We start from the raw sequence: 111,363 nt of genomic DNA, 5'->3' as shown, positions 1-111,363 counted from the left end.
GTTACAATAAGCAGGTCATGCTCTATTATTTAAAGGTGACACATCCTAATAGACGGAAAACAAAGGAAATAATAATACATTATCGTGGTTAAATAATATCGTCACTTTACAAGCCAAGTAGCGTAACCATCAACTATCAAAATTTTCAGAGAGTGAAAAAAACTGTGGGCATTCGATTTACTTATTATTTTATATAATATGTATTCATTATTTTATTACAAATTTAGTGGTTTACTCTGTACGTAAGTACCATGTAGTTTACGTGTAGAGAGGGTTACAGTATTTGGCTGGAATATTTTTTGTGAAGTTACAAATGGCTTAAAAAATAGTTTTGAATTATTTTGATATTATGAAATATTGGTTCCATGACAGAACATAACAGTGACAAAACAGAACAACGATAAATAAAACTATGACCTTTCAGGAAAAATATAAATTTAATGTTGAAATTGTCCTATCTCCATTATGTTGATAGATTTTTAATAGCACAGATTTTCAATACGCCATAATAAATCAAATTATATAAGTACCTAATTTCTGCATTCCTAATCACTAGATAGCCTCAAATAAACGGGACTTAACTCGGTGTTGCCGGCAAGCTTAGGATATCTCATCTTAATCAATATAATATGTTCAAAATGATTAGGTGATTAGGTACAACGAAATAATGACCTAACCTAACCTAAATAGATTCCACAAAAATTAATGTTTCATTTTCCCCCTGGCTGTTCTGTTTTGTCCGGTTACCGAAATATTTTTTTGGGATTTATGATACTTGGCCAGTTGAGTATGCAATAAGTCCATTACCATCAAAATGTCACTTTGGTGAAAAGTGAGGGTTACAGAAATTGGCCTGTATAGTGACAATTAAAAATATACAAGTCATAACTGGAAAAAAAGTAAAATGAAATTAATATGTAAACTAAAATAAAAAGATCATATTATGTTGAATAAACAACACAAAAAAATCATGTACTGCAGTCCTCGAGCACCTGGACGAAGGTATTGAACATGTCAATAAATATTTAGAATGTAGTGTTGATCGTACTTATCTATAGGGTTATTAAGATGAAAAAATATAGTTAATTACATACATTATCATTGCAAATGAAAGTAAACAAATATTTTCCAGATATGGATAGTACCTATGTAAAAATTGAGGTGAGTGCTGTGTTAGTAAAGGCGATTTGGCTGGTTGCCAAAAACAATGAAGCGTTGAGCAAAGTTGAATGACATGATGTTTAATTTCAATTTGATATAGGTAAGTGGTAGTACCGCATTTTGCATGTTTGCAATGTATTAATTTGTGCAGCTAATTTAATATATCTATTATTATAATTGTTTATGGATTTTTTAATTTAAAGATAAACTGGCAATTGTGAAAAATGTAATAAAATGTGAATTCGTTGCATGGTCAAATCTTATAATTACATTATATTTTATGGCCATATTTATTTTTAAAATTTAGTTTATTAGTTTATTAGACTAATTCATCGTTTTAATATTTTTTATATATATTTTAAAAAACATCGATTTTTATAAAAATATAAATGTGTATAACTGGAAATCCTTTTTATTTATATATATCGAGAGTTACTTCTCCCGAAAATAATATGCCTCAGTACAATCAAGCTTACCGCCTAAAATAAAAATTCCACCAATAAGTTGAGACAGAGGCTTTAACTCTTTCTCCTAAAAAGTTTCTTTCAAAAATCTACAAAGATTTTTTTAATATAGGTATTATGTAAAATATATTTTGTAATGTACCTATTTATAGTATGCTAGGTATGTATTATCTCAAAAAAATGTTTTGTACCTACCTAATATTGGGTTACGACCATGGCCCCCATAAGGGGGGGGCTGACAGGGCTCTAGCTTGGGGGCCCGGGCTCAGGAAGGGCCCGGCGTGGCGAATCGACCATATAAGTGATTTAAACACACATTACAAATTCTCTCGAATAGTAAAAATGTCGCCTGCGGCGCTATTTCTCTTCAATATTGTCATTATTTAAAATTATGTGGTTGTACGATACAATTTTTAATTCTGTATCGATACACGACAACTCCATAATTCAAATAGATGAATTCAAATATACAAAAAACACTAAATATACATTTTACCGCGTACACCATTTGGAAAACGCTACTGTAGAGCGTCACACTGCCTTTATCTTTAGCGATAGGTAGGAGGCCCGCTTCAGGATATGGGGGCCATGTTTACGACCCATAAGTAAAGAAGCCTTGGTTTAAATGGATATGGTGCCCCTTACTGAATGAACCAACTATGTATGTTGTCGATTTCATAACTTTACACAATACAAGTTGTATGAGTAAATAGCAGTGGCGAGGGGTGGAGGTAGGTTGTTAAGATTCGTCATAAATAGCGCACATGTCAGTAATACTTATGTGTTTTCATTGGACTAAGAATACAATTTGCAAACAGTGCTGGTTAACTTTTTTTTAAATTAAATTAAACCTTGCCTAACCGACCCATATTTGTTTAGGTATGCTATAGGTAATCCGACAAAAATTGTGTATACTTTTTCAGTCATACTTATTTGTTGGTTTGTCTTTTAAAATTCATGAAGCCCTGCACACCAAACATAATCGATAAAAAATATTTTTCTATCTATAAAATATCTAAAATGTTGTATGGTTTAATGGCATAATTTTATATATTTTATAGATACACGAATATTTTTAAACAATTATCTACTATGGTTTGGATTAGGCAACGTTTAATTAAGTTTTAAAAACTAATAATCACTATTTACACATTGTAGCCTTAGTTCAATGAAAACAAATATGTTTGACTGACAAAGTTTAGTGTGCACTATGTATGTCGAATCTTAACAGCCTACCTCCACCCTTCGCCACTGGTAAATAGAAGGACAATTTAGTATTATTCATGTACTAAATATACAATAATTACTGAATGTTCAAATGTAGGTATCACTTTTCCCTAAATAAATTTACAGTTTTGTATGATTTTTATAGATGCGAAATCTTGAAATAAAAATAGAGATTAGTTATGTACTTGTGTTATTAGTGGATAGGTATCTAGCTAATAACCAATTTACATAAATAAAAGTATATGAAAAATTTGTTTAAAATGTCATTTATTACAAAAATAAATTTGAGACATATAGACAAAAACAACTTGAATAACAACAATAAATCAAATAAGGGAGACCGTAGTCGGTTGAGACATTTTATATTTTTGGTGTTTTAAATAAATTAATAATAATAAGTCGTATTTATATTATAAGTTCTATAATGTGCCAACAAGCTTGGTTTCCCTTTTTGTTCTTGTGTATTGAGTGGATGGTTTTAAATATCAACGAATTGGTAATGATGTTCAGTTCTTGGTTTCCAACGTTTATGGACCGGTGAGGGCTGGGGCGACATAGTTGGGATCCTTTGTCTTGCATTCCTCTGACCACTTATTTGGGACTACATCTTCCATCAAAGTTATCAGCTGAAAACATAAATATAATTTATTATTAATTTGTAGATACTTATTTAACTAACGCAACGTCTTACGTGGGCGAAGTCGGCGTGGATCGCAGCGGCGCGCGCAACTCAAACGTATAACCGTATAAACGTATAACGAAAAAAAGACTGTCTACGAACATTTTCACACACGGTTATACGTTTGAGTTGCGCGCGCCGCTGCGATCCGACTTCGCCCACGTAAAACACCCCGTTAGAAAATGATCCTTGTCAATAATGTAAATTTAATACTATTTTCAACAATTTCAAATGTAAAATTGTAGTAGGTGTGTGTACGTTAGTAAATAGTTACAGCCTTTGCTCCGCCTATCAGAGATACCTAGTGGGGAAAATACAAAGCTTGCAATTCGGAATTAATTAATGCATATTATGAAAAAAATTATAAACTAAATTTTAATGACGAATATAAATATGTAATAATAAGATGCAATCCCTTAAATAATTCACATTTTATATTTTTAAGAAAATGTAAGATTATCTGTAAATTGTAAAACATTACTTTTCTTTCATTCAAAATAAATTGTCTCAAATTTCGACCCTAATGGTGATTTAATGAATTATTATTTTGAGTGATAAAATAAATGACATCGAAAATATTTTTAATGATATTTTTTTTTATATAATCAAATAAAAAAAGGTTATAATATGAATTATTTTCTAGTCTTACCTTTGAAAGTGGGCAAGTCTCTTTACATCCAGGAATGGTAAGCTTGGTTGGTCCAACGCTGGTCGAGTTGCGAATGTAAATCTATAAATAAATAAAATAAATATTTACTGTAAAAATAAATCAATAAATAAACACAAAATATATAGAGATATTTTTTATTTTGCGACACCTATGGGTTGATGACTATCTAAATTTTAGAATTTTTCAACAGTTTGAAGTAAAGTTTTATTTTGGATTTTCTCATAAGACGTAAGTTAATAATAAATAGTTCATGTGTAGGTAAGTACATGTAATAATATTCTTAAAATATCCACAAGTTTTATTTATATTTCGATAAATTCATGCACAAATAATTTTCTCGGAAAATTCATCACTGCCATCTCTACGGTGTACTTAAAAGATGTTAGAAGTTTTAATAAATTTAATAAAAATTACCGTTGTTAATTATTATTGTGTGGTAATAGATGATATTAAATTTATTTATATAAAAAAACATTTAATAAAAAATGTATCTATACCTCAACTCCGTATTCCTTGGTTTCTGAATTCTCATACAATTCAAACATAGCAGTGATTCCATAGCTCGGCACCTGGCTGTCCCACACACCAAAAGCAGAGAGCATGTTGGAGATGGTGGAATCATGGCCAGCATATACGAAGATCTTGCGATCCTTGGGAGAAATAGTGCTGTCAGCCTTTGCGGACCAGTCCTTGATCAATTTTCTTACCATAAGACCTATAATAATAACGAAAAGACTTATTTATTTTATAGTTTCGTAGCTTTTTAGAGTAACCGATAAAATGTATAATATACTTGATATATATGAAATATACTTTGTACTCATATACTTAGATATTTTAACATAGACCGGCCACTGTTCGAATTTGCAACCAAGTTGCAATCACAGTAAATCTACAGAATAATAACTAATGATATGACAAATTTAAAGTAAGGATGTAGCACTCTTATTCACCGGAAAATTATTATTATTCTGTGGTTCCAGGGTAAAAAGTGCTAAAGTCAGTTTGGTTTCATTTGAGATAATCGATTTTGAAATAAATCACAGTTGTAAAAATACTCTTGCTTATAAATTAATTGGTGTATCATTTTTAATTTCTTTTACTTTATTTATACATAATTAAGGTTTTAATATTGTGCTATATTCAAAGTTTTGAATAAGTAATTTTACTTAGTGTTAAAAGGATTTTCTCAACTTAAGCCATTTCTACAAATTAAAATATCTATTTATTTTGCTTTCTTGTAACAAAATCCACAATACACAGAAAAGAGCACACTTCTTTTCACATAATGGCATTAAAATTTTAATTTCATAAAAACGCTACTTAAGAGCATTTGCCCCGCAAAAACAGTATTTATAATAGTAGATTTTTATAAATAATAATCAATTCTCTGTTTATTTTATTTTCTCTTTAGTGGTGTTCCGTTTTGATATGGTTGTCATCTAAATTGTACGTATTACATTTCGCCGTAGCACAGTTAACCGTGAGCTGTCTTACCGAAAAGAGATTGCCGTTTAATATGTCATTGGCCGTATAGCACACCAAAAAATGGCTCGTTGTTCGTGGAGCATTGCAGACAGTAATAAAGTTATGTATACAAATAAGAACATGTACGACTTGATACGAGCACCAATAAAATTTTGATATGCGATATGATTGTATTTCTAATTTACTTAATAACATATTTTCTTTTGTCTTTCCTTTGTATTTCGGTGGTTTTTATTACGTATTTTGAAGTGTTTTATTTATAAATGAATTTGATCTCAATGACGTACACATTTCCGATCACGATTTGATTTATGTGAATTAAAAGGAAACAATGCAATAATGAAAAGTCATCAAAGGGATTTTTTAAAACTATTAATTATTATATTAATTACTAATTTAAGATAAAAATTATAATAATATTAATATGTATTTTTATCAGCGTTACAAATAAATTTATTTGACTTTTTATTAATTCGTGAAAAATAACACAAACATTTGGCACTTTGACAGTTTACGATAATGTACTCGATAGACGTATAATAAATATCTTATATAGTCATAAATAAGTATATTTAATTAATATTATTATATTTGACATTGCACTCATAGGACATCCTTACCTCCCTTCAGTCTTTTCAGTTCCGGGGAATATGCGTAGAGAACATAGCTCAACTTAGTAAGGGGCGTGAGCTTTTCGGGGTAGTAATTGCTGGTCCAATCGGGCAGTGCGAGACCGAACTCTTCCTAAAAAATAATCGGAGAACTTCTATATTATACTACACGATGCAAAGATAAATTCTTTTTGACATTAAATGTAATAAAACCACAATGGTTAGAAAAGGGTTATTCTAATAAAATCCAATTAATAATGTGTTCAATTAGTATTTCGCTGTTTAAAGTACACATAAGTAATAAAATATTTACCTCAGCCTTCAGGGTGCTATAAAGTGATGAACATCTTCTGGTGTGCTGACTTCAAAGCCAGTATGTTCAGTCAGTTCCTTAAAGAGTTCAGCATTTTCTGCCATTATCTTTTTGACTTCTTCAGTTTCGAAAACGGTCTTCATTGCCTCAGAATATCTCGGGCAGTTCTTTCTGCCAAGAAGAAGCTAAAAATAAAAATAAACTTAGGTAATTTATTTATTAAACAACAAGAAATATATATTTACGGCTAAATGATAGTTATGTTCGGTAAATAATATACCTGTGTGCATACGATTGATTATAAAATAATATTCAAAATTACACAGTAATAAAAAATAGCAGTGTTAGAAAGAATATAATATACCTATAACATATTATAAATTATAATGCATGAAACTAAAATAGATAATAATTACAAGATAAAAAGAACTTTTTATATACAATGTTTTTAAATTTTCTGTTGAATCATATAAAATTGACTTGACTAGATTAAACGATCAAAAAAAATTGTACTTGTAGAATTAGTACTGAAATGTCATTTTGACATTTCATATTGATTTCCATAGTAACGCACATATATATTAATAATTTAGTTGCTAGTACCCCAGACCCCTAGCAACCAATAATAATGGATTGGATTACGGATGTCTTCCGAAATAACTTTTCATATAAAACAGAATTAACTGAAAATGAATGCAATTCTACTTAAAGACGGCTAAAAGTATTAAAAAAATGCATTGGCATCGTGTTCTGATATATTATAAAAGTTTCAAACGTCTAGCTAGTCGGGAAGTTAGTTAAAAATCGATTGCAAGATAAACAACCACCGGACAAATAAATAAGAATTCGACCTAATAAAGACGTTGTAAAAATTATATTGCATTAACGAATATGAGTGCATTTTTAAAAGTTGTAAAGTGTTTTCAAATGGCATCTTATGGGCTTGACGCGAATAAACGGTTAGGTTATGTTAGGTTAGTGTTGTTATGACACTGGGCTAGTTGATATATTATTATATTAAAAGTTTTTTTGGAGTACAATTGAAAAACAAGTTTAAAATAACATGTTATTTAAAGAAAAATCTCCGAAATTCACTTCACAATAGAAAACTGTAGAACAATAATTTAGTTGTCAAATTGTATATATTAATAAGTCTGAAATCGGTGGATGGCTTTCCCTCCATATATTTTTTAAACGATTCACAGTTTAAATGTTTAAAACTTTTTTATTCATTCTTCGGTTATTATATTTCAAAGAAGATTTTCCCGCTATTTACGACTAGCCTTCATTTTATGCACGAGGTTTAGAGGTATGTTTGAAGCGATGCAGATTTTTTTCCAAAACTAATCGCCAATTTACTCTCACTCTATTTTGATGAATACTATGAAAGAAATCAAATACATAAACTATTTTTTAGATAACAATGCATACATGTTACAAATTTTAATCAACCAAATAGTTATATTATAAATACAAATTATTTGATTTAAATGAAATGAAAATTGTCATTAAAGGTTTTGTTTTTTTTGGTGAATATAATTTCAATTTATTTATTTTTTTAACATATTGTGGACATTACAAATTATAAGTTTGAGACGTTCACAACATGACATTTAGAAACAAAGATATATAAATATAACAGTATTACATAAAAAAAGAGATAGATCAGTAGATAAATTAGATAGGTACAAGGAAGTACACCGGATGAGTTAAGCAGACCCTATTTTAAGAATTTATTAAACAACGTCCACCTAAACTTATTCTCACCTAGGTGGAATATATCAACACCCGAAGCAATTTCGTTGAACATAGTTATCGCCCTCCCAATTGGCATTACCAGTGGCAGGTTGGTTCTGCACCTTGGGAGAATAAACAACTGATGGTATCTATTTCTAAGATAGTTATCAAGGACACACAGGTCAACACTGCCCAGAATGGCAGAGTTCTCATTTATACCTCGTATAAGTCGAAAAAAATACGTAGCTAAATAAAGATTTCTTCTAAATTGTAGACTGCGGTATGTAAGCATGCCTAAGAGAAAGTCAGTTGGATAAAGCCATAGATAGTATCCATACAACCTCAAGTAAAGGAGTCTCAAGAATTTCTTCAGTACCCTCTCCACCATAAGGCCATACTTCAACTGATGCGGTGCCCAAACAATAGACCCACTCTCAAGTCTGCTTCGAACTAAAGAATTAAATAAAAGTTTTAAGTTGTTAAAAATAATTAAAAGTTCATAAGTTGCAATGCTCACAGTGTCTTCGTCCAAAGGCTCGCTCCTGATCGGGATTGGAGTCCATGGGAGTTCAGCGTTCCAGTCCAGTGGAGAGTCCTTAACTGGCCATAGTCCAGCAAGAGTGAGGGCGCAGCTCATATGTGCTCGGTCAGGGTGTGTGCTCTGGGCATAAACTATGGAAGGCGTATACAATGCTCCAAGGAAGTCATCGTAACGTTTCCTCAAAAATTTTCCAAGTTTGTATTGGTTTACTCTTCCAGTCTATGAATAATAACACACGAAATAATTATTAACATTATGATTCGCAGCAAATATATTATCTTAACTCTAGAATATATTTTTTGTTAGAAATGTCGACCCCTGTATCAAAATAATAAACTCTGCATTGCAACATTATTATTTTGTTCATTGATAAAAAAATGTGTTGATAGTTAAATAGGTTTGCTAACACGTAAGCAAGCAATGCGTTATTAGTTAGAAGGAGGAGAGGCATGCCAGCAGAGGCACCTAGCGGAAAAACACGAAGCTTGCAATTTTAGACATTTTTTTGATAATAATTTACAATTTCAAGGGTATTAATTAATAAATTTAAAAAATATTAAAACGATGAATTAGTCAAAAATCTACACTAAAAAAAATAGAAAACTTAAACTAAATTTGAATAATAAATATGACCATAAAATATAATGTAATAAAAGATGTGGTCCTGTGACAAATTCACATTTTATAAAAAAAAAATTACAATTGTAAGTTTATCTTTAACTTTAAAAAAAAATCTTTTTAATATTTTCAGATACATATTTATTAATTAATACAGTTGAAATTAATTATTATTATTGATATTATATTGAATGAATTATTATTTTACGTTATGTTATAAATGTGATAATCATTAAAATTAAATATTATTATGTGAACTGATAAGGCAATTAAAATTAAAAGATATGATAGTAAAGTTATGTAATAAAGTTGACATTTTCTTACGTTTGTCAGTTGACCCCATCCGTACGGATAAAAGGTGTGATTAACGTATACGTCGTTCGGGTAAGTATCGGCAGGCGTTCTTTGGCCATGTCTGAAAACCTAAAAAACAAATAAATGTATTATCACCAAATGCAATTTTTTTTTTTTGAATTATTAATAACCATGTCCTTGCTTTTTCGTACAAGGTTGTTAGTAATTTTGAACAATCACAAATGCCCAGGCTTTGAGAAAAACACATAAATATTGTGTGTCCTGACCGGGAATCGAACCCAGAAACTCTCGGGTGGAAGGCCAGCGCCTTATCCACTGCACCACGAGAGCCGCCAACACCAAATGCAATTAATGACACTTCTTCGTCTTCTTTTGATGCAGTCGAAGGTTGGTGGCCAAGTTGCAGTAGGTACATACACCTCCCTATCCTGGGCCAATTACCAATAATTATAATTAACGTCACAAAGAGATTTTTCGATATCATTGGTTTTTTAATAATTTACTCTGGGTAGGTAGATCATGGCCCCCACAAGAGGGGGCTGACAGGGGGCCCGGCGTGGCGGGTCGACCAGTTGAATGAGAAAAACACACACCGCAAATACACTTTAGTGGTAAAAAAAGTCGCCCGCGACGCTTTTTTCGTTATTGATTATTACCATTTAAAAATATATGACTGCGATATAATTTGATGTGATATGATGGTTGATATAATTAAAAGATGATTCGCGTGTAGAATTTTATTTTATAATTATTTTAAGCGTGTTTCCTGACTTATAAAATGGCTTTTTATCCAATATGCCGAAGGGTTGCATGTTACTTATTTAGATACCATAAAATGAGGTCGCGATCAGTGATTTATAATACTGCGCTGAGTGCCGATCAACTGGATTTATTTAAAAAAAAAAAAATACACGGAAAACCCTTAACCTTGGGGTTCCGTGGTATTTTCAGTATATTAGGAATTCGATAAAAAATAGTATGAAAGCCTTTGATAATTTTGAAGAGTTATATTTATATTATATATCTTGATTTTAAGTCAAATGATTACAAGATAAAAAGATTTTTTTATATAAGTACTACGTTTTTAAATTTTCTGTTGTATCATATAAACTTGACTTGACTAGCTTAAACGATCAAAAAAAATGTACTTGATAGAAATAATACTGAAATATCATATTGATTTCCATAGTAACGCACGTATATATTAATAATTTAGTTGCTATTACCCCAGACCCCTAGCAACCAATAATGGTGTCGAAATAACTTTTCATACAAAACAGAATTAACTGAAAATGAATTCAATTCTACTTAAAGATGGCTAAAAGTATTAAAAATGCATTGGCATCGTATTCTGATATATTCTAAAAGCTTCAAATGTCTAGCTAGTCGGGAAGTTAAGAATCGATTGCAAGATTTGTACCGGACAAAGAACCACCGGACAAATAAGAATACGAGCTAAGAAAAACGTTGTAATAAATACCGTGGAATTAGTACAAAAAAAAGTTTTCTTCGGCACATTCAATATACCTATTATATAAATAAATCAAAACTGAAAATCTTAATTCAAATTTAATAAAAATATGTTTATAACTTACCACGTGAACTAGTTTCAGTATATTTGTGCTGCCAGGAGTAATGCGGTTACTCGAATGGTTTTCGGGAGCTTCTTGTGGCTTTCCAAGTGTGAACACTGGAATTACCACCAAAAACGCCAAGAGGAATTGCGCCCTCATTTTGTCCGTTTCTATGAACTTTGCCAAATTACCTTAGTCGATTTGTGCGATGGGATCCAGAGGAAGAGTGATGTGTATTTTAGAGCATCTTCAGCATTTATGTATTCGCTTATGAGATAACTGCAGGGTGACCATCGTTTTCCTGTACCACAAAATATAATATTATATAAAACATATTATTATTGTAATTAATTACCTATTTTAAAATATATAAGTAGAAAGCGCTTCAGTGAGTATTAAAAGCCACTAGTTAAAATTTGTCGTAATTAAGTATGACTCGTTTAGCATTGTGGTCAATGTGCGTGGGCGCGATACCCGAGAGATGCAGGTTCAATCCTGCGTGGGTGTCTTACTTTTTTCAAAAAGATTTTTTCTATTGGTTGTAATATATTTTCTCAGAAGTGTTTTCAAAATGATGTATGTTCAATAATTGGAATGCTACAAAATAACAATACAATGCAGTTCCACCATGAATTGACAGTTAACAAAAAAAAAATGTTTATTTTAATTTTAATTGAACTTGTATTTGTATTTGTTATCTTTTCATTTACTTTCACATTATTATTTATATTACAATATAATTTAATCCATAAACCTATGTATGTATTTTGAAGATTAAACGTACACATTATTAATAATAAATATTGTCTTAAATAGTATAAATTATTCTAGATTTATTTTTGACCGATTTTGTCAATGTTATTTGTATATATAAAAATTTTATATTAACTATCGAAAAAATGCCAATCCCGAGATCGTCAAATTATAATCTCGAAATCCTGGGATCACAATTTTGGCTCGGGATTGGATTCCCTATTCCTGAGTAACCGTGCGTCATGGTATACTGCTGAAAGAGCTAATAAACATGGTGTTGTGGTGAATGATTGTGAAAAAATGTGTGATGTGATTTGATTTTCAAAATATCTAGTATCCTTGGACAGGAATTATTTTTAAAAGCTTTGTTTTGCCTGTGGATTGTGAATTACTAACACATAGAATAATGATGAATCTGTTTTATTTGTTTTTACATGAGATCATGTTGACAAAAAGTCATAGTATAAATGTCAAATATTCATCAGCAATAACTTTAATCTACTTTGAGAATGTTTATATTCTTGGTGTCCATTTTGTGGTTTGTTTTTCAGAAATAAATATTTACTAATTTCTATTCCATCACTGATTATTATAAATCAAAAAAATAAATATTGCTAATTATTACTATAGCATGGTCAACGGATGCTGTAATGTACCTAAATTAACATGTATATTATATTTTTATACGCGTGTATGATAATTTTATTAACTGGCTATTCTTCTGATAAACAAAAAAAATACGAAGGTGACATATCGAACTATAAGAAAAAATAAAAATATGAATCCTCTCAAATCGAAAAAAGGCGATAAGATAACGACTTGTTAAACTTGATTTTATAATTAATAATCGTTAAATATAATATTATACTAATAGATAAAATTTAATGTATGCCGTATTTATGCAAATTTCCGTAATGATTAAGAGCGTGAATATTTTTTCCATTGTACCATGTTAATTTTGGCCGAACAAACTAGAAAAACTCACAAAAACTATTTCAGTAGGTTAATTATTTGAGATGAATAGTTTTGATATGCGGACATTTTGTTAAAAAGTCTTCCCATGTATTAAATTTCTTCAGGAAATACACATTTCTCCTCCTTTCGCTTCGCCCAGGATAGTTTAGTAAGCTCTTAGATACATAATAATATGATACCAACATTACCAACCTATGTTGTAAATATTTGTTAGAATTAGAAATGATTTAATTGTTTTAATATTATGAATTTATTGATGGTGTAAAAGATCATATTAAAAAAATATTACTTTAATTTAATAGATATATTATAAAATGTATAAAATGTTGTGATAACATTATAATTAGGTGACATTGATTTATTTTAAACCTTGAAATTATTAATTTTGTCGAAAAGGTCAAATATTATGCAAAAAATGTAGAAAAATTCTTATCGAACTAACAGTGTTATTTATATAATAGTCGTAATGACACGCATCTATTAATTGATTCTGGTACCACGAGATTCGGTTCAATGCCTTGTGAAATGATACACTCGCAACCTGTTTATTTAAAGATTTAAAAAAACATATTTTTAAACGTACCTAAATACTTACATTATTATTAATGAAACGGTCTACGCATGCGTAGCTAAGTAGTAAGTTATCCGTTTTATGCGAATTTGACGTACAGTGAATGGAAAACCCTAAACATCGTATATAATAATGAGCTGCAGATATCGTAAGGTTTGAAGATTTATTAATATTAAAGAATGAATTAATATGTACCGTATAAGCGACGTAGTAGTGTTAAGTAATCCAAACCTTCTAATAAAGCTACCAATGCCGTGTACTTGGGACAAGAATAAGAAAAAGAAGTAATCACTATGGATGACTGGTGGAAAGAATTGTTGGAGGAAACCAGGACACACTCAGGGTCGGTGGTGATTATAATAATGGTACCTTAGTAAAGGAAGACAAAATTCTTTTGACATTGTGGCTACGACGAAATCACTTTGGAAGGTTGTTAGTGTCATTTGAAAGTAACGATACCAATACCTAAACGAGTCGCCTACACTGCCAGAAGAAGCCGACACCATTTTACCAATATGTGTATATTATTATAACATTAAAAAAAATAAGGAAAATCGGTACATATTAAGTCATTACGATATCTTTTCTTTTCTTGTTTATTAATTTACATTTAATGATCACATAAAACATAATATTAATTCTATAAAAGAGTATTATCGTTGTATTAATTGGTTATCACACTTTTCAAATTATGATGTTGTCAACACACGCATGATATTGTCAATTAATTTAATACCAAGATTTACTGTTGACAATAAGTATTATCGCGGCCATAACAAGCAAATGTATGGGTAAACATGTATTATCCTGTAGTTGCAAGCTTCTATGGATGAATCAAAAAAGTTTGGAAGCTTCAGAATTTTCATGCGACAGTTAGGATTTGTTCAATCTGCGCCTACGCAGTAGAACGATAGTGGCAATCCTGCCAGCAAACTACGAACTATACTCATTTTGACGTTAACTGATTTTCACTACCTGTCAAATAGTATGTACCATAAAATGACAACATCGCACCTCGCTTACTCTTGAAGAATGAGATTGGAGAGACAGTCAGCACTTTTACGTGTAAACAGTTATTGTCACGATAGTCTAAAATAAGCACTATTGCTACCAGAAATCCATGCACTTGTATATAAGCGCTACATTATAACATCAATTTGTTTTCAATAATTAGTAATATAATATTATGTAAGTATGAGAATAACGTTTTCGCAAAAACTGACATTCAATACATTTTACTAATAACTTTCATTTTTGAAGTTATACTTCTTTAGGCGCGTTTGGAAAATCAAATCAGTGTATTTTTGGCGTGTGACATGTAACACATAATTTATTTTTTCACACAAAAAAACACACTCGATTGGATTTGTACCAACGATTGTTCGGTTATCAGCCTAACGCACAACCATTACGCCATAGAATGATACTGCAATCGTGACGATTATACAGTGTAATATTATATTAGTTTAGAATTGTTCCGTTGCTAGGAAGCGGATTTATTATTGTCGCCATTTGCAATTCCTTATGTAAACAAACTATTAAACGTCATAGTGGCAGTTGTTACGTCAAAAATAAAAACAACGATAAATAATTATATAATTTAGTAATATAAGTTAAAGTGTATAGAAATAAATCAACGGCGTTCCAATAAGCGGTCCTTTTTCTTGAGTGTGTAATTTAACAAGATAATTAGGAGCTAGTCGAAGAATCTAGGTTATTACAAGTTTTGTTTTTGTTTTGTTACGCCAAAAAAGTATAACTACTAACGCGCGTACATAGTACACACACCGTTTTTTTTAAATTAATCATTATGCATCTAAAATCATTAAAAATATTTTTTTAGTAACAAATATTTATTAGAAATATCGATATTTTTTTAATTTAAAAAATACATTAAATCTATGATTTTTATGAAATATGGCGTAAGTTGGTATTAATAAAAATCCGACATGTAACAAAAGCACACTTTATACTTAGTTTTATTAGATACCTACGTATGGATTTACTTACTTACTTAATCTGGTGCTTAATCTCTATCTCGAGCTCTCTCTCTCCAGTTCAGTCACACTCAGCCTCTCTACGTCCCTCTTGACGTTATCTGCCAATCTCCTCCGGGGAAGGCCCAGGGGCCGAGTACCTACAGAGGGGTATAGATTAAATTCTACTTTACAAATTCACTCACCATTAATCGTAATAATTTTATTTATAGTGTGAATTACCTACAAACCCAAGTATCAATCAACTCTGCTATGGCATGTACAGTACAGTAATGCATCGATTATTCTGGTTATACTTAATCTGCACCTAGTGAAAAAAACATAAGTAAACAACTAATAGTGAAATTTCCAAAAAAATATATATAAAAAAGAATATCCAACTATGGTAGTCTACAATCAATCTGGGTAAACGATATTCTACTTACTACAGTTTTTTTTTTCAACCATGTCCGATCCTAATATGATCATATGGGCCTCCACAGAGTAGAGGTTTGTATCAACAGATTTTGTTTTTTACGAGAAATGGATGTCAGCCACTTGCTCAACCTATTAGGTCCATTCCCTGACTCGCACCCTTACTACAATTACTACATAATATTTACGGCATGCCGCATTTATTACCGCCCACGGTCGCCGCGCGGCTTTAACGTTGGACCATAACGCCGTGGGTCCCAGGTTCGAATCTTGTGTCTGGCAAGTACACATATTGTTTTTCAATTTGTGTGTGAGTCAGGGTATGGACCTAATAGGTTGAGCAAGTGGCTGACATCCATTTCTAGTAAAAAAACAAAATCTGTTAATACATACCTCTACTCTGTGGAGGCCCATTCGTCTCTGTTCTGGCGGAACACACTAACTGGAGAATACTAGTTGTGAGTAATTTGACTTTGAAGTTGTTAAAATGTTTGAAATGGTCTATCATGTGAGTTTATTAAGTAATCGTAAAAAGGATAACTTTAAAATAAAGACTGTTTATTTATTAACAAGGTTTCCAGACGGTAAAGTTTGAAATAAGGAACATTTTGGTATAACTAACTCAATATGTCATTTTTTCGAATTAGTGTCTTCTGCCAGAACGGTGAAGATATGATCCTATTAGGATCTGACATAGTCGAAAAGAAATTTACTGCATGTTATTAGTTCTTTCCATTAAACTACAAGACGTAGCAAACAAGGATTATTAACTCGACAGATCACACAACATCACCCGTGTTGCGGGGTGAGTCCTTGTCCTCAATATATTCTGTCCTCCACAATCCTCCTCCGATATGGGACTCCGATCCTTCGCGCATCCTGATCTTCGCAATCTAACCAACGTGATTTTGGTTTCCCAACATTCCTCCGCTAAAATGGCTTCACATCAATAACTGTTCGTGGAACAAGATCAGCCAATTTTAGTCTGGAAATTTTGATGGTTTGAATCATGTCCGCAAACTCATACGTATGCAGTTCGCCTTATCACACTTCACCATGAAACGTTGTATCGGAAATATTGCCATATATTAACAGTCAGAGCTCAAAATACGCCTGGCGTGTGGCCATTAGATACATTATTATACATTCACTGCTGATCAGTTGATTACCGCATTTAATTAGCATGCTAATTCCTAGACGCCAGGCATGTCTTGAGCACTGAGCGCGTTGTGGTAATTAACTGGCCAGCAGTGACTGTGTTAAAGACCGTCCAACCTCTTTGGATCGTATAGTACTGACATTAAGTTCATGTGTAAATAAAACACGATTCTTGTCGGTTTACACTTTACAGGAAGTCAACAGCAAATAACTTTTAAAAATAGCCGATATACTGGATTATTTGTTAGGTTAGGTTTTCATTCTTGAACTCATGAATTTTGCCGAAATCAGTTATGAAAATTGAATTAATGTTCATATTGAATCTAATAAAACTGAAGACCGTATATTATACGGTCATCTCTTTCCGATAAGAAAGCTCGTGGCAAACTGTGCCACGGTGACATGTTTAACGTACAATTTACATGACGTAACCACTTTCAATAGATCGTATACTCAATCAATTATCATCAGAAATCCTGGAAGATGTCTCTTTTCTACAATTTAACTTCCACCGTAAATTGATTTGATCATTAAATAAGTCTCAACTGGACCATAATAGTGCCAGACATTTTTTTTAATAATTATAAACATTAACATGACCTTGTGCGTTCTAGGTGAAATCAACATCATCGAGTAATTATAAAACTTACAAATATTATGTTCAATAATATTATTCACAGTATAGGTAATCGTTTGTATGATTACGATGATATGATACGAGTATTACTTACATTATTTTTTTTTGATAAAATTAAAGTCGGGAAAAATCCATCTGTCACATAGTATAGATCGGGGGTCAGCAAATCACGGCTCGCGAGCCACATGCGGCTCTTTGGCCCCTTGAGTGCAGCTCAGCCACAAATGCCCTCTGCCCTATTTGACATGGCTACAAAAAAAGAAGCAAATAAAAACGGAAGACGAAAACCGTGAATTTAAAGTTGAATGGACCGAGACATTCGCATGTATTCAAAACTTAAATGACCTGCCTACCGACCTGTGTTATTTGTCGGGAAAAATTGGCGCATAACAAGAAATCAAATTTGGAGAGACACTTTACAATTAAAGACGCCCTGTCACGTCATTAAGCACTAAATATCCTGTCGGTGATGCAAGGAAAAAAGCAGTTGAGGAACTTTAGAAGAGTCAAGAAAAATCAAGTTCTGTATTCAATTACTGAATACAATCTTCCAACAATGTTAAAACACAATCACTAATAATCACAAATAACACGTTAATTATATCTAATGGCAAGGTGTTAGCACTAAATGAGTTAATAGTATTGCAAGTTTTGTGGTTAGTAAAGAGATTTCAAGAGAGGAAACCAAGAGTTAATTAATACTTTGGACGCTGAAGACGCACATGCGCGTAATGACCAGGCGGCCGATCGATGTAATTAACGTGAATTTTAAAGGTGCTAATTAAAATCTTATTATATTGTCAGCAGCGAATGAGTTAAGAAGTCGTCTTATTGATGAGAACCTGGAATCGTGCTTAAAATTAAAAACAACAACATGCAAACTTGACTTCTCAAACTTTCCAGGGAGATGGAAGGCCATTGTCAGTCATTGTCATGATTTAATGTTATGGATACCATACTTACAATTTAATTTTTATCAATAAATAAGATCATCATTGCGTATGATATCAAGTTTTATTAAGTTAATAAACAGTGTACCTACATATTATTATATAATTTATGTTTAAGAAATTTGGCTCTTAAAAGAAATCTCAATCGTTGTACTGGTGATATTTGGCTCTGTTGACTAATGAGTTTGCCGACCACTGATAGATAAAACCAAATATAATTTATAAAATTGCTATTAAACTGAAATTCATCTCTCTCACGTACAGCTCAAGATCGACCGCCCAAAAATTCCTAAACTAAAAAAAGATCGTCTTTATATATAATTTTTCTAACAGTATTATGGCTATATGCTTGGTCATATATATATATATATAAATATAGGGTGGGCAAAGGCTGACTATGGCCTCAATGATGTATACTGATGCCAATAGGTATACTTCTAAAAAATGTTGAGACGCCACTGTCCAAGAAAGTCAGCAAATCCTATCTCTAGCCTCCGCGTGGCGTCCCCCGGGCAATGCAGATAATGTGCTGTATAACGCAACATAATATCTGTAGCTAATAGAGAAGGGTGCAAGGCGAAACTCTGGCGCCTTAAAACGAGAGACTTTTGGCTACGGGAAGGATCACCCAGACAGAAAAACCACACACCAACCCGTCTGGACAGCGTGGTGTGTTATGTCCAAAACCTTCATATGAAAACAAAAACTTCTAGAACCCGGCCCTCATTCTCCGGAGGCCAACCTGATACTGATCACGGCAGCGATCAGCGAAGGAAGGCAGAGGGTGCTAACAATCCCCGGAGACCCGGAAAAGGCTGCCAACAGATGACCATTGCTACATATAACGCAAGAACATTGTCCAGCGATGCCAAACTTGTAGAGTTTCAAGAAGAGCTCCGGAATATCCACTGGGATGTTGTCGGACTCAGCAAAGTAAGGCGTAAAGGTGAGAGTATTGTTACTTTACAAAGCGGACATGTGCTGTACTCCAAAGGAACCGATGAAGGACGCACGAGCGGTGTTGGATTTGTTGTCAACAAAGCCTGGAGGGACCGCATAGTCGAGTTCAACTGCATTTCTGACAGGGTCGCAAGCGTGATACTTAAAATCAATGCTAGGTACCGGATTCAGATTTTGCAAGTATATGCTCCGACACAGAGCTATCCTGATGAAAAAGTGGAAGAGTTTTACGAGGAAATAACATCCTTGAAAAATAAAAGTAAATGCCACTTCAACATCATAATGGGAGATTTCAATGCACGTATTGGATCATACCAAAGAGATGACGTAGCGGTCGGACATTTCGGACATGGCTCAAGGGATGGTAGAGGGGACATGCTTGTGGAGTTTGCTGAAACCAACAATCTTCACATCATGAATTCCTTTTTTCAACATAAATCTACACGTAAATGGACGTGGAGAAGCCCGACAGGAAGGACCAGCGAAATCGATTACATCCTCACTGACAGAAAATATACATTTTAAAACTGTAAGGTGATCAATCAGTTTAACACCGGCAGTGATCACCGGATGGTGAGATGTAAGATAAGATTGAACGTCAAATCAGAAAGATCCAAACTGCAGAAGAAGTCAAATGCTCGCGTATACCTGCAGAACAATACTGAATTCCAAAATGAACTCAAAAATGCACTATCGGCTTTCTTAGATGAGAACGAAACCGTTTCCCTATCCAACGCGGAGGATATAACGAATATTATTCTACAATGTGCAGAAAAAACAGGCGTAAAAAGCTCAGAAGTTACACCTTCCACCAAACTTTCGAAGGCAACATTGAATCTTATGGAGCAGAGAAGGAAAACCAAGAGCGATAGACAGGCACAAAACGATATGGAGTTTTCATCGCTTTGCAAAACCCTCCGAAGGAAGATTAGAGAAGACCTTCGTAAATTCAATGTAAACCTCATACAAGCAATTGTGAAAGCAGGCAGAAGTTTAAACAAAAACAAGCAATGCTTGTCGATAGGAAAACGTCAAATCACAGCACTAAAAGCAAAAGATGGTTCTATCGTCAGAAATTGGGAACACTTGTTAAGCCGAGTTGAAGAGTTCTACAGCGATCTCTACAGTGATGACACTGACAATACGACTATAGACTTAGATCTTCAGAGAAATGGAAATTCGGAAAACCATACTCCCGAAATTACATCCTGGGAAGTAACCCATGCTTTAAATTACATGAAAAGTGGGAAAGCCCCCGGGGAAGACGGTTTAACGATAGATATCCTCAAAAAAGCAGGAAAGGATGCAAATGAAGTACTTGCACAATTGTTCACAGCCTGCATATGCAAAGAGGATGTCTTAGAGGTATGGAAAAATGCCAGCATTGTTATTCTTCACAAAAAAGGTGACAGAGAAGACCTAGCAAATTATCGTCCAATAAGTCTACTCCCTATTCTCTACAAGACGTTCACAAAAATTCTCTCAAACCGTCTGCAAAATGTACTAGACGAGAACCAACCGAGAGAACAAGCCGGATTTAGAGGAGGATACAGCACTATGGACCATATCCAAGTCGTCAGAGAAATCATAGAGCGGTACCAGGAATACAAACTGCCACTATGCATGGGTTTTATAGACTATGAGAAGGCGTTTGATTCGATAAAGAAATGTTCAATACTCGACGCACTCAGAAAACAAGGAATCCCTGGACGCTATATAAATATTTTCAATAATATATACAGTAGCGCAACAGCATCTGTAAATCTCCATAAACCATCGCGCAGATTTCCTATCAGCAAAGGAGTCCGACAAGGTGATACAATCTCACCTAAACTATTTACAGCTACCCTTGAAGACTTATTCAGGCAACTTGACTGGAATGACAAAGGGATCCCCATAAATGGAGAATACCTGAGTCATCTGCGCTTTGCCGATGACATAGTAATTTTCTCGCAAGACTCAGAAGACCTCCAAAGCAGAATGCAGGAACTCGCTGAAGTAAGCAACAAAGTAGGTTTGAAAATAAATGTAACAAAGACGAAAGTCATGTTCAACTGCTTTGCAGGACAAAAAGAGATCCTCATCAATGGCACTCAGCTCGAACAGGTGAAAAGCTACATCTATCTGGGACAACAAGTATCTATAGATGGATGTATATTTGATGAAATTGTTCGCAGAGTAAAGCTAGGCTGGAGTGCTTTTGGCCGCCTGAATAATGTCTTCAAAAGTGACCTTCCACTGTGCTTAAAGCGCAAAGTGTTCAACCAGTGTGTGCTTCCCGTGATGACATATGCGTGTGAAACATGGACCCTAAGTAAAAGAGAGATCCAGAAACTTAGAGTAGCACAACGTGGTATGGAGAGGTGCATGCTGGGCATAACGCAAAAGGACAAAAAGAGGAATGAGTGGATAAGGAAGCAGACAAGGGTTTGCGATGTAATAGAGTTTGTTAAAAGCCTTAAATGGAGATGGGCTGGACACATAGCTCGAAGAAGAGACAATCGTTGGGCAAATCTAGTCATCCAGTGGTATCCAAGAAGTACAAAACGTCCACAAGGTAGACCTAGAGGCCGCTGGATCGATGAAATGATAAAGTTCTGCGGAAGTACGTGGCAACGCAATGCACAGGACCGAGAGAAGTGGAAGCAACTTGAAGAGGCCTTCATCTAGCAGTGGATAGATTCAGGCTGATGATGATGATGATATAAATAATTGGGTATATTATATGCGTTATGTATCCGATTTTCGGGTTGATAACGCACAACGTATATTATCACAAAACAGGTGTCAAATCAATACGTATTTTAATCATAAGTCAAGTACCTAAATATAAAATTGAATGTTGTTTACTCTAAGGCAGTGCTGCGGCCCAAAATAACAAGTACTTCATCACCAATATAATATAACTATTAAATTTAAAATAATTAAATTTATGTCTCGTCTAGTGTAATATAATATCATGATTTTTCAATACTTTTACCCACTACAAAAATCGATAAATTGGCCCTTATTCCAAATATGCTGTGGACCACTGCATACGCATATAATATATATTGAAAACACCAATAAAAAGGGACAATTTGATCAATAAGTATTGATGTATGCACGAAATATAATATAACTAATACATATTTCATTATATCATACAATCTACAGAGTGTATACGGCGGAGCTACGGGATGCTGATTTGACCTGGAACGAAGCAAGAAGACTGGCGAGCGACAGGGATTCTTGGAGGCACCGCGTGGTGTCCATATGCTCCAGTTAAGGGGCGGATATGGCAAAAAAAGAAGAAGAAAGAATACATATTATGAAGTGCGGGCTACAATTTCAATAATTAATGGAAATAATGGCAGAGATACCGTATCCACGGTGCGTGCATTTATTCAAATAAAACACTGATAATATTATGATGGAAACTCATTCATCAAATCCAACTTATATTGTGAAGTTTTCATAATTTTCCATTATAGAAAATTCATAATTTTGCAAAACCTCAAAAGCATACATATTAGAAAAATTCTAGAAATTTAACTTTAAGTTATCAATTTGAGTACCAAAAAGTACTAAAAAGACAGCACTCCAAAAGCAATGCTGGCATGTTATGTATTGTTTTGCCAAACTCTCAACTATGTGTGCATGATTAGTTAGTTTTACATAGCGTCGATTTTGCTTCGTTTCGTCATGAAATGCTTAGGAATCTATATATTGGCATTGTAGCCGGTTTTAGCGTCTAATTTTATTGCTTATGAAAATTAAAACGCGTTGATGGTTAGAAACTCAAGTGAAATTTCCGCAACATACAAGTTTCTTGGTGTGTTATAAAAACATTCATGTTTCGTTTAAAAACAAGTCTTAACATCCTCATTAGAGAATCCAATCCCGAGCCAAATTTTTGATCCCAGCATTTCGGGATTACAATTTGACGATCCCGGGATTGGTATTTTTTCGATATTAAATTTATATATATACAAAAAACATTGATAAAATCGGTCAAAAACAAATCTAGTACAATTAAATTTATACAATTTAAGACATTCATTGTTAATATTGTGTACGTTCAATCTTGGAAAAACATAGGTTTAATGGAGTAAATAATATTGTTATATAAATAATAATTAGAAAGAAGTAAAACAGTTTTATTTATTTATGAAAAGATAACAAATACAAGTTCAATTAAAATAAAAAATGACATATTGTGTTGACAATATATACAATATAAAAAAAATTAAAAATATAAGTAAATAAAACATTATTCTGAATAATATGCCCGAAGTAATACCAAAGCATGAAGTGTTAGTTTTTTCTGATGTTGTTACGATTGCGTAAGGCAGCTGTGGCTAATTAGTCAGCCAAATATGAAATTATCGTAAAACGTATGAGATCATGGTGGAATCACTTTGTTAAGTGCGAAGCATTGTTTTTTCCAATCTTTCTCATTTTTATTAATTTATGTGAAAAAATAAAAAGAATTGGCAACACATGGGTAATAAATCAAACTCCATTCAAACTCAGTTTATTTCTAATGTAGTTATATGTTAGATGCCATGTCTCACAGCCATACAGGAGCACAGGTAACACGCATAGCTTCAAGAGTCTCGGCTTTTGAGCGTTGAGAATCGATGTCTCCGCCAAATCTTAGGGGTACATTGGTACGACCGCGTTACAAACACCCGAGTTCGTGAGCAGACACAACAGCCTTCTGTGATTGAAGTTATCACGAAGAGACGATTTACGTGGCTGGGACACGTATTCCGGATGTCGCCAAAGAGTGCGGCACTTCGTACCCTTGTGGCACAGCCTCAAGGGTTCCGTCGCCGTGCTCCGTTGCTCACCCTGCAGCGGTGCTACAAAAGCGACTTACGTGCTGCAGGTCTGACATGGCGGGAGGCGCAGGAGTTGGCGATGGACCGAGGGAAGTGGCGCCAAGTGTGCTTGCCCTATGCCCCAATGTTGGGACGTGATAGGGTGGAAGAAGAAGTTATACGTTATTAAAAGTATGTTTTCTGTTATAGTTTCGTTTTTATTTTATTTTCATAAAAATTGATAAAAGTAATCAATCCCGAAAGTTTCGGGAATATGTTTACCAAACCCGGGATTCGTAGGTATCGAAAATAGTTCGGGATCCCGGGATTGGAATCCCTAATCCTCATATCTCCCAGAAAGTAAATTTGGTATTGTTTATTTTTTTCGGCTAAATAAATTTAAGACGACATAAAATTAAGAAATTGCATAAGGTGGTAATATTATAATATTTATAATCATCTTTACGTAATATTTTATTTCCGTATACATAAACTATAGATATCTCATTTATTCATATTCTTACACTTTTATGATATGTAGTTGAAGATAAAATAATACAAAACGATAGCTTTAAATAGTTTATTTAGTTTTTCATTTTATAAAATATCAGTTAAAATACCTTTCGTAGTTTCACACGCCCATTTATAATAAAGTCAACGTAATACTATGACCGTATTATTTATTTATAAATAAAAATTACAGTTGCGAAGCGTGGAGGTAGGCTATTAAGATCCGCCTTAAATAGTGCACACTAAATTTTGACAGTCATACGTATTTGTTTTCATTGAAGTAATACCACAATTATTTACAAATGGTGTTGATTAATTTTTTAAATTCAATTAAACCTTGCGAAAACCAAGTCATAATTTAGTCAAAAAATACTGGTATATCTATAAAAAAAATAAAGTATGCAATTAAATCATACATTAATTTGGATATTTTATAGATAGAATAATATATTTTATCGATTATAGTTTGGTTTAGGTATGGCTTAATGAATTAAAAAAAATAATCAACAGTACCCATATTGTGTAATATGTATTCTCAATCCAACGAAAACAAATAAGTATGAATGAAAAAGTCCGCACAATTTTGTCGTATCGCCCAAAATATACCAAAACTAATTATGGTTAGGCTTAGGCAGGGCAATTGATTTTTAAAAACTACAGCACTGCCAACACTATCTATAAATAATTGTGGTCTTAGTTCAATAAAAACAAATATGTATCAGTAAAAGTTTAATGTGCCCTATTTACGGCGGATCTTAACAGCCTACTTCCACCTTTCGCTACTGATAAATTATGAATAAATAAACATAAGTATCCTGTTAAGAATGTCAGATTCATTAGATATTCACAACTTTCGTTATAATTTTAATATACTTATTTCTATATTTGGCACTATACTATCAATATTATACCCCGTTTACACGTGCATGGATTTACTGCTGATAGTACGTCTTTCGCGGCCATAACAAGATTTTGCAATTGCAAGATTGCATGCATGAATCAAAAAAGTTCGGAAGCATCTGAATTTTCATGCGATAGTTGAGAATTTTTCGATCTGCGCCTGCGCAGTAGAACGATAGTTGCAAACCTACTGGCAAAAAAATGAACTACCAACGAATTTTGAGGTTAACCGATTTTCACTACCTGTTAAACAGTACCATAAAATGACAACATCGCGTCTCGCTCACTCTTGAACAATGAGATTGGAGAGACAGTCAGGACTTATTCGTGTAAATAGTTATTGTCACGATAGTTTAAAATACACACTATTGCTGTCAATAAATCCATGCACGTGTACAGGAGCTATTATACTATATAGATATATTTATAATATAAATATTTTGTTTGTCTCAAAAAAACTTAAATATTAGACACAAACTCACTTTTATTTTAAATTAAGAATAATTAAATCCCTTTGGTAAGTTGTGCGGCTTAATGACTAATAGATATTATGGTTTTTTTACATACATGATAATATTATATTATATATTTACATACATATATATTATATTATATATCAGTGGCGTGCGGTAAATTTTGCTTGTAGGGATTCTGTTAAAATATGCATTTGCCTATTTCCTACATATTATCTACATAGGGTTTAGTAAAGTATTGCATTTTGATGGGCAGCCGATGGAGGAGTATGGTGTGTGGCGTTGCAGCTCCGTTAGTTTCAAATATTTTGTTAATTTGAATGGGTTTAGAATCTTTTAAAATTGTCTTACATTGTACTATATCAGTTATTTTTGTGGATGCTGAGCATCTACAAGTAGTAGATAATAAATAATATCAGTAGCGTGCGGTCCATAGGTGCTGTAGATTTGGCTCATCCACAACGAATCTTCTCAATAGGTAGGTACATCTTGTTTGATAAAAAAATACACTCATTTTGAAGAGCCTCCCTCAACGCAGAAGTCATAACACGCCACTGTTTTTTTATCATCCAAAAAATGCACAACATTTTCGGACATAGAACAGTTTAAGGTAATTTTATGTTTTTTTTTTCATCAAAATAAGAAGAAATTTGAGGACTTTATATTGACTCTAAAAATGCTCTTGTTTTCAAGAATTCAAATAGGAAAAACCATTTTTTTTCACATTAAGCTATGCTAGGACCAGTAGAATCATCACAATAATAAAATTAAAAAATCTCCGTACGATGGAAGTGATTTTAAAGTTTAAATTTTATTCGTATTGCTACTTATCAATACAGGAAGTATTATTAATTGATTAAACCCTAAAATACAAGTTATCAGGGTCCACTTGGTGCAGGTGGACGATAGTCAGGATTCTTTGCTTTACATTCCTCTTCCCAATTTTCGGGAACTACGTTTGAGGTAAACGAGATCAACTGAAATGAAATAATTGAATTAGTTATTTATTCATAACCGTGGATTATAATATTGATAAAACATTATTAAGTTAAAATAATAATAAATAAGTTAGACATATTTATTGAGGTATATTTCTTAAATTATTACAGAAAATACTGTGGATGTTTCTAATTTAATATAATATTAATCAAAATAATAAAATATTACTATCAATAACCCTATTGATTAAGTAGCTAGTATTTAAATTTATGTGTTTACCTCCGATAGTGGGCATCTTTCGTCACATCCTGGAATTGTGAGTCTTGTGGGCAGATCAGATGTTGAATTATTACGTAAAAATATCTGAAAAATACAATGAATATAATATGTGATCATTCGACGAAAACTTTAATAAGTTTTCTGATAATAAATAACCACTAGAGTTATATTTCGCTGAACTGTTTTCAAATTATGTATGTTCAATAAAGAATGTTACATTATTAAATATTGTGAATTATAACTTGAATAAAAAAATAGTTCATTAAGATATTAGCAAGTACGTTGTAAGTAAAATTTTGAGAGATTCTAACACTGATTAGTAATTAAAGTAATTAATACTTTTATTTAAAAATACAAAATCCGACTGCCAAAAATAAACGCAAATTGGAAAGCGGTTCAGAGAGATTTGTAAAAATTACTTGTTAATTTCGACACAAATAGATAGGGCGCACATAGTTTAGTTAGTCTAGCACAGGGGTCGGCAAACCGCGGCTCGCGAGCCACATGTGGCTCTTTGGCTATTGGCGTGCGGCTCTTTGCCAAATACCGAATTCCGTTGTGCCACTCATATTTGGCTCTTTTGGTCCAAGAGTTTGCCGACCCCTGGTCTAGCACATGTGCGCGGTTCGAATCTCGTTGGTCGTCGTATTTTTTTTTCAAAAATATTTTTTATAGTGGGTACATATTTCTCTGGTGTGTTTTCATATTATATAATTATGTACAATATAAAGTATATTAAGTAGGCTCACAGATTGGCTTATCAATCAATAACTAATTTAGTTGTCACATCATTATCAAGATCACCTTTTACTTCGTAAATAAATCTCATTTCTTTACAAACTGACAGTAGCTACCCGATATGTTATAATTTGCTTTTTATGTTTACAGATTTTTTTGTAAAATAGTTGAATACTATTTATATATTCCGGTTATTCTTAAATTAATGTACTATTTTACATGATATAGCAATTAGTTACCATTTTTGTTACAATGATATTTCGGCATCCACAAAGTGGGCGTTATTATTCGTCTCTGTTCTGGCAGAACACACTAACTGGAGAATACTAGTTTTGAGTAATTTGACTTTGAAGTCGTTAAAATGTTTGCAATAATGGTCTATCATGTGAGTTTATTAAGTAATCGTAAAAAGGATGACTTTAAAATACAGACGATGTTTATTTATTAAGAAGGTTTCCAGACGGTATAGTTTGAAATAAGGAACATTTTGGTACTAACTCAATATGTCATTTTTTCGAATTAGTGTCTTCTGCCAGAACAGTGACGTATTATTAGCATGGTCTTTCTTTTACTATTCATAGTTATATAAGCCATTCATTCAACGTAATATGAACAATCAAAGTCTTACTTCAACGCCATACTCTTTCGTCAGAGTATCTTCATAGAGTTCGAATATGGCTGTTATTCCGTATCCTGGCATTTGTTTTTCCCACACGCCCAATGCCAGCAACAGATTCGTTATTGTAGAATCGTGACCAGCGTAGATGAAGAGTTTTCTTTCTTTTGGCGATATGGTTCCGTCGGCTTTTGCAGACCAATCACTGATCAGTTTCTTCAGAAGCGGCCCTATAAAATAAAATTTATAGATATTTTTGGGTGATACCTCAAGATTTCATTCAGATTTCAGGGTAGGTATCCTCAGAGTTGGATTATGGAAAATGCCTTCCATATTAAAAGGATAGTGTTATATGTGAATTATTATTATTTTTAAATATTCTGCGAATTAATAGTTATGACTCTGATGAATCACGAAATGTTTATAAGAAATAATAAAATGATTTCAAGTGACACCGTAAGCAGATAGTCACATTATATTTATATTGATATACCTACTAACCTCCCTTCAGTCGTTTCAGCTCATCATTTTTGGCATTTAAGATGTAGCTTAATTCTGTAAGTGGCAGGAGTTTTTCAGGGTAATATTCTTTTGTCCAAGATGGCAACACCAACCCGAAGTCTTCCTTAAAAAGATGCGACAAAAATACATTTTTAACGTTCTGTTTGTGATTATTATGTTATATGTGAAATTGCGTATTACGTATTATTATTATTATTATTAAATCGGCAAAATTATGCCTATTCCATGAAAAACGCAAGCCCATTGCCTTATTCATGAATTAAGCAAAATATCTGCCGAGTGCGTGAATTCGGCTGTAATTTTCTGCCTAGTTCATGCATTGGGCAACATAGATAGTGGCGCTCCGGTGGTGTTTTTTGCAACTAATCAAACTAACTAATGTGTCAAATGTCATTGATTAAGTATATAAAATATACCAATCAATAACTACAATGACGTTCATTTCCATTTACTATCCCAAAAAAAATCTAGAACTATATTATGATAACGGAAAAATTTTATTCAAAGGTATTTTCGCGATTTGATTCGTGCTTGGGTATCAGGCAATTGTCGATTGTTTGTTTGTGATAGTATGATTTTGATGGTTTGTTGACAGTTTTTAGCTAACCTCAAAATGGACATTCAGTTGAATTCAGAATAACAAAACCTAACCTAACCTAACCAAACCAAATTATATTATATTATGTTATAATTATATTATGTCCAATTATAACTAATAAAACCATCCGTATTAAATTTACATTTTCCACTGTCATGTTGACAGTTTAAGAATTCCATACCCAGATAATTTTCCCAAATCATGAATAAGCCAACGGGCTTGCATTTTTCATGAATTAGGCAAAATTTTGCCGATTTCATGTAATACGCAATTTCACACATTCGGTGTAACATATATAGGTATTACATGGGTATTGTTTATTATTATTAGTTTTATCATGCATACTAGTTTTTTCAATTATATACCTACTAATCGATTCTTGGAATTAATACATGTTTAGAGATTTAGTATGCTACGTCAAGTATAGACATTATAATTATTATCAATGATAATTGGGTAAGCAGGCTAGGCTTATTTTCTGAGAATGTCAGATGGAAATTACGTAGATGTTTTTCTTTTTGTTTCTTATTCTTACTTCCGATTTATGATACTATCTATTATTCATTGGAATTTTTTTCTCTAGATAAACTATGTAGGTACCCTAATAATATATTCAAAATTGTGACCCGTTTAACGTCACAAATCATAAATAAAACTTTTCCAATAATACGTTATATGGCATTCTATTTTATTCAAGAAAACATTCTCTTTCACATATTTCATCATGAGTTCATGAACTTTTAACATTGAAAAAATACTTTCCCTAATTATAATTATATTAATTATACTTGTCTTGATTTATATATTATATATCTGTCTGTAATCATGAAAAAATCTAAATTTGTATGAAGGAGTGAGATAGGCAGAACACGTATTAAAAATTAGCAAAGTGAAAAAAAAGCTTACACGTACACGCGAATTCTAAATTTAGAAAATATACTGACACGCAAATAAACCAATCATTTATTTTAATCGGGGTGTGAAAGAAACAATTTGATAGAGTACTCTTAAAATAGTTTGACAGTTTCTTACAGGGCAGTAGGTACTAGCATATTAGGTAGATATATAGAAAGGATTTTAAACAATATTACAAATTTATTGGTGATATTTTGACGTAACGGTATAAAGATGAATGGTATTGGATATTAAACACGATTTTGACAAAAATAAATCTCTGAAAATGTATATTTCTATAAGATTTTGCTCGATTTAAGTTGAATAGATTTTGAGAATAGATAAATCGAAGTAAAAGTGTTAAAAATTCAACAAAGTAGCGTTTCGATAAGAAATTACTGTGTTTTCCAATACATAATCAATCAAAAAATAGAAACATTATGGATGAGTAAAAACGAGTTCGAAGCACAATCAATAATGTTGACAGGCAGTGGCGAAGGGTGGAGGTAGGCTGCTGAGATTCGACATAAATAGTGCACACCAAACTTCAGTCAGTCGTACTTATTTGTTTTCATTGAACTAAGAATACAATTTGCAGATTGTGCTGTTTAGTTTTTAAAATTCAATTAAACCCTGCCTAATCCAAATCACAATAGTTTAGGTATATACTAAGGCCGATCTGACAAAAATAGTGCACACTTTTTCAGTAATACTTATTTGTTTTCTTTGAATTTAGAATACATAATATTACAGATGGTGTTGGTTATTTTTTACCACGCCTATTCCAAACAATAATCGATAAAAACATTCTTCTATCTATAAAATATCTAAATGTATGGTTTAATGGCATAATTAGATAAACAAATATTTTTTATCTAGTATGGTTTGGATAAGGCAACGCTTAATTCAATTAAAAAAACTAACAAACACTATTTACACGTCATTGTAGTCAATGAAAGCAAATAAATACGCTTGAATGAAAAGTTTAGTGTGCAATATTTAAGTTAAATCTTAACAGCCCACCTTCGCCCTTTGCCACTGTTGACAGGTGGTATTGCCAGATAGTATTTTTTACTACCTATATGAATATCAAATTAAGGTCTTCCACTGTTATGGTAGTTCTAATAATTATAAAATCATGTCATTTGTGCCTTTTTTTATTTGATTACCAAATGACGGGAAGCAATTCTTTATCTTTCCCTTTAAATGCTCTGGGATTTTCTGGATGATAAATTAACATTTGCATCAATTTGAAATCACTAGCTAAGTTTCCACCAAGAAGCAATGTCAATCGGTTTTTAGAAGGTTGATGCCCAGGGTCAACTGATTCTTCCTTAAATAAGAATGTACGACTAGGCATTTTTTTCCAAAATAAATCTGTCTCATCCACATTAAATATTTGGCTAGACGAATATTCTCCATCTTCAATAATTTTAGATAATGAGGAAATAAATTCTTTTGCAGCATCTTTATCCGCATCAGCCGATTCTCCAGTGAATTAAATATTATGAAAAGAAAACCTCATTTTAAAATTGTTATACCAACCGTTACTTGCTTGAAAAATCGTGTTAGAATCGGTCGATGTCGGTGAGTGCATCGTTTACGAACAAATAAAAAATATTGCCTACCTCAGCTTTCAAAGTACTATACAACGACTGTACGTCATCTGGAGTTTTGATCTGCAAGCCTGTAATTTGTGATAGTTCAGAAAATAACTTCGAATTTTCCTCCAATATTTTTTTCACTTCACTGCTTGCAAAAACGTTCTCAAGTTCCTCAAAGTACCGAGTGCAGTTCTTTCTAGCAAGAAGTAACTGAAAATATAAAAAAACCAAATTGAAAATACATATATGGAAATCAGTGTCGTCCGGTTCATAGATGCTGTAGATGCGGTGCATGACTAAATAATTCCAAGATATTTATATAAAATATGCATACAATAAAAACCAAAAACGTGAGAATAATCAAATATCATCATAATACTTCATACATACTATCATGTACAGTGGTGCACCCAGGGGTGGGCAAGGGGCCCTGGCACCCCCCAAACATGAAAATTATCAGGATGATTTTAAACATTGCAATTGAAAGGTAATAAACAATACCTTGGGCTTAGACAAATATAAACACGGCAAAAAATGATTTGTAATTATTCTCCAGCACCCTTTTTAGATAAATTTCTTAGATTTTTATTTCTAACACAAAAATTTCCAAACACTAATGTCGGGTTTTTTTAGAAACCTAATCCCTAATGGAACTGTCAAAAAATTCTTGGTGTCCACCCGAATTCCGAAGGGGTGTAGGTCATGGCTCGGGAGGGCTGACAGGGCTCTAGCCTGGGTCCCGGCGTGTCGGGTTGACCAGATAAGTGAGATAAACACACATCATAAAATAGCTTTAATAGTAAAAAAGAAGTCGACCTTTTTTACTATTGGAGCAACTTTAAGATGTGTGTTTATCTCATTTATCTGTAGCCCCCCTCCCCTGGTGGATAAAACCACTTGTGATGAAGAGTGTGCCCGATTTCAATAGTCACCGTACGCTGCTGATCAGAATATAGGTATACCTACATTATTATTAACAAACATTTCACAATTATACTACCGAAATATTTATAAAATAAGCAGCTAAGTATTTGTATGTTTATGACTTTTAGGAAGAAAAAACCTAAGCTTTTTTAATACGAGAGTTGACATATTTTTACTGTCTTTTACTTTGCCATTTTGTAACTCACCTGTTTATTTTTCAACACCGAGAAACTGCGTTAGAACTTGAAGAAGAAAATCGCAAATTCTCAACGACAAAATACATTCTCACTCCGCTAAAATATTTAAAAACTTCCGTTATATTGAATCAAAATAATTGGGAAACACTGACATATTTCTCCACGTTAGCACAATATGGTTTCAATACTTTAAAGATGAATAATCCTCCGTACCTACTGAAATACAGATAACGTTATTTTTTCAACCACATTCATCTGTATTTATTCGTATACAAAAGTATAAAATTTGCATAAGCATGCTCAGATGTATACGAGTAGTATTTTTTTATTCGTCATATACTTATTATTATTAAAAAAAAACCAATGATTATCACGCTTATTCAAAAATCTATCAACTAAAATAGAGTCCGTTGTTTACAACGTTTCTACTAGAAAGCCTAATATGAAACTAATAAAAGTACACATGTGCGTCTATTCTATATGTAGGTACACAAGACGCCTATTGCCGGTTATCGACGGTAGTTTATCGTATCGTTTATAATTAACTTATTGTAACAGTTAACCTCCTCAATACATAAATATGTTAAACTACCGTCGATAGTTGCCGATAGCCGCCTTGTGTATATAATCTTCTTCTTCCACGGCGCTACATCCCGGGGTGGGATTCGGCTTCCTCCATAACCGCTCTCCACTCACTCCGGTCTCTCGCCACACTTCTTCAGTTACCGGGTCTTCCTATATGAAGCCAGTTCACTTCTACGGCGTCAGCCCATCTCCTTCTTGGACGGCCTCTGGGTCTCTTCCGTTGGGGTAGCCACTTCGTTATGATCCTTGGCGCTCTAACTTCAGGCATTCTCTCCACATGTCCCGCCCATCGTAGTCTTTGGGACTTACAGTATCTTATGATTGTTTGCTGTTCAATCAGCTCTTCCAACTCGTTGTTCATTTTTATTCTGTAGTTCCCATTTTCCAACGTGGGTCCAAAGATTTTGCGCTCGAAGACAGCTAATTTGTTTTCTTCGTTTTGAGTTAAGCATCAAGTCTCACAGACATAAGTGACCACTGGCCTTATAATTGTTTGTGTATATAATAGACCCAATGAATTATTAAATTTAGAGAATTTAAAATGACGTAGATTTGTATAATAAACATTGGTAATGTATACTGGATATATTTCTAAATATTGAAATGTAAACAGTACACTGGTTTTGTAATATAAATTAATTCTGAGAATAACACAGTTATCGTTAATTTGTTCAATAATAATAATAATAAATATAGTTAATTTGTTGTTGGATGTTCATTAATTTAAGCATAGTGTCCTTTAATTTTTTTTCGGCCTGAAAACTCCAGTTTTGTTTTTTTTATTTTGAGTAGGTATTGTACTTTATTTTTACCTAGTCCGAGAAAATATCCGGTATGTAAGAGAATTGCATCATTAGCATAAAATAATTTTACGTAGGTAAGTGAAGAAGACTAAAACGGCTTTCTCTGGAGAGAAATAATAAATTGTTCTTTGGTAACAAAAATGGAAGGATAGCTAAATATATTAAATTATAGATAGCTCTGAATTATCTTTAAATTTTAATTTTGGGGAGAACCTGATTATCCTCGGAAAACTGAACAACAAGTATAAATTGGCAACGTGAGCTTATTAATCGTAAAGAAACTTAATCAGGAATGCTTTGGAAAACCCAACATATTCTATAATAACCACAAAGAAAATAATATGTTTATCACGGGTATAACTTGAACGTACTATACTATTTGCGTAATATAAATTTAGTTATGTAGTTACTAGAAAAAAATGTTCATAAAAAGTTATTCTAAGAAATAAACAGAATACCTGAGAATTTTCGCATACATTTGCTTTGCAAAACAAGGTTGTTTATCCGGTAAATTGTGGTTTAATTATTAAAAATATATAATCAATGTAATAATCTGTATGGCACTAATAAAATTACTAATTCATGCTTAATTTAATGGATGTACGTATGTTTTAAATACAAAACTATTTTTATTGTATAATAATAAATTAAAACTTGTATTGCTAATTGTAGTGACTTTATATTAAAATATTACTGACGTAATAAAACTACATTAGCAATTTAATGTACACCAGGCATGAGAAAACTTTTTTATAATAGTTTCTGTTTCTGGTTTCGATATGAAAAATGAATAAAATATACTATTCCAACTGAGAAGCTCAATAATAATATATCAATTGTCTACATAATATTGTATGAATGTCAGTATGCTTACAGTATCTTCATTCAGAGGCTGGCTCCTTATCGGAATCGGTGACCACGAGAGCTTCGGATTCCAATCCAAGGGAGTACCCTTAGTAGGCCACAGGCCAGCCAGTGTAAGGGCACAGCTCATGAAGGCTCTGTCAGGGTATGTACTCTGAGCGAATACTGTTGATGACGAGTAAAGATCACCGAGGAAGTCATTATATCGATGGCGTAGAAACTCGCCAAGTTTGTATTGATTTTGCCTACCGACCTGTGAAAAGGCATAAGGATTAACATCATTGATATTTTATCATGTATATGTAATATTAAGTGATATGGGCAGGGCTCGAAATTACCGGAGCGCCGTTCCTTATCGTGAAATCGGTAATATTATCTCTCCGTCTCGTGGAAAAAATATTTTGACCGTCTGAGCTAGATAGGCAATATAATAGAAAATCTCACTCACTTATTTTTTTATGAAATACACATAAAATTTGACAACCAATTTGAAAACTGTTGAGCGCACCGGTTCGTAAACTTTTCCATTTAGAGCACTGGACATGGGCGTAAGTGACAAAGATAAAACAATATATCGTGACTGCATAGCTAAAAGGCCGTAATTTTCTCAACTTTGTGAGAGTAATTTGAAATTAGTTTTATGGCTTTCGTCATATTATACATTTTTCTTAACTGCCCTCCTAAAACACAGTTGTATCTTGCTGGTATACTTTTGAGATGCTGAATATTATAATTTCTTAAATAATTACCTAACCCCATAACTAACGCAATGTCTCTGAATGCCATTTTAGTCGAGCAAATCGATACCATATTTCGGGTTTGGGTCGAAATCCCGAATGGCTGAAATCCCGAAAGCCTAAATCCCGAACGCTGAAATCCCGAATGGCCGGAATCCCGAAAAATAAAAAAAATACAAACATCAATAATTGCGCAATTTTTGCAAGAGAGACAAAAACCCGTTTTTTTCTGGAAATATAAAAAAAACGAAAAATAATAAAATACAAACAACAATAATTGCGCAATCTGCAAAACCCATTTTCCGCAAAAAATGGGCGTTTGTCTCTCATATAAAAATTGCGCAATTTTTTATTTTTCGGGATTTCGGCCTTCGGGATTCCAGCCATTTGGGATTTCGGCCATTCGGGATTTCAGCGTTCGGGATTTCGGTATTCGGGATTTCGGCTTTCGGGATTTCGGCTTTCGGGATTTAGGCTTTCGGGATTTCGGCCTTTCGGGATTTCGGCCATTCGGGATTTCAGCATTCGGGATTTCGGCCTTCGGGATTCCGGCCTTCGGGATTTCGTCCGGCACGTATTTCCATATTTCAATAGGGAAACAACTCAAAAGACCTTGTTGTATGATAATGACCTTGATAAAGCCTTGATTTTGACGAAAATGTATGTTTTTTATATTTAGTTTAGTGGAATAATTCATCAATGCACAATTTAATAAGGAATTTACCCAAAAATTACAATATATAACTGAATTAATGATTAATCTCAGGGTTTTTCGATTTTATGATACATTGACAAATTTTTGACTCTTGTTTTTGCTGAATTGTAAAGAGAAGACATCGAATGGTATTATTAACTCAAAACCTTGACATTTTGAGTTGTTTCCTTATTGAAATGGGGCATCGATATGTATGAAAGTACATAATAGGACAGTAGGATATAATATTACGCCTTAATAAATATTGAATCGAAGCATCGCACATAATAATAATATGTGATTTATTATTTATTTTGTATTTTTTAAATACAAGGTTTTTTTTAATTTCCTTTACAATACGGTTCTGTTTATCGTCAGCCCTGATAATCTAATTTATGTAGTAATTTTAATCATTTATTATTCAAATCAATTCTCTTCTTATGCGGCCTTAGAATGTATTTTTTATATGTCAAAGTCGTGTGTGTCGTCTATCTTAGCAATTAATCTACATTAGGTGCAATAATAATATTATGATAATTAGCTGTGTACTAACAGATAAACGTATTGTTTAATAAATAGAATAATACACTTTGTCTAGGGGTAGTCAACCTGGTCTCTACCGCCCAGTAGTGGGCGTTCCAGCTTTCACGGTGGGCGGTAGGGGTTTTGAAAACCTTTTCATTATATTTAATGAAAACCCTTGGAAAAATAACAAATGCCTGTCTTATATCCAAATATGTGTGAAATGATATTCAGTTTATTGATATCTTTTCCTACCTCATATCTTGTTGAAGCAAGCTTTAGTGCTGTTAATCATATTATGATCAAAGAAAGAAACCGCCTGAATTTTTCCGAAAGAGGAGACTTTCGTTTGTTCTTCACAAAAACTGAGCCAGATATCCAGTATTTAGTTTCGCAGCATCAGCCTAAGGGATCTCATTAATAATGTAATTAATTAAATATAATTTCATCAGACGTCATGCTTATATGTATGCAAAATATAAATAAAAATATAGATTTAACAACAGTAAGTTGTTTTATAAAGATTTATTCTGCCAAACTTAGCGAAATTCTGACATAAAGTTTTAAGTTAGTAATTATTATTATACTTTATTAGTATATTATGTTTTACAACCAAGGTGGCAGCGCGGCTTAAGCGTTGGACTATCACGCCGTGGGTCTCAGGTTCGAATCCTGGGTCTGGCAAGTACAGATATTGTTTTTCGATTTGTGTATGAGTCAGGGTATGGACCTAATAGGTTGAGCAAGTGGCTGACATCCATTTCTCGTAAAAACAAAATCTGTTATACAAACATCTACTCTGTGGAGGCCCATATGATCCTATTAGGATCGGACATGGTCGAAAAAAAAATATTATTATATGCTTTAACTTGCTGTGCCTAACCCTGCTTTATAAATTTTATAAAGTAAAATTACGTCTTTACTTTATAAATCACCATTACTGTGGAACCGGTGGGCGGTTATAAAATTTTACTACTAATAGAGATACAAAAGTGGGCGGTAGATATAAAAAGGTTAACTACCCCTGACTTAGTCAATAACCTTGCAAATTCTGTATTCCTATTGCAAGCCATTTACAGATTATATTTTTAACAGAAAAATACAACATTATTACGGTTATTATCGTGAGTAGTGCATTCCGTTACAGTGTTTTAAGACAACTATATTGTCAAACGATGACACGTTTTTAACATAAATGTTTTTAAATGACTTCATTTGTGTGAATATGATTTTTTTCATATCATACGTACATGGCAAATTACTATGTCTACTCTAAGGTTGCGCAAGAGCATATTATTGTTATCTTAACACTAGAAAAAAATCGAGTGACGATGCCACCTTACTATTATTTTGTTGACATAATATCAGAAGAAAAATAATGTAGGATAACAATACTCGTAGCTAAATAACACGTCGATTTGAATACCGATTTTTAATACCGATTTGGCTGGTCAACGGCTGGTCGGCCCCAAGTGGACACATTGACGCCAGTAGATGTGTTCATAGCAAAAGTTGGGAAATGCCAAACTGCCAGCAAGTCCCATCTGCTGGCCTCCCCGTGGTGACCTCCGGGCAATGCAGCGTACGCTGTAGCTAACAGCAGGGGGCGAACAGCGAGTGACCGGCGCCATAAAACTGGCCTTCTGGCTAAGGGAAGGAAATCCCCGACAGAAAAACCTGGTCGAGCCGACCTTCAGGGCCCTCGTGGCTCAGGCCTCGGGAGCGCTGGGCTAATCACCTTGCCTCCTTAAACGAAACAGATTAACAAAACACCTACACAGCAGCCTCGGACGACAACCGGCTCTGTAAAACGACGACCTTGCATGGAAATGGACAATGAAACAGGTAGAGTAATCCTCTCTAACAACTCGAGTATGCGCATTGGGACATATAATGTTCGCACCCTGCGTACCCCCGGAAAGGACCTGCACGCCACACGCATCATGCACACCTATGGTGTGGACATCCTAGGGCTGAGCGAAGTGCGCTGGAAAGGAGCCGGGAGAAAGTTGATTGAGGGTTACTCTATTGTCTACTCAGGTCAGGAGCAATACCATCGCCAGGGAGTGGCAGTGTTGATGTCAAAGAGAGCGGCCCGTTGCCTCGTGAAATGGGAACCAATCTCGGAGAGACTGATACGTGCCTCCTTCAAGACGCCTGGTAGCTCCTTGACCGTCTTTCAGTGCTACGCCCCCACTGAGGATGCCGACGCGCAGACAAAGGATGCTTTTTACGATTCTCTCCACGCGGCAGTCTCCGCCATCCCCCGAAGAGACCGCGTGATTGTAATGGGGGATTATAATGCGAGAGTAGGAGCAGACCCGGTGCTTGGCCCCACGGTGATGGGACGACACGGCCTCGGTGACCCCAACGATAATGGTGAGCGGCTCGTAGAATTCGCCACTCTGAACGAGCTTGCAATCGGAGGCACTGTTTTTCCCCACAAAGACATTCACAAATATACGTGGACGTCTCCTGATGGACGCACGAGGACGCAGATTGACCACTTCTTATACAGCTTGAAGCACCGAAAGGAACTTCTCGACGTGCGTACTTACAGAGGCGCCGATATCCATAGCGATCATGAGTTACTTATTGGAAACATCCGAGTAAAACTCAGTCGCCAGGCGAGGCCTCCAAAGTGCGAACGAATTGACGTTGAGAAGCTCCGACGCCGAAGAATTCGGACCGACTTCGAAACTGCTGTACGAGATAGTGTAGATCGTATCTACGAGCGGCACAAATCTGAATCCGACCTCATTGAGGCGGACTGGAGCCTCATAAAGAGTGCGATTGTGTCGTCGGCTCGTACCGTCCTTGGTACCAGAAGGAGTGAGCAGCCAAAGTGGATGTCTGACGAAACGTGGGTTGAAATTGGTGAACGAGCCAGGCTGAAAGCCCTGAGAGACGAGGAGAGAGACCCCGACCGAACCGAGGACCGCCGGACTGACTACCAGACCCAAGACAGGGTAGTCAAACGATCCGTGCGGTTGGACAAGCGCAATTTTATGAACCGGCAAATTGAAGCGGCAGAGGAGGCAGCAAGCAGAAATGACACCAGGAAACTCTTCCGAATCACCCGTGAAGTCTGCGGCAGGCGACCACCGACTCCCGGAGCCATTCGTGGTCCCAGTGGAGCAATAGAGTCTGACGCAGAATGCGTCAAGAAGATTTGGAAGAATCATTTCTGCGGAGTGCTGAACCGCCCACCCCCCTTGGATCCCTTTGACATATCTGCGGAAGCTTTACTTTTGGACATTCCCCGAGCGACCGACATTTCCGATTGCCCGCCCACGCACACCGAGATAAAATCGGCTGTGAAAAGGCTCAAGAACGGAAAGGCACCGGGGGGAGACGGAATTCATCCTGAATTCCTCAAGTACAGCTTGAGCGCAATCCTGCACCCTATGTTTCATCTGATGACAAAGGTGTGGGAAGAAGAGCGCTGCCCAAGGGACTGGGTGAACGGTGAAATCATCACACTTCTTAAAAAAGGTGACCCTCTAAGCTGCGACAATTACCGAGGCATTACGCTACTCAGTGTTCCGGGAAAGATTTTGGCAAACATCATTTTGATGAGAATAAGGGACCCAATAATGCACGTCCTCAGGAAAAACCAAGCCGGGTTTCTACCTGGTCGAGCGTGTGCAGACCAAATCCACAATCTTCGATGTCTTCTCCAGCAGAGCCATGAGTTGAACAGTCCGATGGCCTGCTGTTTTGTGGATTATGAGAAGGCTTTCGACAGTCCGCACCGCCCCTCCCTCTGGATGATACTGGGAGCATACGGGATCCCTCCCAAGATCATTGCCATAATCAAAAGCCTGCACGAGAATAGCGAATGCTGTGTCAGAATTGGAGACACTGTCACGGAATGGTTCGGGGTCACGACCGGAGTCAGACAGGGTTGTGTCCTTGCACCGTTTCTCTTTATCATTCTCTTTGACTTCATACTACGGAAGTCAATACCACCCGACCGAGGCATACCTGTTACCCCCACAGTGAAGCTATGCGACCTGGAATACGCCGATGATGCTGTCCTATTCGACAACTCAATCGAGGGCATTCAAGAGACAATCGACAGGTTGCATAACAACTCCTCTCGCGTTGGTTTGAAAATCAACGCGAAGAAAACCAACGTCTTGTGCAATAGCACCTGTCCTGATCCAGATTTCCCTCTGATTAGCGATGGACAGAGCATCGAGAGCGTCGACAGCTTCAAGTACCTGGGGGTACACATCACGGGAGATGGCATTTTGCAGAAAGAGCTCGCTATCCGAATGGGAATGGCTGGAGCAACATTCAACTCGATGCGAAATGTCTGGGACTCACGATTGTACTCGGTCAAAACCAAATGCCGCCTATTCGACGCTTGCATTCTGACGGTGCTGCTTTACGGTAGCGAATCATGGCACCTTACGAAGGCTCAGAGCAACCGTATACTGAGCTTCGAAAACAGATGTTTGCGACGAATACTGGGTGTGCGGTGGTATGACTTTAGGAGCAACGAGGAGATAAGAGAACGTACCAAGCAGCCTCTCATCACGCTGAAAGTGAAGAGGCGACGTTGGACCTGGTTCGGCCACGTGCTGCGGATGCCAGAAGAGAACTTTAACCTGGCTTGCCTGTTCTTCAAGCCGACCGGATTCCGGCGTCCTGGAAGGCCGCTAAATACAATCTACAGAGTGTATACGGCGGAGCTACGGGATGCTGGTTTGACCTGGAACGAAGCAAGAAGACTGGCGAGCGACAGGGATTCTTGGAGGCGCCGCGTGGTGTCCATATGCTCCAGTTAAGGGGCGGATATGGGCAAAGAAGAAGAAGATAGATTGGTAGGTATTTATTTCGATAAAACCGGTGTATTTTACACGAGTTTCATCCATAATGACAGTCGGAATAATTACTACTATGCAGTGCAATGCGTAGGCTCTGGTGCTTAGAGTCTGTGTGTATGCTGCACTGGGTTACAGACAGATTGGCTGTCAGATACACCAAAATAAATAATTATATTATAATGATATACTTTTTGCAGGCATTTTCTAAATATATTTGGCTCATTCCAGCGATTCAAATACACGTTCAAAATTTAATGCTAATTTAAGTGCTAAGTCGCTGCATCCAGAGGTACTTTATAATTATTATATAATAATTACAATATAAAAAGAACTTTTTATATACCATGTTTTTAAATTTTCTGCTGAATCATATAAACTTGACAATTCTATGGATTAATAATTTAGGACAAATAAGGCAATTGTCAACAAATCATTTTTTTGTTATTTTGCAACAAACAAACAAAAATATAGAATAAGTACTGAAATGTCATTTTGATTTCTATAGTAACGCACGTATAGGTATATTAATAATTTAGTTTCTAGGGCCACCTCCTTAGCAACCAATAATAGTGGATTGGATTAAGGATTTCTTCCGAAACTACTTTTCATACAAAACAGAATTAACTGAAAATGAATTCAATTCTACCTAAAGATGGCTAAAAGTATTAAAAGAATGCATTGGCATCGTGTTCTGATATATTCTAAAAGTTTCAAATGTCTAGCTAGTCGGGAAGTTAGTTAAAAATCGATTGCAAGATTTGTGCTGCATAAACAACCACCGGACAAACAAAAATACGAGCTAAGAAAAACGTGGTAAAATAGGTTAGATACTTTACAAGGTTAGATACAAATTATATTATTAAATATTCAATAAGTAATGTGTGTAAGTGGAAGAAAAATCAAGGGCATTAACATAATTAAAATGATCAAATTACACAATGTCTTGATAGCCCAGTATTACTACCTATAACCAGTTACAAATAATTAACAATTTACGAATGGTTAATCAAATAATAATACCTAATATTTATCTTACCATTATCAAGGAAATAAATATGTTTCGCTACTACAATACTATTTATTTTACAACACTGCCCATTATACCATAATATACTTTAGTTTTTTTTAACTGTTTAATAAACTATTATCTCCACTGACGTTTCATATATTACGGTACTATTCGGTTATTATCAGGAATACAGCGGAAAACACATTTTGAAAATACCCGATATACTGGATTATTTGTTAGTTTGGGTTAGTTTAGGTTAGGTTGGGTTAGGTTAACCTAACAAATAATCCAGTTTATCGGCTATTTTCAAAATGTGTTTTCCGCTGTATTCCTGATAACCGAACAGTACCAAATATTTGAATCTTAAAATTAGAAGATACCATAAAACAGATTAATAAATAGAATTCCGATAAGTTATACGCCAGTACACTTGACGCAGGGGTTTGAATGTGTGAGTGTTCTACGAAAATGAACCGCAGACGTGCAATAGTGTGTGTTGCAACCTTCAAATACACCAATATTGAATGAACGTCAGTGCATAAACCGAGAGCAGTTAACAGAACGAAGGACAAGTGTATTAAGTACGTAAGTTTAATCCATATTTATATTTTACGCACTCGAGATCGGTTGCCTGTTACTCCACATCCGTTAGGTATTTCAGTTCCCATTAATTCTGAGTTCCCTGGAATATACCTATAACTAGACTCAATATGAGACACAGTGACGAATTGTCCCGATTTGAGATTACGTTCCGAAATCCCAGTCAGTTCATCATTTTGTTCCGGTTAGGTAAATACTTACCTCATTCAAATCTTTTAATGATTTGAAGGATCAAAATATTTTAATTGCAAACTACATTATTCAGTGAACCAGATATTCTTATCGAAAATGTTTTCAGATACATTATTACATATTGATACATATTAATTAATGCAGTTGAAATTGTAAATTATCAAAAAAATGTCTCAAATTGCAATCTTTGTATTTTTCCGTTAGGTGCCTCTGGAACGTAAAGACATCACCTTAAGGCGATACTTCAGTGAAACGGCAAATAATTTTCAACTATATGCGCGACGAAACTTTGGACTCGCTGGCACTTGGAGACCGAACGTCTAGGTGTGAATACGTCAATTTGTTTCGTGATGGCGATGGGGGTATTAATTCTTAAATCGTGTAAAGATGACTAAAAACGTTACCCATTTACTTTAAAAAGAAAACATGTCAATGAATATATTATTATTGTTACTGATAGAACATACGTTAAAGTGCCCACCACCACCCGTCATATATGCACAACCGTGGATATGCACGGCCGCTTTCTATGACGCTTTAAACGTGTCTGAAAGAAGTGATTTTAAGTGCTCATTCCGTCCCGAGACGGAGCCGCACGGGACTGATGCTGCAACCATGCACCGTAGTGCTTAAAGAAGAAAGTTAAGAAAGAAATTTTTTGTTTTTTGGACTGGCTCTGCTGTCCGCTGACGTTAAGCGCTTTGTGTACCCGCATACTGAGTGTCACGAATTGAAATGGATGAGTCTACAGAAGAGTCGGGACTATCCCGCTCCCCATACGACGCTGCAAATTTCTCAAATGCCGCAAAATTGGCCTCGGTTGCTACCAGATCTCCATGACCAATTGGGCCCGTGTGAGGACGGACCCTGGCAAACAGCCCCGCTCGTTCGAATTCCATAAGCGGGCAATCCCAGAGGATGTGTTCAACATCTTGGTGGTCATGCCCGCAGGTACAACCCGGCCCATCTACTATCATGTTACTGATAGAACAATAAACAAAACATTAAGTGGACGCATGTTGGATTTATATGACAAATTATATTTCGTTCGGCATGCGTCATTTGCACCCGCGACCCGTAATCCGCGCATCGCCTAGCCATGATCTTTTTAGACCATGCCTCAACTGAGGTATAGCCTTCACCAAAAAATAGCTTAGCACGTAACTGTAAAAGGTATGTATTGAGTAAAAATTTATTTTAAAACTAAGCGAACTGAGCTAATAGGATGTGCAAATAAAGTGAGCGAGAAAACGATAAAAAAGAGTCTTACTTACATTTGTCAATTGCCCCCACCCAAAAGGGTAAAATGTGTGGTTGATATACTTATCGTTCGGATAAGTATCTGCTGGCGTCCTCTGACCATGGCGGAAAACCTTTAGAAAATGATTCAATAATTATTGTGATGTATTATAATGAGCTGTAAAATAAACTGGTACACTTCACTGAACAAGAAAATTACGGTTATATAAATAAATATAAAAAAATAATTACATATATAATGTGTTGAACTATACTGAACAATTTTAATTAAAAATAATTTTAATATGGAATATACATCATTTTGAAAAACCTCCGAAACTATGACATCTTTGTGCCTCGGATAGCGTAGTTATTAGCAATTATTCGCTATAAGGATAGTTGAATCGATAGCTAATCGAATAAGATACATCACCAGGGAAGTGAAAGACTAGGTCTAATTTTTTCTTTTGTTATTTCAAATTAGATAGCTATTTGCAATATAAAAAATGGAACATTCAGTCCAGCGCTCGAAATGGAATATTTTTCGAACCGGAGCGCTCGATAATTTTACGAAAATATTAACATAGTTAAGTATTTAATTGCATGTGTATTTTATAAAAATAAGTTTGTTATATTTTTACATTATATTGCAAATCTAGCTCAGACGGTCAAATTAATATGTCCACAAGACGGAGCGATAGTTTTGGGGATTTTGCGAACCGGAACGGTGCTCCGGTCCATTTCGAGCCCTGATTCAGTCTTGAATATAACATATCCAAAATATTAATACCAATAGACTATACATCAATTTTATTATTCTCTCATTTCCATCAGTCGTTTACTATCGACTTAGCGATTGCAAATATGAATGTACGAGTACATCTCGAATAGGAATATTTTGCTGAATATTATAATTAACTTGGATGGCGAAAACAGTAATTCGAAAAAGGGCGTAACCCACACAAATCAAATTTTACAGGAGAATCAAAAAACGTTTTTTGAATGATTTTGGTTCAATATTAATAAAAAAAAATAGGCACAGACATTGTGTGCATGATGATTGATGATTTGGTGTAATATCTTTTCGATATACTAATAATTGAAGAAGTTATTACAGAAAAATCATTAAAATTGAGGGTAAATGCTTTTTTCCTTAAATTAAAACTTAATTAAAGCTCAATTAAAACCTGAATTTATGGCTTACTTCCTTTTTACAGAACGTGTATTTAGTTGTATACATTGATAATATCTAATAAAAGCACTTTTATAGAAATCGAGGGTTACGCCCTTTTTCCTAAATATAGTCGATATTATATCTAATGGTGAGAAAGGATGTGACATCACAGTACCAAGAGTATTTTTCATATTATGAAGTGTTCGAATTATCCAGGATTATTTAGGCGCCAAAGTTACTACGGGTTCTTAATTTTCCGCAAATAGCAGAACGATACTGCAACTATATAACGTCATTAATGTTGTTTTTTATCTACAATATATATATAATAATATGCATTACACAATTAAACGGTTAATATAAGGCTCTGAAAAAGTAGATATATTTAAACCTAATCCTCGTTCATTATATGCATTCTTATGTGCCTACAACAGTCACCTGATGATAAAAGCATGAATAATAATTATTAGGTACTTGCCTTTCTAATTTACCTGCTAACTGAGTATTGCTAAAATGAAGTGCTAGGAGAACTAATTCAATCAATTTTCACACACCGCACTAATAATTATTTTAAATTTCAATTTACTAACAATGTTAAATTATAAGTTATCTAGCTGTATTTAGGGGTTCAAATCCCGGACAGAATTATCAATTCCAGGAATTTTTTTTTCAATCTCGAAATTAGACAAAAACGAAAGAATTTTTCTATGATCTATATCTGAGTACAAAGTTTTATTATAATTAGTATTCATTGGTGAAAAATACAACTGCTTTCTTTAAATTACAGCCATTTTCTAGAAAAAAGCATGTTTGTTTTTTCAAAAATCATTATAATTATTAAAGACAATCTAAGAACCTGGAACTGTCATATTTTTAATACCCGAATTTTGGTATTCTAAGATTACAAACGATAACAATTATTATACCTATTAAACATTATAAATATACCGTTTTTAACCAATATTTACCACATGGACAAGTCGTAGCTGTGTAGTATCTTCATGTTTAATTTCTTCAGTATTTGGTCCATGGATTGTCACTCTCCCACTCGCCAAAATCGGTATCACAAAAAACACTGCTACAAACTGAGGCCTCATTGCATACAAGTACCCATGTACGTGTTATTTAGTCAAATGTTTTTGCCTATTCTTCCATGTGCTATTACTCAAACAACAATGCTCAAATATATTTTAACTGGTTTTGTATTGAACGTACGTGATCATTTGACAGACAACTGGCAAATGATATGATTACTGGATCAGGCATGGCACTTTATATTATACGTACTTTACCCAGGTACCTCAACGTAGTAAATCGTGATATCTAATCAAATAACACACAGTTCTTGAAAACGGACAGTGCCATTATATGGGTACAATTTAATAGACTATAATTAGCACGCTTCCATTACAATATGCAATAATTATGCATTCTGTAATTATTATTTTTATGAGCGGTTGTCAAATTGGGCTGCGCGGCTTCCTATGGGGCCCTTTCCGCCCACAAGCAGTCAAACACTAAAGTATTTGAAAAAAAATAATCGACTAATAAGTTCTAATTCTGAACAAAGTCTCAGACATTTACTATATTATTATGATTAAAAAATCGTTCCCGGTGTCACTAAAAACTAAAACAAATCGGGGAGCCGTGTTTTTGAAAAAAAATCGTCTACGAATTCAATAATAACAGATTTGATTCCACTAAATCACATTTAGATGTAGAAAATCATTGGTGAAGTCACTATTATCTAAGTATATAATATAATTCTAGATGTCTCTTATTTATTTATTTATTATTTGTAGAAAAAACTATTACAAAGTTTCAGTAAGGCTTAAGCTAGTTATAATTTATTCATACAGGTATCTAAAAAAATATATTAAATTATCCAAGTTCATATCCAAAATAATATTATTGTCATTTATGTAGGTACTAAATTTAATAAATAATTGTTGACATTGTTATCCTTGTCTACAGTGCTAATTTATTGTTATGCTAGATAGGTATATACGAGGGTGGGTCAATAAGTCCTTAGAAAAGCCGACAGGTGGCGCGACTAGTACTGTAAGCGGTTTGTTTTCATGCAGCGGCACTACCGATTCAGTATGCTGCGAAGTTTCAATCAGATTGGTCGGCTTGTTGTGTGTTTCTCGTACATTTAAAAAAAAATTTGCTTGTGGAAAATGGAAAAATGGAAAATGGAGAAAATTGAGTTTAGAGCTGTTATTAAACATTTTAATATAAAAGGGTTAACAGCAAAGGAAATAAAAAATGAGTTGGATTTAGTTCACGGCATATCTGCTCCTTCACTTGCAACTATTTATAACTGGTTAAATGAATTTAAACGTGGTCGTACATCAACAAAGGATGAACCACGCTCAGGACGTCCTGTAGAGGTGACTACACCAGAAATGATCAATAAAATCCACGATATGGTGTTAAGTGACCGAAGATTAAAGTTGAGTGAGATAATTGAGGTTACAGGGATCTCAAAAGGTAGCGTCATTTCTATTTTACATGACAAATTGGGCATGAAAAATATTTCTGTAATATGGATTCTTTCCTTTTGATAATGATAATAAAAAGAATTCTTCGACTCATTTCCTTCTGGGTATGCTATCAATACAATCCTCGTCTACCCAATGAGTGATTGCTATTTTCATTTTAGTTCTTAGTGGGTTCATTATTTACAATCAGATCAATTACTGGCAAATATTAATTTTCATGTTCCCATGTCCAATGTCACTCGTAACTCTGCGGTCTTCGTGATACTCCGTCGCAGGACGGATGTGATGTTTCATGATGCTGTGTATCGTGCGATTAACCTGCTTGATGGCACCATAAAAGTTGATTTTTTTAAACTAAGTATATAACATAATATATTAAATTTATAATTGTTTTTATCATTTTACTTTAATATTTACAACATACTTTCTCTTCTACTTTATTGTTATATTGGTTGTTATTTTGTAATTAAATAATTTTTATATTTTGTATTTATTATGTATTATGGCGCATTGGCCAATCTTTGTAATTCCATAATAGTCTATTTTTCTAAATAAACAAATACATAAATAAATATTCACAAATAAAACAAATTACAAAATCTTAATTCGACAGAATTTAGATTGATTGTTTTATAATTTGATTTATTGTTGTTGCAGCAATACGTACAATTGGTTTTTTTTATTGTAAATCCTTGGCGGAAGGCCATCGTAATTAAATAAACAACACAGTACTTTTTATTCGATACTAGTTTCACATTTATTTAAAAATATATGTCGTTGGTCAGTACATTTTCAGGTTATGAAACAAAAACGTTATTGATGTTTCTATAATAAAACGCCAAAGATATAATTAATTATTACGTATTCCTTACACATTTCCTTCGTGATATTGTAACCTGCAATAGCTTCTAAACGTCAATCTAATGCAATAACAGTTCATTATATTGTAAGTACTACGTAAGTATATTAATATAAAAGTTAACTATGTTGAAATTACCGATAAGACGGAAATAAAAACGGATTGCTTACCGCATGAACGAGTCTCAGCTGTTTTATATTTTGAGATTCAGGATGTTTAACTGTTGCTTTGACCCCGTTGCTCAATACGACTGCAGTATAAGCCACAACACTCAAAAACAAAAAAGCCAACACAAATTGCACTTTTCGTTGTCTGACAACTGGACTAACTTTGGCAGAACAACAGTCACATTTCATTTTAGAGACAAATTCACAAACTTTGTGTGTTGGAAAATAATATTTCTACAAAATGTTTTTGAATGAAAATTGGCTTAGGTATTTACCGCGCGGTTGGATACCGGTGTGTCGATACTGGCAATCGCAAAGATTGTGTGCAATTACCGGAATATTGTCAGTACATACCTACATACCTACCAAGTCGGCGGCGTTGGAGTAACCACAATTTCGATTAATACCACTGCAATCACAGGACTTCAAAATGCTATATTAATCTAGACGTTCGAAATTCAAAAAAATATGTTCATGATAAATCCACAATGTTTTTAAAATTATCAATTACGAATTTTAAATTAAGAACATTTCGACAGCCCCAGGTATAAAGTAATATAAAGCGAAAGTCATCAAACTAACTGTACATACACACCTAATTAAACTTAATATAAGTTTAATCAAGTATGTAGGTACCTACTGTCTTAAATTTAACATTTTAAATAAGATAAACTAAACGAATTCAATGATTTATATATAATGTGTAATGAATTAGGTGCTTTTACAATACAATTAATTATCTTATAAAAACAATTATCTCTTATTATCCTGGCATTATTGTAGATTAAACACAATTATGATAATGCTAGGTAATAATAATTAGAATAAAGACTTAATTGCATCAAATCGAATTGATATGATTCGTATGAATAATTATTATTAATTATTGTTCTTTGTTTGGTTATATCAATTTCATAATAAATTTCTTTATTTATATGTATACACCTATACCTATTGCTTTTAACATTGATTTTTCTATACTACGTACCTAGGTACCAACTATTGGCAATAATATTTTATACCTATAAAGTAGTATTAACTTACGAAAGATTATTTAAGCATATCTAAAATCACTGCTATATTATATATTATCATCATAATCTCCGCCATGTTTGATCCACTTCTGGATGAAGGTCTCTCCTTGCTGTCTCCATTCGTCTCGGTCATATATACTTTCATTGCCACTATTTTTGTTAAACTTATTGATCGCTCCATCAGGCGTTCGGTCGCCATTTAGATATTTTAAAGAGCGTTGGAGCGGAGCTTAGAGCAGTGGAGCAACACGGTTTTACCCGGAGCAGGAGCGGAGCTGGAGCCCGCTCCAACCCTATGATTTTAACTTCTCTTGAAATTGTACGTATGTTCATTACAGTTCACCACTGTATCGGAAACAGATGGCCGTATAGAATTGAGATCAAATTCATGTAGGTATACATAAAACACTATATAATACGTACTAAAACCCACCGGAACACAAGGGACAGACAGAATAAAATATGTTGGTAAGTAAATTAGAAATACTATCTTGTATAACTGTGTAGAATTCCAAATGATTGACATCAGCGCCTTATGCTACAACAGAAGAGTATTCTAGTCTTCAGTTGGTATTATAGACCAAAATAGGTGGTACATATCTGTTAGTTCTCAGTTAGACTCCATTGTCCATATTATATTCATCAAAACAATTGACCGAAGATATTGAAGAAATATATAAAGACGCCTCAGTTGAGGCATGGTCTCAAAAGATCGTGGCTAGGCGATGCACGGATTGCGGGACGCGGGTGCAAATGACGCATGCCGAACGAAATATAATTTGTCATATAAATCCAACATGCGTCCTTTTAATATTCTGTTTATTGCTCTATAAGTAACAATAATAATATATTCATTGACATGTTTTCTTTTTCAAGTAAATGGGTAACGTTTTCAGTCATCTTTTCACGATTTAAGAATTAATACCCTCGTCGCCATCACGAAACAAATTGACATATTCACACCTCGACGTTTGCTCTCCTAATGCCAGCGAGTCAAAATTTCGTCGCGTCTATAGTTGAAAATTATTTGCCGTTTCACTGAAGTATCGTCTTAAGAGACCCTTAGAGCCTCTAATTTTTATAAAGAAAAACTCTAAAACGAGAGATTACGCCTTTTTACGATCTTTTTGCATACACAAATAGCACCTCAGAAGGTTTCATCTGTAAAAAGATTCAACGATTTTTAAAACGGAATTAAAATTATTAATGTATCTGCCTACTAACTTACGTAAGTACACAATAATATCAGTAAATATTCATGAAACAATTGGCAATTAAATTTGTGTTATCATAAATGTACATAATATGCTATTATACAAACCGATTTATGTGTTGCCGAAAATAAGATTATCTATGCACTTTTATTTGTTCGTAATCTGAAATCTAATTTGCTTTTGCGTTGGAGATTTTCTTATCACAATGTCAATATTGATAGATACTGGATACAGAATGTTATAAGTACCAAACGATTGTATGTTTTCTTTAAGTATATGCGATCAGTAAATAAGACATATTATACAGACGCAAGAGTTAAACGGCCTTAAACGGATTACATGTTTTTTTTAATCTCGCCAAGAACTAAAATAATTGTCTCATTCAAAAACATTATGCATTCGCCAGTAGTTATTTTTTTTCAGTCATACCTTAGCAATAGTCATTTCCAAATAGACAAACAGCAGCGAAAGAAAACGTTTAACTTTTTATTTTCTATTATTTTTTTTTTTATACTTATATTAAAGATTTTGATTATAATTTGTATAATTTATAAAAAATAAGAAAGAACCGTTTGAACACATGGATTTAGGATATAGGGAAAATTAAAAGTTGCTTGTTCATTTTTTATCGTAGGGGCCTAAAAATTAGTCATTGCATCGGGCATCTACGTCACTAAGCGCGCCACTGAGTACCTACCTACCGATAAATTAATAGATAATAAATTATTGATTAGATTAAGTATACATTATTATTGAAACAGCTATTTTTTAAATTGTATTTTATTTTTCGACCGTCACCGTCACTGTGTACTTATACTTTTTTCTCCGTATTTCTTCAATGATTTAGAATCGTTGCAGAAGCCATTCTCAATAAATAATATAAGACGCGCGCACAGAAAAATGATATGGGGGTCCATTTCAAAAAAATGTCTACAATAATTTAATAAATAATTTATTATTATTTTTTTAATGCGTAACAGATCCCACTGGCTTCCATAGTAACCCCGCCTACTACTTATAGCTTCACGTCGCTAAAACCGCGGACCCCCGCACCTCTCCGGATACATTCCCCATACCCAGATCGCACTTTGAGTACAGCAATAAATACCTGGCCTGCTGCTATAGCTACGGTGTTCATCTACGAGTCATTGCGATATGTTGCATCCATAAGTGGTTGTCGAGTACGTATGCTGTAACGGTTATAATTATTAGGATCGTTAGTCTGACTTGTCTTTCAAACATGCCTCGACAGAATACTAAAGGAAACATTGGATGACTCCGATACTTGGACCGATTCATAACTGCCATGCGTTTTCCACGAGAGGAGAGGAGCCAACCCGTTGAGAAAGCTGTTCGACAGCCAAATCACCCGGGTCACGATCCTCAGTCATGTGGGTGCTGACGAAGAAGAAGAAATAATATTTCATTCACTAAATGACTTATATTTTTTCGTTTCTGGGTAGGTGGTCCGAATCCACCCCCCCCCCCCCCCCCTTTGCGCGCGTCTTTATAATAATATGATAGTGTACATAATAATGTACTATAAGGTGTAGAGTTGGTAGGTATAACATGGTAAGTATAAATTAATCTAAATTCACTAAACATTTAGTTAGATTTCATTTAATTATTTCACAAATAATTTAATCAACCATTACCTAGTTAATTTGTTAAGTAGGCACCTAGGCTTGCAATTAAATTAAACTTTTTTTTAAAATACCACACGATGAAACGGACGTATTTCACGAAGCAAAAATAATGACGTGTACTTATCACCAACTCGAAATGATGACTGATCGATATTAATAAATGACTGACACAAGAAGGTACCTATGTGACATTTTATAAGATAATTAAATTCGAATCTCAAAAATAAACCAAAATCAAAAATAATATTGCATACCTACCTAAACTAATAATAATCAAGTAGGTATTTAATTCATATATTTCTTTATGCTCTGGGAACAAAAAAAATATGTGTGCAGTTTTTTTCGAAATTTATTTATGATGACCTTGCACTCGCAAATATATCGTAATTAACTGCTTGCAAGCACGTGATAAATAAATTCGGATTACTCCGGACGCCATCTATAATCATGCAATTGTAAGTAATATCATCTGTTGGGCTAGAATGTCGCTCTGCGAGTGGACAATCGCTGGACAAATGCTGGACAAATACAGTGGTACCCAATGGGGCACTAAACACCATGGCCCCCACAAGGGGGGGCTAACAGGGCTCTAGCCTGGGGGCCCGGGTTAAGGAGGGGCCCGGAGAGGCCAGTCGACCAGATAAGTGATATAAACAAAAAGGCTATTTACCTTCAATAATGTTATTAGGTACTTAAAATTATATGGTTGTACGATAAAAATTTTAATTGTGCATCAACACTCGTCAACTTCTAAATTTACGCGTACACCATTTGGAAAACACTACTGTAGAGCAGCACACTGCCTTTATCCTTAGAGATAGGTAGGGGGGCCCGCCAAAAATCCCAGCATGGGGGCCCGGTTCAGGATGTGGGGGCCATGCTAAACGCTCATAAGGACGCCATAAAACCCGTTGGATAGACGTTTTCATAAAGTTCGATGGATGTACTTGGTGGCAAAAAACTAGGTACCGAAAAGATTGGAGGGAGCTAGGAAAGCAACACTCACCCAGACAATAAAAAGAGTTCGAATCCAATTATTTGTACTGTGATTATTTAGATAATTATATTACTATAATAATTATAATATAATATTACTATAATTATAATATTAATTTAGGTAATTTTTAATGTGATTAATTATTAATGTCCATAAATATAATTTAATCTTTATTAAATTAAAAGATTGTAACCAAAAATGTATTCAAAAAGGAGAAAAGTTTAAGTAATATTGTGTCCGATGATGAATTAATTGTGGGACTAAATATTTGCGAAATTCTGACGAATGCTGCGCAAATTTAATATATATTTCAATCCGGAAGTTAAACAATATATTCCTGGAAAATTGCAGGAAATCTTATATTCGTAAGTATAACAAATATTTGCATGCCTACGTATTACAAACTAGACGTCAATAATAGAAATTTATATTTTTATACGTTCCGTACTAATACAGTTATGGGGGGGCAGCACTCGAAATGGAAAATTTTACGAACCGGAGCGCTCGCTAATTTTTCCGAAAATACTAACATAGTTATCTAAGTTTATGTGTGTTTTATAAAAATAATTGTGTTTGATTTTTTGTTATAATATGGCCATTCTAGCTCAAGCGGTAAAATTATTTTTTTCCACGAGACGGAACGACAACCTTGTCCATTTCGATTTCTGGGAGGGTAATGCAGTGTTTTTTTTAATGTAATTAAATTATCAATAACATTGTGTAGGTTTGAAATAATAATCTCCACCAATAATTTAAAAAAAATCTTACGTCACGTTTTCCCGAAAGTGTTCTGTTTGAACACAATTGAAATAATAAAACATAAAAAGATTTAATAAATAAATTAAATTAAAAATTCAACAAACTAACAGTATGTAAGTATAATTTATTATAAATTAAAATAGAAAAATATATGGTAGTAAAAAATAATAACAGTGTAAAATGGAAAATCTAATATTTAGTTACTTATACATACCTAGTATTGTCCATAAAAACTAAAAACACATTTGAATTGTGATTATTGTTGAATTATTATGTACCTACCTATATGCTACATCTATCGTGAAGACACGAAAAGTTGACTGTATATTCTTCTATTTTTCTTTAATAATATATAAACAAAGATATCACTAAAAAAAATTGAATTATTACATTTTAAATTGACTACTTAATAATAACTATTACAATGGTAAAATGGTTTCCAAACATAACAATATATTTAAATTATATTATCTAATGCGTTATTTTAATTTATAATAGAAAACGATGTCATGGTCCTCTCGGTGCTGGCGCAACAAACTTTGGATTCTTCGATTTACATTCATGTTCCCAGTTATCAGGAACTACGTCCTCAGTCAACGAAATCAACTGAAAAAATAAAAATGAGACGAACTACTTTATTACATAATATTATGTAAATAGATCGAGATTGTAAAATCTTGACTATTTATTTTATATTTTTAGACTTTGCAAAGGAAATAATTATTATATTACAATTACGTTATTCTAACATTTTTTAACAAATTAACCTTCAATGCATCTTAACTAGATGTCACTGTAATTATAATAATTATTATAAACCGATGTTATTGTATATAAATAGAAACAAGATTATTACTAATCTTAGATACAAAAATATCAAATTACTTCCATACCTACCTAATATTATTACCTAATAGTATCCACCTACCTAATATTATTTCTGTTTTAATTTTAATTTTATTTTAAATTGGCCAGTTTCTATTATCTACTCAACTACAGCATTTTATGTTTGACCATTCTATTAACTCAAAAATCGTTGTGGCAAAAACGTTAATTCACCTTTTTGTAAATAAACTCAAAAAACTAATTATTATTACTATAAACTTGAACTATAAACGAGACTTGACAATACTCAAATCGAATTCATAAACGATTACCGAATATCATAGAGTAGCAAGTTTAGGTAAAAATGTTTAAACTATATAAATAGAGAGGTTTCAATTTCTTGAATTTAGAAAAAGACGATTATCTCAAAACAAGGTTTTTTGACTTAACGCCTTTTGCCACTATACCGACGATATATTTTTTATAACACATTGCATTATATTTCAATCGGACTTTCTTCATATTTTGCCATATTACTATAAAAATATATGTGGACCATATACCTGAAAAGTAATTATGTGAATGTAACTGAATAATAATTCAGATTCTGGATTTACAGTAATTGTAATGAGTAATGATATTTTATCGAGATTCAAGTAACACAGTAATAAATAATTGTCTATGGCCTTTGTCACAAGTTATAATAATAATATGACACATAACGTGAAAATGTGACGGAGGCTGTATATCGAAGATAATCTTTATCGGTACTGTTCGGTTATCACTATTCGGTTACTACTAAAGCCAATTATCTTGTATTTTAAAAAATTGCGGCGTCTTACTGCGGGCGTGAAGATCTCTTCACATAATTTTTGCTGTCCGTATGATTAGCTTCATTATTTTGTTTTATATACACTAGAATCATTTTTATTTTCATAATTTCCCTGTGCTCTTCTCTCCCCGGCACTTTGCATTAGAAAGTAACTTTAAACTCAGTCAGAGCTCACTTTGAGCGTAGCAACCTTAGTCTTGGGGTATCTCATCCTAGGGCATTCCCGGCCTAAAACTTAACTAGATGCTTCACATCGCCAATGTAGGGCCACGTGATACGCTCGATTAAGACCGGGTGTGGTGCGTGGCGGGTTTTGGTTTGGAGGGATTAACTTCAATGTTCGGTTATCAGGAATACAGCGGAAAACACATTTTGAAAACACCCGATACACTGGATTATTTGTTAGTTTGGATTAGTTTAGGTTAGGTTAGGTTGGGCTAGGTTAGGTTTGGTTAGGTTAACCTAACAAATGATCCAGATTATCGGCTATTTTCAAAATGTGTTTTCCGCTGTATTCCTGATAACCAAACAGTACCTCTTTATCTACTAACGCCACTGCTACCCTGGAATTAAATCTTATTTCTCATTACGGAATATATGGCCGAAGCATGTAATTTCCTCCATTGTGTTTGACGGTAGTAAATTAGTTTATCTTAAAACTTCATCATCGGTAATGTGAACAATCCCATAAATACAGTCCAACAAGAAGTTTTGGGCACAAGCCAAAGGCGCTGTCGTCGACTAAATGGAAGGAGCTTGTTAGTTCACAGTTTTAACACGTAGCCAATAAGTTCTTGTTGGACAGTAGGTACACATAGTCGCCGATACAAGCACACCTCGAATTGTTCATAATATTGTTATTATAATTATTTACTTTGGTTAATGGACACGTAGAGCTACAGCCTGGTATGGTGAGCTGAGTGGGTTCAAAGGTTGTGGAATTTCGAAGGTAAATCTGAAAAAAATGATGAAGGTTTATATTATTATTTAGAAGTAGTTACCTGCATATTATAACTTTGTCGTTTTAACCAATTTAAAAGATACCTCCCTTATTATACAAGAACTACAGTCCGTGTAGTATTCGAAGATACCTACATTTTTCACTTTCCGAGTGAATGCACTTATAAAAAAATAAAATTTACTTATATCAAAATAATTACAAGATAAAAGAACTTTTTATGTACCACGTTTTTAAATTTTCTGTTGAATCATATAAACTTGACAATTCTATGTATTAATAAAAACTTTTTATTGTAGGTACTTGATAGAAATATTGAATAAATATTATGGAATACAGAAATGTCGTTTTGACATTTCATATTGATTTCCATAGTAACGCACGTATATATTAATAATTTAGTTGTTAGGACCCACTTAGCAACCAATAATAGTGAATAGTAAATATTACTTTTAACGAATTTTTTTCCGAAACATACAAAACAGATGGCCAAAAGTATTAAAAGAATGCAAATGAATGAATGTCGTCGTGTTTTTATATTTTCTAAAAGTTTCGAATGTCTAGCTAGTCGGGAAGTTAGGTAAAAAATTTGTACTTCACAAGAAAAAATCTGTACCGGACAAACAAGAATACTAGCTAATAAAAACGTGGTAAAATAGACGTGTTTATTTATTTATTTGAAAAAGACACGTTGAGTACATAACAAATTATTAATTCAGGACGTTCACAACATGACATTTCGAATAAAAATTACAAGTAATCAGTTAGGAAAATCAGAAAAAACAAAGTGGAGGAAAAAAAGAAACAATGTCACATAACTTTATGTAAGAGGTTTAATAGTCAGTTAAAAGCCAAGAATTAAGTATAGGTGCCGGCTAGCAGGTATTAGAAGGACTCAAACCCCCAGGCCGTGGGTGCTTTGAATGTCATACGGCCGTCTTAAAGCCTCATGTAGGTAAATTATATAGTGTGACTTAAGTACCTACTCAATTACAGTCCAACAAATTTATCTGAAGAACGGTCAAAAATGAAACTACGAACTATCACATGGACGCCATTTTGAAAACGTCATTCGAATGTCAGATTCTGTCCACTTGCGAGTCTTGATTGGGTAGTTTTCGACTGTGTCTCCCTCATCAATTCTTCAGATAAGTTTGTAGGTCTGCATTGAGCTTTTTTATTCATTTTCAAAATGTTACAAGCATTGAATAATAAGTACTTATTAGAATAGTTTATACGACAGTGTTTACCTTGACTGCATATTCATTCGTTAGATTATTCTCATATAATTCAAATAGAGCTGTTATTCCGTAAGTCGGAATTTGTCGGTCCCAAACATTTAAAGCGATAAGTAAATTTGAAATGGTAGAATCATGACCGGCATACACGAACATCTTTCTATCCTTTGGCGAAATTGTACCCTTGGCTTTCGCTGACCAATCATTTAATAACTTCTTCACCAATGGCCCTAAAAAATAACAAATTCATTTATCTATTAATCTGTCAATGAAGTGCATTATTTTATGCCTTGTTTTTAGAATTTTAAAATAAATGCATTATTAATAATTTATTAAATCATTTACATCTAGCGTTCATTTTATAAAGCTATACTTACAATATCTTAGTGTATAATATCTTTATAGTATCGGCGCTAGATATCAGTGGTTAATAAATAATATATTATTTTTAACACGGAACATAAAATTAATGGGACTTACCCTACTGACTACTGAGTGTGGTATAACAGGCTACGGATGTCAAGTGTGGAAAAATATATGATACACACGTGTTAAAATACATGTTATTTTCAATATTTAAGCATGTATGATAATAATATGCATTAAAGTTTGTAATGTGCATTGAACAGCGCTCGAAATGGAAAATTTTACGACCCAGAGCGCTTGATAATTTTACGAAAATATCAACATAGTTAAGTATCTAATTTTATATGTAGTTTATAAAAATAAGTAGATAAGTTAGATTTTTTTGTTATATGGCCTATCTAGTGAGGCAGTCAAATTATTTTTTCCACGAGACGGAGCGATAATTTTGGGGAACGGCGCTCCGGTGCGCTCGGCACACTTTGTTATATTTTGGTTCTATGGCCTGCCGTCATCAAGTACCCTGCTTCAAAACCTTGGTCTATGGCGATGGCTTTTACGTTTATATTTTATTAATCTCTTCTGTGATCATAATGTTATTATGATACATCATAGGTCTGGTACCTACATATGTGTTTTTATTGTTAAAATTTCTTATTATTACTTACCTCCTTTTAATCTTTTTAGTTCCTGGCTTTTTACATTCAAAATGAAGCTCATTTCTGTCAATGGTATCAACTTATGGGGATAATAATTTTCAGTCCATTTAGGCAACTTCAGACCGAGGTCATCCTGAAATAAATTCAGACACTCAATTTATATTTTAATGGCAGTTCTTGATTAGGAATCATAATATTCAAAGCCCCATCATTCAACCATACCCGGATAATTATTATGCTTGAAACACATTTGGTAAATGGCGAGGTGACCATCGTGTGGTTCTGTGGGTCTATTACTCTAATCTATACACAAGGCGGCTATCGGCAGCTATCGACAGCAGTTTATCATATTTATATATTGAGGTATTATACTTGTTACAATAAGTTATCCATCTAAACTGTCAAAACTGTCTATCTCGCTTTAAAAGTTAACACATCCAAGATAGGGGGTGTTAAAAATAGCACTTTTTCATCTATGGATCTAATGGGTTTTGTGGGTATATTCTATACACAATGCAGCTATCAACGGTAGTTTGTCATATTCATGTATTGCGGCGGTTAATTGTTATAATAAGTTAACCGTCAAAACGTACTATGTTTGAACAGTCTCTCTCTTGGTTGTGTTAACTTTTAAAGCGAAATAGACAGTTTAGACGGTTAACTAATTGTAACAGTGAAGCACCTCAATACATAAATATGATAAACTACCGTCAATAGTCGCCTTGTGTATAGAATAGACCCACTGATACACTTTGGTAGATTTTATTAACACTTCGTTTTCGGGTCAAAATGAGCTACGGGATGGGAGAATTTATCTGATAATATTTTAAATGCCAATTTAAACAACAATGCACACTTTTTGCCCGTGGCGCGAGTTTATCGTGAGCTCACGTGAACTTACGTGACGTGATCGTAATGTGTTTCTAGCATTATTCGCTGCACGACAAAATGTACGAGCAGATAGAATCTGATGCTAGAGGTTATTAAAAAAAACTACTGCATTGTGGAAGATAATTGATACATAATAGTTCTCAATGATAATACAAACAACTGTTTCCCTACAGTCCACAATAATAACGTTTACGGGTGATGTATGGATTGAAATGCACCCTTATGAATTTGTGAATCATTTTTTATTATTTACATTTACATTAACTTGAATGTGATACACTAATGAATGTTTCTTTTTATTTATTTTTTATAATGCTGAATGAGGCACCCATAAATTAAACAAAGTAATGGGTATGTACCTACCTAACAATAATATTGTAATTAAAATACCTACTTTGTCTTTTTTTCTGTTTTCATCTGTGGAGGTAAAATCTTCATAAACCATAATATTATCACAATATAAAACTTCGTGTGCTTATATTCTTCTGTCTTCAATATTTATTTTGGTAGGTAGGTATATCGCAAGAGTATGTGAAACTTAATTCATTCCATATTAATATATCAGTCCTAATAGCTCTCAGCACATCTATTCTACACACACGGCTGCTATCGGCGGCTATCGAGGGTAATTTATCATATTTTTGTATTTAGTCAGTTAATTGTTACAATAAGTTAACCATATATGAACTGTCAAAAAGTGCTATGTTTTAATAGCACCTCTCTTGGATGTGTTAACTTTAAGAGCGAGATAGACAGTGTTAACAGTTAAAACGGCTAACTTATTATAACAACACCTCGATACATACATATGATAAACTACCCTCGATAGCTGCTGATAGCAGCCTTGTGTATGGAATAGATGCGCCGGACTACCAAGTGGATTAGCGATGGATCCATAACAACGTCACGGCTCTTATACAATCTATTTATGAAGACAAAATACTTGCCTACCTATTTGATTTATTTTACTTTGATTTCTTAGAATATTTTTTATTGCTTATCAAGTTAATCCATGCAAATAATAAGTCACTCATTCCAGTTGATAATCAGTCAAAGTCATTGTTTACCTCAGCCTTTAGAGTGCTGTAGAGAGATTGAACATCATCTGGAGTAGTTATCGCCATTCCAGTAATTTCAGATAACTCTTCGAAGAGAAGAGAATTTCCTTGTAAAATCTCCGATACATCATCACCTTCAAACACGTTGTCAAGCTCCTCATAATATCTGGGACAACTCTTTCTGGCAAGCAGTAGCTGAAAAAATAACACATGAAGATTATCATATATTTGGTTTTTGGGTGAACATCGTGTGTGTTTTCCTCCGTATTTTCTCAATATCATCACACGTGTGACATTTATAGAAAATATTCTCTACAACAAGACCGAAACTTCGAAGGAAAAAGGAGAATGAACACACGGTGAAAAAACTGAATACGACTTCAAACCATTGTACCAAACCATGTATTTATTTAATGGGTTTGAAAAAGAGTTGTTAGTCATATAGCCACTTAATGTTTGTACAATACTTTTATAATATTCTATTCCTATTGGCCGATTTATAAATTGAAACCAAAAATATAGCCAGAGAAAGAACGGATTGATTAATTTCTTCAAACGGTTCTCAATTATTATTATTGTATAATAATAATATTATTAGAACAAAAATATACTTAGTTTTATTTGTTAATAATTATAATCGTGTACATGCCTACATTATGCTTGGGGAATCCAATCCCGAGCCAAAATTCTGATCCCAGGATTACAATTTGACAATCCCGCGATCCCGGGATTGGTATGTTTTTCCATTGTTAATATAAAAAAATTATATTTACAAATAACATTGAAAAAATCGGTCAAAAATAAATCTAGTGTAATTTATACTATTTAAGACATTTATTGTTAATAATTGTATAGGTACGTTCAATCTTGGAAATACATAAGTTTAATGGAGTAAATAATATTGTAATATAAATAATAATGTGAATGTAATATGAGATTGACGCCCACGGTGGCCGCGCGGCATAAGCGTTGGACTATCATGCCGTGGGTCCCAGGTTCGAATCCTGGGTCTGGCAAGTACACATATTGTTTTTCAATATGTGTGTGAGTCAGGGTATGGACCTAATAGGTTGAGCAAGTGGCTGACATCCATTTCTCGTAAAAAAAAATCTGTTATTACAAACCTCTACTCTGTGGAGGCCCATATGATCCTATTAGGATCGGACATGGTTAAAAAAAAAAAAAAAAAAAAAAAAAAATGAGATTGCTGTTTCTGATAGTAAAGACTTAATGAATGGGTTAGCGAGATTTAAAATAGTAAAGCAAATCATGGTGTACTTATGGCCTTTCCGCTTCATAAATCTAATTTAGTCAGCCCAATTTGAAACTGCCGTTAAACGTATGAGATCATGGTGGACTTACTTTGTAGTGCAAAGCATTGTTTTTTCCAATCTTTCTCATTTTTATTAATTTATGTAATCATACTTCATTCAAACTCAGTTTATTTCTAATGTAGTTATTTGTTATTAAAAGTTTTTTTCTGTTATATTTTCGTTTTTATTTTATTTTCCATAAAAATTGATAAAAAAATCAATCCCGAAAGTTTCGGGATTATGTTTATCAATCCCGGGATTCATAGGTATCGAAAATAGCTCGGGATCCCGGGATTGGAATCCATAATTATGTTTATTTCAAGTTTTTATGTCAAAAGCAGACCCTACAGCCTACCTACGCTATCAGTATTACGGACAGTAATAACGCAACAGTAATACTGACGGTATTGACGATACTGGAATCCATGTTTTATCGACCTTGCCATTATTTACTGATAATATTTCAAAAACATGACTTTTAACGAATTTTTAATAAATTTAAATTGTGAGATTTTAACTATACCGATAGGTAATATTATTTTACAGCGCAGTCAAGTTTGATTTATACCCATGTATAAGTTGCCGATTCATTTTATTTTTTCATATAAATTAATAAAAATGAGAAAGATTGGAAAAAAACAATGCTTCGCACTATTAACAAAGTAATTCCACCATGATCTCATACGTTTTACGGCAGTTTCATATTTGGCTGACTAATTAGATTTATGAAGCGGAAAGGCCATACACCATGATTTGCTTTACTATTTTAAATCTCGCTAACCCATTCATTAAGTCTTTACTATCAGAAACAGCAATCTCATATTAAATTCACATTATTATTTATATTACAATATTATTTACTCCATTAAACTTATGTATTTCCAAGATTGTACGTACACAATATTAACAATAAATGTTTTAAATAGTATAAATTATAGGTACTAGACTTATTTTTGACCGATTTTATCAATGTTATTTGTAAATATAATTTTTGATATTAACTATGGAAAAAATGACAATTCCGGGACCAATCCCGGGATCCCGGGATTGTCAAATTGTAATCCCAAAATCTCGGGATCAGAATTTTGGCTTGGAATTGGATTCCCTACACAAGACTGCTATCGGCAGCTATCGAGGGTAGTTTTTCATATGTTACAATAAGTTAGCCGTCTAAACTCTCTACATCGCTCTAAAATTTAGCACACCCAAGAGAGGTGCTGTTAAAACATAGCACTTATTGTAATTGTTACAATAAGTGCTAATACTACGATCAAAAATGTGAAAAACTACCCTCAATAGCTGCTGATGAAATGAAATTTAATCGACGAGTTAATGATAATAATATGTTCTCGTAAAATATATAACTTACCGTGTCTTCATCTAACGGTTCGCTACTTATAGGAATCGGAGACCAATAAACATCTGGACTCCAATCTGAGGATGTCCCTTTGGTTGGCCATAGTCCCGCTAGTGTAAAGGCACAGCTCATGTTAGCGCGGTCAGGACGCGTACTTTGGGCATAGACGGTGGAAGCTGAATAAGTAACGCCCAAGAATTCATCGTAGCGACTCCTCAAAAACTCTCCAAGCTTATACTGGTTCTTTTTTCCAACCTGATAATAGTTAATTTCTTATCATTCGTATCGGGGATATTATATCGGGAAAATGACATGCACTACATTTTAACGAATACATACTTGTATATTGCATAAATTACTTACATACCACTGGTTTCGAACCGCTGTGAAAAGTTTTAATTTTAAAAATATCTACCATTGTCAATAACCTCTCTTTGTGAATAATGATTTTGTGAATACAGAAATTCACTGAAACCGTACCTACCTATCGAAATTATTCTGACATCAAAATGCTCCAATTGTTATTATAGCATCTATAGAAGATAACCCTTATTTTAGCTATCATTCTGAAATGTTATAGCTATATTGACATCTTGTCAGGGACACTTTTGTTTCCCGGTGGTTGATACCGAGTGTCCACTCAAGAATGGCAGCAAAATACATGCGATCACTTTCATTCGAATAAAATATTGTTTTGAGCTTATTTTCAATGTATTTCTGTATGTATAGGTAAATCATTGTAGGTAAAGTGGTACTAGTGAAACAACATAATCTTGAAATTGCGCAGGTAGCGATATCTTCTCAGCGCACGAATTACATAGGATAAATTAACACCCTTTACTGCATAGTGTCGCAAATTTGCGTCATTTCAAACTATTTCAATATAGCCAATGCCATCTGTGTAAATTATCAAATAATATCCTTTTTCGATGCCTAGAAAACTGTTTTACCATTGACATCCTACTTTACCGATTTTTTTTGGACATTTCAAGAAATAAAGCATGTCTGCATTATAGTCTCTGCATTTCTGCTTTGACAGTTGATGAATTGGTATGTACGCGAAAATCCGCATTTGTGAATAATTTTTTTAAAAATGTACAGAAGATTGAAATTGGTTGAATAAAAATATCTACACATCAAATAAGGTGTGTACATTGGTTTTTTTTATAATTGTTATCATTTGGTTTTGTATACTGAAATGTAAGATTTCCTAATGTCGTAAATCTGCTACACCACGCAGTAACATACAAAATTAAATGAAATTTTCGAAAAAAAAAATATTATTTTTCTTTCATTCACAAGGCATTTAGACACCAAGAAGAAATAAAAATTTACAAAAAAAAAAATGCAGTAAAGGGTTAAATTATTTTACCTACCGCTATTATTTCCGACTGCTTCTACATGAAGCTTTTTGCATCGTTTTCTCTCGATCGACGTCGCTCTAACTACGTCATATTTTCTGTCAAAACTATCGAACTTCATGCTTATGTGGTATGGGATTAATACCATGGGTAACTACAACAAAAGCGATTCGCAATTGCATTAGTAGTGTTTGCTAGCATCAAAACAGGTATTGCAGCAAATAATACAAATACACATGTGAATCACCCATTGTGCCACTGTCGATTGATTTGCCTATAGTCGTAATTAGAAGCTTAAAAAGAAGAACGGTCCGGTTTTCTTCAGATGCATTAATTTTTTATGATGTCAAAAACACTTTTTGTTTTAATTCGAATCGTTGCTTTTCATATTCCTTTATCAAGGTTTCTCCAGAATGTTTTAGATTTAGCAAACATTGTGATGTTAGTTTATAGGCTAAAGTGCCAGTATAAATGTTAGATAGGCCACTATACTAGTAATGTGTACTTAGTGTGGTTATCGTTATTTCATTTATTCACCTCCTATATATGCAACCTACACTGTTTCTGGATTAGCCATAATACTAAAACTAATGTCATATGCATAGATGTAGTAAAGAAGTAAAGAAACCAATCTGGATGATTCTTTACAAAAATGATACTAAATAAAAGAATTGAAGCCAAGGAGGATCCTAGGAATCGATAATTTTGAACACATTGCACTACCCGCTATTTTTATTTTTTCAAATGGGATGAACCGTTCTATGACCATGCCGATGGCATGGTACAATTGTTGCATTTTCAATCGATGCGTGATTCGGTCTTGGTTTTATTGAAGAACTCAGAACAATTTTTGGTGGGTTTAAAAAAAATTAAAACCTCAATAAAAAAAACCACTAATTTCGCCTGGCAACATCGACATCATATCTTTGTGACCCCTAGGACCTATTTCAATTATTGTCAGAATACGTTCCGCATATTATGTACGTACCTATACGAAACGTCTATGGGAGCCAGGACCTACTAGTCATTTCTCCAAAACCTGCAGTGTTTTCAATAATTATATTCTTTAGTTCCATAATGAGATGTTGATTACGTTTATTTACTATCTACATCTTTTACTTCATACAATTGATTTTAATTTGATTAGCTTGAGTTTTATTTTTTAATTTAAATTATTTAATATGCTCTTTGAGTTTTACGAATTCCATAAAATTTAAGAAAAACCTACTAGGTAGTAGGTACAACTATCAATTTGAGAAATTAATATCGTGTAAGTAAACACGTCATATTATATTTTGGAGTAATTACCCAAAAAAATCACCGACCCCGGTCCCCATGCTGAAACTCTGACAATTTGTAAGTACCGCGTGATATTTATTTATATTAAATTTCAGGGATCAAAATTTTTTGGAAGCACTGAATTCGATTTGAATGTTTGAGTATGTTATTTTATTACTTATTAATTTGACCTTGGGGAGGCCTTGAATGAAAAAAAACTACCGGCAAATTTGGACGATATTTAGGCCAATGGTAGAGATAGTAGTGCTTATGCAATAAACTATCCATAACTACTAATACATTATGTTATATTTAAAATATTTATAAAGATTAAGAGTAGTTACTAACAATATAATTTCTGACAATTAATTTATTAGGTACCGGTACCTATCCCAGTATATTTCGATATCAAAATACCGATTTTAGAAATCGGACTATACTTATCGATATATTCGGTATTGAAAGTGGAAACAAAATGTATTAACTAACATTTTTTTATATTTCAAATTATTTATTTTTAACATATTGTGGACATTACAAATTATAAGTTTAAGACGTTCACAACATGACATTTAGAAACAAAGAAATATAAAACAGTATTACATAAAAAAAGAGATAGATCAGTAATAAGTTATTAAACAGTAGAAATGTGTAAATACAAAAAATATAAATTCGATAGGTACAAGGAAGTACACCGGATGAGTTAAGCATACCCTATTTTAAGAATTTATAAAACAACGTCCACCTATACTCATACTCACGTAGGTGGAATATATCAACACCCGAAGCAATTTTGTTGAACATAGTTATATCGCCCTCCCAATTGGCATTACCAGTGGCAGGTAGATTCTGCACCTTGAATAAACAACTGATGCTCACTATTTCTAAGATAGTTATCAGGGACACACAGGTCAACACTGCCCAGAATGGCAGAGTTCTCATTTATACCTCGCATAAGTCGTAAAAAATACGTAGCTAAATAATGATAATAATGATTTGTTTTTGTTGGATTAAGAATAAGTACATATCACACGTCATATTTTTGGATCATTTGTTTAATTCATTAAGCCCTGTCCACTCCAAACTATATTAGATAAAAAAATATTATTCTATCTATAAAATATCCAAAGTTATGTATGATTTAATTAAGTATTTTAGATATTTTATAGTACTGACGAGTATTTTTTGACTATTATCTATTAGTCCGGCGCTCCATTTGCACGCAAGTCAGATGATTTACTGTCTTCGGACTTTTTTTCGCGTGGAGCACCCCAGATCTGTGGACTTTTTAATCCGCAGACCAGGCTCGTTGGATTTCAAACATGTTTGATATTTAACTCTCCGAGTTGCCAGATTTCGTCCATCGATCACTATGCAAATTCCATTTGACATTATTACACGATCATTCGGACCGAAAAAATCTGTAATTGTTTTAAACATTTTCATTGATTAATTTGTTAATTTACATATTAGAAAATGAGAGATTTTTTTTTTTTTTTATTATTGTATTTATGAAATTTGTAAAATAAAACGTAAAACTTGTGTTGTTTTCACTGCTATATTATTTTATACAAGTTTACATAAATAACACAAAATTATAGGATTATCGGAAGACATTACGATAATTGCAACTTTTGACAGCTCGACTTTTTCGTTCGTTGATCAGTATCAGAGCATAGACAAATCGGACGATTTATTGTCCTCGGACTTTTGGCTCGCCAATGGAGCGCTGGCTTTATGGCTTGGTTTTCGCATGGTTTAATTGAATTTTAAAAACTAACCAACAACATTTTTAATAATAATAATTGTAGTCTTATTTCAATGAAAGCAAATATGTATGACTGAAAATGTTTAGTGTGCACTATTTATGGCGGATCTTAACACCCTACCTCCACCTTTCGCCACTTACTTATAGGTAGGTATTATAAAAAGTCGAACAAAAAATTAAATAATATGCCGTCGATATAACCTACTGTTTAATAATTTGTAACTGTCTTTTTGTAATGTAGGTACATTATTTAAACAATGTTACATATTTTACCGCAATCAAGGTCATTCCAGAAATAAAATTATTTTATTAGGTACATAGTTACGATAAGACTATTTATAATAAGTCCCACTCGATTTAGTGGGTAGGTACTTGGTTATCTAACATGGTCAACTGTGCAACACTGATTTTATTGTTTAATCATCACTCATATTTGCAATTAGCTTTAATAGAATTTAGTTATAATTAATTGAATTTAACTAGTTATATGGAAACGTCATATCAAAATTGACCAAAATTTGCTTGGTCAAGATTCTGGTCTATTCCAGTATTTTTGGGTTGAAACTTGTATGTAGAAAAAGAAAGACAATATTGATACAAAGATATAAACCTTTTTACATTCTGATCTCTTATTATGTGGGTACTCAGATTTAAAGTGGTAGATATAATATCTGTAACGTATTTGAATGAGAAACATCAATAGAATGGGCTGTAAAAAAATCTTTATTTTTATTGTCGAACCAAAACTTCTTGTCCAAGTGTTAAAACTATGAACTAACAATCCCCTCCAGTGCAGCTAATAGTACTTCCGTTTTCAAATGAGGAACGCCAGTAGGAAAAGGATTTGTTACTATTTTTACAGAAAAAAATAAGCAAATTTCAAAAAGCGCTTTGTGCGCAGACATTTCCAAAAGAAATTTGCAAAGTCAGCTCTTAATCATCGCCAATTTTTTTTTAGTTAGCAGTACGCAGATCTTCTGCTGCATAACAGGGTACGTTGGTTATCAAGAGGAAACGTTTCGCTTCCTTATTAACAGAAATCAAAGCATTTCTCCCTGAGAATGGTGTTCACTATCCAGAAATAGGTAACGGACAATCAGTTGATCCAAAAAAAATATTTCATGGGAGACGTTACGTCTCATCTAAATCAGCTTAATCATAAACTGCAGGGGAAGGAAACACATTTTTTTCGATGTTAGAAGAAGTTATTTCATACGAAAACAAATTTTCCCTTTTTGCTTCAGATTTCGAAAGAGAATCTTCGATTCACTTTCAAAGCCTGCTGAAACATCGCTACGAAAATAATTCTGATATTGACATTCGCTATTTCAAAACAACAATTTTAAATATGAGAAAAGCTCTTATCAACAGGTTTCAGGAATTCAGAAACAGCAAAGCGACGTTAGTCTTTGTTAAAAAAAATCTCCTAATGCTTCGGTAAGAGAATTATTTTTTTCTCCCTTTAATTTTGACATTGGCAACTCAACATTTTTAAATGCAATTGCTGGATTTAATAAATAAAGAATTATGAATTATGAATGTCTCTGTGCTGATATGGACATATTGGAAAAAAGCAAATATGAATATGGTTCATAGCACAATTAGTCTACTTTGAAAGACCTGGAGAAGGAAGACATGATGATTTTTAACACCTGGAATAGTATTCCTGACTCATAATATGATCAATTGAAAAAACTAGCGTTGCTGTTCTTTCCCTTTCCGGTTCTACATATTCATGCGAACAATCTTTTGCAAGCATGAACCTTATCAAGTAAGAGTAAATTGAGAAGTCGTCTTATTGATGAAAACCTGGCATTGTGCCTAAAATTAAAAACAACAGCATACAATCCTGACTTACCCAAACCTTTCAAGGAGATGGAAGGCAATTATTAATTTAAAGATAATAATTGATGTAATTTATATCTCTATAGACTTTTATATACTTTATTGATTTAATTTTATGGATACCTTACTTACAATTTAATTTTTATCAATAAATAATAACATTATTAAGTAAGACATCAAGTTTTTTTCAGTATACCTAACCTACCTATAGTTTAATTAAGACTTAAAACTTTAATTAAAGTTTATTAAGTTAATAATCAGTGTACCTACATATATAGTTCTAGTTTAAGAAATTTGGCTCTTCAAAGAAATCGCAATCGTTGTACTCTTGATATTTGGCTCTCTTGACTAATGAGTTTGCCGACCACTGGTCTAAGCTAAGGTCTCAGGTGTATTTTTTAATGTGTCTGAAACCGTGGACTCACAATATCGTCTATTAAAATAGAGATGGCATGAGATATTGGAGTTATGAAATGATGATAAAAAAATGCTTAAAAAAATGGGGCGGCATTTTGGCGCTGGTGCCTAGGGGCGGAATTTTATCTAGGGACGTCACTGCCAAAGACGAATGTAAAGTAGGTGGGTACCAGGGAACTCTGAAATAATGTAGGTACCTACCCACTTATTGTCGCATGCGAAAATATCAATACATACTAGTTATTCAATATTAATTAACTTACTTACCTCTTCAACATTAGGTAATATATATTTCTGTAAGTGACGGGACTAGCTGCATTTATTTCTTAATTACCGAAGTGAGTGTACAGATTAGCAAATATACGTCGTATGGCAATATGCATATACGAATTTTTATTAAGTATGGTTCTGGCAAGCACACATATTGTTTTTCAATTTGTGTATGAGTCAGAGCATGGAACTAATAGGTTGAGCAAGTGACTGACATCCATTTCTCGTAAAAACATAATCTATTAATACAAAACCTCCACACTGTGGAGGCCCATATGGCCATATTAGGATCGGACATGGTCGAAAAAAAAATTAATAAATATTATAGTTATTAGTATTACACATTATATGAATATATTTTAATGGCTTACGTGTGTAAGTTGACCCCAGCCGAATGGAGAAAAACTGTGGTTCGCGTACACATCTTTTGGATAGGTATCGGCTGGTGTTCTTTGACCATGGCGGAAAACCTACAAACATAAACATATAAATACGAACTTGTTTTTTTTCTAATAGACAAAAACTCAATTTGCTTATATTGATTCGAAACAGGATGGCCTCAGGCGTCCACTATGACCAGACGAACTTAAATTGCGATTTAAGACCAGCCCCAAGGTCAAGGTGATATAATAATTTTATTCATCAGGAAATACTGACAGACACAAACATTATTAATTAATCCACACTAAGAATTTTAGAGGTAGATACATCTACATAATATTATGTTAACAATAATTATTATGTGACAGTATTGAATACGATGGCCCAGTATTGAACGGTAACAAGTCAAAAATTCGACATTTCGCGATATTGGTATCAAAATATTCGTAAAAATAAGCTCTTGCCAGTTGTGTACAGAAACAATTCGAAAAAAATAATTTAGATACATTGAGAGCCAAAAAGCCCATATGTAATTTTACAAACTTTCAAACAAAACCAGATTTGTACAGATCCATTTCGAATAGTTTCCATTTAACACTGGCGATTGCCCATACATTTCAATTTCGAACAGATACATTCTGACATGTTTCCTTTTAAGACTTGTCAAATCTTGTGTATTGTAAAATATTCAAATATTAAAACATGCTATCTCAGAACTACGTTTTTTGAGTTGTTACTGTTAAATACTGGGCCATCGATAATATCAATAATTTTTTCAAAAATATTAGGATAATATTCCTATATAGATAGGTACATAATAACATTATCTATTTACATCTTAGAGGTGACCCCATAAAAGGATATTATTTGTCATGATTTTGAACCTACTGTAGACACCAGTGGCGAAGGGTGGAGGTAGGCTGTTAAGATCCGACATAAATAGTGTACACTAAACTTTATCAGTCATGCGTATTTGTTTTCATTGAACATAAGACTACATACAATGTGTACTGTGTACATATTGTGTGTTAGTTTTTAAAAATCAATTAAACCCTGCCTAATCCAACCCATAGTATAATAAGGCTTAATGTGTTTCAAAAACTAATCAACATTATCTGAAATAATATGTAGTCTTAATTAAACGAAAATGTAAAAGTATGACTGAAAAGGTGTGTACTATTTTTGTCGGATCGCCCATAGCACACTTTTATATTATTTCACATAACTATTTGGTTTGGTTTAGGCGGGGTTTAATTGAATTTAAAAAAAACTAACCAGCACCATCTGCAAACTGTATTATTAGCTCAATGAAAACAAATAAGTACGACTGACAAAGTTTAGTGTGCACTATTTATGTCGAATCTTAACAGCCCACCTCCACCCCTCGCCACTGATGGGCACAATAATATGTTATTGAATTTTCACGTGACAGACTTGAATCTAGTAATTAGTATAATAGTTTAATTCGATACTCTTATTTGAAGGTTATTTTATTCAATTAAAAATACATGTCATATTGAAGTAAGACTCTTTTCTAGAATTCTTAGCTTCACCGACCTAATTCACAATTATTTAGATAATAATGTAATTTGTCTGTGTTCCATAATTGCTATGAATTTAAAGTAGGTACTTAAATATTATTATGTGTTTACTTTTTATTTCAAACGACTGGCTAACAATAATTATTGTTCACACATATATTATGTTTAGTATTTTTTTTTCTTTTAATATTTACCACATGGACTAATTTCAATGATTGGTTGTTATCTCTTTGTTGGAGATGCTTCTCTCCTTTAAAAGCCACTCCTCCATCCGTTCCCGCCAAAAATTGCAGGAAAATTACTGTCACATAAAGACAATTCACGAAACACACTTTTCCCGCGATTTTATTTTTAAACGTGGAACATTTTCCAATGCCTTCCATTTTTCATCAGGTATCTACCACGTCACATTCTTTTTCTATTTTCATCTGTCATTTCGATTATGATTTATAAAATATCTAACTTGATTGTCATTCATTGACCACCGAAATTTAAACGTGATCCATTCCTACACGCGCGTGCATATTGGTATGAATCTACATACTTACTAACCTGTCTAAATCTAAAAAATACAAAATCAACGCTGCCTAAACTCAATGTTATTAGATAGGTAGTGTGGGTATATACGTACCTATACATTTTAAAAAGCGGAACACTTTTAAAGTTCAATTATAAATCATTTATAAGTAGGTACATATTTATTTTATAAAATAGTATGAACACATAGTTAGGTACATAGAAAATAATAATATTACATACCTCATACAATTAATAATTAAAACACAATATTATCACGTCACGTGAACTCATGTGCTAGAACCATTAGAGCAAGGGTTCTAATAGGTCGATCTCGAAGCAAAATTTGGTCGATCCCAATTACCAATGTGAATTTTGAAAATAATAATGATTTCCATATTTTTCTACAGTTATACAGAATGAAAATAATATCCAAAATCTAGCTCAAAGCCATATACTAATATAGGTACTATATAAGTACCTACTACTCAAAGCATTGCAATGATTTTTCCAATGTATGTGGGGAATTTCGAATTACAGTCGATTGAATTGTAAAATGACGTTTCGACCATATATTAGGCAGATTGAGCATCGCTTGGGGGCGCAGTTACTCGAAGGGCGGCAAATCGAGAAGAATCATTAGGTATACTTATATTGAAATATGTACCTACCTAAACTTAGTAAAAACGAAAATATCTTTCCATTAAAAAAATCATCTCACTGGTTGGAAACAAAATGTATTAATTAACATTGACATTGACCAGCAATGACACATACAGAATTGTGAATTATAGGTAGATACATAGGTATTGACCAAATTACTTTATCCGAATATTTTTCCCAGTCACTCGCGAGTTTTGAAAGTTGTCAGGTGTATTTTTTAATGTATCTGAAACCGTGGACTCACGAATGATTTTTTTGAAATTTGCAAAAATGAAATTTGAAAAAATGAAATTTTGCTAGTGATGTATCCACACGTTGCTTATCGTAATAGATTTTTGGGGTTTCACCGCATGTTCGCAATCCTTCTTTCCTCGACGTTTCTGGCTCGTTGCAAAAGCCGTTCTCATAATAGTAATGGCCTCTGAAATGAGCAACTTCATCATCACATTATCTCTTTAGAATGACCTGTATAACGAGCCCGAAACGTCGAGTACAGAAGGATTAAGAACACGTGGTGATAAGCCCTAAAATGAGAAATGTATTAAATCCAAATAATAGGTATCGAACACGCTTGACGGATGACACCTTGATGACTAGTAGCATTTTGCAATAAGTAATTATAAGCCAAATTATTTGAAGATTACCAATGATACACGGTATCAAATATTTCACTAATTATAACTACTTACATATTATTAAGAAAATATATTTTAATTAATTAAAAACAGTATGAAGATTTTTTTTCTTCGCCCTTGCTTCCCCATATCTATTTTAAAAAATACGAAAATATTAAAATTAATTTCATTTTGCAGTTATTTAATGACGTTTTGCTTTTAAAGTGATTATTTTTAACTTGATGAACTAAAAAAAGCAACAACAAAATTTCTTATAAGGTTCTTATTAGTGGGGTCATTATTAGAAGAGCCAACCTCAAAAGGCTCATTCAAAGTATAATTGAATCACGATTAAAGCGTCAATTGCCTGTCATTAATTGTAGCTCCTTCCAAATCACTATATTATTATCCGAACACATTAACATCACGTCACGTGCTGTCACGTGTTGTCACAATGAGATAAAGATAGTGAATCACTATCTATATTTCAACCTTTTTATCTTTACCCCAGTATTACATCACGTGTCAGCACGTGACGTGATGATAATCTGTACGGGTCATTATGGTCATATGGGCTCACGTGACCCGAACGGAACGATATAATATTATACATGATGCGAGTAGGTGAGACAAAACTGATGAAAACATACATGAAAAGATATTTTTCACTGCCAACTCATCTGCCGAGGATTAATATAATATATAAATTATTTACAATAAAATACACAAGTTTATTGAACATCCAATATTCAGAATAATAAATAAATTCCCCCGTAAAAAACAATAATAAAACTAGTCTACTCATTTATTATAATATAATATAGTATTTAATATAAAGTTGTTCTCTCCTACCCACATAAGAAGTGGCGTTATAACGATAAAAATGTAAGTAGGTTTATACCACAGAACAGATAAAAAATAGAATACCGATAGGCTATATTCAAATATACGCCGCATATTGATGCAGGGTTTTGAATGTGTGGGTCCCCATTATTTCTAGTTCCTGCAACTTCCCGCGATTCTTTAGAATTTTAGATAAATGCATGTAAGTTCATGAAAGAAAACAAAACATTTGTCTATTACCTACATTTTTACATTTTAAATGTAAAAAATAATCACTATGCATTATTATTTGTTTGTATTTCGACAATAATATCAATACAAATCTTATTATTATACCTACCTAGGAATAGGTAAATAAATTATTTTCTTGTAGGAAACTGCAACGGCATGACGTACACGAACCATACCATAGATAATAATTATAGCCGATTAGTGGTATATTGAAAAAGTATGGTAAGATACTGCGTATGCAGCATGCCATCCCTTTCTAAAAAATGACGTCACCTGGTACACTGCCGTATTTTTTTATGTTACAGTTATCAAGCGTGAAACGCAGAAAACTGATTATTAATAGAATTGTTTCAACGGAGAAAAGAAATTACAACATATTAAATAAAGACTCTATTATATTATAAAAAAAAACATAATATGGCGATAGTAAAAATTAAAATATCGCCAAAATGACCAGACGTATTTTGCGATGCTGATGACTTGCTTTGCGCACAGCGCAGTGCGCAAAGTGCCGTTTATGCCCCTGCGCCGTGCGCCGTGCGGACATCGCACGACTTCTTGCAGTGTGCTCTGCCACTGACACCACGCTGACTGGGAATTTATTGTTGCAATGCGAAACGGCTTCGATCATACGAATAAATATTATCAAAAAGTTATATTAATTTACATAAACTAGAGAATATCATAATTAATTCGTCAATACTCGACGAGAGTGAAATTGAGAGCTGCGCGCACACACCGTTACGACAGTATGAAAGTAGCTGCGAATCTGTGAGCTGTATACAAACGCAAGTTTGATAGTAGAATTTTATTATTCTGTTGCCTAGGAAACGAATTTATTATTGTTGGTCAAAATAAAATAAAAACAACGAGAAATAATTACATATACCTATTACAATTATTTATTTAGTGATATAAGTTAAAGTGTATAGAAATAAACCCGCGCCGCTCCAATAAGCGGCCCTCCTTTATTCTAGTTTTTGCGATGCCGAAGACTAACGCGGAAAATTGTCGGCACCAGCGATTGCGAAAAAAATCTGAAATTGCAGCTTAACCTCGACCAGGAGTTTCTGTACGAATTCAAAAAGCCATGACAGCAGCTGAACGCATGCGACTTTGTAGACTACAAAAGAAAACATTAAAACGGCTTTAAATGAAAATGAGTCACGGATCTTCTACGTTTGATAATAATTGTCACACAACATTGCAAACTGCTCCACTAACATCAACGAACAATCATCAACTGTTTCGAGCTCAGAGAAAAAACCAACAACCAATAATTGACACGTCACATATACATCAAGTTGCCATGGACCAAAACTCATCTTTGCCATATAGCGGTTATAATCGATTCAGAAGTACCCATGATGAATTTAAAAAAAAAATCGGTGTTAGAAGTTATACTTCTTTAGCGTAACAAAACAAAAAAAAACTCATCTTTGCCATACAGCGGTTATCGATTCAAAGGTGCTCACGATGAATTAATAAAAAAATCAAATTTTATTGGCGAGTTATTATGATTATATTCATTTCGGTCTCTAGGGTATTTTATCGATATAGGTACCGTCAGCAATAATATTATGTATGCGAATAAATAATATTACTGCAGAATGTACCTACTTTGGAAGAAAAAAATCTCAAAACCTCTGAAAAATTTAGAAAACCACTATTTCGATCTTTAAAACATATGACTGTCAGTGACGTCCCTAGACAAAATGCCACCCCTGGGCAGGGCCATAGTGTCGCCCCATTTTTTTTATACAACATTTTTTATTATCCGTGCTCGTGTCGTTTCTGGTCACTAAGGACATCGAAGGGCAACGGAAGTAAACTAGTCATCGCGAACCCGACAAAAAAAATGCAGTCCTGTTAAACCTTTTACGTTAATTAATACATTTTGTTTTCAACCAGTGATATGAAATTTTGTAAAAGAAAGATATCTTCATTATTAAGTAGGTAGGTATTCAGTTTAGTTAGCTATTTCTATATATTATACCAAATTATTCTCCTCGATTTGCCGCCCTTCGAGTAACTGCCGCCCCCAAGCGAGGCTCAATCTGCCTACCCCCACGGGACGTCACTGATGACTGTACATGAATAATAGTATATTACAAATCAAAAGTAAAACATAGCCTATTTAATGGTTTAACTGAAACGTGATATTGGCTTTTGTGATGAAACATAATAAAAATTATTATTGTCTTTAATTATTATAAACCGCTAATAAATAAATTGACATGGGATATGCGAAAAATATTATCCTAAGCTGTAAAATATGTATTTTTGTGTATGAAGTGTCTAAATATTATAAATTTACAACATACCATTGATTGAATTATTTGCCAACTCAACATTCACAAAATTTATTTATTTATTGATGTATAATTTTACTCATAAATAATACTATTACACACAAATATAGCCTCAAATCTTAATGAAAAATCATAATAAAATTTTCAACGTTATTTGGAACACTCGAACGTCGCCGTGCCAAATAAATTATGTTGCATCGCCGGGCAAAACTTCCGTCCCACTAATGGGTTACATTTCTGCGCGTCACACGCCAAAAATATACTCTGATCTGTTTTGCCAAACGCGCCTAAAGAAGTATAAATTCAAAAAATCTCCAATAATTCATTTGGACATGCGTATTCCGTATGTGATAGATTGTGGTTCAAAGACGATTTAAAACTTCCATCTTCTGGGCATGAAGAAATTTTAACCAATATTATAATATTATCTAATATAATATGAATCAAATATTAAACTATGCACCACATGCGTTCAAGCTTTAAATAAAATTAATTAACCATTTATATCAATGTACAATGGTTTCAAATATTCAGAAATACCTCATGATCTACCAGCGTTGGATTTAATTTCGGAAAGACTTATAAATCACCACGTATTCCTTTCATGCAGATCAGAAGACTGAGGCATGAAGTGAATGGTCATTACGGTATTTATTTTATCGTACTATTTTCTACTTATTTGTACTGTTTTTCTTTTGTTACCTACGCCAACGCGCGTACATAAGTGCAAGCACTGATTTTTTTTAAACATTAGAATATCAAAATTTCAATTGTTTGAAGTTAATGAAAAATTATTACTAGGTAGGTATTACTTAAATAAAACTAATTTTGTTAGAATTTATTCAATTAACGTCTTGAGAAATCTCCGCGTGACATGCGCAGTAGATGTCATAAATTAAACACGGAATATCTATTTTCATTCTATGTGTTGAATCCATAGATAATATACGTAAGTTGAACCACTTGCATCTTTAACATTACAATAACAGATGTCAGTAAATATAATTCGTCGGAAAATAGACATATTTTTATTGATCGGTTGAGTTTATCAGTAATAATCAATATTGTTTTCGTATTATATTTACGTGTTGTCGTCACGTATTGTCGGTAAATAATAATGTTATTCAGCTCAATAATAATAAGAAATTTAGTCTACCCGTAACGTAGTACTAGCCATTTTATTTGTTTATGTAGAAGTGACAGTAAATTATTAGTGGTTGGTTGATAATAATAAAATATCAACTTCATTTTGGTAGGTGTACAAGAAGAGGCGACCCCCTAACTAAACATTTGTGAAATAATATGGAATTCGTGTCTTACTAATTCAGTGAAAATATTGTTTTATAGGGGCTCAGTCAAAAAGATTGAAGACAGTCCAATCTCTTTGGGGTAAGTAGATAATAACTAAATACATAGCGACTGTGTTTAAGAAAAAAGGAAGTAAGCCGCAAACGCGAAATTATTATCTAAATTCAGGTTTTAATTGAGATTAATTATGTTTTAATTTAAAGACAAAAGCATTTACCCTTAATTTTAATGATTTTTCTGTAATAACTTTTTAAATTATTATTAGATCGAAAATATATTACACCAAATCATCAATCATCATGCACCCAATGTCTGTGCCTAATTTTTAAAAAATATTAAACTAAAATCATTCAAAAAACGTTTTTTGCCCCTCCTGTAAAATTTGTCCTGTGTGGGTTACGCCCTTTTCTTTACTGAATTATAAATAAGATAGTTTTTTACGTTGAATAGCATTATTAAATCAAAACCTGGTTTAAGTACTTGTTTTCATATTTTTAAGATTGAATTTTTTTACAATCATGAAATAGTTCTTGTCAGCTGTGTTTGATTGCCAGAAATATTGTTTTTTTTGTAGCATCTATAAACACAGGTACCTACGCATTAGCGTTAAGGTTCGATAAATTTTGAGAAGAAACAAGACATACAGAAAGCGGCGCCGAGCGAGAGGAAGCGATGCAATAGGTTTGATGTACATGTTTGTAAAAGCATCCTAGCGTTTTTGACATAAGTACCTAGGTAGGTAGTAAACAGTTTTGAGTTTTTTCAGAAAAAAATATTAAAAAATGAATCGCACATCTCGAATAATTGTAAAGTATTGATCGGTACCTATTGTTTTCTGGATGTAATTCATAAAATTAGTTGACGAACTCTTTTGTACCTCTGTAAAAAAGCCGTCGACTATTTTACAACGGCAACGGAATTCATTACATTCGCAGTTGAAAAATTGTAAAAAAAACATCCTGGGCGATATTTTGGCGGGAAGACTTAAATAAATAATGGGAAGAAACAAGAACAGCAAAGTTGATCTCGTTATCTGTCCAATCTCTTTGATCTCGCATTTATTTCTCCTGACTAGTATTTTTTTACTCCATCTGGCTTTTCTATCCGACAGGTGGCAACACTGCGACCGACCTGTTCAAACGTAGGCTACAAAATTAGCCTCGTTACATACTACGAGCAAATGTTACATACTAAAGCGCCCATTTAAAAAAAATACTAAGAATGTTATTTATTTTTCTGACGTTAAGAATTAATCATTAAAAATATAAATGTGATTTTTTATCATTGAAGAATAATTGTCTTTTGTTATTTGATTTAATTATTAAAAATAATGTATAATAAAACCGTTATGAAAAAATCCACCACATAGCTGTCTATTAATCTATTATGTTGTCAGTCTATGGTACATCGTAATTTGTCATCCATTTCTGATTACCTAAATAGCGCTTTGTGTTTAGATTTTATTAGGTGAAATACTAACGCGACCATTTTTCACAATAAATTCGCGAGTTTAATTTATTTATTCGGCCATTGATACAGTTTTTATTCGGGAGCGATCCGAGTGCTAGTGTCTTATTTGCATCTTGCGGGAGTTGGGCATAGATGCGCTGACCTTCGTTTTGATGCACAACAAAGCATCAAATTGACATCTGCCATAATATTCATAACATTCGTGTTATTCAGTCTCAATTATATGACTTGAGAGTAAAAAAGCTCAGCGCACATCGGCCGGAAACTGCTTAAACAGGGTCTTATTTACATTATCGAAAGTGCGGGTACCGACCTCGTAATAAAAGTGCGTCAGTGTAAACGGTTCCAGTTTACAGAACATGTAGCTATCTTTCACCACAAAGTTAACCCGAGAAGACAGATGCCTCTAAAATGACGCGCGACGAGCGTTCAGACGTCTCCAGGCTTACCTGTTTGGTCGGAAGATAATAAAAGTCTGTCAGCATTACATTGACAATGAACGACCGGGACATCCCGAGCGTCCCCATCACGACCCTGGCCGGAGTGGCGAGCCTCACCGACCGTAAGTTATCCCTCCGTGGTCGACCTCCGGCGTCAGCGCAACTCTTGCCTCGCTCGTTAACCTTTCTTTCGGGTTGACCTAATTTCTCTTCGCGCACCAAATTACAGCTCTTTCCGTCTATTTTCTCTCTTCTCGTCCGATTTCAAAAGATGAACCGACCCGTTTGACTTTCAGTGCTGCCGGTGCTGCCGCTGCCCACCCCGCTGCCGCAGACGCTGAGCAACAAGTCTCAGCTCTTCCACCCGAGAGTGGCCGAGGAGGCGGCCATCCTGCTGGCCACCCGCGATGAGACCCTGGTGTCCCTGCTGGTCCAGTCCCTCATGCAGACCTCGGCTGATCACATGTAACCTGTCTTTTCGATTCCGTCGAATCCGATCACTCCGCATCTCCTCGGCTGGTTACTCAAAATTTTCCATTTTCAGAGAGATGAAGGACAACTACACGGGGACCGACATGAACACCGTGCAGAGACAGAACATGCCGGAGTTGCTGATGGCCATCTTGGACATGAACCCCGACGTGTTCAATGCGCCGCAAGCCAACCGCTGGAACAGCCACGGCCATGCGCCCAAATTCAACGGCCTCTCCCCAGCGGGCGGCTACGCCCAGTACTCTCCGCAGAATTCGGCGCAGGGCGACCCGTCATCGCCTGCCGCCCGTCTCGCCGCCGCCCTCCCGCCTCACCCCTCCCCTCATGATCACGCCCGTGCGACTGTCGCCTCCCCGCCTTCCCAGAGTCGACTCCCACCCCCTGCAACCTCCGCCTCCCGGAGCCGTCCGCCTGCCCCTTGGGATCCCACCGATGCCCTTCTCGACTCCTTTCGGCCTGTCGGCAGGGCGTCGGTGATCACGGAGCAGAAGACCTCGCACCCCAACAACCAGAACGGGGGATACTTTGGGGAAGCCCTCGGGACGGGCGAACCGTTTGACTCCGCACCGCGCCCGGGGGAAGCGGACGGCGGGCGGGATCCGCTCTCCCTCTCGCCGCAACGCCTCCCGGAGCCCCACACCTCCGCCATTCTTCAGGATGAAGTGTATCGGAGAAGCGGTACGTTTATAATAATCATTTACCTGCTTGAGAACTGTTTTTTAGAAGATAGAATGCGGTGGAGTATTAAGTAACCTTCAATCATTTTAGTAATATTAAAAAATTAATTGGCCTTCAGTACTCCTAATTGCCTATAATGAATGGGGTAAGAATAATCTATCCATTCGAGATTCTGATATTTCATAATATGATAAATTACTATTTGCAGTCTTTAGCAGTACGTTTTGCATCCAAATAAAGGTAATAAGTCACTACAAAGTACACATTGAGTGGAATTCGCATTCACTGCGACGCGAGTATGGAATAGCTGTGGTGTTGAGCCCCACCCCACCCATAGGCAAAATTGCTGAAGGTGCAATATTTGTTGAATCTACATTAAGGCTATACTTCAGCTGAGGCATGGTCTAAAACGATCGTGACTACGCGACGCGCAGATTGTGCAAAAGACGCGTGACGAACAAAATATAATTTGTCATAAAAATTCAACATGCGTCCATTTAATGTTATGTTTATTGTTATTTAAGTAATAATAATAATATATTCATTGACATGTTTGTTTTTCGAGTAAATACGTAACGTTTTTTAGTCATCTTTACACGATTTAAGAATTAATTCCTCCGACGCTATCACAAAACAAATTGACGTGCTCACAGGTCGGCCATCGGTCTCCGACTGGCAACGCAAGCAAAATTACGTCCCACCTATTGTTGAAAATTATTTACAGTTTCACTGAAGCTTAATGATCTAAAATGTATTTTAATGGATGTCTCTGGTAAATGAGAGTGATGACCAATGTACATTGACAATACTTTACCTCCCGAAGACAATTTTGCTGTTGGTTTTGTGATTGACAGGCCTGGCCAGCGGACAAAATCTGACACTCAACTATTATATTATTATCATGGAGTAATTTACTCATTTACTCGCCAAGGGACTTTCGTTACTTGCCAGTAGCAAGCTTGCTAGTGGAAGTTATATTACCAGGTGTTTATTTATAAGAAGAATGGTGGTCGAGTGGCAAAAGCCGTGGGTTATGGGTTTGAATCTGGTATCTGGCAAATTTAGATGTTTTAACAATGAGTGTCAGCCTATTAATTATTTCTCTTAAAAAATCTTATAAAAAATTTCTCTGGGAGTGAGCTAAGATCCAAACCAGATTGTAGAACCGATGATTCATGGTAAGATATTTACCCGATCCAATGGCCTTTCATGCTGTATGCACTGAAAAACATTGCGTTTTTGCCAAACTTTGGATTCGTGGACGGTGCTACGGTGATGTAAATAAATTATAGTTTTGTCATCCATAAATGACTTCACACGATTCTCGGTATTTTCGTTCCCCCTTCGCCGATTTTCACAATATCTTTTCCATCCCTGTATAATTTACATCACATTTTTGAACCATTTCACCATCCTTTAAAAATGATCGATTTCACTTAGAACATTTTATTCTCAAAAAAAATGGGTTTATTTTGTTGGTGTGGTGTTATCATATTTTCAACAACCCCACCACCCTTAACCCTTAGTCACAAATAATCATTTGCCACAATTTATCAGACCTCTTCTGCCGCCTAAGGCTTAACGTCATATATGGACGACTCTGTGTAAAATGACTACATCCGTCAATACAAAATACACTGCTGCATCCCGAAGCATGTATTTGACAGAGGAACCATGATTAAAAACAGATAATTTTGGATTCCACTTTGGTGGATACCTGAGGTAAATACAAAAAGTTGCAGGGTTCCGAGACACTATTTTTAGCAAACATCTTAGGTATTTTATTTTTTCATTCATGTCAAAATTAGATTGTTGTAGTACCCGCAACATAGCTTGTCACTTCACGAACATGAATATCATTGTCGTTTTCCCTCCACGGGCTGTTTGACATGAGATTTCATGGACTTAAAAAATTGGATAATATACTATTTGAAAGCACATATACTATTTTATTATTTATATATCTCACGTCCCGAACGAGAGATGGAACATTCGTTTCGGCAAGTGACATGCTATACAAATTTGACTATAATTCATAAATTATTGCAATATTCAGGGACTATTTGCTATTGGAAATAGAATTGGCTTAGAATCGTGCAACCTCTCTTGTTTATGGTAGTGACGCCGGATGCGAATGAGCATCAATTTTTTTTTACTCTGATTGTTATAGTAAAATTGTACAAATATGACAAAACTCTATGCTTGCACTCGAAAGAAAATAATAAAAAAACCATGAAACCTTATATTTGATACAAAAAAATTAAGATTTAAAAAACCATGTTATATTGTCCATTTGACAGCGTTCATTTTGTATAGCCTTAATAATGTTTCACATTGCTGCAACAGAAATACCAGCATTAATTAGGAACTATGAAAGCGGATCAATACGACTGGATTCTAAATTGTATTGCCAAAAGTTCTACATAACCATTTTCCTTATGAATTCGATGTTTTCTGCATTGCGGTTAAGAAGGAATAGTTTCTAACGAAGGCTCCCGTTTTCTATAATGAATCTATTTGAATGAAATTTTTCTCTAGGACTCTACTTATAAATGATATGTGGTCGCGTTTGACGAGCCTTGACCAGAACTTCAGGTTACTATAAAGCCAAATATTACATTTCTGCGTTCATTCACACAATCAATCACATTCAAAATTTCATTTCACAATCATCAAATCACACTAATAATAATTATTATCCATTTTATAATGACTATAAGTAAATAAATATAATTTCTGTGTATACTTATTTTTTATTATATTTTCGCCCGAGGTGTGCTGCAGGATTTCGGAAAGAGCTTTTGGTGTGCCATGAGTGAAATAAGGTTGCAGAGCACTGGTCGGATCCAATAATGAGTTGTTTGTTTAACCAATATGTAATGCAACAATTTGTTGAATGAATGATTTTTGGGCCATTAGAACTCTTATATTATATTACAGGAAATTGAATAACCATCAATCCTTACTACAGAACTTATTTCTGTGTATGTATATGGTGGTACTATTAGCTTTAGTAACTGCTCATACCAATGTACTGATTGTTTTTTTGTTTAATCCAGGTGAGGTGGCAATTGCGGGTCAGTCTCCGGCGCAGGCGAGCGTGGCGCCGTCGCCGCTACGAATGGAGCCGCAGGTGTCTGGAGTGCAGCGCGACCTCTATGCAGCCCCACCCGCTTCCGCCTCCACACCCACACCTATACCCACACCCATCGCCACACCGATCCCCACACCCATCCCCACCCCTACCCCCTCCTCCGTTCCTCCTAAGCCGGAGACCTCGGACTCCAAGCGGCAGCAGGCCCCTCCCGAACCCGCCAAACAGCCCGCCACCCCTGACAACCGTCTTCCATATGTTATATTAGATAGACTCAATTTGGAAGTGAGTGCCCTTGCCTCGATAATTTATATCTTTTTAGTTTTACGTAAAAGTAGTGTACACATATCAATCGACTGTGTTTAGGAAAAAGGGCGTAACCCTCGATTTTTCTAATAGTGCTTTTATTAGATATTAACAATGTATGCAACTAAATACACATTCTGTAAAAAGGAAGTAAGCCACAAATGCAGATTTATTATCTAAATTCAGGTTTTAATTGAGCTTTGATTAAGTTTTAATTTAAGGAAAAAAGCATTTACCCTCAATTTTAATGATTTTTCTGTAACTTCTTTAATTATTAGTAGTATTAGTAGACCGAAAAGATATTACACCAAATCATCAATCATCATGCACCTAATGTCTGTGAGTATTTTTTTATTGACATTGAACCAAAATCATTCAAAAAACGTTTTTTGCTTTCATGTAAAATTTGATCTGTGTGGGTTACGCCCTTTTTCCTAAACACGGTCGATATGTATGTATTATGTACATTAGAACTAAAAGTTTGGAAGTCACATTTGCATAATTATATTATAAAAGAGATAGTTTTAACAATCGTTTACCTGTATACAGTATATGATATGAATTCCAGTTATTTCAGAATTATGTATCTTTTAAACCAAGCGGCATAAAAACCAATTGTCAGTTTAGAAAAAGATTGTTCTTTTTGTTTTATCTTACCATATTATGGCAGTATATGCCTCTCGTGGGTTATTATGATAACTGGAATAAAAAAAATTCTGAGTAAGTCTTTTAAACTGTCAAAATTCGTGAATTCAAGAGGTCAGTGCATAGTTCAATGGTACTGGACTATTTCCAAGATAAACGTTAGTGTACTTACTTAATTAAAATACTAATTCTGTATTCTTGTGACGATGAATCTTTCAGGAAGCCTTATCAAAAAAAAATATCCCCGTGATTGACACCAGGCAAAAGACCATGCCTCAAACGGAGACGGACCCTGATGATATCCCTTTAAAGCCCAAAGTGGAAGACAAGATCAAAACAGAGATAGACGCGGCCCGAGAGAGGAGTTGGCAAGCCGTCAAACGGAAACACGAAGAAGCAAACAAAATAGAACTGAAATCTGAACCGATCGGTGAGACCACTTTGTTGTGTATCATTTCTATTTTCCCAAGTCACACAGAACAAACAAATAGGGTCAGTTTATCCATTTTCTAATTGTTCATACAGGGTATGGATAATTGTATATTCTCTCCTGAGTTTAGACATGTCATTTTTAGTTAAATAGGTATTTCGATTTTAATTGCAAATCGATTATCTCTGGTTACAGATGGATCGGCCTCATTGAGGTATGCAAGTGATTGGTAAAGTAAATGTCTCAAAGAGACATTTGTTTGGATTAAAATCACAAAACCTTCTTTCAAAAGATATTTGAATTTTAATGATGTAAGCAGTAAGCTGCGTTTGCGTCATTTTCGAAGCGGATTCGAAGCGAAAAAAACTGTTTTAACCCACATGTCACATTTTGACAACACATTTTTTATTGTTATATGTGCCACGCCACGCACTAAGCTGTAATGAGAGCAATATAATACTACACTGCAGTGTGTATCAATTATAACTGTAATAGATGAATGGATTTTATGATGCCATAATGAATACACAGATGGCCGCTGGTTATGTACCACATTTTTATAGCATCGCAGGGTCAGTCTGGACAGACGAATTACCTCATCAGCCTTTGCTATGAGAAGAATGGCAACCTTTGACAGTGCGTGCTTGATTGTACTCCATGGGTACAGAGTAAATACAGTAAAACCTCGTTAGTAAGAACACTGATAATTCGAAATTTTCCCGAAAAAAAAGTCCCTTGAACATTATTTTCATAAAAAACCATACCTTTAATTCGAATTTCGTAATTCGAAATAATTTCATAGTCCTGGCATATAAAAATATTCAATAAATCGTAATAAAGTACACTATTTCATGAGCCAGTCATTGAAAATTATGACAGATTTTTCTTAAAACATCAAAAATTACTTATTTTTTGATGGTAATAAAAATAATCCTGACATTTTATGACCCAATTCGGTAGGCACATCTATGATCAGAAACGAAATTAATGAAAATAAAAAAAAGAATTTTTTTTCAAAATTTTTATATTTTTCCCCCATACAATTCGTAATTCGAATTTTTTTTCGATTTTCGGTCCCATGGAATTCGTATTAACGAGGTTTTACTGTATATAGAACTCTTTTAAATAGGTAGCTATCTCTAAATGGATGTAAATGATGCCTATTACAACTACATACCATGTTTGATCCTGGGCGGATTTTATTTTTACAAGAAATTAACTAAATAGTATATATAATATATTGCATGGCGCAATCTAGCTTAAGTCCCGTTTACACTGTTCACTTTTGACGATCATCGCGGAGGAATCATCCGCAGTGACCCATGTAAACGCACATTCATCCTCGAATCATTGAAAGTGATCATCTGGAATCGAAATCGAATAGCACATTCATCCTCGAATCATTGAAAGTGATCATCTGGAATCGAAATCGAATAAAGTTAAACATGTTCTACTTTTCGATCATCGCAGATGATTGCAAAAGTGGCGCGCACTGCGCCCCCGAGTATTTTCATCATATTATTTACATAAGTACATAAACTGTCATTCCGAATTGAAAATAAACCAGTTACATAAATACTCCGATGATATTACGTCGCATTACCCATGAATTCATCCACTAAAGCCTCTTTTTTGTATTCCTCTTTTTCTCGATGAAATTTCTGCATTCATATAACAAATAATCACAAATTTTTTGAATTCCAACCTGCACCGATATTTCATTTGATGCCATTTTGAAATGATTTGAGTATTTCACTTTCGGTGACACGTGTAAACAAGCAGTATGCAATTCCTTGCGGATGATCATATGCAGTGACTCGTGTAAACTAGCCTTTACGCTGCATTAATTCTACACCAGTGCCAACTTTAATATGTACTTACCCTTAGATTATTTATATCCATTACCTAAATATACCAATGTATTCTATAGTTAATATTTTTTATTACTAATAATTATGGTTGATCTTTTTTAGTGAAACCAAAATTACGCAAAGTTGAAAGGCGATTAGTTCCTGTGATAGAAATGCTATCGGTGGATGAGCTGATGGAAACCAACACGTACCAACGGTTCAATCGACTGATAGATGCTGTCTTCGAAGTATCGGATGATGACATTTTTATCAATGACATGGGTATGAAAATATTTTGGCTTAACTAAGGCTACTTTACAAAGAGGATAAATTTTATCCAGTGAGTCAAGACCAAACAAGCCAATAATAATGACGTTTTAATTTTTTTCTAACAACTAACTGGTGGACATGGTCGAAGAAAAGAAGAAGACATTTTTTCTTTACTGTGATTCTCACGATGAATTGAATGCCAATTAAAATCTAATCTAATTTATTTTCAATTCAATTCAAATCAATGGGTTATGTGGGTTTATTCTATACACAAGGCGGCTATCGACGGTAGTTTATCATATTTATGTATTGAGGAAGTTAATTGTTTCAAAAAAGGCTCGATGACATTGAGCTACTTTACAAGTTGCTTGTTGGCGAATTTAAAAGCAGGCGAGTCAGCTAGTGCGATTGTGATGATGACACACAAAACTTTCCACTCGCTCAGAAACCACAAGTTAGTGACTATTTTGACAGGGCGTAGTTCGTTTTTTCACCAGTAGGTCGCCACTATCGCTCTACTGCGCAGATACAGATCGGGAGGTCGCCACTCCCTGCACTATCCACACTGGGCGAGTTTACAAGCAGACTGTAAATTCGCCAATAAGCAGCTTGTAAAGTAGCTCAATGTCATCGAGCCATAAGTTAAACTGTCAAAAATGCCATGTTTTAACAGCCCCTCTCTTGGCTGTGTCAACTTTTAGATTGAGTACGTCAATTTCACATATTGAGAAATTGAGATGCAAGTTTCGACTGTTTTGAAATATGTTTACGTCACGGCCGCCGTATTAATTTATAGATCCCCGCGAGCTGTCAAATATCGAGTGACTATTAGTAACATAATATTTGTTTTACTGCAATTAATTGTGTTAACTTTTAGAGCGAGATAGACAGTTAAGACTGCTAAAGCCTAGTACCCACGTACATTCTTGCTCGACGGTTTTGCTCGATCGAGCATGTTGACTTGGAAGCATGCTTGTCGTTGCGTCCACACAGTCGAACAACTCGACACAAGACGCTGTGAGGCTACCGTCGCACCGCCACGATTTCGACCACGAGTGAGAGCGAGGCCACACGAGCCTTGCCGGTGCGTCCTCACTCCCTCACTCAAATTACATCGAGCAAGAATTATGGACCTTCAATCTTTTTCGGATAGTGCAATTTGTTCGATGTCGAACAAAATACCATCGAGCCAGATGGTACACACGTTGAGACATGTTGGAATGGGCGTAAAACCATCGAGCAAGAACGTGCATGTGCACTTACGAGTATAATATAATACCTCAATACATAAATATAATAAACTACTGTCCGACAACAAGATCTTGTCGATAACCGGAAGTCGCTGTAGTCTACTAAACAGAGGGGCTTGTTGGTTCACAGTTTTAATACGTGGACAAGAAGTTCTTGTTCGACAGTACGGTTGTAATATCCACCTTGTGTATAGAATAATAGACCCGCTGATAATCATTTTTCCTAAAAAAAAGTTTATTAACAATCTCCACTCTGTGGAGGCTCGTAAATGTCCTTATGTGTAATCCTACAGTATGAAAAGTTAATGTATGCCCACGGTGGCCGCGTGGCTTAAGCGTTGGACTATCACGCCGTGGGTCTCAGGTTCGAATCCTGGGTCTGGCAAGTACACATGTTGTTTTTCAATTTGTGTGTGAGGATCTAATAGGTTGAGCAAGTGGCTGACATCCATTTCTCGTAAAATACAAAATCTGTTAATACAAACCTCTACTCTGTGGAGGCCCATATGATCCTATATATCCACATGGTCAAAAAAAAAAAAATGATAATTTAATTATAGGTCATGAAACATCACTATGCTTGAAGTTGAATTCATTGTAATATATTTTTATTATCACTCAAGAATGTAAATCACAATGAATGTATGAATATGTTTGATGCAATATATTAATGTCTTATTACGAGACGTAATATTGGACAGTATTAATTAACTGAAGTATATTTCAACAGATGGATGCGATATCCCGACTGAATTGTTGATGCCGCGCTACCAACTGCAAGAACTGTGTGCCGAAGCGGCAAAATTAAAAACCCTGGGAGCCATGGAGGCCATTCCGGTTGACAGACTCGTCAGATTACTGAGCATCCTCGAGAGAAATATCAGGGCGGGAGAGCGCATTTCTCCCCTCGGCGACCCGGTAAAAATAATCTTATTTTGTACAAATTCTATACAGTCTTTGAAATCTGATAGATTGTTGTCAATCATTACTCGCCTAGGCTATGCTAATGTATTATCAGACTACTTCTTAAAGCTATGGATAGACACTAGCTGGACAGTACATTGTGAGTTCGTTCTAACGTTTAAGGCTGTCTACTAATTGTGAAATGATCGTAATACGCCGTCAATTACTTTTAGTGTATGAAACCTACACTAAACATAGTTTTTTATTTTCACTTTGTATTGATTAAATAGATCAATTCTATTGAAGTGCAATTAGTGCAATGCAAATTGAAATTCTGCTATTAAGTTTTTGTTCAAATGAATGCAAATATTTCGCACAAAGAGATATTTGCATACAGATTGTACAATAACGTTCAGAAAAAAATTGTCAAGATTTCAAATTTTTCAGAGGTTTTTTTGAAACTCTGATTTTTTGTGTTTCACTGTAGTTTCCATTTAAGTCTAACCAGCACAGCAAGGCGTGGATGACAAGGAATTTAAATGCTTGCTCCAGTTATTTGGGGCCAAGCGAGCACATAATTTACCTAATTAAGTAGTGGGTATTGGTTAACTATTTTATTTGATTATATCTTATCGTGATTGTTAATTTCTCAGGATGACAGCGAAGAGATCAGAGAAATGTGGATGGAGACGACATTGGAGAGAGTGATGTCGGCAGCGGACGCCTGCCTCACGGCTCTCTACATTATGACGGCACCCAACATGCCCAAAAGGGTTGTCTTAGAGGACGTCATCGATAGGATCATCATGTTTATCAAGTACCAGCTGCACAATACCATTTATTGTTCATTTGACCCCGTCTACAGGATACAATCTACCTCAAAAAAGAAAGGTATTTAATTGTTATTAAAATATATCCACTGATTAATCATCGTGTGCATTACGATCCAATTTGGGTCTTCTCCACTTTTTCTGCTGCAAGCTCCCTTCATCGCCTCAGGGATGCTGTGTCTCATTCCACACAGTCCAATCGCTGCAGTCCAGGTCTCCCGACTTTTTCTCCTTTCCAGTTGTATTGAAGGGGAGCTATTTGGGTGGTTGGGTGTCTTCCATCCTTGAGACATGGCATGCCCAACAAAGTCGTCCCACTTTTGTGTGTATAGTTTGTAGTTGTAGATGCACCTCCCTCGTCACATCTATTGTCTTCATCGCATACAGCGGTACAGGACTCAGTATAATCCTAGTGAAGGTTTTCGAAAGATTTATTTTAGCTGTCTTCGAGAACAGTTTTGATCTGAAATGTCTTGTAAACTGTAGTACGTAGATATTATAGTAAAATTTTTATAGCATATCACTTGCCAAAATTAATGTTCAATCTTTCCTTCACGATGTGAGCATCTTTAAATAATAAAATATTATACGTATTTCCTTTCAAATAGTATTTTATCTTATTTTTTATATCCATATATGTTATGTCAAACAATCCGTGGAGGGAAAGTGACAATCATATTGATGTTCGCAAAGTGACGAGCTATGTTGTGGGTACTTTAGGTCTTGTATTTATTTACTAGGGTAATTCTTCCACTAACTTCATGACTGATGTTGTTTTGGGAGTGATGTTTGATTCTAAGTAATATGTATATGCATTTATTTACTTTCTCAAATTTGAGATTCACTGATTTAATAATGAATAAGTACACTCTTCAATTTGCTTGTTGTCTTAGGGCCAAATACATAGTCACACGTAAGTTGTTGCAACAATAACCTTATGCCGCTAAAATCAGTGAAAATTGAGTGAGAAAAACAAGCAACATGTTTATTATAAGAACATCTTAGTTGGGCGAACTTAATGCCTACATCTGTGCATTTGGCCATTAAATTTAAAATCTGCTGCATAATCATTGTACGTGTAATACAATTTAAAAACTGTGTATTTAGGCGATCAACGGAAGAAGCGTTCTCACGGCAGTGGTGGCGGATACGGTCGAGAGAAAGGGATCCAAGAACTGTACAGTCGACAGCACGAGGCCGTGGCTCTGCTGGCAGAACTGTTGGCCGGCGCCTCCCTCACCGACACCACTGTACTGCACGCCAGCTCAGCTGGAGTCTCACCCTTTTTTGTGGAGAACGTCAGCGAGCTGCAACTCTCTGCTCTCAAACTTGTCACTACCGTGAGTGCACTTTTCATTGGAATAATTACCGCATCTACCCTAATAATAAAAGCTGACCCACTGTTATTCTAGAAATTTCAAAACATTCAAGTAGCCAAAAGTGTTAAACCCAAAACAGTAAAACCCTGTCAAAATTTTCCATAATTAGAATTCATTTCGAAATTAGGCTTTTTTAAATATCGAATTAATAATGGATATTGTATTAATAGTATATAGTTCTATAATAATGTTTTTTTCGTCCTCAGATATTCACAAAGTATGAACAGCACAGACGGCTGTTACTAGATGACATCTTGGCATCCATAGCTCGCATCCCAAGCACCAAAAGAAATCTACGGTCTTACCGCCTCAACTCTGAGCAGCACATTCAGATGCTGACGGCTCTGGTGCTGCAACTCATTCAGTGTGTGGTGGTCTTGCCTGAGAACCTAGACAAAAGCGAAAAGGACAAGCCCGAGGGCAATGAAGACTCTTCCTACTCTAAGCTGAGTCAGGTGAGTCTATTCCTCTTTACACCCATTATGCCCTAACGTCTATTCATTTCCCATACTTTCCCTTTAAAATGGTGTCTACCGTCAATTTATTTATCGTACAAGTGAGGGTTGTGTATTGTTCATTTTTTTAGGGATTCCGTAGCTTTTTCATATCAGCATAAACACTACAAAATCAATCAAAAAATAATACATTGCGAATTTAAGTTTAATGAAAGTATTATTGAAAAGCAATGTTTCTCCATAAACAATCATAGAAGTTTTGAACATTTATAACACATAAAATTACACACCGAAGAAAAACCCTTTAAATATGATGTTTGTTATTTTACATGCATAAATGAACTCGAAATCACATCACATGGTTCATACAAGCGAAGCTGAAATGTATCAATTTGTATTCTTTGATCCCTTTTGAGCAGCCTAGTGCCATTTACTGCCCATTTGTCTTCCTAAGCCCCCTTACCTTATTCTTGCTGCCTACCAACATCCCTGCATCTACTTAATAAGTAAATATCCAAATGGAATGGTCTACTTCATTAACTGTCATTAAAGCAATATTAAATGTTATTGACACCAGACGGTTTTGCATTATCAGGTGGATAAAGACTTGCTGATATACTCAAAATACGATTCGGCTGTCAGTATCGGAGGAACATTTCTCACATCTTTCCTGAACAAATGCCGTAGCAGATCGGAGGAAATTGATTTTAGACCCCTGTTTGAAAACTTTGTCCATGATTTGTTGTCGACCGTAAACAAACCTGAATGGCCGGCCACCGAACTGCTCTTGAGTCTACTCGGCACGATGCTGGTGAGATATTGTTCATTTTATTATATTTAGATATTTGAATCTGATATTGATTCATATCTTAATAAAATGTGATAATTTTCAGGTGAAATACACGTCTGATAAAACAATGGAGATGTCAGTAAGAGTCGCTTCATTGGAATATTTAGGATTAGTAGCTGCCCGCCTCAGAAAAGACACAGTTCAGTCTCGCGGAAAACTGAGCACCATGGATCTCATCATCAGAGATATCAAAGCTGAGGAAGAAAAGGACGGTATTAGGGGAGAGGTACTTATATTTTCTCTTTCTCAAGTCACGGCAACTATTTATATCACTAAGGCCATCCTACCTGTGATATGTGTAACAGATTGTCCATTCGCTTGATACTTTTATGTTCAAAATATGGTTTTTTCTATATTGTCCTGGCAATGCCACCAGATTCTTTTCGTCATTCAATGTATCATATAATGTATCATACAACAGATAGGGTTACCAATGTTAACAAACGGTCTGGAGGAACATTAGTTGCAAAATGATCTGGTGATATAAACATATACATAGGTGTAAAAATATATAATATAGGATTTCATAAATCTTGATTTTTCGTCCACTAAATTAGAACTTATTGTGGTGAATCTTTTTTGAAATCATCATAATTTCCTTTCAGAAAATGATGACAGGTCTCGACCCAGACGAGGAACGAATACAATTCTTGCAACGGGTGTTACTTGACTATTTAGCGGTGAACGGGCAGAAAGACCCGGCGTGGGGAAACGCCCGCCACTTCTACCTAACTCAGTGGTACCGTGATACACAAGCGCAGAAGAAAAGCCTCACGCAGCCCAAGAGAGCCGCGCCTCACAAGCGCAAGAAGAAGCACAAAGAGGAGTCGAGCGATGAAGACGTCGGTTCTGATCCCGAGGAGGAGATCGAGAGGATGTTCAAGCATTCGGATGGCCACACTAATTCCAAGAATGTTGAGAGCGCCACAGATAACGCCGACGCCTATAGGATGATCGAAAGAAGAAAAGCTTTTTACATTCAAAAGATACGGCCGTTCCGCTATCAGGGAGGCAGCCAAGTACAAGTGATGCAATCGTATATTGATTACGGCGGAGCTGAGCTTATTTCACAATATTTAGCCTCTAAGAGGTCCTTTTCTCAGAGCTTCGATAGATATTTACAAAAGGTGTGAACATATATTTTCTTGCTACAGTAATTTTATTTTTTATACGAAAAAAATACTTTGCAAAGGAATCTGGTAATGAGATAAATGAAACTGTAAAATACTTAACAATATGAGAAATGACAATGTTACTTATTATGTACATCCTCTTTATTTATTTAGATGTATTTAATTCTTGATAACGGAGTCCAATAGATTCACAACTTTACACCATTCAGATTTGTATAGTAAAACTATTTTCTCTTTCATTATTAGGTCTTTTTAAGAAGAGAACTTAGGTATTGTGTTACTTTGGCCTCCGCCAAGTGTATGGAATGACTTTGTCGGGGGAGAAAGCTTTAGGTACCAATCTTACAGAATACGATCATAGTTCGGCCATAGGCCGTGGTCGTGTGCTCGAAAAGTCAACCAATACTATTTATTAAGCTCAAGTATTTCCTGCCATTGACACACTGGCACACTACACTCAATAAAATATCATCCTAATGAACATAATAAACAGACTTTTTCAATGGTCATAAATTCCGTATGAAATGGTTGTTTGTTTACACCAGTGATGCACAACACGCGGCCCATAATCGGTATCTATATGTAACATTAACACAAGATAATTAAAGTGTATGTCTACTGTAGTACAATATAGTATTATATATCATTATTTTTAACACTTGCACCCACTGCGGCCCTTCTGTCACCTCACCACTGGTTTTCACGGATTAACATGACATTTCAGTGACATTGCGTAACTTCCCATGTAGTTTCATAAATGTTTGTCGAGGCGGTATCAGTATATTATGAAGTTTCATTAACTTTTGATTCATATTTCAGATCCTGCTTATCCTGTGTGAAAATTCAATAGCCATAAGAACGAAAGCCATGAAGTGCTTGGCGATGATAGTGGAGGTGGATCCCGGAGTGCTGGCGCGAACCGACATGCAGTGCGGAGTGAACAGGTCTTTCCTGGACCACTCCACTTCCGTGCGAGAAGCCGCCGTTGACCTGGTCGGAAAGTTTGTCCTCAGTAGGCCGGAACTTATCGACAAATATTACTACATGCTTTCTTGTCGAATATTGGTACGATAACATATTCAGTTGCATGTGAGGCAACCTCCTGACAATGCATTGATTCGTGTGAAGTTTGACATTATTACATTATTACTGCACAGGCAGTCCTTTGCATTGATATATTATTGTGTAGGATTAGTGGGCTCTGCATGATTATTGCACATATGGGCATCTTTGTAAGTGACGGTAACATTTCAAACCTCTTTGATTCATCAAGCCATCCTCAAATTTTATATTCATACGAATCAACGCAATCATCTGGAGTCAGCCTAATACTAATTTTACTACTTATTAATTATTTTCATTATTAATTCTTGATGGAACATGTTATTAGAAATATCAAACACTTCAAAATGTTCAGTTACAATTTTATTAGTACATAGGTACTTATTCCACAATTATTATTATCTTAATGGTTATTTTCAATTAGTAACAAGACAGTTGACCGCACAATATTTATACAATATCTGTTGACATATATAAATTATAAACATATATTACCATTATGTTTGGTAGTTATAGTTAGGATGAAACCGGTCTCGTGTGTAATATAATAATTATTGTGGTGTAGTAATACTAATAAAATTATAACTAAGCATTTTGAAAAATTGTTATTCCTAATAATAATTTTATGATTAAGAGCATACATAAGTAAAACGGCAAATAATTTTCAACAGTAGGTGGGATGAAATTTCGCACTCTTCGCCAATCGGAGACCGCCAGTTGTGGTGGGAGCACGTCAATTTGTTTTGTTATGGCATCAGAGGGATATATTCTTAAATCATGTAAAGATGACTAAAAAACGTTACGCATGTACTTGAAAAAAGACAACATGTCAATGAATATACTATTATTATTACTGATATAACAATAAACATAATATTAAATGGACGCATGTTGAATTTTTATGACTGAATTATATTTCATTCGGCTCGCGTCTTGCACAATCCGCACATCGCCTAGTCACGATCTTTTTAGACCATGCCTCAGCTGAAGTATAGCCTTAATTATCATAACTAGGAAAGCTTGATATACTGAAACACACTTGTTGCACAGTTAATTAAATAAGTTGATAAATATTGGTAGCTCATTTGATCTATAGCATAATTTGAAATGTACTGTTTCATTTCCAGGACACCGGTGTGTCAGTCCGGAAGCGTGTTATCAAAATCCTCAAAGACATCTGTATAGAATGTCCGGAGTTTCCTAAAATTCCTGAAATTTGCGTCAAAATGATCAGGAGAGTGAATGATGAAGAGGGTATCAGGAAACTGGTGATGGAAGTATTTCAAAACATGTGGTTCAGCCCCTGCCCCGTCAATTCCCTGCAGAGGCACATAGATCCCACCTCAGATCCGCTTACCAGAAAGGTCTTGAATATAACCGATGTGGTTGTTTCATCTAAGGACATAGGCCTTGAATGGTTTCAACAGCTATTGCAGAGTGTATGTATCATATTTCAATGATCTATTCCATTTTTCAATAGTAAAATCAATATGCATCACCCTATTGCGTATATACGTATAATGTAATTGAGGTACTGAAGATTAATTTTATCTTGATAAATTAATGTTATAATTTAGAAACAGTTTTCACATCACCATATAAATATTAGTGATAATTAATTCAAATATGACTGTAACTGCTTAATACACGTTATAAGCATTTTATTCCATACATTGAATTCACTCCTTCAAACATTAAGAGCATATATAAGAGAAGCGGCAAATAATTTTCAACAGTATGTGGAACGAAATTTCGCAGTCGTCGCCAATCGGCGACTGACAGTAGAGGTGTGAGCACGTCAATTTGTTTTGTGATGGCGTCGGAGGAATATATTGTTAAATCGTGTAAATATGACTAAAAAACGTTCCGCATGTACTTGAAAAAGAAAACATGTCAATGAATATACTGTTATTATTACGAATATAATAATAAACATATCATTAAAAGGACGCATGTTGATTTTTTATGACAAATTATATTTCGTTCGGCTAGCGTCATTTGCACAATCCGTTCATTCATTTGTAGACTCTTCAAAAAAGTTATGTAGAATAATTTAGTCACATTTTTAATTTTGATGTTAAGTTATTGAAAATTATCATTAGTGCACTTGTGTTCGTTCAATCTTCAGCACCTCAAATATTTAAGGGAATTTGAAATCTCAAGAAATGGTCCTCAAGAGGATTTTGAAGGAGACAACATCCATGTATTTTCAGTAATTTAAAAAGTGTTCTAAACATTGATATTGAAGAAACCCTTCTGCCGTTTACAGTCTTCTGTTCGCGATATGCCATTTTTTTATACAACAAACAATGAATACTTTAGAAGTTCTTAAAGATTTTTATGAAAATTAGTAGACATGGAATCCTTTTTTTGCTTCCATTTTATGTGTTAATGTGTATAGGCTTCATGTCTTAATATCTATAGAAGGTTTTCTTCATCATCTTTGGTTCCAAAGTGCATTCGTGAAATATTTGTACCATTATCTCATTGGCTATTTTGTTTGTAGTTATTTAAACCGAAAGAAGACAAAGATGACTCAACCAAAATAATTTTCACTCCGCCGAAATCTCTGCTACTCGCATGTCAGCAAATCGTCGACTGTCTTATTGAAAACCTCCTCAGACTCGAAGAAAACACGTTGCCCCAAGGTATTCAATATTTAAATTAGTAAATCGTATATAAGCTGTTAATTATTAAATCCAAATGCTTATCTAAATTGTGTTTATAAAAAATAGTTCACACATGTAAGTACGTATTTAAAAAAATGCAAAATTAGTTATGAAACATAAATGTTACAGAACAAAGAAAAGAAAAGAAAGATTGTCCCATTTACATTGTATGTTGGAAAATTGAGGGAAGACAATCAACGAAATAATACATACCTATTGTCAATTTTTCTGAGTAACGCTAAACAAAGTTTTTTTTTTTCTATATAATTTTTTTTTTGATTTCCCCAAAAAATGTGATTTGTTAATTAACTTTGATTATTTATAGGCGGGCAAGCGAATTCGGAGCGATTAGTCGCGTGTCTCAGCACATTGCACATGTTTGCTAAAATAAGACCTCAACTTTTGGTGAATCACGCCCTGACACTGCAGCCTTATCTTAGTTTGAAATGTCAGGTATGCTATAGAACTTTTCTCTTATTTCAATGTCAATCTATGAAAAAAACATAAATATTACAATTCAATGTTGCCTTGCAGACGTCGTGTGATCAGCAAATAATTAGCTGCGTGGCGTCCACCCTGGAACTGGTAGTCCCATTGATGGAGCATCCTAGTGAGACATTTCTGGCGCAGCTAGAAGAAGACTCCATCAAGCTCATCCTGCAGCATGGGCAAATCGTCATCGCCAGCTGTCTTTCTTGCTTAGGATCCATTGTCAATAACGTCACCAAGAATTTCAAGCTCATCAGAGATGTATTTACAAAATATCATGGTGAGCAAAGAACATTGATCTTTTAAATTTTTGAAATTAATTTTTTTTTTATTATGTCTAGTAATATTATATTGTTTTTTTATCAGGCGTGTTGGAGCAATGGAAGCAGGGCTGGGAGACGAATGCAGATTTAATGAGAACGACTCACCGGAGACCGCAGTTCCGCAGAGCTTTATTTATTGTCGGATTATTGCTCAGACATTTTGATTTCACAGATCGAAGTGTCATAATAGGATTACCAGTGAGTTGAGGATACTCAAGTGTTCTGCTTATTTGTTAATTTCACCTTCAATTTACTTATCAATTTTGATACTTTTTCACAAGTAATCAGGGACAATTTACCCATTTTTTAATTTCTTACGCCGCACAGGATACAAGAACGTTTCTTTGCAGTGCAAAAGTAGCGCAAATTGTTTTTTTATTAATAAACTTTAAAAGTTATCATCAGATGGGTACAGTAAAACCCCGTTAATACGAACACGGTTAACTTGAAATTCGTAAAATCTATTTATCTAGTCATTTCCATTAATTCAGTGATGAAACCATAATAGTCATGACTTATAAAAATTTAGAAATGGAAACAATGTTTCAAAATTGCAACATTTTTTTTTTAAGTTTTACTGTTTACCTTACATTTTGTAATTCGAATTTTTTTTACTTTCGGTCTAGTCGATTTGAATTAACGAGGCTTTACTGTAATTCTTAGTAATCATGCGATGCTAGGATTTTTCTCCATGTACCTATTTCATTTAGAATTTAGATAGTGAGTTACAATAAGGTATACTCATACTCCCTTTCAATATAATATGTATATAGGATTAATGAATGAATTACTTATTACATTCTTGGTGGAAAATTCTAATATTCAAATATAACACAATATGTATGTAATAGATATTCCACATAATTTTAAAACGATTAGGGTCAGTTTCATCGGCGTTATTTGGACGTTCTCAACTGAATTACTGATAAGATTGTTAATTTTATTTGCAGCCGGATATAAAGGACCAAGTATTCCAAAATTTGATGTTTTTTCTACACTTAGACGATGAAGATTTCCAAGCGCACACGCTCAAGTCTGTCGGCTCCGTGTGCGTGAGGCATTACGAATTTATGCTGCAGCCCGAGTTGAAGGAATATTATCACTATTTATTAAAATCGGATTTAAGTTCTCTAGAAATGAAATCGGAAGTGTTAAAAAATATAGAAATGTATCTGCTGGAAGAGGAACAACGAATGATTCGGCAAGATAAAGAATGTAAGTCAATTTAATTTAATATCACATAGAATAGTTACACATATTTACAAATTTACGGACTTAGACAGTTATAACTATATCGTCAATTATCCTTTATTTAAAAAGTCAACAAGACAATCGATTGTATTAGAAAGACGGATCGAAGCAGACATGAAATGTGTGTAAATTGTATGGTAAATTGATATTATAATTATGTATTTGATGATTTTTCAAATGAATAAAAATCAAATGTTTTCATTGAAATATCGAAGAAAAAAATATACTCTTGTGACCAATTCACAGGACTGCTCCCGTTTTAGTTGGTGTCGCTTGGCAAAGCAATAGACACTGGATGTTAATCTGCATCAATTTTTGTTTACGAATTTAATTGTAATTGTAATAACAAAATTACAATACATGATTTTAAAACGTGAGGTGCTTGCACTCGAAAAAGAAAGCATTCCAATGAATGACAGGTCAAGAAAATAATGAAAAAACCAGTAATAATTTAAAATTTAGTACACAAAAAATTAAGATAAATGAGGCCATTATTATTTCATGCGTTTTACAACCGTACCTTTTTGTCCATAGTGGATTACAGATCATTTTGCAACTAGTGTATAGTCTGAACCCTTTATTGATGATAATTATGACAAGCAATGTATTCATGGGTTTTTTTCTCTTTCTTTTTAGGGTCAAAAAGATCAAAACAAGAAAACTTAAAAGAAATGGGTGATGTCTCATCGGGAATGGCTTCTACTGTGATACAATTATACTTGAGAGAAATTCTCGCATCTTTCCTTCATCCCAGCACCATTGTGAGGACTGCCGCCATGAAAGTTATTCAATTGGTTTTAGCACAAGGTCTAGTCCACCCTGTACAGGTAATTTCTTTCCCACTTAATGTCATTGACAGTTACAAATTGAGCTAACTTATCTTGAAATTAAAATTTTATCTAAATATACACATAAATCTCCCGTTCTATAAAATGTATCTACAAATTTTTTGTCATAATGATGGTTTTAAAGAGCAGTGTTGGTTCGCTGTAGCTTCCTTCTCCAAAGAACTATTACTGTCCTATGTTTTATACATTTAATAAAAATTTAAACTGATGAACCATTCTATTAAATATTTTTTAGATTGTCCCATACTTAATTTCGATGAGCACAGATACAGAAGTGACAGTTTACCATACGGCAGACAAACAGCTACAGGAAATCGATAAGAAGTATCCCGGATTCATTCACATGAAGTCACAGCTCGGTATCAAGTTGTCGTATGAGCTGCAGAAGATTTTGCAGGATTCGCCTAAGAAATCTGAACTCATTCGAGGATTTAGGTAAATGAATAAACTAAATCGCTTTTTAAATGTGAATTCATGATGTGTGAAATTTGTAATGTTATTCTTGTTTTAAATTGCAGAATTAAAGAGCCCGATGAATATCCTACAGCTCTGAATGGATTCCTTTATTCTCTTTTACGAGTTACCAAGCCTCAAAGAAGAGCTCTCGCCTTATCTGTATTGAAACAGTTCGATGAGCATGTGGTGAGCATAATACAAGTCAAACTATAATATCTCAAACCGTTTAATTATAGTAATTTATAAGATGATATTAATTTCTTGTGAACTTTTCAGAAAACTCACCTTGCTCAAATGCTGTACCTAGCTGATAATCTGGCATATTTTCCGTACCAAGTGCAAGATGAACCATTATTTATAATACATCATATCGATATCATAATATCCACATCCGGATCAAACCTATTGCAGCTTTTTCGAGAGGTAATTATCATTGTTATTGTTACAATACTTTTGAAAGAGACATTTAAAATTGACACGCAGGGTTCGAAGGTGACTTGGGTTTTGACAAACATTATTACAAGAAGACAGATGCCATTGAAAGTTTCCCTCAATTACAAATTTTGATGGAATCACAGTGGAGATCATGTGGAGACATTTATGATACGCTCGCATTGTTTAAGTGAAACTAGGTACAGCAAAATCGCTGTTGGAGTACAACCACTAAGACGAAAAATTGCCTCTGGGTGTGCTCAAACCACCATTTTTTTCGATCTCTACCACTGGGCTATACCCCCTAAATATATCTTGTTATCATAGACTATAGATACATATAGACGCCACCCGTTGCATTGCTAAATGAAGCTACGTGCCGTGCGTTTGGTTTGTGGGCGAGCGAACGCATTCGCCTATAAATGTTCGAGACCATAGACCATTTCGCTAGTGCTCGCCCAAAGTGCTCGCACTAGACGCTCAGAATTAAAATATAATTTTCTGTTTTTTTACGTTATATAGTATTTTTAAGCGGTCAAAATGCAACCAATTAGGTAAATATATCCATAATTTAAGTTATTTTAAAGAAACACTAGGTCACTGATATTAAAATAAATAATAATATACAAATAAATTGTCACGAACATGTATCAACTTACCTATGAAACGTAATACCATCTTCTTGCTTATCAGTACGGCTACCATATTTTAATACAACATGCAGAACCACCTTTCCTACTTAATTAACTAAAAATATTTACCACTGACTTTATGTTTAACACAAAAAATAGCAAATTTAGCAACGCGAACAACATGCTACGTGAAGCGATTCAGCACTACTTGCCGGCGATATTTTTGGAAACCAACTTAAAAATATGTAGACCTTTTATCTTACTCTAGTGCGTGTCGCAGAGATTCTAAGGGTGCCGAATACTTTCTCACTCGCACTCATGCATCGTTTTTGTTCAGGCCTTGCTTGTTATACTTTGTTATGTAATATTTAACATGAAAACGTGAGATAAACAAATCACTCATTAGGGTTTGAACCACCAACCTTTCGGTTTAAGTGTCAATTTTAGGGAACAATAATTAATTATACACCTATTTTACAAGTTGGCTTCTTTTGATTTTTTGCCTTATTCGACTCAGCAAGCCAACTCACGGCTATGGAAATTGCAACAATAACAAACAGAAATCACCAGTTGAAAGCCTGAAACTAGTGTTTCGTTATTTTATCAAAATTAAGAAAACAATTTGTTCATTTCATAACCCATGTTCCCTGTGGATACACTAATTTTTTTTTTATTTGTGCAGGGTCTGATACCGCTAAAACCTCCTGTGGACCCCAATATGGTAAATTGCGTGGATGGTTTGAACGCGAATATAAATATGATAAGCGGGGTTGCGGGGCCGGTGGTCCCTGACGTCCTGGAAGACGACGAAGAAGAAGAGGAGGACGCGGAGGCGCTCATGGCGCGCTTGCCGCTGGACACCACAGCGCTGCGGGATTGCCTGGCCACTGCGCAGGGCTGCCTCCTCCTCCTCGTGCTCAAGCAGCACCTCAAAGGGACCTTCGGAATGACTGACGCGTGAGTGCCTCTCTACTCTACTTCACTTTCTTTCCTATTCCATTTGTTTTGGATACTGTACACTCTCAGTAATCCGTCGCTCGATTATCCGACAACTACCAAAATCTGCCATTATTTTTACTAGTTGAAAGCACAAAATCAAGCTCTATAATTCGCTGGTATTCGATTGTCAACTTCAGTAGTCCGCCGCATACAAGTATACAACGCAGGTGAGACAGATTTATTTTGGAAATTTCTCCTTCGTAAAACGTACGTTCATCGCGAAGAAATTAATGTACCAGGGAGGTAAGTATCCAAGGACCGCATCACAATATACCGTGCTCCAATGCAACCGGGACAAACTGATACTTTTGGTTATAGAGAAAGCTAGGAATCCTAAGCCATTCAAGAATATCTGCCTCACTGAACAACTGGTTGTGTCAAGTGATGTACTGTCTAATATTTAGTTAATAAACTTAGTCTATAAATATGTATATTTTAGTAAATAGGTACTTGATTTTGATTATAAATAAAACCGTAATTTGCTAGTTCAAATTTCTCAAAAAAACTATTTTTACGAAATACCTGTTTTAATTTTTACCATATATTGTATGTATGCACTATAATCCGCCGTTTTCACTAATTGGACACTTCTCTGGTTTTTGGGGTTACGGATTACTGAGAGACTACTGTACATTATTATTCAATTGAGTTGGCATTTGGCAGAATTTTATTTTACAAAACAGTGTGGCTCATGGTCTGAACAAAACTGACATGAGTGCGACAGAAAGTTTTAGTGGCAAAGATAGAGTGAGATAGAATAATCTTGTACGCAAGTGTAAATTTCTCTACCAAAAATCCACTTTATTGGTGATTGGCCAAATAATGCAGTGTCTTTTTCTAAAACTACAGTACATCCTCGAGTAAGCAAACTTTGATTACCTGGTAAGCACATTGATCATCAGTTTCATGTATATGAACATAAAACATTGAAAAACTACAATGTAAAATATTATTATTGAAGTAAAATGAGTTTGTTCGACTGTCTGAATATATATTCTAGCAAACAATCCAAAGTAATATTTCACGATCGGTGGCGATCGTGGCAAACAATCAGGGCAGACGATCGGCATAAAAATCTGCCAATGTAATTCGAGTTTAAAACAGACATACACGATGGTCATGAAAACCGAATGATCTTTTTCACAAACATATTTGTTTTTACAGTGGTTACCCTTCCAGTAAAACTCTTGAATGTATCACTTCAAATGTGTAATAATCATTTGCAAGCACTCCTTCCTATCAATAATACATATGTATTTTTGCAATTCCACAGAAAAATATCCCAATATTCCCCGTCGGAGGGTGCAAAAATATATGAAAAAGCAGTGAATAGAAGATCAAATTTAAAATTCAATCCCAAAGCTACGACCAGTCAACTAATAGAAGGCGGAGTGTCCAGAGAATTGGACGAAAACGGCAGGAGGGATTTAGTCAACCAATACCTCGAGGTAATAAATATATATTATATTTTTATTCTTCTCATAAATTAATCGGTACGTTATTTGAAGTTATTAATTATTCGGCAAACATATAACTTAACCATGAAATTTAACAATCATGAGAACAAATCTTGAGACAAACCTTTTTTACTATGATTTGACATGATTATTAGCATAGCAGCCGACTGAAACTCTTTTTGTCTAATAGCCTGATACACAGAATGTGAACATTATGTAAAACTAACTAATTATAAAAGCCATGCACAGACGATAATGCAATGGCAAATTACTATTTTCTGTAGCATTAAAACATTTTTTAATTGAAATAATAATAATAATTGTAAATTAATATAAACTTTTAATAATATGTTACTTTATGTATTAGTGGTTTAATTGAATAGATGCATGCATCGCAGACACAAGTATCCCTAGTTATGGTATTTGGACAATATTTATTGTATTATTCATTTGGCCGACGACAGCTTGAAAATACGTTATGCTCCTACAGTAGAGTAGCAAGTATTGCAAGCATCGTGTCTGTCCTGATCTCACAATGAGCAAACTGAATGTTATGTACCAACCAATCATTTAATAGAAACAAGATAAAAGTTATGTTCATAATCGAGGATAAGATTCACTTCACTACTAGACAATTAAAATTGTTACTGATATTTGATGACCAAACCGACCTATTGATAATTCCATTACAGTTCAAGCAGTTGATGCTGAAGTTTGATCCAGAAGAAGAAGACGACGAGGACACGCCAGTCGTGGCGGGTGCGGCCAACGCTGTCGCGCCTCAAGCCGCCGCTTCCGATGCCGCCCCATCCACCACCGCTACGTAATGTCTCCCCCCTCCACCGCTTCACTGTAAATACTAATCTCTGGGACCGCCGCCCTCGCATTTATAATTTTGTGAAATGACACTTTGCAAAGCGGCAGGCGGTCGGCGGGTCCATGTTAAATGTCGTGTGTAAATGATAAATGATAAAAGATAAAAATATTGTGAAAGTGTATAGAGTGTTTTAGCGGACGAAAGGGGAGGCGGAGCGCGTCCCGGCCCGTTTGTAATTTATATATTAACGTAAATCTTTATTTAATTCTATTTTAAGAGAGAACCTCCCCGCGCCTTTGCGCGATTATTTTGTTTCTAGCTAATTTTATAAACAATTTGTTGTCTACGTCGATACAATTTGTTTGTATTGAAAAATATATATTCAAAAATAAAATGTCACGCCCCATTAAGACGGGTCTGACGATTTTATGAACGATGCAGGAGGAAAATATAGGTGGCCCCGTTGGAATGTCGTTTTTTTTTATTCCCGTGTATATTTCAAATGGAGTTATTCATCGCCTCGGATTTGATTTGATTAAACAAAACTCGTTCCGGACATTCGCTGTCCGTTGATATGGGCGTTTGCGATGGCATACGAAGCTTCTTAAGCATGATTATTTTTAACGATCGTTGTATGTTCGTTTGCGTAAATGGAGTTTGTTTTAAAATTAAAGTATTTAGAAAATTATTGCGTCAGCGAAAATCGAACAGCGTTAATTATAATTTAATTGGTAGATTTGATATTAGTTCTCGTAACAGAATTCTATTAGTGCAATAAAGTCATAGGCGTATAGATCTATTCTGCTCGGTGATTTTTTTTTGTACGAGACGAACGGTTTCAGAGGACCATTCATATTTTCTTCTTTCCTGGAGTCGAACGGCGCGCGAGAGAGATCAATTCTAAATATATCAAAATTATATTGATTTTTATTTCGACCTTGCATACGTATTCATTTCACATTACACATGTTTTTAATTGGCAAACACTAAACACTGTTTGTAGGAGATAATTTGTAGTACAAACGGTCTGTAAATACTGCATTTAAACATATGAATGATTTTGTCTAAGATCCATATGAAAGAAGATGTGTATTTTGATTATCTTTCGATATAATCTGATTTCCCTTTTTTTTTTCATCATATGAAATTATTTAATATTATACGGATACTTTCTCTGGCCTATTAAATATTTTTTTGTAATTATATGAAATATATGGTTACATATGAATTTTGTATATGTGTTCAATTATTTTTCCTTACCCCGGTGCATGGAATATCAATGGTACTACGGTAAAACTAACTAATTACGATCCCTATGCATAGACGACAATTACCAAAATAACTTATAACATGGAACTTTGTACGATTTTCTGTAGATTATTAAAGTATTTTTAATTTACATTCAGTAAAAGTATGAAAACTGCACAATATAATTAAATTGAATGCAATTTTACAAAACAAATAATTTCCACAGACAAAAATAACAATCTCATTCTCAAAGATATAAAAAACATGAAAATAATAATATTATATTTGTAAAAATATCATAATATGGGCCTCCACAGGGTGGAGGTTGTGTTTAACCCGATCGCCGCGGATGGGACATATGTTGTTTTCTACATAAGCTCTGATACTGGGCGGATGTCGCAACTGTTGATATCGAAAATTGAAATGTCGGTAAAGTAGGAAATACTTCACGCATAGTATTGATTTTTGTATTGAAAGATGCTCTGATTCGTGTTCGTACCGCCATATCAATAACTTTGTCAAAAATATGTTGTTTTAATTTCATAAACATCGATCTTTCGAACCCCCTCGATCTATTGAGATTCGCCGGTACGATTGTATCAGTTCAAATCTACGCGGTATTTTTCGCGGCTGCGCAGTAGGTATACAAAATATATTTCATTCGAGTTGAGTGTGCGCCGATCATTTACCGTGTAAAGTTGAATTCACCGCGATTTTTACATCATGTGAGGGAATACGAAAAAGACAACCAAAAAACGAAAAGAAATTTGTCGTAATATTTCTAAAAATGTACTTGAACTTGTGTTCTGGATTATGTCATTTATTACTCATGTGTCTCCCCAATTGTTTCAAAGTCATAAATCAAGCTCATTATTGAAAGTCTTAAATATTTAGTAAAGATGCGTCCACACGGAATGAAAAAATATATATTATTATATTTTAGAGGATTGCAAGTTTTACCAATAAATTACGAATTACTATGAAGGAATATATAAAACGTATAAATTTTTGATAAAAAAACACACGGGTAGGTATACAATATAATATAAAATATAAATCATGGAATATTGACTTTTCAACTATATTACATATTATCTTCGCGTACAATTTAATGCTT

General features: G+C 34.3%; 4 protein-coding genes across 9 annotated transcripts; 1 reads left to right on the top strand and 3 right to left on the bottom strand.

Annotated features, from left to right (window-relative positions):
* Positions 1-3,102: 3,102 nt before the first annotated feature.
* LOC147064489 (prostatic acid phosphatase-like) lies at positions 3,103-11,631 on the bottom strand. The gene is given in 9 exon segments (XM_085958301.1): positions 3,103-3,478; positions 4,181-4,261; positions 4,699-4,916; positions 6,310-6,433; positions 6,614-6,642; positions 6,645-6,798; positions 8,868-9,110; positions 9,834-9,932; positions 11,420-11,631. Coding segments are annotated over 9 exon segments (1,185 nt in total). The 5' UTR covers positions 11,558-11,631; the 3' UTR covers positions 3,103-3,379.
* A 12,387-nt stretch (positions 11,632-24,018) lies between these two features.
* LOC147064488 (venom acid phosphatase Acph-1-like) lies at positions 24,019-54,621 on the bottom strand. 6 transcript variants are annotated; one of them, XM_085957709.1, is made up of 10 exons: positions 54,500-54,515; positions 53,953-54,034; positions 48,035-48,224; positions 45,928-46,026; positions 36,075-36,317; positions 32,716-32,901; positions 29,575-29,698; positions 29,086-29,303; positions 27,720-27,803; positions 24,019-27,478 (listed from the first exon to the last, which is right to left on the bottom strand). In XM_085957709.1, exons 3-10 carry the CDS (start codon positions 48,161-48,163, stop codon positions 27,380-27,382), a joined length of 1,182 nt encoding a protein of 393 aa, XP_085813835.1. In that variant the 5' UTR covers positions 48,164-48,224; positions 53,953-54,034; positions 54,500-54,515; the 3' UTR covers positions 24,019-27,379. The 6 variants fall into 6 exon arrangements, with proteins under 6 accessions (XP_085813835.1, XP_085813833.1, XP_085813834.1 ...); XM_085957707.1 differs by lacking the exon at positions 53,953-54,034 and having other exon boundaries at positions 48,035-48,389; positions 54,500-54,621; XM_085957708.1 differs by lacking the exon at positions 53,953-54,034 and having other exon boundaries at positions 54,500-54,621.
* A 1,809-nt stretch (positions 54,622-56,430) lies between these two features.
* Positions 56,431-75,136, bottom strand: LOC147064487 (prostatic acid phosphatase-like). Its single transcript, XM_085957595.1, has 8 exons — positions 74,796-75,136; positions 73,051-73,149; positions 65,753-65,995; positions 63,080-63,265; positions 61,131-61,254; positions 60,112-60,329; positions 58,778-58,858; positions 56,431-56,852 (listed from the first exon to the last, which is right to left on the bottom strand). The coding sequence occupies exons 1-8, from the start codon at positions 74,982-74,984 to the stop codon at positions 56,754-56,756; spliced, it is 1,239 nt and encodes a 412-aa protein (XP_085813721.1). The 5' UTR covers positions 74,985-75,136; the 3' UTR covers positions 56,431-56,753.
* Positions 75,137-82,482: 7,346 nt separating this feature from the next.
* Positions 82,483-110,503, top strand: Nipped-B (Nipped-B cohesin loading factor). The gene is made up of 27 exons (XM_085957383.1): positions 82,483-83,120; positions 83,295-83,463; positions 83,543-84,168; positions 87,228-87,547; positions 88,433-88,643; positions 90,617-90,775; positions 92,744-92,931; positions 93,570-93,807; positions 94,854-95,086; positions 95,332-95,580; positions 96,176-96,391; positions 96,474-96,656; positions 97,036-97,557; positions 98,383-98,628; positions 99,753-100,064; positions 101,132-101,273; positions 101,620-101,747; positions 101,829-102,063; positions 102,150-102,304; positions 103,057-103,321; positions 103,994-104,184; positions 104,441-104,640; positions 104,724-104,847; positions 104,938-105,084; positions 106,408-106,682; positions 107,998-108,172; positions 108,874-110,503. The coding sequence occupies exons 1-27, from the start codon at positions 83,054-83,056 to the stop codon at positions 109,006-109,008; spliced, it is 6,111 nt and encodes a 2,036-aa protein (XP_085813509.1). The 5' UTR covers positions 82,483-83,053; the 3' UTR covers positions 109,009-110,503.
* The last annotated feature ends 860 nt before the right edge of the window (positions 110,504-111,363 follow it).

Source organism: Rhyacophila brunnea, unplaced genomic scaffold (assembly GCF_057557595.1).
Source record: "Rhyacophila brunnea isolate RB1 unplaced genomic scaffold, BYU_Rbru_1.0 scaffold_7, whole genome shotgun sequence".
Taxonomy (NCBI): Eukaryota; Metazoa; Arthropoda; class Insecta; order Trichoptera; family Rhyacophilidae; genus Rhyacophila; species Rhyacophila brunnea.
The sequence above is the reverse complement of the archived record's forward strand: the minus strand, read 5'-3'. Positions and strand labels throughout refer to the sequence as shown.

Coding starts and splice junctions, on each gene's coding strand:
- LOC147064488 (XM_085957706.1), bottom strand. CDS start 50,785: ATGAAATGTGACTGTTGTTCTGCCAAAGTTAGTCCAGTTGTCAGACAA. Junction 32,902..36,074: donor AGCCTCTGAATGAAGATACT/GTAAGCATACTG, acceptor TTATATTTTCAG/TTACTTCTTGCTAGAAAGAA. Junction 27,804..29,085: donor CGAAAGAGTATGGCGTTGAA/GTAAGACTTTGA, acceptor TGTATTTTTCAG/ATATTTTTACGTAATAATTC.
- LOC147064487 (XM_085957595.1), bottom strand. CDS start 74,984: ATGGAAGGCATTGGAAAATGTTCCACGTTTAAAAATAAAATCGCGGGA. Junction 73,150..74,795: donor CATTGAAATTAGTCCATGTG/GTAAATATTAAA, acceptor TTATGTTTGTAG/GTTTTCCGCCATGGTCAAAG. Junction 61,255..63,079: donor ACAGCACTCTAAAGGCTGAG/GTAAACAATGAC, acceptor AATTTATTTCAG/GATGACCTCGGTCTGAAGTT.
- Nipped-B (XM_085957383.1), top strand. CDS start 83,054: ATGAACGACCGGGACATCCCGAGCGTCCCCATCACGACCCTGGCCGGA. Junction 101,274..101,619: donor AGAAAACACGTTGCCCCAAG/GTATTCAATATT, acceptor GATTATTTATAG/GCGGGCAAGCGAATTCGGAG. Junction 104,848..104,937: donor AACAGTTCGATGAGCATGTG/GTGAGCATAATA, acceptor TGAACTTTTCAG/AAAACTCACCTTGCTCAAAT.